This window comes from Pelodiscus sinensis, unplaced genomic scaffold (genome assembly GCF_049634645.1).
Source record: "Pelodiscus sinensis isolate JC-2024 unplaced genomic scaffold, ASM4963464v1 ctg35, whole genome shotgun sequence".
In the NCBI taxonomy this organism is placed as follows: domain Eukaryota; kingdom Metazoa; phylum Chordata; order Testudines; family Trionychidae; genus Pelodiscus; species Pelodiscus sinensis.
In genome coordinates this window covers 5,501,994-5,617,821 of record NW_027465908.1, presented here as the reverse complement: position 1 = coordinate 5,617,821, position 115,828 = coordinate 5,501,994, and the positions used below count along the sequence as shown (strand labels likewise).

Genomic DNA, 115,828 nt, shown 5'->3' with positions numbered 1-115,828 from the left:
CATGCAAATGATTCCCTCATTAGCATATTTTTTGCTGAGAAAATTCATAGTGTAGACGTAGCCTTAGTGTCAATTTCTTGTCGACACAGGCATATTGTTAATCATGGGCAGGAGCAGTCACCTTTTATTTTCTTTTAACTTCCCCTCCTCTGAAGCCAGGCTGTGTGTGTGTCTCCCTCCCCCTAGCCCACATATGCTGGTGATTCCTGTTGCCAGATGGTTTAACCAAAAATACCAAATACCTCCCCTCCCCCCCCAAAAAAAACCCACCGAGGAAAAAAATTCCTGCTGGGGAAAGGTTGAAAAGGGGATCCTTTGTGTCTGGGCTTAAATTTCAGAGCAGAGGGAGACAGAGTGAAAAGGAGATTAGAGCGACTGCAAGAAGTTGTGGGCAGGGCGCAGGAGGGGCAAGGCATGTGGACAGAAGAGGGGAGAGGGACAGGTGTAGTGCGAAGAGCAGGTTGGAACAGCTGCTATCCCTAGAGGTATCAGACTGCTCCTGACCCATTCACTTCTAGCTCACTGAGCCACACAATGCCCCTCCTCCTTTCCCTTCCCAGCCTTACTTCTGTGGCAGCCATCCCCAGCCTGGTTCCCCTACCCGCCACGCATACACTGTTCCCTGAAGTCCGGGTGCCTGGCTCTACTCCCTAAGCTCGGCTCCCCCTCTCTCCAGCCTTGCCCAGCCCCCACCTGTTCACTCTCATGCTGCAAACTTTTGTTTCTGGCAGAGAAGGAAGTGGTCACAGGTCTAGGCTCCCCCAGAGGGAGGTACTGGGTAGAACTGAGCCCTCTGCTGGCCAGAGGGGAGGGGAAAGAGAAAAGCCAGCCTGCCGTCAAAAAAGGGAACCAAAGGGGAGAGGTGGGGTCCGAGCTCTTTGCAGAGCTCCCTGGTCCCAGATCACCCAGCCCAAAGGCCAGCTCTGCCTGCTACCATCAAGTTGGGTCTTGTGGATTTGAGTTTAGAATGGACATTCCATCCAGGGGAAGTGCATGGGAGATGAGGAGGTGTTTATTGCAGAATTACGAGCCATCCGTATACAACAAGTGGAGAGTGATACAAAAAGCTGCAAGGGCAGAAGTATGGAGGGGCAGGATCACGCAGCGTCTTGAATGCAAAAAGTAGAAGTTAGGTCTTGAAAACATCAGACAAGTAACTTATAGGTATTAGCGGAATAATATTTGACAACAGCAGCTGCAATGATTGTGAATGCACAAATCATATTCAGTATTTAAAAAAGAAGAAAAATTTATTACCTTTTTTTACATCTGCTAGGTAGCACAAGACTATTAACACTATAACAGTCACTGAATGTACAATAAACATACACATTTAAATAACAGAACAGGGTCAGAATGATGCAACTAGTGTGTCAGCTTCAGTGTCTCACAAAACATCCAGATTTAGTCCCAGGTGTCTTAATAGTTCTTGGAAAGAAGCAAGTAAGATTATTTTGGAGCATATGGAATCAGGGTCAACTTCTATGCTCAGATGCATGAGCTGGGGGCCCCAATGGAAGCCTAAGGGAGCACCCAGCATGCACTTCTTACGGCAGACTTTAGTTTTCAGTAACCAATCAAGGGTACTCCAGAATTAAGCTCTAATGGGACATTATTTAGGAGACAGAGGTTTGGGCTGGATCCAGCAAAAGAAAAGAAATTCATGTGTTCTGCACTGCAGATCTGCACACAGCCATGGAAATGGATTTTCATTTTTAAAAGGGGCCCTGCACTGTAGGACTATTTTTGGCTACCAAATTTTTGCTCTTTCCCCAAATCTATTTAATCATTATAATTCAATTCATTACCTTGGAATGAATATGCATGATGCTTAATTCCCAGAGAAGATTATGTTCTCTTTGTAAATATTGTATTCTTATCCATCCATTCATTTGGGACACAAAAGTGAACCACCACTTCAGTTTCTGGCTGTTGTTTTGTACATGGTGCCTCTGTCAGACACAGGACAAAATCCTTGATAAACTGGATACAAATTCAAAAAGGCCATTTTCAAGGCATTCCATAACTACTGGCTAATTTTCAACTTGAAATAGCAGGTACCAGAACAAATGCCCCATTTAATGATGTTTTCTAAACAGAGCTCAAGAAAACATTACTTTTTAAAGTCTACATTTGCAGTGCTTTAAAGGCTTATTCTTCAGATCAGAAAAGTGGACCTTAAAAGACTTGAAAAAATGCCTGTAAACAATAACTATTTACCATGTGACATTTTCAATCTCCCCCTACTTCTCATTATCTGTAAAACCACATATCTGACTTTAAATGTGTAAGACAGTGTATAGGAAAATATATATCTTCATTTTTAGTTAGCAGATCATCTGGCAATCTGAGAAAAGCCCCTTTTGTTGAACAAGAAGCAAAGAGGCAAAGTCAGGACAGAGAGCTTTCTTCTTTTCTCCTACTCAAACAACACACCAAGGGCCTGATTTTCAAAAGTGTTTAGCATTCACAACTCCAGTAGAAATCAATAGGAATGACCATTGCTCAGCACCTCTGCAAAGAGTCTGATCAATGAAATCAACTGAAAGATGCTCATTCACGTTAATGGGCTTTGGAGTAGGATCCAAGCCTTTAAACAAGTTAATGCCCAAAGCATTTTGGAACAGTCAAAGCAAGGTTCTAGGTACAAATGCAGTCTATATTTTGGCCAATCATTTCAAGACTACCCTAAAGCAGTGCTGAGAAGGCTAGTATTTTGAAAGGGTTTATCTCATCATGCACAGTCATTGTTTCTACTCCATAAGAACAGATACATTATTTACCATAGTAACATATGTCATGAGACTTGGTCAGCAAAGAGTTTTCCAATTATGGTTTTAAACTGTAACTTCAGTTTAAGGCTTGGCATCATCGTACTTGGCACTGCAACTCCTACACAGGCTATGTCTAGACTGCAGAGAAAAGTCAGAAAACGGTACACAAATTGCAAACCACAATTTGCGTATCTTTTTCCGAAAGAGGCTTTTCCAAAATTTGGCTTGTCCACATGGGGCCAAATTTCGAAAAAGCCCTCCTCTTTTGGAACATCCCTTCTTTCTCTCACCGAGAGGAATACAGGGATGCCAAAAGAACATACCTGCTTTTTCAGAAACTATTCCAAAAAAGTGGATGTGTTCCTTGGATGCAGCAGAGCTTTTCCGGGTTACCTCTGATATCCCAGAAAGCTCTGCGGTCTAGACATAATCACACACCTGTAGTTCTCACTCATAAGCAGTGATCAGTGAGGACTCTTGTGTAAGCAAGGGCTCTTCAGTGCAGTAGTACTCTAAAAGTGGTTCAAATATAGATTTCATCTGTTAATTATTGTGTCAGAAAAGGCCATTAAGCCCCAAATTTAACAACTGATCCTATTAGACTCTGACACTCTGGGGTAGCTTTTCAAGTAGTCAGTAGAAATGTAGGCATATTTAGTACAGTATCTCCCATTAACAGTCAGTGGAATGGTAGTCATATTCTCCTAAATACCAGATTAAAATTGATGCCCTTCACCTTGCTTTAAAATAAACATACAAACAAACAGATCCCTTACCAGGGAGCCATGTAAGAAAAATAAACTGCTTTGAAGACACAACTTCCCTTTCTCCTGGTCCCAAACCATAACACAAGCTCTATAAAAGACCAAGTCTGTCAGATCAGGAGATCCTTTGAGATGGCTTTCATTGTCCTAGAAGAGCGATCCACTAGTGTTCTTTTTTATGTTTCCTGAGTCCAAGACTGGTCATTTTATGAAACAGTCCACAGGAGTTACAGCATGTTATTAACAAGGTAAATGGAAAAATCAGAGCAACCAATTTTCCATTCAACCTTCATGGGGAAAAGAAATTAAAGAAATTTTGAGGCAGCCCTAGAGGTAAGAATAGCACATCTGTAAAAAGAATGTACATGAGGAGCAGGTTAGAAAGGTTCTCTTCTGACACTGTAGGTTAAAGTGAGTCTCAAATAGCAATTGTAAGGCACAGAGTTCTGAGTGCCTTCTTGCTTAAAAAAACTACCAAAGAAACGTTTAAAAATTCAGTTTGTTTATCCTATCCTCTGTTCTCTTCTTATAACCATCATGGGGGGTGGGGAGGTCACAGCACAAAGCTGGTAGGCAGGTTTAAATATTACTGAGTCTTTTATTGGTTTACAAAGGAAGAGTTCCCCGTGAGTGCTGGGGAAACAAATTCAGTATAGGCTCAATGTTACCATCATGGGCTATTATTATTTCAATTCCAAACACTGAGGTTTCAATACTACACCTTTCTTTCTCCCCAGAACTTCTTGGGAGGGCACCACAGACAGCATGTAAACAGTTCTGAAAGGTTGCTAAAATAATAATTTAATTGACTGCTTCTGCACAGCTTCACAGCTTCATTGTTAAATCTCTCTCTCTCTCTCTCTCTCTCTCTCACACACACACACACACACACGCCTTCCCCCTTCCCCGAGTCACCAGTTTACTGCTGCTCCTTCTTTCCAGGCGATCTGCTCTTTACCTAGCCAATGTATTCCTTTTCTTTGAGGCCATTTAAAAATAAAGACACACGGGGCAGTGCTGACATACAGCGAATACCACAGACAGTTTATATAATGTCTTTTTGTTTAACTGTAGAGGGTAGAAATGTACCTGGGGCATAATCTCCCCTTAGCTATTTGGCAAGTATTTCCCCCACCTTTACAATAAATGTTGCATACCGTTAAACTTCCACAAAGGAAATATAAAGTCATCAGATATGCTGAAAAGTAAAGTTCTGGCAAGCACAGTTTCCACTTATTTTTTCCTTTTCCTTAAAGATTTGCTTAAGATGGCAGCATCCCCAAAGGATTTTGAGGGTGTTTTTAGGCTCTGCTGTGATCTAAACACCCTTATAATGCATCAGCAAGAGCTCCAAGATTTTAGCTGAAGTTAAGTGAATTGAACACTTTAAAGCATAACGAGCTCCAGGAGACCCAGATGTTTTGGGAGAGAGGTTGTCATTGAAGTCAGACGACACAACGGGATTTCTTCATTCATGCTCATCAGAGAAAGTTCTCGGTTTAGTGATGTGCACTTCACTGCCCCCATTCCCATTGGTGGTTGTAGTGATGATATACTGTGTGGTTTGCTGTTGATTGGTTGTTTGTGATTCCAAGGGTTCAGAGTGTGCTGATGGCTGAGACACACCCACCTGGACTCCACTGGAGAGTGAAGAGTTCTGTTTTACATCCAGATCAGGTTGACCTTCAGATATCACATAATGAGTCTGCATAGATAATAAAAGCACTGGTTACACTGATGTTTCAGAGCAGCTGAATAGTCGTCTTTCACTTACTTTACTATAATTTTTCTGTTTTAGCACTAGGAAATATTTTCTATATGAATTAAACGTTTACAGCAAGAACATTAACATTCAAAATTGTAAGGCACGTTTGACTACACTAAAAACGACTAATTTAACATAGGCTAAACCCAACCATATAATTAATCACTGATGCAAAAAATTAAAATAACTAATTTATTCTTCCATCAGTCTGAAACGCTCCTATTTTGCCATGCATTCCAAACAGAAGCTTCATTTTCTGTATTGTATATCAGTATGTTGGATCTCCTGCGAGGGAGTATGAGAATCACGGCAGCTTCCACTGAGACCATTCACACCATTATGTTACACAAAGAGTTTAACGATGATAGAAGTTTCTAAAACTGTTTTGAAAATTCATTCCTCTGTCTAAATACTTCCTATGTCTGAAATATTATAATTAATAAATACTACGAATCTGGGTCCTGCTCTTGCAGTAATTTATGCAAGAGAATAGTTTTATTGGACTCATTTTGACAAACTAAATGGAGCTACTTGCTCAGATAAAAAAAATCTCAGAGCGGCAGCCATATTAGATTGTAACTGTAAAAACAATGAGCAGGTTGGAAGCACCTTAGGGTATGTCTACACTGCCACCCTACTTTGAACTAGGATGGCTAATGTAGGCATTCGAAGCTGCAAATGAAGCCCGGGATTTAAATATCCCGGGCTTCATTTGCATCTTGCCAGGCGCCGCCATTTTAAAATCCATGTTAGTGCCGACTCTGTGCCCGCAGCTACACGCGGCACGGAGTAGGTAGTTCAAATTAGGCTCTCCTCGTGGGACGAGGTGTACTGGTAGTTCGAATTAGAGAGCCTAATTCGAACTACCTACTCCGTGCCGCGTGTAGCCGCAGGCTTCATTTGCAACTTCGAATGCCTACATTAGCCACCCTAGTTCGAACTAGGGTGAAAGTGTAGACATGCCCTTAGAGACTAACAAGTCATGAGCTTTCATGGGTAAAACCCATTTCATAAAACCATGCGTAAGAGTAAACATCTACCACATGGTGGCATCAGACTGTAAATGCTTTGGTACATGGCTTTGTTTTTACCCATGTGTGAGGGGTGAGCTGCCCCTTTCTCCTTAGGCCAGGGTTTGCCTCTCTCTGGGTTTGTAGCCCACCTCAGGGATTGTGAAACTATATAAACAATTAACTACGTTTTCCCTTGAAGTAGATTACTGACTCCATCCCAACAAACAGATCATTTCTTGTCTCCACGATCAAATAGATCATGTCACATTGCTCCTCAGCGTTGGACCTCTTGAGCCCCCCCAGCATGTTATGTAACAAATTCTGGGTTGCCAGCCTACCTATGGATATTGCCCCATATAGTACTGGATATGAGTGTTGCAGAAGGTTTGTTATCTTTTAGATCACAGAATTCTCTCGCTCGCTCGCTCGCTCTCAGTTTTTACCAGTTTTGAGGCCTGTTAGTGCCTAATTTCGGAAAACACCTTTACAAGTACCCCAGTATGACACCCCCATACTTCCTAATTTGTGTACCCCTTACATTTCTTTTGGTGTTCCTTTAATGTGTTTAAGTTGAAAGTTTATGTCTAATTCATCCTCCCAGTACAAAGACTGCTATCCTTCCGCTTACCTGGGTGACTGCTTTCACTTGCCCCGTGTTCACGGTTGTGACAGGGGTACCTACAGCGGTCTCTGCAATCACATACTGACCCTGTGGGATGGCCATCATCTGAATTTCAGACGCTAGAAGAGAGGACCGAGAAATAGTTAACTACATTCTGAGGTTAGTATAGAAGACTATCATAAGGGTGGCCTTAGGGTCAAAAGAAACTGGTGACTGTTCTTGTTCTAAAGCGGAGGGAAGGATGACTGACAAAGAATAGAAGTTCCAGCATGCAATGCTGTGTGGCTGCTTAAATCAAGATGGAAGTTACATGCAGGCACACAGTTTTTATTGAATGTATGATTAGGGTGGACTCAACTGACACCAGTTCATACAATTTAAGTGCTGGGCTTCTGGTGAATTACAGCCTACATCTGGGCAAAGTTTGATGTCCCTTGGAAAGAAGAATCAGACACTTAGGGCCAGATCCTCAGGTGGTGAAAATCAGCATAGCCCTACTGACTTCAATGGAGCGATACCAACTGATATCTTCTCAGGATCTGGCCATTAGTGTGTAGTCATCGTATCCGGTTGTTGCCATATATGAAAGTATTACTAAAGTATTGTTGCTCCAGGATTCTTGGGGCTCATCTAGACTACAGGGAACGGTCGAAAGAAGATATGCAAATTCCGCGGAATGAACTTTTTCAGAATGTGTATTAGGGCTTTCCTCTGAATGTAAATAATCCATTCTTAAAGACAGAATTCTTCTTGCCAAATGCACTCTCCCTGGGAAAAAGAAGCTAGCTTGCTAGAACAGACCTCTTAAAACACAAGGGTGTGATTCCAATCTGGAAAGGGAAAAGCTCAATAATAATAGTTTGCCTTTATATGGCCCAATTCCTCTTCAAATGAATCTTCACCACTCTCTGTGAAGTAGGGAGGCAATACTGTTTGCATTGTACAGCTGGGGAAATGGAGGAAAAGGGGCTAAATGATTTGAATCCGCTCCCAAGAACGGTTAATTGGCTTTCTGACCATCTCACATTTCTGATACTTACGGTAACTACGAAATGAATTCCATGTGCTGGGCAGATATGTGTGTTGGACTGAGGACCCTTGCTGTTGCTGGAGGGTTTGGCTGGGTGCTGGTGTGGTTGTTTGCATTTGGGAAGGGCTGAGTTCTTGTTGAGACTGCTGTGATGAGGGACTCAACGGCTGGGTGCTCACCTAGAACACCAGGATGAAAACGGACACAATTATTTATCTGCCAGCATGGTAAGTAAGAGCATTTGTACTGCTGGAGGCACATTCCTCTTAGTACTAGGATAACAACACACTATTTTCTAGCCAGTAGTGCAAACCTCAGTCCAGGTGGTCAATAGTTATTGTACACACGCAGCTGTCTGGTAGCTTGTGGTATAGAATCTGAATTCCCAGAGCCATTCCTAGTTGAAAACATGTCTGTATCACAACCACTCCCACAACCAGCAGTCTCAGAAGAAGCCAAGCTCTGAATGAATGACCGTGGAGCCTGAATTCCTTTCTCTTCTCTAGGTCTGTCTCATACCAGATCCAGAGTGGCAGGACAGTGTAAGAGAACTGGAGCTGCCGCCGCCCTTGTTGCGCCTGTTCTATGGGTAACTCTAATTGGCATGTTAATAATGAAGTCCTACTGGATCACTGCTCCAGTGCACTGACCTTCTATAGCACCTTCCAATCGAGGCACTCAAGACTCTTTACCAGATGAAGCTTTACCACCTCTCTGTGTGGCCAGTCAGTATTATTAGACCTAGTTCAGAGACAGGTGAATGGAGGTACAGAGATGTGATTTGCCCAGAGTCACATAGCAGGTTTGAGGCAGGAAGCAGGGATCAAAACCAGAAACAGTACAAGTTCTTAACCAATTAGAAAAGACTGTTAATGCAAACTTAACATGCTCTTGGACAAGAAGAGTTGAATTTTGAACTTTCTGATGCTTAAGAAAAGGTCTTTAATTCTTCTTTAGATCATTTCAGTGTGTAACAGAATCAAAGAATCATAGAATACGAGGACTGGAAGGGACCTCGAGAGGTCATCGAGTCCAGTCCCCTGCCTTCATGGCAGGACCAAATACTGCCTAGACCATCCCTGATAGACATTTATCGAACCTACTCTTAAATATCTCCAGAGATAGAGATTCCACAACTTCCCTGGGCAATTTATTCCAGTGTTCGCCTACCCTGACAGTGAAGAACTTTTTCCTAATGTCCAACCTAAAACTCCCTTGCTGCAGTTTAAGCCCATTGCTTCTTGTTCTATCCTCAGAGGCCAAGATGAACAAGTTTTCTCCCTCCTCCTTATGACACCCTTTTAGATACCTGAAAACGGCTCTCATGTCCCCCCTCAATCTTCTCTTTTTTAAACTAAACAAACCCAATTCCTTCAGCCTTCCCTCACAGGTCATGTTCTCTAGACCTTTAATCATTCTTGTTGCTCTTCTCTGGACCCTCTCCAATTTCTCCACATCTTTCTTGAAATGTGGCGTCCAGAACTGGACACAATACTCCAACTGTGTCCAGAGCGGAAGAATGACTTCTCGTGTCTTGCTCACAACACACCTGTTAATCCTGTTAAAGCAGCCCAGAATCACGTTTGCTTTTTCTGCAACAGCATCACACTGCTGACTCATATTCAACTTGTGGTCCACTATAACCCCTAGATCCCTTTCTGCCATACTCCTTCCTAGACAGTCGCTTCCCATTCTGTATGTGTGAAACTGATTGTTCCTTCCTAAATGGAGCACTTTGCATTTGCCTTTATTCAACTTCATCCTGTTTACCTCAGACCATTTCTCCAATTTGTCCAGATCATTTTGAATTATGACCCTATCCTCCAGAGCAGTCGCAACCCCTCCCAGCTTCATATCATCTGCAAACTTAATAAGCGTACTTTCTATGCCAATATCTAAATCGTTGATGAAGGTATTGAACAGAGCCGGTCCTAAAATAGACCCCTGTGGAACCCCACTTGTTATACCTTCCCAGCAGGATTGTGAACCATTAATAAATACTCTCTGAGTACGGTTATCCAGCCAGTTATGCATCCACCTTATAGTAGCCCCATCTAAGTTGTATTTGCCTAGTTTATTGATAAGAATATCATGCGAGACTATATCAAACACCTTACTAAAGTCTAGGTATACCATGTCCGCCGCTTCTCCCTTATCCACAAGACTCGTTATCCTATCAAAGAAAGCTGTCAGATTGGTTTGACACGATTTGTTCTTTACAAATCCATGCTGGCTGTTCCCTATCACCTTGCCACCTTCGAAGTGTTTACCGATGATTTCCTTAATTACTTGCTCCATTATCTTTCCTGGCACAGAAGTTAAACTAACTGGTCTGTAATTTCCTGGGTCGTTCTTATTTCCCTTTTTATAGATGGGCACTATATTTGCCCTTTTCCAACTTCTGGAATCTCTCCTGTCTCCCATGATTTTCCAAACATGATAGCTAGAGGCTCAGATACCTCCTCTATCAGCTCCTTGAGTATTCTAGGATGCATTTCATCAGGCCCTGGTGACTTGCAGACATCTAACTTTTCTAGGTGATTTTTAACTTGTTCTTTTTTTATTTTATCTTCTAAACCTACCCCTTCCTACTAGCATTCACTGTGTTAGACATTCCTTCAGACTTCTCGGTGAAGACCAAAACAAAGAAGTCATTAAGCATCTCTGCCATTTCCAAGTTTCCTGTTACTGTTTCTCCCTCCTCACTGACCAGTGGGCCTACCCTGTCCTTGGTCTTCTTCTTGCTTCTCAGGCTCAGCCTTCCCCTGTGTGACTCAGAAGGGGGCAGGCCTGACCTAGGCAAGCAGGCTTTAAAAAGCCAGAGCAGTGCGACCAGGGGAGCGAAGCGGACAGGGGACTGCAGACAGGGGAGTTGAAGAGGGAGTTGAGCAGAGGGAATGACTGATGGTGATGAAGACCCGAAGCGCTTGTGCCAGTACTTCTCCTGTCTCCTCCACCTGTACCTGTATCCAGACAGAGAACCTGAGCATGGATGCCTCTACCCAGGTCCTGGTGTGGTCTTGCTGTATTTGTGGCTTGCAATTCCCACTGAGTGATCTCCAGGCTGGGGGAGACAACCATTGTGAAAGGTGCCTGCTGGTGGAATCTCTCAGGCAGCAGGTGGGAGAGCTACAGGAGGAGGTGGCCAGGCTGAGGTGCATTCGAGGCCATGAGGAATTCCTGGACAGTATTCCTGTGGAGTCCACGGAGGTCACTGTCCTAGGATGTGGGACTGTTGACCAGCCACTTATGGAGGAGACAGTGGTGCAGGGTGAGCACTGGCAGCTGGTTACTTCCGGCAGCAGGCAGTGTTCCACCCCTGCTCCTAACCCTCCCACTGTGTTGTTACATAACCGTTACACTTTACTTTCAGCAGGAAACAAGGAGTCACCTCCCACAGTGGAGGAGACCAGGCCTTGCACCACCAAGGTTGAGCAGTCTCCTGCCACCACTGCGAGGAGGAAATGTAGGGTAGTGGTGGTTGGAGACTCTCTTCTGAGGGGAACGGAGGCACCCATCTGTCGCCCTGACAGTTCATCTCGAGAGGTATGCTGTCTGCCAGGGGCCCGTATCCGAGATGTTACGGAGGCATTGTCGAGGATTATCTGGCCCTCTGACTACTACCCCATGCTACTCATCCACGTGGGCACAAATGATACTGCCAGGTGTGACACTAAGCGGATCAAGTGTGACTACAGGGCTTTGGGAGTACGGGTGAAGGAGTTTGGAGCGCAGGTGGTATTCTCTTCTATCCTTCCTGTCAAAGGTAGGGGCCCGGGCAGAGAGAGGTGCATCCTGGAGGTGAATGCCTGGCTGCGACGATGGTGTCACCAGGAGGGATTCGGCTTCCTTGATCACGGGGTGCTCTTCCAGGAAGGACTGCTTGGCGGAGATGGAGTTCACCTTTCCAGGAACGGGAAGGCCTTGTTTGGACACAGACTGGCTAACCTTGTGAGGAGGGCTTTAAACTAGGTTTGTCGGGGGCAGGTGAGCAAAGCCCACAGGTAAGTGCTGAATGTGCGGGACTGGGAGATGGGTTGGAAATGGGGGGGACTACAGCCTATAATGGCAAGGAGAAAGGAGGGTCAGGGCACAACAGGGAGGCAAGATCAAATCAGTATCTTAGATGCCTATATACAAATGCAAGAAGTATGGGTAATAAGCAGGAAGAACTGGAATTGCTAACCAATAAATACAACTATGATATCATTGGTATTACAGAAACCTGGTGGGATGGGACGCATGATTGGAATGTTGGTACGGAAGGGTACGGCTTGCTCAGGAAGGACAGGGAAAAAAGGGAGGAGGGGTTGCCTTGTATATTAAAAATGTACACACTTGGACTGAAGTGGAGATGAACGTAGGAGATAGCTGTGTAGAGAGTCTCTCGGTTAAGCTAAAAGGGGTAAAAAACGAGGGTGATATCATGCTAGGAGTCTACTACAGGCCACCTAGCCAGGTGGAAGAGGTGGATGAGGCCTTTTTTAAACAATTAACAAAACTATCCAAAGCCCAAGATTTGGTGGTGATGGGGGACTTCAACTATCCAGACATATATTGGGAAACTAACACAGCGAGGCACAGGCTATCCAATAAGTTTCTGGACTGCATTGGAGACAACTTTCTGTTTCAGAAGGTTGAAAAAGCTACCAGAGGAGAAGCTGTTCTGGATTTGGTTTTAACAAATAGGGAGGAACTAGTTGAGAACTTGAAAGTGGAAGACAGTATAGGGGACAGTGACCACGAAATAATAGAGTTCATGATCTTAAGGAAAGGTAGAAGGGAGACCAGCACAATTGAGGTAATGGATTTCAGGAAGGCAGATTTTGATAAGCTCAGAGAACTTGTAGGTAAGGTCCCATGGGAAGCAAGACTGAAGGGAAAAACAACTGAGGAGAGTTGGAAGTATTTCAAAGGGACGTTGTTAAGGACCCAAAAGCAAACAATTCCGCTGTGTAGGAAAGATAGAAAATATGGCAAAAGACCAGCTTGGCTTAACAAGGAGATCTTGCATGATCTCAAAATAAAAAAAGGAGTCATATAAAAATGGAAACTAGGACAAATAACAAAGGATGTATATAGGCAAGCAACACGGGAATGCAGGGGCAAGATTAGAAAGGCAATGGCACAAAATGAGATCAAACTAGCTACAGGCATAAAGGGAAACAAGACCTTTTATAAATACATTAAAAGCAAGAGGAAGACCAAGGACAGGGTAGGCCCACTGCTTAGTGAGGAGGGAGAAGCAGTAACAGGGAACTTGGAAATGGCGGAGATGCTCAATGACTTCTTTGTTTCAGTCTTCACCGAGAAGTCTGGAGGTGTGCCTAACGTAGTGAATACAAGCAGAGAGAGGGTAAGTTTAGAAGATAGGATACACAAAGAACAAGTTAAAAATCACTTAGGAAAGTTAGATGTCAGCAAGTCACCAGGTCCTGATGAAATGCATCCCAGGATACTCAAGGAGCTGATAGAGGAGGTATCTGAGCCTTTAGCTATGATTTTTGAAACATCATGGCAGACAGGGGAGATTCCAGAAGACTGGAAAAGGGCAAATATTGTGCCCATCTATAAAAAGGGGAATAAGAACAACCCAGGAAACTACAGACCGGTCAGTTTAACGTCTGTCCCAGGGAAGATAATGGAGCAGGTAATTAAGGAAATCATATGCAAACACTTGGAAGGTAATAAAGTGATAGGGAATAGCCAGCATGGGTTTGTGAAGCACAAGTCATGCCAAACTAATCTGATAGCTTTCTTTGATAAGATAACTAGCCTTGTGGATAAGGGAGAAGCGGTGGATGTCATATACCTAGACTTTAGTAAGGCATTTGATATGGTCTCGCATGATATTCTTATTGATAAACTAGGCAAATATAACTTAGATAGGGCCACGATAAGGTGGGTGCATAATTGGCTGGATAACCGTAGTCAGAGAGTTGTTGTTAACGGTTCTAAATCCTGCTGGAAAGGGATAACAAGTGGAGTTCCTCAAGGGTCTGTTTTGGGACCCGTACTGTTCAATATCTTCATCAATGATGTAGATATTGGGATAGAGAGTACGCTTATTAAGTTTGCAGATGATACCAAACTGGGTGGGGTTGCAACTTCTTTGGAGGATAGGGACATAATTCAAAATGACCTTAGCAAGTTAGAGAAATGGTCAGAGGTAAACAGGATGAGGTTTAATAAAGAGAAATGCAAAGTGCTCCACTTAGGAAGGAACAATCAGTTCCATACATACAAGATGGGAAGCGACTGTCTAGGAAGGAGCATGGCGGAAAGGGATCTAGGGGTCATAGTGGACCACAAGTTGAATATGAGTCAACAGTGTGATGCTGTTGCAAAAAAAGCAAATATGATTCTAGGTTGTATCAACAGGTGTGTTGTAAGCAAAACTCGTGAAGTCATTCTGCCGCTCTACTCTGCACTAGTTAGGCCTCAGCTGGAGTACTGTGTCCAGTTCTGGGCGCCACATTTCAAGAAAGATGTGGAGAAATTGGAAAGGGTACAGAGAAGAGCGACAAGAATGATTAAAGGTTTAGAGAACATGACCTATGAAGCCAGGCTTCATGAACTGGGCTTGTTTAGTTTGGAAAAAAGAAGATTAAGGGGGGACATGATAGCGGTTTTCAAATATCTAAAAGGGTGTCACAAGGAGGAAGGCGAAAATTTGTTCCTCTTGGTTTCTGAGGACAGGACAAGGAGTAATGGGCTTAAAGTGCAGCAGGGGAGGTTTAGATTGGACATTAGGAAAAAATTCCTAACTGTCAGGGTGGTCAAATATTGGAATAAATTGCCAAGGGAGGTGGTGAAATCTCCCTCTCTGGAGATATTTAAGAACAGGTTAAATAGACATCTGTCACGGATGGTGTAGACGGAGCTTGATCCTGCCTTGAGGGTGGGGGGCTGGACTCGATGACCTCTCGAGGTCCCTTCCAGTCCTATTATTCTATGATTCTAATGTATTTACAAAAAGTCTTCTTGTTAATCTTGTGATTAAGCCATCTTGTGTCCTCTGGGGCACCTGGTGCTGGCCTCTGTGGGCAGACAGGCTACTGGACTAGATGGACCTTTGGTCTGACCCAGTACGGCCATTCTTATGTATCCATAACTCTCATACAGTTGTCTTTGCACTTCTAAAACACCTACCACCATTGTACATAAGCACTTTATATTTTCAAGTATGCATTGTATAGACATAGATCCTCTAATTAGTACAATAGATCCTCTAATTATCATTAGCCCTATTATACAGATGGGAAAACTGAGGCACAGATTGCTGGTTACTGGCATACCAGGATTAGAACTCAGGACTTCCTAATTCCATGATGAAGCCACAATACCTCTCTATGATGCTCATCTTCCCATGAGCTCCCTTTGACGATGGCTAGTATTCACAGATCTATTAATGTGTTTTATCCCTTTAACCATATGTTCACCCTTGCCTTTACATCCCTTCCTTGAATCATCTGTGATAAATGGGAATGCCATGGAACTATTAAATAATTTCAGTGTTCCAATGCTGGCACTGTTCCATGTGCATACACTTAAGGATTTCAATGAGAGTCCTACAAACAGAGCATCGGATGCATCCAGCCATGTTAGACTTCAGCTTGAGTATCCTGGCACAGAGAATGATTTTTGCACAGAAAGTGGGAGATACCTGTGATGATGATTGAGTTGTTGGAACTGGCTCTGTGACCTGGATATGCTGCACCTGGATGGCATGCTGGGTGTACGTCTGGGGATCATGAAGCTGTCCGACATCCACCGTGGAATGCTGGGACTGGTGAGGTGAGGTAGCCTGGGAAAATCAGACCAGAGCTGTAAATTGTGTACTCTCTGGGGCAGGCACTGTGTCCACCTTCGAGTTTGCCATAGTGCTTAGAGCAATGGGGCCATGATCCTGATGGGGACCTCTGCGCATTATCACAGCACACATATTAAATAATAAACATCAATTGAAAAATTATAATTTGCCTGCATTACAACAGGGAATATTACTAGCTGGTAAACAGGGCTAAAAAATTACTTTGTAATGGAAGGTAAATGAGAAATGTAGTGGTGTGAAAAGACAATTCTCCAATTATTAAATTAACTGATTTAAAGGTGCCAATTATCACAGCATCTGAATGCCTCACAATCTATTCACACAATGCTCAGGTGAGGCAGGGAAGTACATTTTACAGATGGGGATCCCTGGCACAGAGAGACGAAGAGAACCCTATACTACGAAATTAAATCGACCTACATTAGGTTGATGTATAGCCACCACAGTAATTAAATTGCTTCTGCATGCCTACACTACACTCCTTATGTCTGCGGTGCACGTCATCACTAGCAGCACCCACACCAATTTAACTGTCACAGCAGGTTTTCATGGGATGGCTTCTGAAAGGCGGCACTGGTCAATGTAAGCAATGCATTGTCTACAATGACACTGCATCAATCTAACTATATCAACTTACATGCTGTGTCTCTCGCGGAAGTGAGGTTGTTAAGTCGGTGCACTGGGCAAGTTACGTTTGTGAGAGTGACATAATTGCAGACGCTTACAGAGGTAGGTTGACACTAGCTACTTTACATTGACCCACCCTGAAGTGTCGACTTGGGCTATGTGATCTTCCCAAAATTACAAACCAGAGACTGAAAGTTTCAAGTCCTAGACTAGTGCCCTAACCACTGGACCATCCTTCCTCTCTGTAAAAGTATGTGTTCATATATTCCAGAACTGCATATACATGATCTGACTGGATATAGATCTATAATGGGGGAAAGAAAAGTGAAATTTCCAGTGCCTCACTTATTAAAGACTCATAAGGTCCCTACCTTCTACTTAATTATATTAATTTAATTAGAGACATCACATCTTGTTAAAACCTATGCAAAGCTGCAGGCATCAGACTCTCAGTAGCTGAATCATTAAGACTTCATCAGTTCATGTCAAATAGTGCTATTATTTAAACCATTGTTATCAAGAGGTGTAGCTCAAAATGAACAACAAATGGACACCAAATACAGGCAGTCCCCGGGTTACGTGGATCCGACTTACATCGGATCTACTTACAAACGGGGTGAGGCAACCCCGCACTAGCTGCTTCCCCCCAGCAGACCAGGGAGACGCGGAGCGGCTTTTCTCAGCAGACACCTCAGCTTGAGAATAAAGGACTGAGGGAAGTGAGGTGTGGGAGAATAAAACTGAGCTCTGGAAAAATGTTTGGCTAGAGTTTCCCCTACAGTATGTACCAGTTCTGACTTACATACAAATTCAACTTAAGAACAAACCTACAGTCCCTAACTTGTACGTAACCCGGGGACTGCCTGTAGCTCCCCATTTCAGGCTTAAATATAAGCTGTGTGCACCCAAGCAATCAGAGGCTAAAGGGTTTAAAGGAGCTGTTCTGATGACTACGGAAGCTATTTGAAATCCATTTCCATAGCTCCATTAATCCAGTTATGCTCTTTATTTATATTTAAGGGGGTTACCGAATGTCACAGAGGACGAATACTGCAAGAGTTCATACAAAAGGAAAGCAAACACTTTCCAAATGTTCAGATTTGGGCTCCAATTCTCTGTGCAAAAAGAAGTTTGAATTGCTCCTTCCTACCGCAGAAGTGGGTCAGCTATTGGCCCATTTTGTAAACTCCTGAGGGGGAGCCTCACAAGCAGCAGACTGCAACATTTTTTTTCAAGTATTCAAAACTGTGGTGTCTCTTAAGCTTGGGGAGAGATATAAGATACATCCTCACTAGATCACCTACCTGGGCCACTTGCACAACCTGCAGCTGTATGTGCTGGGGTTGCTGCAGGCCAGCTGTGGGTTGTGACACAGGGATGTACTGGATTCGTTGATAATCTCCCTGTGGGGTTCGATAGTCTGTCGTCAGGGTCTGGGACAGTTCTGTCATTGCTTGTGTCAACAGATCTGTTGTCTGATGGAGAAAGGCAGATCAAGCATCATGCAGCGTTATCTCTTGTGCTGAACACTTTGCATGTTTGTACTTAACCTGTTCTAAACCACTGAAGCCTAGTTAATAATTTACAAGAGCTTACTGAGTGTAGAGCTCCGCTTCATAAGATTCTGTCAGCTATCAGGACCAGTGGGAGTACTCTGTCCTGAATCGTGGGGGACCCATATTTTCACACACACTCTCTTCCCTTACCATTGGCAGGAGGGACAAGGTATTGATATGGGAAGGAACTGTACTGTCTCCCAGGTTGAATTATTATTATTTCGTGCAGTGGTGCTCAGCTTTTAACTGCTGATGGACCACCTTACCAAAGAATGATGTTTCAGACAACCACAAAATAATCACATCTTGTGATGGTGAGTAAATGTGCGAGAACAGTTCATAGATACCTGGGCTGTGTCTACACTGGCCCCTTCTTCGGAAGAGGCATGCTAAATTTCTAACTTTGGAATAGGGAAATCCGCGGGGGATTTAAATATCCCCCGCGGGATTTAAATAAACATGGCCGCCGCTTTTTTTCCGGCTTGGGGAAAAGCCGGAAAAGAGCGTCCAGACTGGCGCGATCCTCTGGAATAAGGCCCCTTTCCGGAGGATCTCTTATTCCTACTTCAGATATACTCCTACTTCAGGTAGGAATAAGAGATCCTCCGGAAAAGGGCTTTATTCCGGAGGATCGTGCCAGTCTGGACGCTCTTTTCCGGCTTTTCCCCAAGCCGGGAAAAAAGCGGCGGCCATGTTTATTTAAATCCCGCGGGGGAAATTTAAATCCCCCGCGGATTTCCCTATTCCAAAGTTAGAAATTAGCATGCCTCTTCCGAAGAAGGGGCCAGTCTAGATGTAGCCATAGAGTCTAAGGCCAGAAGGGACAATTATCATCATCCAGTCTGAAATCCTATCTAATACAGGCCAGAAACCTGCCAGAATTATTCTTAGAGCAGTTCTCATAGAAAAACGTCCGGAGTTGATCTAAAAATTCCCCATGATAAAGACTCCACCATGACCCTTGGTAAGTTGCTCAAATGGTTAATTATTCTCACTGTTAAAAATGTATTCTTTATTTCATGTCTGGATTTGTCTAACTTCAGCCTCTAGCCATTGGACTGTATTATTCCGTTCCCTGTTAGACTGAACAGCCTGTTATTAAAATTTTGTTCCCCACACAGCTACTTACAGACTGTGATCAAGTCACCTAAACCTTCTCTTTATTCAGCTAACTCAGGGATCTCAAACGCCCAGCCTGTGCAAAACATCTATTTACAATAAAGCCTGGGAGTCTTCCCGCAACCCTGCCCGTTCCTGTCACCACCCTCCATGGGATATGGCCTCAAGAAGTACTTGGGGAGGGAACTGGTGCAGGGCAGCAGCAACAGTGGGACCCCTAAGTCCTCCCCACGGTGCTGACAGCTGTGGGGAAATGGAGTGCACTCGGCACATGCATGCACGCATTCTTTGTTTGCACCCAGTTTACCAAGCATTGACCTATTCTCTTCATTATCGACCACTGACTCAATTTTAGTGTGTCCGATGAAGTATGTGTGATGGAAACCCGCCATGCTTTATGAAAAATGGACACATGGACATAAATATTCATAACTCAATTTGCTTTGAGCAAATTATTTCATGTAACCTATCAACCTTCATTTCATAATCCACTGGGTCTGTTTATCTTATTTTGGTTATGTATCAATCTTGTGTATTAAATTAGACATGTGGAGTAGGGAATACTTTATGATTTTTGAATGTGTAAATGGAAAGCCATCAAGGGTAATTCTACTACTGGGAGACCTCATAGAATCACAGAATCGTAGAACTGGAAGAGACCTCAAAAGGTCATCAAGTCCAGCCCCCTGCTCTAGGCAGCACCAATTCCAACTAAATCAACCCGGCCAGGGCTTTGTCAAGCTGAGACTTAAACACCTCTAGGGATGGAGACTCCACTACTTCCCTAAGTAACCCATTCCAGTGCTTCTCCACCCTCCTAGTGAAATAGTTTTCCTGATATCCAACCTGGACCTCTCCCACCACAACTTGAGACCATTGCTCCTTGTTCTACCATCTGTCACTACAGAGAACAGCCTCTCTCCATCCTCTTTGGAACCTCCCTTCAGGAAGTTGAAGGCTGCTATCAAATCCCCCCTCACTCTTCGCTCCTGCAGACTAAACAGACCCAAGTCCCTCAGACTCTCCTCATAACTCATATGCTCCAGCCCCCTAATCATTTTGGTTGCCCTCCGCTGGACCCTCTCCAATGCGTGCACATCCTTGTTGTAGTGGGGGGCCCAGAACTGGACACAAGACTCCAGATGTGGCCTCACCAAAGCCGAATAAAGGGGAATAATGACATCTCTGGATCTGCTGGCAATGCTCCTCTTAATGCAACCTAATATGCCATTAACCTTCTTGGCTACAAGGGCACACTGTTGACTTATATCCAGCTTCTCATCCACTGTAACCCCCAGGTCCTTTTCTGCAGAACTACTACTTAACCGGTTGGTCCCCAGCTTGTAACTATGCTTGGGATTCTTCCGTCCCAAGTGCAGGACTCTACACTTGTCCTTGTTGAACCTCATCAGATTTCTTGTGGCCCAATCCTCCAATTTGTCTAAGTCATTCTGGACCCTATCTCTGCCCTCAAGCGTATCTACCTCTCCCCCTAGGTTAGTGTCATCCGCAAACTTGCTGAGGGTGCAATCCATCCCCTCATCCAGATCATTAATAAAGATATTGAACAAAACCGGTCCTAGAACCGAACCTTGGGGCACTCCACTAGAAACCGACTGCCATCCTGACATCGAGCCATTGATCACTACCCGCTGGGCCCAGCCTTCTAGCCATCTTTCTATCCATCTTACCGTCCATTTATCCAATCCACATTCCCTTAACTTGCTGGCAAGAATATCGTGGGAGACCGTATCAAAAGTCTTGCTAAACTCAAGCTATATAACATCCACTGACTTACCCCTGTCCACCGAGCCAGTTACCTCATAATAGAAGTTAATCAGATTGGTCTGGCACGACTTGCCCTTTGTGAATCCATGCTGACTATTCCTAATCACTTTCCTCTCATCCAAGTGCCTCAAAATGGATTCCTTAAGGATCCCTTCCATGATTTTTCCAGGAACCGAGGTAAGACTGACCGGCCTATAGTTCCCTGGATCGTCCTTCTTCCCTTTTTTGAAGATGGGCACTACATTTGCCTTTTTCCAATCATCCGGGATTTCTCCCGATCTCCACGACTTTTCAAAGATAATAGCCAAAGGCTCCTCAATGACAGTTGCCAACTCTCTCAGTACCCTCGGATGCACTAAGACCGGACCCATGGATTTATGTACGTTTAGCTTTTCTAAATAGTTCCTAACCTGTTCTTTACCCACCATGGGCTGTCCATCTTCATCCCATCTTGCGTCAGTGCATTAGTCTGGGAGCCCACCTTGTCCGTGAATACAGAGGCAAAGAAAGCATTGAGTACTTCAGCTTTCCCCACATCATCTGTCACTAGGTTACCTCCTTCATACATTAGTGGCTGTACACCCTCTCTGATCACCTTTTTCTTGTTAACATGCCTGTAGAAACCTTTCTTGTTATCCTTCACATCCTTAGCCAGTCGTAATTCCATTTGCGCTTTCGCCTTCCTGATAACCCCCGGCATTCTCGAGCTGTACATTTAAACTCCTCCCTGGTCATTTGTCCAAGTTTCCACTTTTTGTAAGCTTCCTTTTTGTGCTTAAGTTCATCAAGGGTTTCCCCTGTAAGCCAATCTGGTCTCCTACCATGTTTGCCTCTCTTGCTATACGTCGGGATGGTTTCTTTCTGTGCCTTCAATAAGGCTTCTTTAAAATACTGCCAGCTGTCCTGGACGCCTTTCCCCTTCATGTTAACATCCCAGGGGATTCTGCCCATCAGATCTCCGAGGGAGTCAAAATCTGCTTTTGTGAAGTCCAAGGTGTGTATTTTACTACTCTCCTTTCTTCCTTTGGTCAGGATCCTGAAATCTACCATCTCATGATCACTGCTTCCCAGGTTGTCACCCACCGCCACTTCCCCTATTAGTTCCTCCCTGTTTGTGAGCAGAAGGTCAAGCTGCGAACGGCCCCTGGTCGGATCCTTCAGCACTTGTGGAAAGAAGTTATCCCCAACATTCTCCAAAAACTTCCTGGATTGCCTGTGTACTGCCGTATTGGTTTCCCAACAGATGTCAGGGTGATTAAAGTCCCCCACGAGAACCAGGGCTTGCGATCTGGAAGCTTCGCTCAGTTGTCTGAAGAAAGCCTCATCTACCTCATCCACCTGATTCGGTGGCCTGTAGCAGACACCAACCACAACATCACTGCTGTTGTTTGCCCCTTTAAACTGAACCCATAGACTTTCAACAGGTTTTTCTCCCTCTTTATACTGGAGTTCTGAGCAATCATAGTGCTCTCTTAGGGTACGTCTAGACTACAGGCTTCTGTCGACAGAAGTTTTGTCGACAGATACTGTCGACAAAACTTCTGTCGACAAAGAGCGTCTAGACTACATTGAGTTCTGTTGACAAAGCAAGCTGCTTTGTCGACATGGTAGTGTGGACGCAAAGGACAGTTTACATGCAATAACACCTTCTGTCGACAGAAACTCTGCCGACAGAAGGCGTTATGCCTCGTAAAATGAGGTTTACCAGCGTCGACAAAACTGCTGAGTTCTGTCGATGTTATGTCGACAGAACTCAGCGGTAGTGTGGATGCAGGTATAGTTTTGTCGACAAAAGTCCACTTTTGTCGACAAAACCCTGTAGTCTAGACACACCCTTACATATAGTGCAACTCCTCCTCCTTTTCCCCCTGCCTGTTGTTCCTGAACAATCTATACCCTTCTATGACAGCGCTCCAGTCATGCGAGTCATCCCACCAAGTCTCTGTTATCCCAATTAAATCATATTTCTTGGTCTGGGCCAGGGCCTCCAGTTCTTCCTGGTTGTTGCCCAGGCTTCTCGCATTAGTGTACACTTCAGACAACCAGTTGATTGTCCTATCTTCTCCATTCGAAACATGGGTCCTCCTTTCTTGCCCCTTCCTCTCTGCATTTCTTCCCGGTATCCGACTTTCCCACTCCCCTCAGAGTTTTGGTCACCGTCACCCGACAAACCTAGTTTAAAGCCCTCCTCACTAGGTTTGCAAGCCTGCCCGCGAAGATGCTCCTTCCTCTCATCGTTAGGTGGATCCCATCTCTTCCTAACAATACTTGTCCCTGAAACAGAGTCCCATGGTCGAAGAAACCAAAGCCCTCTCTGCGACACCACCTACGCAACCACGCATTTACATCCTCAATTCGACGATCCCTGCCCAGTCCTTTCCCTTCAACAGGGAGGATGGACGAGATCACCACTTGCGCTCCAAATTCTTGGATCCTTCTTCTCAGCGCTACATAATCCGCAGTAACATGCTCAAGGTCATTCTTGGCCGTATCATTAGTTCCCACGTGGAGAAGCAGGAAGGGGTAGCGATCCGAAGGTTTGATCAGCTTAGTAAGCCTCTCAGTCACATCCTGAATGCGAGCTCCTGGTAAGCAGCACACCTCTCAAGATTCCAAGTCCGGACGGCAGAGGGATGGCTCAGTCCCTCTTAGGAGGGAGTCTCCGACCACCACCACCCGTCATTTCTTTTGGGGGTAGTGGCCGTGGAACCCCCATCCCTAGGACTACGCATCCCATGCCTTCCAGTAGATGGTGTTCCCTTCTGGTTTCTTCCTTGTGAGGTCCCTTCCAGAGCTTTCAGCACTGCAGAGCCTGTGGAGAGAGCTTGAAAGCGATTGCTTACCTCTATAGCATCGGGGGATTCCCGTGCTCGCCTTTTTCCCCTTCGAGAAGTTACATGCTGCCAGTTCTCTTCCTGGTCACGTACTGCCCTCTCTGGCTCCTCGGCCTGCCGTGCTTGAAGGATTAAATGCTGCCTTCTATCGAGGAAGTCTTCATCCTCTCTGATCGAGTGTAGGGTCGACACTTGGGCCTCCAGTCCTCTAATTTTTTCTTCTAAAATGTCGAGCAGCTTGCTCTTGGTGCAGATGAAATCCGTTCTTTCTTCGGGGAGGAAGACAAACATGGCACACGCTGTGCAGGTAACAGCAGCAGACCCATCACCATCCATCGCTGCTGTCCTGGAGAAGGGATTTAAAAAGAAAGGCAAGAGAACCTCCCGCCCTTCCCAACTCCCTCTCTAAACTCCCTGTTAGCACTCACCTGTTTGCAAGCTCCTTGGTCGCTTGCCCACTGCCTTATAAAGCTCTGGAGTGCCTGAAAGCCCCTCCCCCTACCAAGGGTCAGCCAATCAGCAGAGGCTTCTAGAATTCAAACTTTAATTAGAAGCCAACAGTTTCCACCTGCCAATCATAGCACAAACTCCATCAAGGGGAGGGGGAGGGCAATGGGGAAGTGGTTAAAAAAAAAGCCTCACTCTCAAACACGGGAAAAACAAAGAAAGAAAGAAAGAAAGAAAGAAAGAAAGAAAGAAAGAAAGAAAGAAAGAAAGAAAGAAAGAAAGAAAGAAAGAAAGAAAGAAAGAAAGAAAGAAAGAAAGAAAGAAAGAAAGAAAGAAAGAAAGAACACACACCACTACACACCAACAAACACAAGCTCAGCACACAGCAAGAAAGCCCCAAACACAACACACATTTCCCTCAAGAGTCCTGTATCTGCTTCTCCTTTACCTGGAGAACTCCCTCTCTAAACTCCCTGTTAGCACTCACCTGTTCTCACCTCAATGTCTGGGCAATCATATGCAAATGGCCTTTTGTCCTTAAGTCTTAGCAGTAGTTAACAGGGAGAGGCTAGGGGACTCCCTCTACCATGGCTACTCAACACTGGCCATAGGCCACATGTGGCCCGTGTCCTGTTTGTTTGTGGCTCAAGTGTTGTTTGGGTTTATGCAGGGCTCAACATGTGGCCCACGGGTGGGATCCTTTGAACATGGCCTCCATTGGAACTCACTCCACTATGGTGAGGCATCTCCCAGGTGGGGTGAGCACTGAAAGACGCAAGCAGATGAGCTGGCTGGAACGACTGGGTACAAGGTGTCAGCATTTCTAGCCCCCAGAGAGGAGGTACCAGGAGCACTGTGTGAAAGAAGCTATTTGCATATATATATTTGCATGTCTATGCAACCACACTTAAGTTGTGGCCCTTGCCATGTGCTGTGCGGCCCTTGGCATTGTGGCCCCTGGGGCTTCCAAAGTTGAGTAGCCCTTCCCTATACAATAAGGGAATTCTTTAAAAAGAATAGGAAGGTAGGAGTCTTTTGTCTTTGGCTGGCTGGACACACCCGAGGAGGGTGAACCAGAGACCCCACGGGAAAGGGAGATGACTCTGGTTTGGAAGGCAGATGGAACAGAATCAGTTTTTTTAGGGTGAGTTTATAGTAAGTTTGTGCTGAGGATTTAGTGTTAGAATTAGCGAAGCATTTTTTGGAGCTTCAGGGGGTAACCGAGTTACAGAAAAAAACAACAAATGGTCTGATAGCACTTTACAGACTAACAAAACATGTAGATGGGATCATGAGCTTTAGTGGGCACAGCCCACTTCTTCAGATGACCAGAGTTATGAGTTGGGGATATGAAAACTCGAAATAAATAGGAGAGGGGAAGGGAAAGGGGGAGAAAAAAAGAGGAGGGTGAGAGACAGAGCATCAGTAAGTATCTGGAGAATGGGTACTTAAATCTAAGCAGATAAAAATCGAAATCAATAGATAGATTCCTAAAACAGGAAGGATACCACTGAGGGAGCTGTTAGCACCTTCAATGGTTATTAAGTAGGTAGAGTCCCCACCAGCCCATATCACGATTGAGTCCATTGGCATGTGAATTGAATTTGTGGATGAACTGGGATTCCAGGGCTTCTGATCTGTGTTTCCAGGTTGAATAATCATTTCTCCAAACATGTTCCAGTTACCCTATCTACCTGACAAAAGCAGTGCTGCTCTCTGCCACTAATTTACTAAACATGAAGAAACAATTAACACTTGGATAATCCGATGAATCAAGCCAGATGCATCAGAGTCATGGACTGTGTTTGTACAGTGCCTAATACAATACAGTCTTGGGCTCTGACTATGGCCTCTAACTCTATGATAATATAAATAATAACAGTAATAATGGATGAGTTTGCTCTCTCTCTCAAGCACATTATAGTCATTGTTACTTATTGTTTCCCTGAACAGTCTTAAAAAAAATGTGAAGTGTGGATGCCCATTTTTTTAAATGTTGCAGGAGAGTGGTCCTTTTCCAGTCAGCACCAAAAAGGAAACATAAGAACAATTTTCTGGTCTCTGCCATTTGCACCTTTGACAGCTGGAAGTGTTGTGGTGAAGGGGAGCTTATCTCTCTCAAAAACAGCCTAGCCAAATGATTAAGGCATGACACTGACTAGCTCAAACAAGATGGACGATGAGATTTTTTTCCCAAAGTGCTAAAATGATTTAGGAGCCCAAGGCCCATTCACTTTTCATTGGAACTTATGTTCCTAAGCCACTTAGGTGCTTTAGAAAATACCAGCTGGACAGAGACAGGAGAGGGTGGTATAAGGCTAGTTGGCATATCTTCAGATCTTCAAAACAGAGAAAAACAGAACCTCTAGGGGAATGAAAGTAAAGTGCACAGATTCATCTATAGAAGTGACCTATGAGAATGTCTCGACATAAGCCTTGTAATACCAAAGTGATGGGAGCCAAGCAAATGCTAATAATCATTATAATACAGGATACCTGACTATTTCACTTAGGCGGACTGATTACCATTCTTTGCATTCTTACCACAACAGTCTCTCCAGTAGCACTGTCCGTGGTTAAAACTGCAGGGGTGGAACTGATGACGGTTGCTGCCAAGGGTGTGTGTATCGTGTTGGGCAGCTGAGCAAACTCAGGGTGCTTCTTGCGAATGTGTTGTACCATCTTGGTCTGTGGAGGGGTGCAGAGAATAGGGTTACAGATATGACCATCATGAAAAGATCAGTTCCTTTCAGCTCTTTGCTCAGCCTGAATGATAAGCAACAAGCCTCAGACCATGCGACACTCAGGTCACCAGTGAGATAACACAAAGACCAGGGTGTTCATATTAATTAGACCTGCCTCATGCTGAGCTTTTGCCTTTTAAACTTCATGGCCCCATAGACGAACCTTCCTGTCACTGTCAAATGTTGTGAGTACCCATTCAGAAGAAAGCAGAAAGTCTCTACTATGTCTGACTTCTTCCCTCCTCTCTGGTAGTAACCCAGGTCATAAAAACACCCAGCAAAATGAACTTCAGGGCACAGGTTTGAAAAACCTATGGGCAAAATTCTCAGTAGTAGTCCTGATTTTGGATGCCTCAGAGTCTGGTTGTCCAACTTGGGACCCCCTGTCTCTGATTTTAACAGATGCTGAGCACCTGCAACAACCACTGTCTTCCAGTGGAGCTGTGAATGCTGTGAATGGAAGTGTGACCTCTGAAAGTCACACCCAACATGTCCCACGTGAGCATCTGAAATCTGCATCATGCAAAATGAGAGGCTACTCTGGATAATCTGGCTGCCAGTGTTTCAAAAGCAAGAAATACTGTGAGAGCTTGTACCATGTGAGGCCTGCTCTCAGAAAACCAGGAATTCATAAGGACTCAACCGTGGAAAAGGAAAAAATCCATTTGTTTCCACTCAGGCACCCAGGAGGAGCGCAAGTATGATTTCCTTTGGCTAAGGGCTTGTCCAGATGGGGATGTTTTCTGGAATATGGTATGGTATGAATGTAATGTGCTAAGCTATTCTGGAATAACACCCCATGTCAATACTTTTCTTTTGTATTAGGGATGGAAAAGAGTAGTCAATATAGAAGAATAGTTGAACAGCCTAGGCTTATCGGGTAGTCAAGTCAACTACTTGCATTCCCCTCCACACTGCTGCCTTTATATCAGAGGCAGTAAGGGAGTGGAGCAGGAGCCGGTGCTGGGGGGAGCTGGATTAAAAGCTGGGTCCCCCAGCATTGTCTCCACAGTGTGGGGGAGAGCCACTTACTACATTTAAAAGGCAGAGGTGCAGCAGTCGGGACCCGGCACAAATGGGGACAGAAGCAGTCCCTGTTCACGCCAGGTTCCCCGCTGCACCTCCCCGGCTTATCAACTAATCGAGTAGTCAACGGAAATTCCATCGAATAACTGATTAATCACATTGTTAATGCTCAGTTAGCTTCAAATCAGGAGTCTGATTCATGATGACAAGGCTGACCCCCTATGGATAGACTGCAAGTTCTGTCATGGAACACCACCACTGGGGAGGGACTCTGCTCTTAGGCAAGGAGGCATGCACAGTACCTTGCTACTATACTGCTTGGAGCAGTGAGGACAACAGACTGGTGGAGTAGCTATTGTGCCTGTGAGCTGGGTGTGAGTACTCAGCATGGGGTCTGGCTCTCCAGGTCCTGCTGGGCGCAGCTTCCGGATACTCGGAGGTAGCTCTGCACCGGGATGGTTCTTCAGGATATGGGCTTTGCGCTTGCTGGCACTCTTGTATACCTGTGAGGTAAAAAATGTGAATGACAGCAGAGTAACACCAATGGCAGTGCCCAAAACAGACAGTATTTGCGTGTCTCCATCCACAAAGTTCATGAGCCTCTTTTAACAGGTATTTGGACAACAGTTTTATAGGATATTTGTTTCGCTCTCTCGCTTGCTCTCTCTCTCTCCCTGCCCCATGCGTATCACTTTACCAGCCAGTGAGTTAACTATTTCCAGGAATGTACTAATTTTTTGACACTGCACAGAAACCCAGCTACTTAGGTCAGGAATTGAGGAGGAAAGCCTTATTAAATTGACACTCTGAGGGGAAATGCCATCAGAGACAGAATGTAATCTCCCAAGCTGGAATTTGCCTAGGCTAGAAGCATTAACATCCCTACTGCTCAAGCATCACTGGATAACTACGAGGGATCAACACGTCTGTTTTAAGTCTACTTTCTTTAGACACATCATAGGAGCTACACTTAGAGAAATAAAACAAAGTAATCTTGTATAATAAAACAAAAAGGAAGCAAGCTAAGCAAAATTCAAGAAGCATTCAGCAAGGAGTGGGATGTTCTGCTAAACCACAGGTAGGAGGCATCAGTGAAACACATCATGCAGGCATGAAAAGGTGGTGCAGCCTTTCCAAAGTAAATAAATGTCCATATCAGCAGGGGCGGATATAGGGCAGGGCGAACGGGGCGGCCGCCCCGGGCCCCGCGCTTCCGAAAGCCCCGCACATGCGCCGTAGCAAAGGGGGGGCCCCGCGGAATTATGCTGCCCGGGGCCCCGCAAAACGGTCATCTGCCCCTGCATATCAGAAACAGAGGTCAATCAGTATATGATTCTCAGAAAAAGCAGCATCTACCAAAGGCAAAGGAAAAGAGGTTGTAGGCTATACAGAACAATGGAAATCACTGGGATGTGGCTAAGAAATGGACAGGTCATTATGGTCTTGTCTGCACTAACCTCCTTCCCCCGCTCTCCCCAACCATCTAACCTACACAACTTCAGCTATGCAACTAGAGTAGCTGAAGCTGACATACTTACCTATTGACTGACTACTCTTCTCATCTTGGTGGAGTACTGCAGTCGATGGAAGAGCACTCAGAGATGGATTTATTGCGTCTAAGTAGACATGATAAATCAACTTCCAGTGGAGCAAACTGCTGCTGCATCGATCCACTGCACACGAAAACAAGCCCAATAAAATGGCTTCGGTCCAGATCCTTCAAGGCGAATGGGTGCATAATTCCCTTTGAGGATCTAGGCCTCAGAGCCTGCCTTTTACAAGTGCTGAGCACCCACATCTCCAGCAGAAGTCAAAAGGAGGAGTGGATGCTCAGTACATCTGAAAACCAGACCTTTAGTCACGTGGGCTCCAACAGTGCAAGAGCTTGTGATGTGTGAAACAAGGTGAGCCTAGGGAAGCTACAAAATGTGCAATCCTCTAATTAGACTGGCAATCTTCGATGCAGAGATAAGACACTGAGTCCTCAGAACAGGATCCAAACCAAAGAGGAGAAAAGCAGAATTAAAATGTTCAGTTTGCATCTAGTTGCCTTAGCTTCTTAATTTCTGCATGGACAGAGCTAGTACGAATGCAGTTAGCCATCTCAGATAGGTATTGTCTCAAGAAAATTACAAATCCTGCCACATGTTTATAAACAGAAATTGGTTACAGGAAGGTACAGGGCTGTGCTTTGATTGATGACTTTCTTACATACCTTATCACAGTACTGACAGAAGTAATCTCTGTTGGGTTTGATGATGGGCAGTGTTAGTTCTGGCACTTCCTCGATTTTCATGTCCGGATGTCTCTTTGATAAATGATTCACCTAAGAGAAAGAAGCAAATCAGAATAAGAGACTGTTACAGCTTGAAGCTAAATGATGGAACCTTCTCTTGATTATGAGGGTATGGATTCCCCAGTACAGTGCCCCTGAGCAAAAATGCAATGTTGCTACCTCGCAACACCAGGTCCATCTGATGGCACTGGAGGTTAACGTACATTTGTGGTCAGTTGCTGAAGGTTAACTTGGTCACTCTGCATCCCATTTCCAATTTCCTTGGCTGAAAGACCTGCTGGGAGCAAGGTGTTATCACCAGAAATCCTGCCTCCTGCCCCCAGCTATGTAACTCTTTATGAATAGACTTCACAACCAACTTGAGCCCCTGTGGTGTGCAATACAGATGTGTTTGCACAAGCTTTCCCTCCGTGGCAAAGGCTGGTGAGGTCTCTCATAGAAAGGAAAAAAAGGAGAAAAGAGAGAGAAATAAGAGCACGGACAGAAGAACAAAACCAAGTTTCTGGTAAATAATTAAGGAACATCTGGAAACTGAGTGGTGGATCCTTCCTGTCCCGTCTAGACTATGCAATTGTGTTACTCATCTCAGACTTGGTGCCCAGACAGCACTGTGTATTGTAAATCACAATGCTTATATTCCATGGGCACAGGCAAAAAAGAGGACCTATTGTAAGAATTGCAGTTCCTTCTCAGAATATCTCTGGTCTAATTACCTGAAATACGCAGGCATTTCTTTATATTCACTAAAGCTCAATACAAGAATTATATTAAGTCATAACAATCAACAAAAGTTCATCAGCAGAAATCTCAAGAAAATCTAGGGCATCAGGACACTAACCAGCATGCCTCTCCTCCGGAAGCCCATCATGCACAGTCGGCACTTGAACATGAAACTCTCGTAGTCAGTGGAAGCTATCCGAGGCTTGAAGGTTTTGGAGCGGCTGATTCGATCAGCTTTCTTAGCCTCTCTTTCTGGATTATGCATCCTTTGCATGTGCTCCCGGAGCTTGTCTTTCCTCTGTTTAAGGCAAGAGTCAGAGAGGAAGAAAAATAAACATTACAGCATTTGTTTGTTAAAAGAATGGCCAAAACGCACACCTGAGAGAGGTCTGTCTTAGACCTGTAATCTCTAGTGTGGAGCAGACTGCCAAGACTGGATGGAGCACGGCATGTTCTTCTGCTTCTGCAGGCTGCACTTCATTATTACAGAAGCTGACTGGAGAACTGGATCAGTAAGAAGCTACAGAATCTTTCATTTCTAGGATTATGACTGGCAGGCACTGAAAGCTGTTACTGGTTAATTCAGTGGTCTTTGTGAGATGAGCTGGTGGGTCTCAGTCTAACTCCAGTGGCATTGGGTTCCCATGACTACAAGTTGGCTCAAAATGTAACCCTTGATGGCAGAGCCCAATTGCTGACTCAGCTGTAAAGACCCAGCCTTCCCCACTCTAGTAATAGTCCCTCTAAGGCAGAGACTTTGCATCTCCACTGGCTTTATGTGGGTAGAGATCTCAGGGTGCTTCTTATAAACACATGCAAAATAAGGGGAAAAAACAGATGGCAGCTTTGTGCAATGCAAAGATGCACATATATCCATTTTTAGTTATCTCCCTGACTTCAGTGTTGCTGTACGTTTGTTCCACCCAACACTTTCCATTTAAGTACCTTTGACCTGCACTTTGCATTATGGTAACAATAGCTACTAGGGCTGATGTTATCCATACTGTAAAAATCTTTATAATAATAGCAATGTACTAATACATTGCATGTTTACACCCCCTGTCATCTAAAAATGCTTCACACACATTAAGTTATCTTGAAGTATCATAGATTCTATATTATTACACCTATTTTACAGATGGGGAAATTGAGGCCCCAAAATATTAAAATAACCTGCCAAAAGCCACACAGTAAGCCAAGATTACAGCTTGCAATGGAAACCTGGAGTCCCTCCCAATTCCTGGGCACAGCCCATTATACAATACAGCCACCCATAAACAGAGTGTTTCTGTCATTTTTCCTCTAAAATAACCTTTTTCCTAGGCAGCACGAATGCCATTGTTTTATTTGTCCTTCTAATTTGATGCTATGAACACGTTTTGCTACTCTTCTTATCTTTTCAGAAGCTGAGTCATCTTAATATTTTCATGCAGTGGGAACCAAACTCACAACATTATTGTAGTTTGGATATTACCTGAAATCTGACAAGTGTTTATTAGACTTTTGCTCTCACTTTCAAACTGTCCCTTTAAAAAGCTTTACAGCAGTTTAATTACATCTATTCTGTACTTAGAGTTGTAATTTTAGGATGAGATATCCATAGCCTCTCACTTATTTCTCCTGGTTTGCTGGAGATATTTGTTCATTGCTATCAGTAAAAAAGATTTCCTAAACCAAGTCATTGGGGGCACTTTGCATGGATCAGTGCATGCAATTAGCATGCAAGCCTACTAAGTCTACAGGTGCTGGCTACTTCTGTTTCTGGGAGGACAATCTTGCTGACAAAGAAGGGAGAAAACGCTGATCTGGTATTGCTCTCGGAACACCACAGCTCATTAGATACGTTACCTTGAACTGCTTGCCACAGGTGGAGCACAGGAAGTCCTTGCGGTCTGAGTGTCTCAGCATGTGGAGCCGCAGCTTATCAGGACGGCAGAAAGCCTTGTCACATTCCGTACACTGGTAAATCTTTTCAGAATGGAAGCTACGCACATGCTTCTTCACCTGGCAGTGAAGACCACAGAGAAAACTCAGAGCACTCAAGATATGATCACAGAACCATCACAGCTGCTCTAGGCAACTCTAGGGGGAGACTTGGTTACTACTGAAGCTCTTTTCTTTGGAGAGAATCCATCAGCACAAGAAACTGAACAACCTTGAATAACAGTTTCCAAGAGAACATTAGCAAAGCAGTTCCCTTGTGGTGATTTGGAATCCTATTCTCTTGCACATCTGGGCGATAAGCCAAAAGAGTTTTTTAGAGTTCTCTAGTCTGTTCTAGAGAAACCTCAATTCTTGCATGAAAGCAGTTAACCAGAATACTCGGGGTGCTGATAATAGCTTAACAGATGACAACAGTGTAATGAATGAATCTTCATATCTTTGTTACACATCTGTGTGGACATTTTGATCTCCCTAGGAATTGTTCTTGACATCACCTGCAATTGCATGATGGGGTATTTTAAAGACAATTAAAAAGGATGGCTGATGTAGTGGCAATGGTTTTATTAAACCAGCATCTTCAAGTTACATAGCTGATACTCATTCCCTCTGTTTCTTTGAAGGAAAGCTGAGAACACATTGTTTTGACCAGAAAGAATTGGGTGGCAGCTGCAGTATGGATGGGACGTAGGGAGCAATTCATTTTGAACATCTTCCTGTGTGGCTTCCTTTGCATGTTTTAGGAATGTCCTTTGCCTCATCAGGCGCACAGCAAGTTGTTTAATAAAACAGCTAAGGCTTGAAATTCCACATCCCAGCACTGAAGAGATCAGGACCTCTGATGCAATCCTTGTTTACCTCCTGCACCACTGGAGCTACTTGGTATCTATATTTGCTCCACAATAATTACTCCAGGAAGTAGACCATGATTTCTGATGCTTAATTCCCAGAGTGCCTGGACTTAATTGTTCATATAGCAGCATATGAAACAAAGTGGGGAAAATCTGGGAATCTTTCCCTTTCTAGATCAGCTTTGCTGGAAAATGGATGAGGGAGGTGCTAGCTTGTAGTTTGTTAACTAGCTTGTTGTTTTCTTTCTGCTCCATGTTAAGGGAGGCTGAATTATTTTCAGTGGAGGGGGCTGCATTAATAATCATCTCCATCTTTTCTTCTTTGGACTTTTAGATAATGCCTATCAGTTTCTGGATTTAGCACTTGACTGGAAACTGTATTTCCATGTGTATACTCTGGGTCAGAATAGCTTATTGAGATATATGGCATCTTCTTTATTTGTGTGAAGTGTAATGAATATATATAAAGCAAGTTTACATTCTTCTCACCAAACAAATTTCTATAATGACTTTCAACTAGAACAGAGGCGGGCAATAATTTCTGAAGGGGGGCCACTTTGGGAACTTCTGCAGTGGTTGCAGGCTACCCTGGAAGGGGCAGGGCCAGGAGACCCCCCCCACCCCCCCTAGGGATGGGGGAGCACATGAAGTCTTAGAGGGAACTGCTAGCTGTTTTGAACACTTGGTGTTTCCTATTGGTGCCTTATGCCCCTGGCAGGGGCAGGAGACTTTGCGTGCTTCCCCGTCCCCAGGTCTTAATTGGCCAGGGAGCAGGGGAGCGGCAGGGCAGCTGTGGGCCAGGAGCCCTTTCAATTTCTGCTGTTTAAAGGGCTCCAGGAACTTTGGGTATGTCTACACTACCCCGCTAGTTCGAACTAGGAGGGTAATGTAGGCATACCGCCCTTGCAAATGAAGCCCGGGATTTTAATTTCCCGGGCTTCATTTGCATAAGCGGGGAGCCGCCATTTTTAAAACCCCGCTGGTTCGAACCCCGTGCAGCGCGGCTACACAGGGCACGAACTAGGCTTCCTAGTTCGAACTACCTAGTTCGTGCCCCGTGTAGCCGCGCTGCACGGGGTTCGAACCAGCGGGGTTTTAAAAATGGCGGCTCCCCGCTTATGCAAATGAAGCCCGGGAAATTCAAATCCCGGGTTTCATTTGCAAGTGCGGTATGCCTACATTACCCCGCTAGTTCAAACTAGCGGGGTAGTGTAGACATACCCTGTCAGTCCTTTAAATAGCAGAAATTGAAAGGGCTTGCGCCTCCCTTGTGGTTCTCAGGCAATGCAGAGCGGCGGAGCGGGGAGCTGCCATGGGCCAGATGGAAGTGCTTGGCAGGCCAGATCCAGCCCACTGACAGCCTTTTGCCCAGCACTGATCTAGAAGGGCCCCACAAATTGCACAAAGAGGTTACATCACCCACCACTCAAATGCAGCTGCTTCTTGTTTGGAATGTGGGAATAAAGAGGAATATTGTACTTGACTGAATCTACAAGAGGAATTTAGGGAAGTGGAACATAGTGAAATGCTTTGGAATTACCATCCTGGAGTCAACAGCATTACTCCTGAAAAAAAGACTATGGGATTTAAATACATAAAACAGTTGAATAGGTAAGTTTAGCAGTTAGAGACAAGTAGGTATACATTCTGATGTGTACTGCATCCAGCAAGAGGGAAAAACCTGTTGTGCCATGCATCTTGAACAATCATATGCAATCAAGAATTCTGTTTCATGTTGTCCAAAAGACTGTACCAACAACACTGTGCCATGCTGGGGTATTGGCTCACTACTGACTCTGAGGGACAAGTGCCATCTACAAAAGAATGTTACCACTTCCTGCCATGCTGTCAGTTTTCCCCTCCAAGAACTGATCCCACTCATCTTGTAATCTGGCATGCATTACCCTGAATGGAAACAGTACTGAGAAGCATTACATGTGCCAGAGGCCTGGAAGCCACTGCTTGTGATCACCATGGCACTCACCTGGATAAAATCGGGAAAGCGCTTTTTACAGGTAGGGCAGGTGAAATAACCATCACTGACGTGGATTGCCACGTGATCTTTGAGCAGGTCCAACCGGTCAAAAGATTCAGGACAGAAAATGCAGGAATATGTTTTCTGGTCCAAGTGGAACTTCATATGACTTTCAAGAGCACCACTGTTGATAAAGCCCTTATTGCAGATGTCACAGGTCAGAGGGCAGTTCCCTTCCCGCCCATGGAACCGCAAGTGTTGATCTAGCTTGTCCTTCTCCCGGAACGCCTTCCCACACTGCAGGCATTTGAAGGGACGGAAGGATTTTCGGATAAACAGATGCTGAAGAGCTGCATTCTGAAAGACATACCCAAGGAAAACATCAGTGTTTATCATCACACGCAGATTTTACATACAAGTAATGTCAAAGGCCAGTGAGCCAGGATATTGAGTAGTTAGATCTCAAAAGACCCCTTTGGGGTGGAAATATATTATCTCCATTAGGGTGTGTCTAGACTACAGGGTCCACTTTTGTCGACAAAACTATACCTGCGTCCACACAATCACTGAGTTCTGTCGACATAACGTCGACAGAACTCAGCAGTTTTGTCGACGCTGGTAAACCTCATTTTACGAGGCATAACACCTTCTGTCGACAGAGTTTCTGTCGACAGAAGGTGTTATTGCATGTAAACTGTCCTTTGCGTCTACACTACCATGTCGACAAAGCAGCTTGCTTTGTCGACAGAACCCAATGTAGTCTAGACGCTCTTTGTCGACAGAAGTTTTGTCAACAGTATCTGTCGACAAAACTTCTGTCGACAGAAGCCTGTAGACTACACGTACCCTTATATAGAAGAAGAGACTGAGGCATAGAGCAGTTACAAGATTTGCCTCATGTCACAGAGTGAGACAGTAGCAGCGCCAGGAACAAAACTCAGGAGTCCTGAGTCCCCGTCCCATGCTCCAAACACATTTGGACATTTAATTTTTCTCTAACACAAACTCACTCTCTCCTCTCAAGGGTGGACTTGAGCATGAGATGTGCTAGACATCTACAACTAATCTCTCAGGACAAGGCTCTGTGTATTTATATTTCTAGATTAGCCAACACATCGAGGCATCTCACAATTACTCATGTGCATTGTCTGTTAGCAGAGCCTCTGGAAATCTGCAGCCTTTCAGTTTTTGCAACAAGAAGCATCAGAGAGCTCTTCAGCAGTGGTTTAGCCTGACCTCAAAATAACAACACTGGATGTAGATACTCAAATGGATCTCTGTGCTAACTTAAACCATCACAGTATTAGTAAAAAAGAGGAATGGGGTCTCAAAGACATGAGAGCAGGGTGAGGGAGGTAGTTTCAACAGCAACATGTAGTATCTTGTAAGGTTCACACACAATTCTCCCATTAAATGCATATGTGTACAGATTTGAGAATGATGTAGACAAGTGAACACACACAGAGTGTTGGAAAGCTAAGAGCGTTGGTAGAATTTTGTGGGCCAATCATAGGTATTTGATTATACCGAATCAAACATTAATTGCCTTTTTATTTATTACAACATTTAGACATTAAACTCAAGTATGCATTTTTAAATTAACTTACGTTAGTTTGCTTGTTTGTTTGCTTGCTTGCTTGCTTTCTACATGCAACAACTGCTGTTCCCTTCCTTTTCCTACCTTATTCATTAGACCAGTGGTCTCCAACCTTTTTAAGCACAAGATCACTTTTTGAATGTGAGTGCAATCCAGGATCTACCTCAAACCCAAATGCTTTTGCCCCACCTCCTTTTCCAAAGCCCCACCCCCGCTCACTCCATCTTTCCTCCCTCCCCCATTCTTCCTCCCTTTCATCAGGCAGGGGCAAAGGGTTGGGGTGCAGTCTCTGGTCTTGGGCTAAGGGATATGGAGTGTGAAAAGGGCTCTGAGCTGAGCCTGGGGCAGAACTTGGGCTGTAGGAGTGGGGTCAGGGTAAGGCTCTGTAAGGGAGTTTGGGTCTAGGAGCACTCAGGGCTAGGGCAGGGGCTTGGGATGCAAGAGGGTGTTCAGGATGCATGCTCCAGCTGGACATGCTTACCACAGGTGGCTCTTGTGTGGCGGTGCAGTGGGGTTAAGCTGCCCTGCACCACTCTCAAAAGCAGCCAGCAAACATCCCAAACCCTGTTGTGCCCCTCACCCCTGTTCTGTGGAGACAGAATACAGGGTGGGAGAGGGGAACAGCTCCAAGGCAAAGCGCAGGAGTTGCACAGCAGTGGGGGCGGGGGAAGGCAGCTGAAGTGCCGGCACTTGACAGCCTCTTGGCCAAACCAGTCAAGATCGCCTGTCAGAGGCTTCAAGATCTATCAGTAGATCCCGATCGACTGGTTGGTGACCACTGTATCAGACACATCCAATGAAGCCTTTCTCAGCTCCTGACCTCTTCTGTGCAGCTGTAAGAGCAATCACAGCTAGATTTGCAACCTGAGGAAATAGTTTGTTGCTCTGTGGCCCTGCATTTCAGTAGTGGTCAAAGATTTTTTATGCTGGCTAACAGTGCATATGAGAGTGGACTACACTGACAAATATGAAATCCAATATTATAGAGCAGAAGATTGAAATGGCTTGGGAACTCTGCAATTTCTCTTGTGGTGATATAGAAATTTTTACACTCCTTCAGGACAGGGATCTTCCTTTCAATGTTAACTGTTGTCTCCTTTCCACTCAGCTTCTCTGATATTTGTTTTTTATATCCACATCCATGCTAGTCATGGAAGCAGTGCTACAACGCTGCTAGTCACTGTGCTTGAACATGCTTGTTACTGGAATGCTTTACAATTAACAGTCTTAGGGTATGTCTACACTACCCCCCTAGTTCGAACTAGGGGGGTAATGTATGCATACCGAACTTGCTAATGAAGCCCGGGATTTGAATTTCCCAGGCTTCATTAGCATAAAGCCGGCGCCGCCATTTTTAAAAGCCGGCTAGTGCGAACCCCGTGCCATGCGGCTACACGCGGCACGGACTAGATCGTTCGGATTAGGCTTCCTAATCCGAACTATCTGTACACCTCATTCCACGAGGCGTACAGATAGTTCGGATTAGGCTTCTAATCCGAACGATCTAGTCCGTGCCGCGTGTAGCCGCGCGGCACGGGGTTCGCACTAGCCGGCTTTTAAAAATGGCGGCGCCGGCTTTATGCTAATGAAGCCTGGGAAATTCAAATCCCGGGCTTCATTAGCAAGTTCGGTATGCATACATTACCTCCCTAAGTTCAAACTAGGGGGGTAGTGTAGACATACCCTTAGAGAACACAATTTCCTGGTTAAAACCATCTCCACTCTTCTTAACGAGGTGTCTTGGCTGGCAAGTGCTTCTACTCTTGAGTAAGTGTCAAACAGCAGATACTGATGAAGCAAGTTTCAAAGCTGCTCTGTCAGAATTCAAAGCACCTCAGAAGTTATTCTGGAGTACTGGGCTACAAACACATGAAGAGAATCTGAATGATTCTCTCCACTGTCTAATCAGTAAAGAGGAAACCCATCCATTCTTTCCAGTAAAAGAGAAACATAACAGCAATTGTATATAGAAAACCACAAAATGCTAATATATATATTATATATACAGATATGTGAACATAAGAACGGCCATACTGGGTCAGACCAACGGTCCACCTAGCCCAGTATCTTGTCTGCCAACAGCGGCCAATACCAGATGCCACTGGGAGGGAACACAACAGGTAATCCTCACATGATCCCTCCCCTGTCATCCATTTCCAGACAGAAAAGGGACACCATTCCTACCCATCCTGACTAATAGCCATTGATGGACCTAACCTCTACGAATCTATCTGTGCGCAAACACACATACACATTTCCCTTTCCCATGTAATTTCAGACACCATCCCATGGTATATGGAAGATTTCTAGTCTCAGTCAGAGGACTTGTAATGTTTAGACACACCAGTCATTAATTTAGCTGAAGTCCAGAGTGCCACTGGAATTGGGAGTTATGCTTATAATAGGGGCATGTTGTTCTGTTATAGAATCAAATTTTGAGGTGTTTGGTCTCTATTTTAAGACACAATAATATCTCAAAATTCTACAGCACTTTTAATAGGTTAATAGAAATGTAGGGCTTGAAGGCTGGCACTGGGTCAGGACAAAGTACACCTAGACCATCCCTGATAGGTGTTTGTTCAACATGTTCTTTAAAACCTCTAGAGATGGGGATTCTGCAACCTCCCTTGGAAGCCTATTTCAGAGCTTAAATACTTGCAGTGTGTGTGTGCTGGTGGAGAGGATTAGAGGTTGGATATTAGGGAAAACTATTTCACAAGGAGGATGGTAAAGCACTGGAATGCATTACCTAGGGAGACAGTGGAATCGTTAGAAGGTTTTAAGGCCTAGCCTGACAAAGCCCTGGCTGGGATGATTTAGTTGGGTTTGGTCCTGCTTCGAGCAGGGGGTTGGACTCGATGTCCTCCTGAGATCTCTTCCAATCCCAATTTTCTTTGATTGTATGATTCTATCCTCTTGTGATTAGAAAGATTTCCCCCAAGGTTTAACCTTAATCACCCTTGCTGCAATTTAAGCCCATTACTTCTTGTTCTACCTTCAGTGGACATAAAGAACTAATCACAGTCTTCTTTCTAACAACTCTTAACATATTTGAAGTTTGTTAATCAGATCCTCCCCTCAGTTTTCTTTTCTCAAGACTGAGCATGTCCAATTCTTTTAACCTTCCCCATAGGTCAGGTTTTCTAAACCTCATAATTTTTGTTGCTCTTCTCTGTATTCTCTAGAATTTTTTCCTTCTCTTTCCTAATATGGCATGCAGAGCTAGACACATACTCCAGGGTTGATCTCACCAACGTCAAATACAGCAGGACAATTACCTCCCATGTCTTACATATATCGCACCCCAAAGTGATATTAGTCTTTTTCGCAACTGAATCACATTGTTGATTCATATGCAATTTGTGATGCGCTATAGATTCAGCAATGGTACCACCTAGCCAGTCATTCCCCCTTTCATCATTATACATTTTGCTTTTCTTTTCTAAGTGAACTACTTTGCACTTGTTTTTACTGAATTTCATCATCTTGTTGATTTCAGATCAATTCTCCAATTTATCAAAGTCATTTTTAATTCTAACCCTGTCCTCCAAAGTGCTTGCAACAACTCCAAGCTTGATATCATCTGAAAATTTTATAAAATCCTCTCCACTCCATTATCCACATCATTAAATGAAAATACTGAACAGTACTAGACCCACAACTGACCCCTGAGGAACCCCATTGGATACACCCTCTCAGTCTGATAGCGAATGATTGATAACTACAGTCTTTCAATAAGTTGTGCACCCACCTTTTAGTAATTTCATCTAGATCACATTTCCCTAGTTTGCTTATGAGCAGGTAACGTGGGTCTGTGTCAAAAGCCACAATAAAATCAAGATATATCACCTCTACAGTTTCTCCCTACCCAGTAGGACTATAGCCCTCTCAAAGAAGAAAATGAGGTTAGTTTGGAATTTGTTCTTGACAACTCCATGCATATAACCTTCTTAATCTTCAGATGCTTAGAAACTGAATATTTACTAATTTGTTCCAGTCTCTTTCCAGGTATCAAAGTTATACTGTCTGGTCTGTAATCCCCTAGCCCTCTTTTCAGACAAGGATCTCCAGGCACTTTGCACTGAGAAATTTCAGCTCCTGGTGTTGCCAGGAGGTGCTATTATCTCTACTTTGCAGACAGAGGAAGGTGAAGTGATGTGCCCAAAGCCACAAAGTGAGTCAGGGGCAGAAACAGAACCCAGAATTGCTGACTCACAGTGCTGATATCTGATTTGTGTCCATTAATCTTTTGTTGCAGAGACTGTCAGACAACAGAAATGGTAACACACATACGATGTAGGTGAACATTTTAATCTACCCAGTCATTCACTCATGGATTTAAAAATAGCCATTCTTCTACAAAGGAATTCCCCCCCCCCCCCCCAATTACAGAGAGAGACTGAAGAACTGGAATTAAAAGAACTAGACAGGCAGCTTTAAAATAAATTGTTGTGGTGCCTGCACTACCAAACTACTAATGTCACTGAAGACTAAGGGTATGCCTAGACTACATGCCTCTGTCGCCAGAGGCATGGAGATTAGGCTACCAGACATAGGAAAATGAAGCGGCGATTTAAATAATCACCGCTTCATTTAAATTTACATGGCTGCCGTGCTGAGCCGACAAACAGCTGATCAGCTGTTTGTCGGCTCAGCGCGATAGTCTGGACGTGCGGGTGTCGACATCAAAGGTATTTGTCGACCACCCAGGTAAACCTGATCCCAGGAGGCATACCTGGGTGGTCGACAAATATCTTTGATGTCGACACCCGCGCGTCCAGACTATCACCCTGAGCCGACAAACAGCTGATTAGCTGTTTGTCGGCTCAGTGCGGCAGCCATGTAAATTTAAATGAAGCAGCGATTATTTAAATCGCCGCTTCATTTTACTGTGTCGGGTAGCCTAATCTACATGCCTCTGGCGACAGAGGCATGTAGTCTAGACATACCCTAACATATACCACTAGAAGCGCACCAGACAGACTTGAATCAGGCAGCCGAGGGATAGTACTTTATCCACAAGATCTGCCCATTGATCTGCCCAGCTTAAAGTTTGGGATGATTCACTTAAATATCTTTTAAAGAGTTAATTGTTAATAGTTCTTGCACTGGATCAGTCCCTCTGAAGGGGACGAAGAGAAACTATGCCAACACATAGTTATTGGGTGACACTCAGGTTTGTACACATTCTGTATACAAAAGAACAAGCACAAGACCATCAACAAGGCAGATTCCATCTAGTGATAGTAAGCAAAAGTTGCACAAAATGGCATGGCAGGCAATTTCATTTTGTTCTGTTAGACACAGGGAAAAAAAAAAAAACCTACCTGCAGCTCCAACTGAGCAGGCAGCATTGGGGGAGAGAAAAATATTTATGTTATGAAATGGACCGTAAAACAGAAGACTTGACTTTGGCAGTAATCAGTCTTCTGTGGGTCACTGTCAGTCAGGGCCAGATCTGGAAGTCCTAGCTCAGTCTGTACTCAAGCAAAACTCCCCCAAATGACAGCTTTGCCTCAGTAAGGACCAAGCAGGGATTTCAGGATTTGTCCTTCAGCTAATAAGTTAGGCAGGGAGTTAAAAGGCAAAGATGGAAATCACAGATAATCTTTGAGATGTATTGCCATTCATCTTTCCTCAGAAGGTGTGTTTATTAAAAATTATATAACGAATCCCGTAGAGTCTCAGTGAGAATGAAATATGCATAGCAAGAGATGGCAGCTATGGGAAAATAAAGAAGTTATGGATGCAAGGGTCAGATTGCTGGGAAGTAAGGGACAGTGATTTATTTAAGTGCTGTCCTACTGGTCGGTACACCTGAGAATTTAATAATCTCTTACATTTCTGTTGTGCCTTTCAGCCTGCAGGATTCTACCACACTTTACAAACTGCACCTCTGTCCTACATGCTGCTCTGCATTGAGTGCATGGCTCCACATGAAGCAACTTTCAGGATCAGGCCTATCTAAATACAGCATTTTTCAAATGCGGCCAGACAGTGGAAACTGACAAACACAATGCTTTGCAACACAGGGTAGAAAGCATTTATTTTGGCCAAGCGTGATGATTTTTGTAATCCCCTATGTCACAGTTGAGTGAATGCAAATGAAGCAGATTGAAAATTCAAATGAAGGGCAGATTTACAAATCTCGCGCTTCATTTGCATAATCAAAATGAACATTTTTTTCAAAAAGGGGTTTAAAAAAAAAAACAAAAAAACCAAAAAGCTGCAGTCTAGATGGGGTTCTTTCGAAAAAAATCCCCTTTTTCAAAAGAATCTGTACACCTCATTTTTTCAGGAGTATGGGTTCTGTCAAAAAAGGGGTTTTTTCCCCCCGAAAGAACCCTGTCTACACTGCGAGGTTTTTTTTTTCCCCAAAAACCCTTTTTCGAAAAAGCGCTTGGAAGCAATTATGCAAATGAAGCATGAGATTTGTAAATCTGCCCTTCATTTGAATTTTCGATCTGCTTCATTTATATTCCTCTTTCGAGAGAGGAATGCAGTCTAGATGAGTCCTAAATATAGTAGGAGCCAGGCTGCCTGAGTGTCCGGCTCCTACTACATTTAAACTGCAAAGCCGGAACTGGGGTAGCGAGTGCCCCCCACCATTGACTAGTCGAGTAGTCAATGGAAAATTACATCAACTACTCAATTAGTTAATTAACCGCTACTTAATATCCCTAGTTTGAACTAGTATATCCAAACCTTTCCACGGGGTGGCTTCAAAGGGCTGATAACTGGAGGAATTATGTTTGCATCCACCTTCTCCTCCAGCAGTTATATAACTCCATAATAACCCATAAACAAATGCATTTTTCATACAATGGACCCCAAAGATATTATATAACAAGGTTTAAATTCACTCACAAATGTTTATCTTAATTCCATAAGGTTTATCCAGGATACTGTCAGTCTGTCAAACCCTACTCTTACAAAAAGGGTCCCATGGACTCTTATGTCCACACAAAACATGCAGGATCTCAGTGTTTTAAGTTTTGGTGACAAGTCTTTCATAGAGTAAAAACTCCATGAACTCTATAGAAGACGACTGAAGGGATGTGTTGACCTTATCAGGATCGGACCCAGTGAGTCTGAGTGTTTCCAACTAGAAATTTAAACTATTAAGCCATTCCCTATAACTTGTAGTCAAAGCATTGTAGCCTTCTTGGTAAGCAGATTTGTACCTTCTGAAAATATGCAGGATGGTCCTGATTTTGACAAGTGCTTTCCAGATGGAAGCCCTACATTTATACTGGCTGTTATAACACTGTTCTGACAGTTTTCAATCTTCAGCATGTGATACTGCATAAGTTAAAACAATAACAAATGTCTCAAGAAAATTATTTACTTCATGAAACACGTTCAAAAAGGAGATGTCTCTCCACATGTATACTTCTGGCAACAGGTTCTAGAACTACAAAGGCAAACCAATGCCAAAAGCTGTAAACAAGAAACCCAACAGAAGAGTGACAGATATATCTAAGTACTTCCTTCAGTGTGGACCTGATCCAGCACTCATTGAAGCCAATGTAAATCTTTCCAGTCATAACCAATTGGATAGCTTTCTTTGATAGGCTAACGAGTCTTGTGGATAAGGGAGAAGCGGTGGACATGGTATACCTAGACTTTAGTAAGGCATTTGATATGGTCTCTCATGATATTCTTATCAATAAACTAGGCAAACACAACTTAGATGGGGCTCCTATAAGGTGGGTGCATAACTGGCTGGATAATAACTAATCTCTGAGAGTGGTTAACGGTTCACAATCCTGCTGGAAAGGCATAACAAGTGGGGTTCCGCAGGGTACTGGTTCTGTTCAATATCTTCATCAATGATTTAGATATTGGCATAGAGAGCACGCTTATTAAATTTGCAGATGAACGAAGCTGGGAGGAGTTGCAACTGCTTTGGAGGACAGGGTCATAATTCAAAATGATCTGGACAAACTAGAGAAATGGTCTGAGGTAAATAGGATTAATTTTAATAAGGACAAATGCAAAGTGCTCCACTTAGGAAGGAACAATCAGTCTCACACGTACAGAATGGGAAACGACTGTCTAGGGAGGAGTACTGCTGAAACGGATATGGGGGTCATAGTGGACCCCAAGCTAAATATGAGTCAACAGTCTGACGCTGTTCAAAAAAACCTAAACATGATTCTGGGATGCATTAACAGGTGTGTTGTGAGCAAGACACAAGAAGTCATTCTTCTGCTTTACAGTGCACTGATTAGGCTTCAGTTGGAGTATTGTGTCCAGTTCTGGGCACCACATTTCAAGAAAGACATAGAGAAATTGAAGAAGGTCCAGAGAAAAGCAACAAAAATGATTAAAATTCTAAAGAAGTGGTGCGCGCCCGGGGGGTGGGGAATATCACAATTTTTTTCCCAGCTCGGCATATACACAGCGAAGGCAGGGGGAGTAGCAGGTGAGCAGAGTGGCATTTAAAGGGTCCACACGTTTTTTGTTCAATCAAAATTTTCCCAGGGGTTGCACCGGGAAAAAGGTTGCGCACCACTGGTCTAGAGAACATGACCTGTGAAGGAAGACTGAAAGAATTGGGCTTGTTTAGTTTGGAAAGGGAAAGATTGAGAGGGGTTTTCAGGTATCTAGAAGACTGTCACAAGGATGAGAAAGATAAATTGTTCTCCTTGGCCTCTGAGGATAGCTCAAGAAGCAATGGGCTTAAACTGCAGCAAGGGAGGTTTAGGTTGGACATTAGGAAAAATGTCCTAACTGTCAGGGTGGTGAAACACTGGAATAAGTTGCCTAGGGAGGTTGTGGAATCTCCATCTCTGGAGAGATTTAAGAGCAGGTTAGATAGATATCTATCAGGGGTGATCTAGTCAGTACTGGGTCCTGCTATGAGGGCAGGGGATTGGACCTGATGACCCTTTGAGGTCTCCTTCCAGTTCTAGTGTTCTGTGATTATAACAGGGGCTGAATCAAGCCCTACATGTGCATTGCCTTGTCCTGGACACAGCCGTGCACATCTATGGGTTTATTACTATATTCTTTTCAAGAGTCTGCATCCTACGGGATGATATACACCCTAATGCAATGGTGCAAGTATCCATTATAAGCTAGTTTATCATTTGCTGGGTATTGTAATGCATAAGTCATATTCTGTTAGCTAAATTTAAAATGCAAAGACCATTGGTCCCCTTGATTGTAGTTATAAAAGACCTGCCTATCATTTCAAAAGAATGTCTATTCACTGAAAAAGGTGCCCTCAATTAAAGTTAATACACTGAGGATGCAAATGACTGATTATTGTAGACGTTTTATTTTTTAATATTGCTCATACACCCATGGTACCTGATTATATGTTTAATTTCAGAGTCTAACAGAAGGAGACATAGTAAAACTGAGGTTTGTGCCTAATAAAGGTTTGTAATAATCATGTAAAGCCTCTTCATGACAATTATTTATTTTACATCTTTGACTGCAATTGTTTGCTTGAAGATGAGCAGTTCTACCATAACCTCATGCTTTATTCCTTTCTTAGAAAGGCAGAAGAGGTTCTATAAATTTACTTTCATGTTTCTTACATAGCTTCTCAATAGTCAGGTCAGGGTATGTGCTAAGTTTGAATAAGAAATCCTAACTAAGAAATGGTGGTGACTTAGAGCGCCCTAGGTCCAAGGTTCCAATTGGTAGCTACAAATTTTGTACCTGTTATTTAAAAGTAAATGACAGTTTACACATCTGAAACCATAACTTTAGCTTCCCCTTGCTGGCTTATGACGTTTCCTATTGTGTGCTGTGATGAAAAAAAGTGTAGTGAATTGCACATACCCATTGGAAGACTACAGACAAATTGTCATGGTTACATTTTCATGGTTAAAATCTAGTGTTGACTGATAGCATTGGTCACAGTCTAACTGCCTAGGCATGTTTTATGCAACCATCCCTCATGCAATTCTTCCAAAGCCCCTTAAGTTGAGGAACCTATGTTTTCAACGGCTCTGCTAATCAAGGGTTGCCAAATGTGCCAATCTGCAAGTGAGCTGATGGAGGAGATATGTGATACAAACATGTGGCTGAGGAATAAATAACCACCACACTCATCTCACTTGTGACCCAAACTCAAGTTTCCAGGAAACAACCAATTCAATCTCCTCCCTGCTACCTCCAAACCAAGCCTGAGATCTTCAGACCTTTTAAAATCCAGTAATTATAATGAAACTACCTCTCCCCATACATCCAAGGCTGCAACTTGTAGGACAGAAGTTATACCATCATATGCAAATGAATCAATACACACTTGAGAACAGGTGCAATGCTATTTACTGGAAGAGCTTCAGCATCTGAATTTGACCACCACTGTCTGCTCCTACCAGCAATGTTCCCAGTGTTCTTTGGTTACAGCTGTCTGATGGCCTTACATAAACCCTTACTTACATGTCTAGTGTTTTCAACAGAGAGAAAGATCAAAAAAAAGACCACTTCACAAAATACTGACCCCCAGATGCCAACCATTTTATAAGCTTCACACTCATTCATTTTTAATGTGACTGGGCCAAATTCTACACTTAGTTAAGTCACTGTATCTGTTAAATTACACCATCAATGCTGGCACATATGTGGTTCAGGATTGTCCTATAATAATCATTCATTGTCTCTTCCTTTAATCCTCTCTTTCTTTCTCTCGTCCCCTAAAAATGAAGTCTCAACTTGTTTGCAGCTGTTTCCTGTTATAATCACAATTTTACACATAGAGGAGGGGAAAAAAGATTTTAGGCTGAATAAACCAATCATACAATTACATGGCTTCGAGGATTATTTGCCTAAATCATTTTCCTCCCACACATGGTGGAAAAAAACTGTTTTCTCAGCTGCCACAGAGCACAGGTTCAAAGTGTTTGCTGTTGGCATGCAAAGTTCTCAGCACAGGCCTCCTGAAGGAAGGCTTCCTTCTCCAAGAAAGAATTTTATCATTAAAAAATCTTTATCATCATAATCGGGATGAATGGACATAATGCCTCTTTGGCAATAACTTCTAAAGCCAACCGATCTGCAAGACAGACAGATGGTGTTCTGAACAGGCCATTAGTTCATGCCCCAGCACCATGATTTGGATGGCTGTTCAGAGCACTGCTGCCTGCCAACTTGGATGGATTATGTTTCTATGAAAGAATTACTGTGTTGGAATTGAATCAGGTCCAATTAGTGACCAAATCTCAGTAGTATTTCACGTGACACTGACTCGTGCATTAGGTTTGTCTTACTTTCTGAGCGAGGGAATTCTCTGAGCTAGAGATGCTGTGTTTGGGGTTTGAAGACAGACATCATACTGGAGCAAAAGACCAGCCATACCTGACTAGCCAACCAAGCCTTCCGTTGGCTAAAGCAAAGTGAGAGGATGAAAGAGGGCATGATCCACTATCATCTTCACTTACTCGGATGCGCTTTGCTCGCCTCATGTCGTCTGCGGTCATGGTACTCTGCGTAGGCATCGGGCTCTCATCATGATGCTGCTGAAGTTGCAGTGGCTGTTGATCCAGTGCTGACTGGGTCTCTGGTGGCACTGACGTCTGCTCCTGCTGTTCCAACCCATTCAGTGTGGCTTGTCCAGCCTCATCAAACTGCCCCTTGCTGGAAAAATGCAGCAAGTCCTGAAATGGCAAATCACACAGGCAGTGAGAAAGGCTCTAATAATACTCAATTGGCAGGTGACTGGATTTGTTCATGTTTTAAAATGATTGAACTCATGACACTGGGCCACACCAGCCTTTTTCCTCTAAAACTTCCCATTACTGACAGCAGTTCACCTCCACCACTGGTAGCATCATTGGGAGCAGAAGGGCTGGGGGTGCTGCAAGTGGAAGCCCATGTTCTAACCACCATGTACATTAATGTCCTACCACTGCTGTCACCAAGGGAGGTGAACCTGTTAGCGATGGTGGGAAGAAAAATTTTAAGAACAAATCCCTAGTGTAGTTGAAGCCACAGGGGAACACAGAGGGTCTCTCCCTCCTTCGTGCAAATTAACTGTCAAGTTAATTGGAATATTCTGTTTTCACATTCAAAGTTTGCCCTAACCAGCACACTAATGGGAGTGGTGAAGCTGCGAGTAAGACACTGGGACATACAATTATGCCCTGTTTATTTTCCTATCTGACTCCCACTTTCCACCTCTCCAGGCAGCAGTAGAAACAACCAGTGTGTGTAGTTTACATGTGTTTCACAGCAGAGCTGCTTTTCTGTTTATCTGAATTAGTGCAGAAGAGGGGGCCTCCTAGGGAGTCAGAAGCAGAATTCTCCAAACTGCACACTCTCCTCCGACAGATTCCAATAAATATTCTAGGATAGACGATTCCAATAAACTATAGAAAAATAATTGATTGTTACATTAACTGCTTACAAAATAAATACGATAAGATGAAAGACATGAAGTGGAGAGCCAAGGGCATCTAAACTCAAGCAGTGTCCTGGCAAATCACAGCTGGAGGAGGAGGAGGAGAAAAAGAAAGCTGCAAGGAGGAACGATGCATCCAGTTATGAGCCCCGAATGCTCAGTTGAGTACACACTGTTAATCTGAGGATCCAGGATTCAAATCCTGGTTTGGTTGGTAAATTCCCACAAATTGCTGAACTTGATGAGGAATTCCTGATTGAAGTTCTGTGCAGAAGGTCAGATTAGATGAGGATGATAGCCCCTTCTGACTTTCAAATCTATGAAAAGCTGGGCAAGATAATTTGTTTAAGCAATGGATAACTCACAGCACTGAGCAGAAGTCATGTGAGACAGGAGAGCATCAGGTCTCTCTTCCTGTGCTCCACAGTGTAATGGGAACTCTCCAACTCTACCACAGAGATAGTGGCTGCAGAGTTTGAAAGCCTCCTAAATGAGATGCTCTGCTATACCCTTCTCCCTAGCAATGGTGTCCTCAGAGTTGACATGGAGCAGCTAGGATAACTAGCACTATTCCTAATCAGTACTTAGGGTATGTCTAGGCTCCATGGCTCCAACAACGGAGCCATGTAGATGAGATTTCTAAACATAGGGAAATGAAGCGGCGATTTAACCTCGTGGAATGAGGTTTATTGGGGCAGTCGACAAGAGCTTCCCTTGTCGACCGCGGAGCATCCAGACTACCGCGCTGTGCAGCCAAACAGCTGATCGGCACAGCGCGGCAGCCATTTTGATGTAAATGAAGCGGCGATTATTTAAATTGCCGCTTCATTTCCCTTTTTCGAGTACACTAATCTACATGGTACCCTTAGACTCACAGACTTTTAGTCGAAAAGGGACCATTATGATTATCTAAAGCTGCCCTCCTGAAATCGCAGGTGATAGAACTACTGAAGTCCTCAAACCTTGATTTAAAGACTTCAAGTTACACAGCATCCACCATTTACTCTAGTGCAGGAGTGAGCAATAATTTTTGGCCAGGGCGGGGCCTAAAATGGAGGGGGCGGAACCAGGATGCTTCCAGGCTTCCCCACCCACAAACCATGATTAGTCTGGGAGTGGGGGCGCCCCTTTGCCCCCTCCTTCCCACTAAGCACCCATGTCCCTGGCATGGCAGGAAGAGGTTTCACACACTCCCCCACCCCCAGGCCAATTAGGACCAATTAGGGCTTGGGGGCGGGGAAAGTGCACTAAGTTTCCTCCGCCCTGCCAGGAGCACATAGTACTTTGAAGTGCCACATACTTCTGGCAGGGCAGGAGGAGACTTCACACGCTTCCCCACCCCCAAGCTCTGACTGGCCTGGGGGTGGGAGCAGCACGCAAAGTTTCCTTCAAAGTGCCATGTGCTCCTCACAGGGCGGGGGCAGGGCAGACTAAACTTCATGTGCTCCTCTCGCCCCCAGGCCAATCAGGGCTTGAGGGCAGGGGACAGCATGAAGTCTCCTCCCGCCGTGCCAGGAGCATGTACTTCCAAGTGCTATGTGCTCCTGGCAGGGAAGAGGAAACTTGGTGTGCTTCCCCTGCCCCCAGGCCCTAATTGGCCTGGCATTAGGGCCTCTGCAGGCTGGATCAACCCGCTTGGTGGGCTAGATCCAGCCCACAGAGGCCCTTTTGCCCACCCCTGCTCTAGTGCAAAGCAGAAAGTGTCCCATGCCCCGTGCTGCAGAGGAAAGAAAAAACCCTCCAGTCTGACGTAGGTGGAAATTCCTTCCTGACTGCAAATCCTATGATCAGTTAGACCAGGGGTCTCCTTTTTAAGCACAAGCTCACTTTTTGAATTTAAATGCGATCCAGGATCTACCTCAGACCCAAACACCCTTGCCCCATTTCTTTCATGTCTCTTTTCTGAGGCCACCTGCCTCTGTTCACTCCATCCTCCCTCATCCTCTGTCTTTTTCACCAGGTAGGGGCAGAGGGTTGGGGTACAGGATCTGGCCTTGGGCCAAAGGATTTGGAGTGATAGCGGGGCTCTGAGCTAAGCCTGGGGCAGGGAATTGGAGTGCAGGAGGGGGTTCAAAATGCAGGCTCTGGGCAGGAGTTTGGGTCCAGGGGCCTGGGGGGGTACCTGACTGGGGCAGGGATTCGGAGCAGGCTCCAGGTGGGCATTGCTTACCTCAGGTGGCTCCTGGGTGGTGGTGCAGTGGGGCTAAAGTAGGCTCGCCCATACTCTGGCCCTGCCCCACTCTCCAAAGCAGCCAGCAAACTCCCTCTATCCCAAGCCCTGTTGTCCCCCCATCCATTCTGTGGAGACACAATATAGAGTGGGAGGGGGGCACCTGACATCAGTGCCCCCTCCTCTCCCTTCTCTGCTTTGCACAGAAAGCAGGAGGCTCTGGGGGGAGAGGCAGCTCCAAGGCAAAGGGCGGGAGATGCGCAGCAGTGGGGATAGGGGCAGCTGCCATGCTGCACTTGACAGCCTCTTGGCCAAATCAGTCAAGATTACCTGTCAGAGGCTCCAAGATCTACCAGTTGTCAGAGGCTCCTGATCTACTGGTTGGTGACCACTGAGTTAGACCCTGTGCATATGGGCAAGACTCACCAGCCAGACACCTGGGAAAGAATTCTCTGTAGTGACTCAGAGCCCTCCTTATCTAGTGTCCCATGTCCAGCTGTTGGAGATACAGCAGAACCCTGTTGATCTGATCTAACTGGGATCAGGGCCAGATTGCATAATCAAAAATTCAGATAAGGGGATAAGGGGAAAGTGTGAAGCTGCAGTGCCATCTAGTGGCCACAGGAAAGAGCTCACTTTTGGACCCGTGTCCACTGCTTGTTCGGTTCATAGGGAAAGCTGGATAATAAAGGTTAGAGTTCTATGGTATGTGCTAATAGTGATTGTGGATAGGCCATATGCCTTTATAGGCAACCTTGCTGTACCATTCCCTCCACACATTTATCACACTCAGTCACTCTACTTCCTCCACTTTGTTACCTAGGCTTCTTGCACTGCTGTACAGACACCCTTATTTTTTCTGCTTGACCTCGCACAGATTTCTTGCCAAATTAGGTATACTCATTTTTCTGCCAGAATCACCTGACTGTTACTGTCAGTGGGAATGTTGTCCATTCTCAAACCCTCTCTTGTTCTTTTCTCCACTGCCGTATCCTCCTTTGCTTGATTTTCTTCCCACACAATATTACAATCTGGCATGGAGCTGTCTCCCTTGAATTCCTTTTTTAAAGCTCTTTTGATCAGTTGAAGTATCCACCCTTGAAGTCTGTTATTATCCGTGAGCAGGTGAAATTCTTCCCATGAGAATGGTTTTCCCATGGACAAACCCTCCTTGTAGCACCATTGCCTGAACCATATGTTAGTCATCTTAATCTTGTCTCACTTCTGCTCTCCTTTTCTAAGGATGGGCAGAATCCCACTAAAGATCACCTGAGCCTCCATTTCTTTATGCATCTTTCCCAGCCTAGCACAGTCTTCCTTAATACATTCCAGTGAGAACCAAGCTCCTCCGTTCATTAGAACCTTCAGGTCCGCATCCCATACTGCAACTCCCTTCTGTTCTTTGGATTAGTTCTGATGATATGCCTCTGTTCTTCTGAGTCAGGGAGTCCCCAATTATGTAGACTTGGCTCTTCCAAAGCATTGCATTAAAATTTGTATGCAGCATATGCAATCTTCCCTCTGAGTCAGTACTGAACCAATGCTTTGGCATGACACCAAAGGGCTCCAGATGTCGCTTTTCAACTGAGACATAAAACTGAATCACTAATCACTTCTGACACCTTTCATAAAAGTAAGGGCATTAACTCTAGTTCTGGTTTGCACTAGAAAGATTTTATTGGCACAGATATACTAGTAACACTCCCCCACCTCCAAAACGAGGTGCACCTCATTCTGGCAAAAAAGAGGGTTTTTTGCAGGGATAGCTTATATAAGTTCCCCAAATGAATAAACGGTATCAGAAAAAGGACTTCTATACTGGTATAAATACATCCAAGGCATTTTGCTGTATAAAAATACTGTAAAGAATCATGCCCATAACCAACATTATTATATAGCAAGTTTCTAGTGTAGACCTGACTCTAGTATCCCAGCCAAATTCCACTGCAGTTTCAACTGGAATGGACTTTTCCACTGTCCCCCCCCCCCCCCCAAACAGCTGTTTATGCTGCCATGGAACTGTTAAATGGGTCCTATCCCATAACTGTTGCTCAATAAGCAGTGAATTGCTTTGAGATAACAAGTACTGTAGCAGTGCAAGTTAGCAATAAATTACTGTGCTTTCCCCAGGCTCAGGTGCGACTGCCAGAAAATAAAAACTAGCAGCCTCATTCTGTCCTCAAATAACACAGGTTTAAATCACGAGATTACATCATAGATGAGCTTTTTTCCCACCACTCCCCCAAGTATACCTGTGTTCCTTCTTCACATTTTTCCCCGTTTTCATTGGTTACTTCCAAGCGCATGAATTTTGGGGGACGCCCTGGCCGTCTGCCTGGCCCAAACCTCCTCTTTCCTCTCCCGCGACCTCTGCCTCTTGCTCTGCAGAACAGACAGTGCTCCGAGTTAGAGAAAGAGGACATGGATTTGGAATCTACTCTTTTCCTGAACCTTTTCTAAGCAATCCCCACTAAACTAACCAGTCAGTTGAGTAATAATGGCCTCAAGTAAATGAGAAAATGTGAAGAAATCTTGGGAGCAAAAACTGGGTCTCTGGTTGCTGCATACTTCTATCCCACCCCAATGGGAATAAAATGCCATGCCAAACAAATATATGTGAGGTTAAGCAGTGAAGCTACTGGTTCCTATCAAATCTTCTACAGTGACAGCCAGTAGCTGCCCTTCAGGCATCCTAGAAAACATTAAAACCTGAAAGCATAACATCTGTCCCAAGAAAGATGTTTCTCTACTGATGTCAGACAGCAAGCTGAGGGGTTCAATTTCTTATGTGGATGTTTTAGCAGCCATTTAAATGCTAATAAGCAACTGGCTATCAGGTTTGGAAAAAATAAGGGATATTTTCCCTTGCCCCTGCTGAACTGCTACCCATTTATAGATTCAAACCTTTTGTGCTTTAAAATGTTTGTGGCTACTTTTCTCACTTGTAATCTTTGGATGTTTGTGTACTTTCTATTTCTGACCCAACTGGAAACTGATGCATCAAAAATATCATTAGAAAGTTGATTCTCTTGAGATTTCAAGCCGAATTCTGTAGACTCAAGAGGCCAGGGTAATTTTTATAAGTATCCAAATGGCTAAAATCCTGACTTTGTTGAGGTTAATGGCAAAACATTAACTGACTTCAATGAGACAGGATTGTACCCCTTCTTCCCATATAAGTGCCCTTCTGTTCCTCCTTTAAACCATTTCTTATACAAAGTCACCTATGTCAATCACGTCCCCACTGATATTTCCCTACATTCCTGTCCCAGGTTTGTCTGAGTAGGTCTGTCAACTCCTCAGGGCAGCGCCCCTTTCTTTTTCTAATTCTGTAAAACACCACGCATATCTACAGTGCTATATAAATAATAATAGTAACGCTAGACTTTTTCAGATTCACCTTTCACTGCTGAGAGTTGGGATACCCAGTTTCTGTGTAATGATAAATACCTGCTAAAGAAATCCAGCTTCTCATCATGGGTGTTGAGGTGTTGTTGGAGCTGCTCTGAGCTCATGAAGCGACGATTGCATTCATAACATGGCCAGTTCTTCTCTTGGTCTCGGAGAACTATATCAAGTTGGAAGTATCAATGACAGCATGTCAGTCAGCAACAATTAAACATCTCAAGTTTTCTCCAAGCCCTTTTGTCCCCAGTCGTCTCTGTAGGCCACACTTACATACTGAAGATTGTGTCTTGCCATCAATCTACTCTATTGCTCTACGTGGCTTGCAGGCTTCACTCTTAGCACCCCTGGTCTACAAGCTGACATCAGCCGATAGCAGAAAAATGAGGAAGGTAGTGAATAGGATTGAGGAATATTTATGTTGAAGATCCGGAGAAATTAAATATTTACATTGCCCCCAATTCCATCTCCTAACAAATTGCCTATATGAAGTTGCATTTCTAAACAACACATAAGACTTTCAAATACATAATTACTAAAATACAGTCCAAAAATACCTAGAAATTTAAGCTTGGCTTAAAAGACAGCAAAAATCATTTTGTTTATATAAGTGGTTAAACCTCTTTGAGACTTTGAAGAAATTATTTGAGACAGGAGGTTGCCTACTGGGGATGTTTTCCTTACCATAGGTTATGTTTTGTTGTATTTTACATTGTCCAACAAAACTTCCCAGAAAAACAACTGGAACACAGATAGATCATATTGGATTCTTCCACTGTACTCCAAGTACAGAACTCTACCATCATCAGTCACCTGATGCTTCAGAGAAAAGCAACCCCCACTTCTGCAGCCCCTAGTAATATAGTTCAATATGTGGGAGAAATCTCTTGCCCACCCTTCTGGTAATTATCTGAAGCCCTTAAACATGAGGCTAAATTACCATGATTTTAGCATCTATAACAGCAAATGGAGGGTCCGAAACTGTTGCTCTTACATAGGTAAAATTCCTATTTGAATTTTTGCCTGAAGGATCAGGACCACTATTATAAAGTCAGACACCTCTTTTTAATACAGCAGCCACAGAGAAGAAGGAAAGAGATAAAAACAAATTACCCTTCCTTTCCTCCTCAGATATGTCATGGATCTTCTGGTTCACGAACTCTGCATAGGAGGCAGCATACCATACCTGGAGAAGAAAACAGGCAAAAAGACATCTTCTTAGATTAACCCCAAATTGAGGGGAGAAGGTTTTCTAAAGCATCATGTTTAGTCCTCTCCTCTGATCCAATAACTCATATTGCTCCTCAAGCCCTCAATAAAGCCTATTGAAGAATGTGCCCCCCATTAAGGAATAAAACAGCATTGTTCACAAACTGTATCCATTTAGTTTTCAAGTACTGTTTTCTAATCTGAATTTTCATCTCACCCATTGTAACTACAACTTGGAAAGGAAATGAGGTTCACAGACATGACTATATGTTCCTAAAAGATGGAATACGTGTTTAGGGGGGATTCTTCCAGAAAGAACAGTTACTTACCCATTACAAAGATAGCTTCCTCAATTATCACCTCTAATATCATTAGCTCACAGACATTTACCTTCCCCCTCCCATCCCCCTTCTGTTCTGAAATTTAATTTGTCCTTTTCATATGTGTTCACTTTTTTTTTTAATTGTATCCTTTGGTATATATGGTTGTGACAATTTTCTTCCACTATTTGATCTGAGGAAGTGGGTCTGGTCCACGAAAGCTCATCACCTAATAAACCATCTTGTTAGTCTTTAAATTGCTACACAGTCCTGTTTTTTTGTTTTACCTCGTAACTGGGATTCTTCAAGATGTATTGCTCATATCCATTCCAACTAGGTGTGTCATTGGAAGTTTTTCCCTTAGCAGTACCTTTAGGGCCAGTGGGGAGCCCCCAACATCAGCCCATATATACCCCTGCTGGCCCCCTCACCAACTCAGTTCCTTCTTACATACTCTTATATACTCCGGAGAAAGGGTGGCAGGCAGGGATTTGGAATGGACATGAGCAACACATCTCGAAGAATCACAGTTACGAGGTAAGTAACCATTCTTTCTTCTTTGAGTGATTGCTCATGTGCATTCCAATTAGGTGACTCCAAAGCAGAACCTATGGAGGAGTGCCAGATGTTGAAGCTACATAGGAGTGGAGGACCGCCCTGCCCAGGGCAGTGCCTTCCCTCGCTTGATGTGTTCCCGCATAGTGATTGGCGAAGGTATGGAGAGAGGACCATGTCACGGCTCTTCAGATGTCCAGGTTGGGAACCTGCACCATGAAAGCGGTGGAGGCTGCCACAGCTCTCGTGGCGTGCGCTCTAAGGGGTGGCGCCGGTACCCCTGCTAGGGCATAATCGTAATTGTAGGCATCTTTCGATCCCGAAGGATCATGGGTTTGCGCCCCTGTTGGACTGATTCGAGCAGCATCTTCTGTGTCTGTGTCTGTGCAATCTGGCAGTCCTTTCCGCACAGTGAGCAGCAGTAGGCAGATGTCGCTCTGGTATCACGGGCACAGATCTTCCTGAGGGCTCTCTTGTCTTCCGCTTCCTTCACCAAGGTAGTTTCATACATAGCAAGAGCTTCCTTCACTCCCTGTTTCCAGGCATATTTGTCTAAGGCGAGCAAATGCCAGGTGTTTGCACTGATAGAGCATTGAGGTCACGCTTGCACGTGTCCTTATAGCGCAATTTAGGTCACCCTTTCGGCCTCTTTCCAGACGCCAGTTCGCCAAAGAAAAGGTCCTTTGGTATTCGGCCATCCAACATGCATGAGACATGGCCAAGCCAGCACATACGCCTCTGTTTGAGAAGGGTGAACATGGAGACAGTGCCCGCCCTCTCAAGCACTGCGCTATTGGGGATCTTGTCCTGCCATGAGATACCGAGTATACACCTAAGGCAGCGCATGTGGAGTGTGTTGAGCCGCTGCTCTTGTTTTGAGCACAAAATCCATGTTTCACTGGCGTACAACAGTGTGCTCAAAACACAGGCTGTGTAGGCCTGCACCTTGGTGTGTACAGTGAGCTTATTATTGGCCCATACTCTCGTCGTCAGCCTGGAGAACGTTGTGGCGGCTTTTCCAGTGCGCTTGTTAATCTCGCTATCAAATGACAAGTTGTCCGAGATCGTAGAGCCTAGGTACACGAACTCATGGACGACTTCCAGTTCATAATCTAACACACTGATCAATGGCTCGTTACCCATGCTTTGGCCCATCACCTGGGTCTTCTTTAAGCTGATTGTGAGGCCGAATTCCATACATGCGTCTGCAAAGCGAGTTATGAGTGACTGCAGTTCCTGCTGAGTGTGAGCAGCAATAGCTGCATCAACAGCAAAAAGGAACTCCCTTAGACGCTTCGTAAGCACCCTGGTCTTCAACAGTTTGAAGAGGTTGCCTTCTGTTCTCGTGCGGAGAAAGATGCCCTCTGTAGCAGTTCTAAAGGCATATTTGAGCAAAACTGCAAAGAAGATGCCAAACAGTGTTGGAGCCAGCACGCACCCCTGCTTCACTCCGCTGAGAATCTCGAAGGGTTCGGATGTGGATCCATCGTATATGATGGTCCCCCTCATGCCATCATGGAAGGCCCTAACAATGCTGAGCAGAGTTGGAGGACAGCCGATCTTAGCCAGAATCGCAAACTGACCTTTTCTACTGACAAGGTCGAATGCCTTGGTCAGATCGATGAAAGCAACATACAAAGGTTTGTTCTGTTCCCTGCACTTTTCTTGTAGTTGCCTAACAGAGAAAACCATGTCTATGGTGGACCGTTCAGCTCTGAACCCACACTGAGACTCAGGGTAGACTCTCTCTGCAAGAACATGGAGCCTCTTCAGGACAACACGTGCAAATAGCTTCCCCACGGTGCTGAGAAGGGAGATGCCGCGATAGTTGTTGCAATCGCTTTTGTCACCCTTGTTCTTGTAGACAGTAATGATGTTAGCATCCCTCATATCTTGCGGTACGCTGCCTTCTCTCCAACACTGGCAGAGTATTCCATACAGCTCTAAGACTAGGGTACCGTTAGCGCATTTAAGGATTTCCGAGGGAATACCATCGGGTATGTCTACACTACAATGTTAGTTCGAACTAACGGACGTTAGTTCAAACTAACACTCATAGGCGCTACACTAGCCTTAAAGGGGCACGGGCTGGCTACGGTGCCCGTGCCAGGTGCAAGCCTGCCAGCACCCAGCCAGCAGACCCTGCACCTGGCACGGCACAGAGCCACCCACCCGATGTCCCCCAGCCCACCCCCTCTTCCCGGGACCAGGCTGGCGGCTCCCGGGAGCTTGCCCGGGACCGCAAGAGGCGGGCACCTTCCTGGGCTAGTGCGGACATCGTGGACCTCGTCCATGATCTCCGCACTAGGCACAGGAAAGTGGCTGGCTAGGGCAGGAGAGCTGCCAGCCTGGACACCCAGGAGCAGGTGTGCATGAAAATCAAGGGGGTCCACTGAGACCCCCGACCCTGAGCCCTGAGCTTACAATGGCCGTACTGGGTCAGACCAAAGGTCCATCTAGCCCAGTAGCCTGTCTGCCCACAGCGGCCAACCCTAGGGACCCTGGAGGGGATGGACCGAAGACAGTGACCAAGCCATTTGTCTCGTGCCATCCCTCTCCAGTCTTCCACAAACTTTGGGCAGGGACACCACTCCTACCCCCTGGCTAAGACTACTCCATGGACCCAACCTCCATGACTTGATCTCACTTCCCTTTAAACTCTGTTCTAGTTGTAGCCTTCACAGCCTCCTGCAGCAAGGAGTTCCACAGGTTAACTATTTGCTTTGTCAAGAATAACAACTTTCTCTTACTAGTTTCAAGCCTGCTACCCATTCCTTTCCTTTGGTGTCCTCTAGTCCTTCTTTATGGGAACTCATGAAGAACTTTTATGAATGCACCCTCTCTACCCAACCCCTGCTTTTAGAGACCTCTATCCTGTCCCCGCTCCATCTCCTCTTTTCTAAGCTGAACAGTCCCAGTCTCTGTAGCCTCTCTTCATCTGGGACCTGTTCCCAACCCCTGATCATGTTAGTTGCCCTCCCCTCTCCCAGCCTTTCTCTTCCCCTCTCCCACCTCCTTTTCCCAGTCTCCCCCAGTTTTGTTCAATAAAGACAGAGTCAATGTTGGAAGAAACTTTATCTTTATTTTGTACATCAGGAAGGGGGGCTAGGGAGGGGTAAGTGGAAGGAGGTGAGGGAGGAATGGGGTACGAGCCCCTGATGGGGAGGACTGGGCTGGCTCTGCGGGCTTCTGGGGGTGGAAGCTCTCCTGCAGCCCCCCAATTGCCCCCTCTCCCCAGATGGCAGCCTGCGGCAAGTGCAGCCGGGCTGATGGCCGAGTGGTGTGATGTGCCCAGTGTGGGCACTCCGGGCACTCCAAGCCAGGACTGGTTTTCAAGCAGGGCACCCCTGAGAACTGTCTGTCCGAGGTGGGGGTCGGGTCCCTTTAAGCGCAGCCCTCTGCTAGCCTGAGACAGCATCTCCACGCTCTAAGTCCTCCTTTGATGCCCTGCCGGCACTGCTTCCGGCCATCCTTAAGCCCTGTTCAGGGTCCACTTAATGTGGACATGCTAGTTCGAATTAGCAAAACGCTAATTCGAACTAGTTTTTAGTTCTAGACGCGTTAGTTTGAATTAGCTTAGTTAATAAGTGTAGACATACCCATCTTTCCCTGGGGCTTTTCCAGAAGAAAGTGCTTTTAGCGCGTCGCTAAGTTCTTCCATGGTGGGTTCAGCATCAAGTTCAGTCGTGGTGGGCAGAGGTTAGATGGCATTCAGGGCTCTCTCTGTAACTACGGTCTCTCTCGTGTACAGCTGCGAATAGTATTCCACCCAATGTTCCATCTGCTTGGTTCTGTCCTTCAAAATCTCGCCTGTGGCCGACTTAAGTGGGGCAGTCTTCCTTTGTGATGGACCAATGACCTGCTTGATCCCATCGTACATTCCTCGCATGTTACCAGTGTCCATGGCCTGCTAAATCTTGGAGCAGAGCTGGAGCCAGTAATCGTTGGCACACCGCCGAGCAACCCGCTGCACTTGACTGCGAGCAAACCGGAGCGCCTGCACGTTCTCCTCACTGGGAGAGGACCTGTATGCAGCCAGTGCCTGTCTCCTCTTCTCAATCAGGGGCGTCAGCCCTTCAGTGTGGGCTTCAAACCAATCAGCAGACTTGACTGTCTTCTTCCCAAAGATAGATATCGCAGTATCATAAATAGCGTCCCATAGTTGTTCCCATCTCTTGCTGACGGGGCAAGGCCTCTTCAAGTGCTTGGACAAACTCGCATACTTTTGAACGGTCACGAGTCTTACCAGTGTCAATGCGTGGCCTCCCTTCCTTTCTGGAGCGAAAAAATCTTCGCGGCTGGATGTACACCTTACTATACACGAGCAAGTGGTCAGTATCACAGTCTGCGCTGCGGTAGCTGCGTGTCACCCTGACACTACCTAAACGGCTGCGTTTGGTGAGGACAAGGTCAAGCTGGTGCCAATGTTTCGACCTTGGGTGTCGCCACGAAACTTTGTGCTGGGGTTTGACGTTGAAAAAGGTATTGGTTACGCAGAGATCATGTTGGGAGCAGAGTTCAAGGAGGCGCTGTCCGTTTTCATTCATCTTCCCTGTACCAAACTGTCCTAGACAGGATGGCCAACTGTGATGGTCTCTGCCAACTCTGGCGTTGAAGTCGCCAAGGATGAATAGCGGCTCATGGGAAGATACTTCACTGATGGCAATACTAAGTTCATCATAGAACTTGTCCTTATCTTCCTGGGCAGAAGTTAAAGTAGGCACATAAATGCTGAAGATGTTGGCCATGCCCACTGATTATTTGAAGCTGGATTTTCAGCATTCTCTCAGTTCCCACATTTGGTGGTATGACTGAGCCAACTAGGTTGTTTCTAATTGCAAAGCCAACACCGTGTTCCCTGGTCTCTTCTGGAGGCTTCCCGTGCCAGAAAAAGGAAAAATCCTTCTCCCAGAGACATCCAGAGGACGATAGCCTTGTTTCCTGGAGGGCTACAATGTCCATCCGCAGTCTTCTCAGCTCATTATTAATGACGGCTGTCTTCCAGGGATTACTAATGATCTGTAGGTCTTCAGTAAGGCCCGGAATAAGGGAGTTACTCACCTCGTGCAGTAACGAGTGTTCTTCGAGATGTGTGTCCCCGTGGGTGCTCCACTGTAGGTGAAGGGTTGCCCTGAGCCGCAGATCAGAGCTTTGTATAGCAGTTTCCCCTGTTGAGTCACGCATGCCCAGGAGGCGTCTCGAGCCCTTCCCGCCTCCTGAGGAGCGTGACTCAACCCCCTCCCTTTCAGTTCCTCGTCTCCGCCCGAGAATTTTGACTCCGAGCAGAGGGGAAGTAGGGAGGGTCGTGGAGCACCCACGGGGACACACATCTCGAAGAACACTCGTTACTGCACGAGGTGAGTAACTCCCTTTTCTTCTTCGAGTAGTGTCCCCGTGGGTGCTCCACTGTAGGTGACAACAAAGCAGTATTCAATGTAAGGCTGGAGGGAGCCGGAGTCATTGTTTAGCAGTGGTAGAGAGTACTGCTGTGGCAACTGCTGAATCGCTCTTGAGTTGTGGAAGGATAGCGTAGTGTTTAGCAAAAGTATGGTCTGAAGACCATGTTGCTGCTCGGTAAATGTCTCTTAAGGGGACATTGCCCAGAAAGGCTGTAGAAGCGGCCGTGGCTCGAGTAGAATGCGCTCGTGGTGGGCATTGTAACGGTCTATTGCCCAGAGAGTGACATTTGATTATACATGTCGATATCCACTTTGAGATTCGTTGCGATGATATTGGTGTCCCCTTGGATCGTTCAGCAATGGAAATAAAAAGTCTTTCGGATTTACAAAATGGTTTTGTTCTTTCTAGGAAGAAGGCCAGAGCCCTCCGGATGTCCAGAGTGTGCAGGCTGGCGTCTGTCTGCGAAGAATGCGGTTTTGGGAAAAAGGTAGGTAATACGATCGGTTCGTTGAGGTGGAATTCTGTACATATCTTTGGCAAAAAAGTTGGGGTGGGGTCTCAGTATTACCCTATCCTTAGTGAAAACTGTGTAAGGAGGTTCTGACATTAGTGCTCCGAGTTCGCTCACCCTCCTGACGGAGGTAATGGCTAATAGGAAGCAGACTTTCATAAAAAGGAAGGGAAGTGGTACTGTTGCCAGTGGCTCAAAGGGAGGTCTGGTGAGGCAATTCAAAACAAGATTTAGGTCCCATAAAGGGGGTGGGGCCTTATGTGGTGAGTACACATTCTGGAGCCCCTTGAGGAATCTCTTCGTAATAGGATGGTTAAAAATGGAGAAGCCGTCTACTGAGGTATGAAATGCTGCTATTGCAGCGAGGTGTACTCTTAGAGAGGAGATTGACAGTCCTGATGCCTTAAGCTTCAGAGTGTAGTCCAGGATGGTATTTAGTGGTGAGGCACGGGGTTCCACCTTGGCTCGCTGTCACCAATGACAGAAACGTGTCCATTTCTGTTGATAAGTTTTCCGAGTAGACTGCCTCCTGCTATGGAGGAGGATGTCTTTTACTCGCTGGGAGCAGCGCTCTTCTACCTCCGAGAACCAGAGAGAAGCCATGCGTGAAGGTGCAGGGTATTGAGTTGTGGATGCAGTATCTTGCCGTTGTCCTGAGACAGTAGGTCCATCCGGTATGGTAGTGGGTGGGGTGGCTGGACCGCTAGCCTGTGAAGGTATGGGTACCAGGTTTGGCGAGACCATGATGGTGCAATCAGGATGACTAGGGCTTTGTCTCTCAGGATCTTGCACAGAACTCTTGGGATGAGCGGTATGGGAGGAAAGGCGTAGTGTAGGGGGGCTGTCCATTTGATTAGGAAGGCATCCCCCAGAGAGTGTTTGCCAAGTCCCACACGCGAGCAGAATTGGGGACATTTGGTGTTCTGGGTAGAAGCGAAGAGGTCTATCAATGGCCATCCCCATTGATGGAAAATTGGGTTCGCCACCTCCGTATGTAACTCCCATTCGTGGTCCGTGGTGAAGTTTCGGCTGAGGGAGTCCGCTTTGGTATTGTTCACTCCGGGCAGGTATGATGCTATGAGGGTTACTTGGTTGCGGATACACGCATTCCACAGGCAAATAGCCTCCGTGCATAGCGAGCGGGAGCGGGCTCCACCCTGTCTATGTAGAACATCGTACAGATATTGTCTGTTAGGATGCGGACTGTGTGATTGGCGATGTCGGAGGCAAAGTGTGCACAGGCATTTCTTACTGCTCTCAATTCGAGGAGATTGATATGTAAGAGTGTCTCGTTTGGGGACCACCTGCCTTGAACTTCGTGGCCATCCATATGTGCACCCCAGCCGAGCAGGGAAGCGTCTGTGGTGATTTGAATAGTGGGTTCGATTTGTTGGAACGGAACCCCCGCCAGAAGATTGTTTGACACTGTCCACCATTGTAAGGATGCGAGCACGTCTGGTGGGATAGTAACCGTTTTGTTTCGAGGGTGTCGTGATGGGATATAAACGGCTGCAATCCAGAGCTGGAAACATCGGAAGTGCAGACGAGCATGGTGGACTACGTAGGTGGTGGAAGCCATGTGTCCCATTAGTTGGAGGCATGTAAGTATTCTGGTGGTAGGAACTGCGAGCATCCCGTTTATAATTTTTTGCATGGTTGCAAACCATTGTTGAGGTAGGTATGCCCGGGCTGTAAGTGAGTCCAGGCGTGCGCCAATGAACTCTATATCTTGAACCGGGTACAGAATTGATTTGTCTTGGTTGATTAGAAGGCCTAGACGACTGAGGAGGGCTGTGGTCGTATGTATCATAGCGGCGGTTTCGGCGTATGAGGATCCTTTTAGGAGGCAATCATCTAGGTAGGGAAATATGATGACGTTCTGCCCTCTGAGATACACGGTTACAACCGCCAGTACCTTGGAAAATACCCTCGGGGCTGATGAGAGGCCGAAGGGAAGAACCTTGTACTGGAAATGGTCCAGTCCCAACGTGAAGCATAGGTAGCGTCTGTGGGCGGGGTGGATGGTTACATGGAAATAGGCATCTTGGAGGTCGAGGGCTGCGAACCAGTCCCCTCGATCTAGCGCAGGAATGATTGTGGAAAGAGTGACCATCTTGAAACGCTGTCTCTTGAGAAATTTGTTCAATTTGCAGAGATCCAATATAGGTCTCCAGCCCCCCGTTCTTTTTTCGGTCAGGAAATAATTTGAGTAAAACCCCCTCCCGTGGAACTCTCGAGGTACCCTTTCTATAGCCCCAATGGCAAGGAGCCAATTGACTTCTTGTTTTAGAAGGTCCTCGTGAGAGTGGTCCCTGAAAAGGGACGGGGTAGGGGGAAGGGTAGGGGGGATAGAAATAAAAGGGATGGTATAGCCCACTCGAATTATCTCTAGGACCTAGCAGTCCGATGTTATGGATTCCCACTGTGGGAGGAAGGCAAGCAAACGGTGGTTGAATAGATGGCCATGTTGAGGTGCGAGATCGAGTGGGAGGTCTTGCAGACCCTCGACCAAATGTTCAAATTTGCTGCTTAGATGGTTGGTTGGCTGGTGGGCGGGCTTGGTTGGGTCGCCTTCTGGGACCTCTCTGTCTTGGTCTGTTGTCCTCATAAGGCCTCTGTGGTCGATTGTATTGTCCATATCGGTATCGATTATATGAATTATATGGAGTGTATCGTCTGCGTTTATATGGTGGCGTGCCCATGCCTAGCGTGCGAAGTGTGGACTTAGAATTTTTGCTGTTATGGAGCATTTCGTCCGTAGTAGCTGCAAATAGCTTTTGTTTGTCAAATGGCAAGTCCTCCACTTTGGGCTGGAGTTCGCGTGGAACTCCAGATGACTGGAGCCAAGAGGCTCTACGCATCACCACCGCTGTAGCTGTAACTCGGTCTGCAGTGTCAGCTACATCCATTGCCATTTGGAGAGCGGCGCGGGCGATCATATGGCCCTCATGAACTATTGATTTTAAGATGGGTCTTTTGGAGTCGGGGAGATGTGCCATTAGTTCTCCCAGTTTTGAGTAGTTGTCAAAGTTGTGATTTGCTAAAAGAGCAGAGTAATTTGATATTCTGAGTTGTAGGGTTGAAGAGGAGTATACTTTCTTGCCAAAGGAGTCCAACTTTTTGTGGTCCTTGTCTGCATTGCCCGTCCTATACTGTGGAAACTTCGCTCGTTGTTGTACTGAGTCCACGACTAGTGAATTAGGTTGTGGGTGAGTGAAGAGAAAGTCATTGTCTTTTGAGGGGACAAAGTACTTTCTGTCAATTTTCCTGTTAGTTGGTTGGATAGATGCAGGCGTCTTCCAGAGATCTTCTGAAGTTTCCATGATTGCCTCGTCTATCGGTAGGGCAATCTTGCCCTGTAGTGTCGGATGTAGATTCTTTAACAATTGATATTGTTTCTTCTGCACCTCTTGCAGGGAGACATTCTGGCTTGTCGCTACTCTCTTGAATAGTTCTTGGAACTGTTTCAGATCGTCAATCGTTCCAGTGTCTGGTGGTACTACGGCGTCCTCTGGTTGTGCATCCAGGGCATCAGAGTGTGTGATGTTTACTGACTGAGTATCTGAGTCGTTGTTTGAGATTCGTTCCACCTCATCCTCCGAAAAACTTGCTGGAGTTAGGGGTTGTGGCCGAGGCAAACTTCTCCAGGATGCAATGGAACAAGGTGGGGAGCGGTGTCCATATGGCTCCCAGTGTTCCCACGGTCCCCATTGCGGTGGATAAGGTGGAGGTGGGTAAGGCCAGTATGGGTGCCATGGGCCATGTTGTGGCGGAGCCCTATAATGGTGAGAGCGAGCCTTCTCAGGTGATGGATGTCGTGAGGAATAGACCGTGTGGTGGTCATCATCAGGAAGGGGAGCGTTGTGGAGAGACGACGGTGACATCGATCTGGGAGGGGATCGCCTTGACGGAGACCCCTCAGGAGAGTAAGAAGTAGAGGGCAGGCACAGATCATGATGTCCACTGTATGGATCAGTCTCTTGTTGGGGCTGATCCCTAGGAGTCTTATCTGGCTGCTTGTCTGGCTGTGGGAGGACCAGTGGAGCATCTGCTGTTGCCAGAGGCTTCGTAGACTGCCCATTGTTTTGCTGCGGTGCCGTGGCTTTAAGAGGCACTGCAGCTTTAAGCCGCGATGTAGGTTTCGGCGCTGCGGAGACTTGGAGCAGCGCCGGGGCTGGAAGCGGTGCCGGGCTGTGAAGCGGCACCGCGGTTTGAAGCGGCGCCGGCTTTTCATGCCGTGCCGGCTGCTGAGAATGGTCCCGGGGTGCCGCAGAGGCTTGAAGCAGTGCCGGGACTGAAAGCGGTGTCCTGCATTGCCCGTCCTATACTGTGGAAACTTCGCTCGTTGTTGTACTGAGTCCACGACTGAAAGCCGGGACTGTCGCTTCCCATGCTTGCAAGCGACACCGCAGTTTGAAGCGGCAGCGGCTTTTCATGCCGTGCCGGCTGCTTAGAGCGCTCCCGGGGCCGCTCAGCTGTTGAGCGCCCCGATACCGGTGCGGAGTGGGAGGATCGCCCCGAAGCCTTAGTGGCAGGGGACTTCCCATGCTGGTGTGCCTCTCCTCTATGTTTGCGAGAGGAAGAGGCTGGAAGAGAGCGGGATGCCCTGGGTCTCGGGGTATTTTTGGAAGGTGGCAGAGGCTCTTGCTGCGGTGCAGATTGTTCTCCCGCAGGCTGTAGAGCTTTTTCAAATAAAATCATCCTGAGGCAGAGCTCACGGTCTTTTCTGGCTCTTGCCGTCAGGGAATTGCAGTGGGTACAGTTGTGTGGAGAGTGAGTCTCCCCCAAACACCGTATGCAGTCAGAGTGGCCGTCTGAAGCCGGCATTGGGTCCCGGCATTGAGCGCACTTTTTAAACCCTGAGGAGCCGGACATTGCAGGCTCTCTCGCTCTTGAAATTACTATATTGTTATAGTTTATGTGGTTTGCTTCTTCTTCTTCTTCTTTTTTTTTTTTTTTTTTTTTTTTTTAAGTCTTTATGTGTTTCCTGTTTGACAGGCGGGAGAAAGCCGGTTCACCAGAGTCTCGGTCTGAGGTAAGTTCAAGTCCCCCCTGAGGGGGGGGATTTAACTAATCTATTTTTCCTATTTCTAGGTTTTTTTTTTTTTTTTTAATAAAGAAACAGGGAAAGAGTAACTAGGATAACAGGGGAAGCTAAACTATGCCTAAATTAGTAAGAGGAAAGCAGTCAGATAATCTGACAGGGAGCTCCTAAGTGCTCCGTCCGCTGACGAGGGCGGTTAAAGAGGAACTGAAAGGGAGGGGGTTGAGTCACGCTCCTCAGGAGGCGGGAAGGGCTCGAGACGCCTCCTGGGCATGCGTGACTCAACAGGGGAAACTGCTATACAAAGCTCCGATCTGCGGCTCAGGGCAACCCTTCACCTACAGTGGAGCACCCACGGGGACACTACTTGAAGAAGAACATGGTCCTTACTTTCCATGTGCCCAGCCTGAAGGCTGGATTACTTTGTCGCTTGTTTGTTTTGCCTGGTGTAAGGTTAACGATCCACCTGTTGGTGATTCCCTAAGCCCCACACATCCAGTGGAGCAAGTGGACCATGGCGAGGCAGCACCTATTTGGCTGGGGGCTGCCCAGCTTGAGGCAGGCAGTAGCTGCCCAATGAGATCCGAAGACCTCTTCCACCGTCGGAAGCCACCTCTGGTGCCTCACTCTACGACAATCAAGTGCAGTGGCTTAATACCAGTAACTGCTGCTTCCCGTGTTGTGTCACCGCTCAGAAAGCGATGCCGGAGTGTCCTCTCCAGGGCGTAGGCCTGGGCAAGTAAGTTGAGAACCGGCTGATGCCCAGCAGCAGGATCCCCCTCTCCACGCCACTGATTTAACCCAAGGGAAAGGCGAAAGCCAGTACAGCTTGGCACCAATGTCGTCGCAGGAGCTGCCAGAGTGAGGTTGAGTACAACCTCAAACTGCCTTAGGGGCTCCATCTCCGGATTTTTCCTCAGGGTTTACTCCCAAAGCCTTTCCCATAACTAGGTATCGCAAGGCAGCGGAGGTTTTAAATCAGGGTTTCCCTTCTCCTAGGTGGGTGGCCTTCCCAGACTCATGAGCCCCACCTGCCCGAAGCAACTGGTTTTAAGGCGCCAGTCACCCGCCTTCGCCCCTTCTCCTGTCAGTACAAACAGTTTTGCCGGACTTAAAAAACTAAGCCATACGTGAAGGCCAGGAGCTGGACTTTGGTTGTCAGAGGGTATTGGAGACGCATGCCATGGGAGCATTTTATAGATAGTGGGAGCTTACCCCACTATCACCCCCGACTATGACAAACCTTTGAAACCACTAGGGCATAGCACTTCTTGATACAAGCGGTTATCCAAGAGGAGATCCACTGGGAGGACACAGGTTGACCCCTCACCTATTCAGCAATGGCCACAAAGAGACGAGGTGACTTCCTGAATGGTTTTGTCCTGTCTAAGTAAAAAGCTAACACCATGCGCACATCTAAAGTGTGTAAAGCCTGTTCTTTCCCAGATGCATGCGGCTTGGGGTAAAAGACTGGCAGGAAAATAACCTGAAAGGTGTGGAAAGAAGACACTACCTTGGACAGAAAAGCTGGGTGGAGGCAGAGCCTAACCTTGTCTTTGAAAAACACTGTGTACAGGCGATCCGAGGTGAGCGCCCTGAGTTCGGATACCTGGCAGATGTGAGTGCCACCAGGAGAGACACCTTATAGGACAGGTATAGAAGGGAACATGTCGCTAAAGGTTCGAACAGGGATCCCATAAGTTTGGAAAGGACCCCGATTTAGGTCCCACTGGGGGACAGGCCTGTCCAACCCTTTCAGAAACCTGTTGACCACTGGGTTAGCAAACAGAGTTTTCCCCTCTTCCCCTGGGTGGAAGGCCGAAATGGCTGCCAAGTGAACCTTGATAGAGGAGGAAGAAAGGTCCTGGAGCCTGAGGTCTAACAGGTAATCCAGGATCAAGGGGATCACAGCTCGCTGTGGGTGTACCCTCTCTTGGGCAACCCAGATACAGAACCGTTTCCACTTAGCCAGGTATGTGGTCCTAGTGGAGGGCTTTCTGCTACCCAGTAATACTTCCTGGACCCATTCTGAGCACTGAAGTTCCTCAGCCGTTAGCCATGGAGCTTACATGCTGTCAAATGCAGCGAGTGCAGGTCTGGGTAGTGGAGCCTGCCCGAGTCCTGAGTAATCAGGTCCAGGAGCAGCAGGAGGGTCATGGGTGGCGTGTGTCTAGCAGGGGACCATCCCCTGTTAGGCCTCCTCTTCTTCTGCGATGCTGGAGACTGAGACTGGTATCGAGGTCTCTGTAGGCACGGTGCGGGGGGGAGGGCTGCACTGACACCGGTGCGCTGTGAGGACCCGGTGCCGACTCCAATGTCAGTACCAGCTGGACAGCCGCCTTCATAAGGATGATCTTAAGACGCGACTCTCTCGCGTTTCGTGCACGGCTTAAACGCCTTGCAGATTTTGCAGGCTTCTGTGAGGAGCCCCATGCACTTTAAGCATGAGGAATGAGGGTCATCACGGGGCATAGGCTTGTGGCACTTTTTGCAGGACTTAAAGCCTTGCGGGCCGGGTATGCCTTGCCACAGGCACACGGCGCGCCGCGGCGGGGAGCAGCAATGAAAACAACAAACAACAAAAGAGTCTTTAACTTAATTGCAGGTACTTAAGCTAAGTGAAGAAACAAACAATACTGAAGACAACTATTGTTAGATGAGCTGAGGGTTGTTCCAACGACCGTCACGGCAGTAAGACGGAACTGAGTGGGTGAGGGGGCCAGTAGGGGTATATATGGGCCACTATACCAGCGCCACTCCAGGGGGCTCCCCGCTGGCCCTAAGGATACTGCTGAGGGAAAAACTTCCGACGACACGTGCACGCTGCATGCACACACATAACTGGAATGCACATGAGCAATCACTCGAAGAAGACAAAATGGTTGTTCTTCTCTTTACAGACAATACGCAGCAGGGCATGCTGAGATTAATTTTAAAATGCATCTGAGATAATAGTAGATTAGAACATCATGCCCCTGTTTCGTAAAGAAAAACCTGGACTCCCTGTAATTTAGAGAATAGGGATTTAGGAAACCTAATCAAGAGAGAAGAGAAGAAAGCAAAAAACAGAAACTAAATCTTGGAGAAGGATTTCAGCAAAGACAATCACAGTCAGGGTTCTAGTGATGTTTCAGAGGTTACCAACCCATCTCATTAAAAAGACTGACCTTACAAATGTTTTTTTAAGATGAGCCTTAAACGGGATTTTAGGCTATGACTACACTAGACAGCTTATAGCGACATAGCTGCACAGATGCTGTGACTCTGTAAGATCTTTTGTGTAGCTCCACTATGGCAATGGAAAGAGTTGACTTAATTAATCCACCCCCAATGTTGGGGAGGGCAGCTAGAGAGCTGTTCACACTGGTGCTTATGTCTCTCTGGGGTAGGAGGCAGTTATTCACAACTCTTAGCGACATAAGTTCTTGCAACATAAGCTGTAGTGTAGACCAGTGTTTCTCAACATGTTTTTATAAAGTACACCTTTAAAAAAAATTGTAAGTACCCCCAGTACCTATAGTTTTCAGACATGCACAATTTTTTTCTACTGTTGCAACACATTTGTTTAAACAACTTAATCATAGCCGGGCGGGTGATTAAATTTTTGGGTGTAAAAAGTACAAAAATAATAAAATGCTATAAAAAACTCAAAACAAAAATTCAGTTTTCTCCAAATTTCGATTGTGTTGACGTACCCTCCCCCCCCCCAGACTTCTGTCGAGTACCTCTGGGGTACTTGTACCACTGGTTGAGAAACACTGGTGTAGACAAAGACTTTCCAGTGACAGACTTATGATACATTTAGAATAATGATAGAAATGTAGCCGTGTTAGTCTGGTGTAGCTGAAACAAAATACAGGACTATGTAGCACTTTAAAGACTAACAAGATGGTTTATTAGATGATGAGCTTTCGTGGGCCAGACCCACTTCCTCAGATCAGATAGTGGAAGAAAATAGTCACAACCATATATACCAAAGGATACAATTAAAAAAAATGAACACATATGAAAAGGACAAATCACATTTCAGAACAGAAGGGGGATGTGGGGGGAGGGGGGAAGGAAGGTGAATGCCTGTGAGTTAATGATATTAGAGGTGGGGAAGGGTAGATGTCTGTGAGTTAATAGTATTAGAGGAGATAATTGGGGAAGCTATCTTTGTAATGGGAAAGGTAGTTGGGGTCTCTGTTCAGCCCCCTGCGGAGAGTGTCGAATTTTAGCATGAATGCCAGTTCAGAGGATTCCCTTTCAAGTGCAGATTTGATTCATTTGTGTTGGGCATTGATTCTTTGTGCTGGATGGGAGCTGGAAGCATGTAGCTAACTGTACGAGTCAGTGGGTTTTCTGTAGAGGGTGGTGTCCAATTTTCCATTGTTGATTTGTACTGTGGTGTCCAGGAAATGGATCTCTCGTGTGGAATGGTCCAGACTGAGGTTAATGGTGGGGTGTAGGTTGTTGAAATCTCTGTGGAATGTCTCCAGTGTTTCTTAGCCATGCGTCCAGATCATAAAGATGTCATCGATGTAGCGTAAGTAGAGAAGGGGTAAAAGGGGATGGAAATTGAGGAAACGTTGTTCTAGGTCAGCCATAAAGATATTAGCTGACAGACCCAAGAAAACCAACAATAGAACACCACTTGTCATCACCTACAGCTCCCAACTTAAACCTGTCCAACACATTATCAATAAATTACAGCCTATACTGGAACAGGATACTAAACTCCAAGAAGCTCTGGGAGACAGACCCATATTCTCCTATAGACAACCACCTAACCTCAAGATGATTCTTACCAACAGCCTATACTGGAACAGGATACTAAACTCCAAGAAGCTCTGGGAGACAGACCCATATTCTCCTATAGACAACCACCTAACCTCAAGATGATTCTTACCAACAGCCTATACTGGAACAGGATACTAAACTCCAAGAAGCTCTGGGAGACAGACCCATATTCTCCTATACATAACCACCTAACCTCAAGATGATTCTTACCAACAACCACAGGACATACCACACTAATACCAACCCTGGTACTTTCCCTTGCAACAAACCCCGTTGCCAGCTTTGTCCACATATTCACTCTGCTGACACCATTATTGGGCCTAACCAAGTGAGTTATAAGATCAAGAATACATATTCCTGCGCATCCAGAAATATAATCTATGCTATCATGTGCCGAAAGTGTCCGTCTGCTATGTACATTGGACAAACGTCTCAGACACTTCGCCAAAGAATCAATGCCCACAAAACAGACATTAGACAGGATCACAAAGAAAAAACAGTTTCTTGCCATTTCAACCAGAAAGGACACTGTCTTAATGACCTACTCACCTGCATCCTACTTCAGAAGACTTTCAAATCTGCACTTGAAAGGGAATCCTCTGAACTGGCATTCATGCTAAAATTCGACACTCTCCGCAGGGGGCTGAACGAAGACCCCAACTACCTTACCCATTACAAAGATAGCTTCCCCAATTATCACCTCTAATACTATTAACTCACAGACATCTACCCTTCCCCACCTCTAATATCATTAACTCACAGGCATTCACCTTCCTTCCCTCCCCCCCCGCACCCCCCGCATCCCCCTTCTGTTCTGAAATGTGATTTGTCCTTTTCATATGTGTTCATTTTTTTTAGTTGTATCCTTTGGTATATATGGTTGTGACTATTTTCTTCCACTATCTGATCTGAGGAAGTGGGTCTGGCCCATGAAAGCTCATCATCTAATAAACCATCTTGTTAGTCTTTAAAGTGCTACATAGTCCTGTATTTTGTTTATGATACATTTGTGTGTTTCACTTTTGGGAGGGCCGAATCTTATTTCTATGCAGAAGCCTAAAATGATATTCATGCTGGAGTCATTAGCAGGTATTTGTTCTTTCCCAGGCACCGCACTGAGAGGACAAACATTTCTGGAAAACGGAAACTAACAGCTCATTAATAACAAAGGTCTATGAGTCTGACAAGCAATGTGAGCTTCTGCTTTAATGACCCTCCTGGCTCCATTCCCACACACAACTTACTGTTTCATGAATATCTAATTAGAGAAAAGAAAATATACAATGAAGCTGTTTTAACTCTTATTTATCAGCCTGTTTTTTACTCCCAAATGACACTTCTAAAGCACAAAACAAGATTAAAGGCTTATCTACATGCAAATATATGCTGATTATACCCAAAGTGTGATTTCACATTGGTTTAGTGAAACAGGAACAAAAGGCCATATGGACACTCTTAAACTGCTTCAAACCAGGCTTATATTAATTCAGCATTTTTGGAACAGAAAAAGTGTCACTCCTTCATCAAAATAAAAGTGTATATACCAGATTTTGCTCTAGTTTAACTACATGGGTTTAAAAGAAATTTTTGTTAAACTCTTGAAACAAGTGTGTAGAGAAGGCCTGAGAGAGAGAGAGAGAGAGAGAGAGAGAGAGAGAGAGAGAGAGAGAGAGAGAAGAAACAGAACAGCAAGAAAATTCCTGACAACAGCAATCAGCTTTCTACCTGCCCCCTAGTTCTCAAGATGGATATTTGAAATTAAAGCAGCTTCTCCCAATCATCCCATGCTAATCTACATTAGGGATGTAATAGTGTAGTTAATTAACCAATTAACTAATAAGCAAAAGCTTATCAGTTACTGCTATATAGTACATGCCTTTGCCCCCCCCCCCCCCCAATAAATTTTTTAGCAGGCTGGTCAGCAGTGACTCTGCATTTAAAGTGTATTTGGAGCCAGGCAGGCTGGCAGGCTGGCTCGTTTCTGGCTCGTGCCGGGTCCAGGAGCTCAGACCCCGCACTGGACAGGGGCTGCCGTCACCCCGCACAGGGCGACAGACAGCAGGTCTGCAAGGAGAGCTGGTTTTTAAACTGACTCCCCTTGCGGACCAGCTCCTGCCTGGCATCCCGTGCCACTGCCTCTGATATAGCCTATAGGTTACTCAACTATTCTATAAGAATTAATGAGGTTAATCAACTATTCAATTAACCGATATTTAACATCCCTAACTTACATGAAAATAAAATGTTTTCAATCTAGGAAAAATGTAACTTCATATTGTTTTCAAGTAGAAATATAAAAATTAAATTGCATGTGTGGAGTATAAGCTGCAAAAGTCACAGGAAAGTTGGGTGAAGCAAGAGACCTCATTACTTTAAAGAATACTAGAACACCAACAACCAGTGACATACATGTGGCAGATGGGACAAAGAGGAAGAGAAAGAGAGCGATAAGAAGCTCCCCCCCAACACTGGTTCCTGCTCCCCCCACTTGCTGCCTCCCCCCACTTGCTGACAGAGGCAGCAAGAGCGGGAAGAAGTGACTAGTCAAGGGCCTAGTTAACTAGTCGCTTACATTCCTAGCTAGGAGTACACTATTAAAGAGGGAGAGCGAGAGAGAGGGAGAAAGTTCATTTGTACACATTTATTTTAAGTTTCCTCATTCAGGATCTGATCCAAAGCCTATTGAAATCAATGACAGTTTTTCTCCTGACTGCAGTGGGCTGTGGATCAGGTCCCCATATGTTTTGGCTAGCTAAGTAAGTTAAGAAATTGCTCAGACTATTTTAGAGCAATAAGCCCTAATGTTTAAGGCCTTGTATACACTTGAGTTAACCAGGTCCAGGGACCTGGCAATAACAGGATTTCAATTTGTAGCTTAGGTGGAACATAAATGAGTTGAGTATTTGGGATATTTTTATACAATTCGATTCACTTTCTTTCCCAATATAAAGGAGAGTTATGAAGGGTGAACGTCTCATACCTTCAGTTCCTGTTTGGGCTCCACATTCTTAATTGTTGTATAATAAATATGGTGGCCATATTGGTATGCCACCAGGTTCTGCTCCAGGTGGTTCTGGGCTGGACGTACAAACATCATCCAATTACAAAGTGCCTCACTAGACAGCTCAAACCACAGGTCCTCTTGTAGATCCCTGTCTTTTCTGTCGCCCTTCTCAAGAGACACCTGAGTCAAAAATCAAAATACACAGAGTGGTCAATGTTCCACAGTGGTCACATAATACAAAGGAATTGGAGCCCTTTAAAATCTGTTCTGGCAATCACAGCTTCTCCGTGAGGAAGGTAATGCAGTCAGAGCTGAGATTTTCACTTTGCCCACAGGACTCTGGCAATAGATGTAACTTAAAAAGGTGCCTAAAAGTAGACACCGGTGGAATCTAGGATCATCAGGGACATGCAAAGCCAATGAAGCCACTCACAGATGGTGAGTGGAAGCATTATGTTCATTGCACTGACCATATTTCTATACCTGGCGTACCACTGTAAATAGGCCACCGAAGCCAGAGATGGGGAAGACCTAATGTATTAGTTTAGATGGACCAGTAATCTTCAGGCTGTGCCTCTACAGAGTCTCAAGGCTCTTTGTGGCCTCTCCTCCACTGAATAAAGGAGTACTCCTTACTCGCAAATCAGTAAGCAAAAAGATCAGAGACATTCAACCATTCCTCTTCCATCCAAACAGACTTAAAAAAGGAAGACGATCCCCCTTCCCTCTAGAAGTCAGGGGAGGAGGGGGCGGAAAGAAGAAATGTAGCCAACTAAAGTCACAGCATGCCACAAAGCAATGCCTGCAAAATGTCCTGAGATGGATTTGCAAAGTTTGTGCTGGTACTTGAAATTAGCCTGTACTAAAAGTGAAACATCATACCCACGGTCATGAGACACGTATGTCAGAGCACAATAGTCTAACTGGATGACAAGTAGCTCTCTGCTGTATGAGGTTGGGAAGAGTTGCACTGCACTGATATGAAGGTGTCAGGAGAATATCTGTGATAAAGTCAGAACAACAGACTCTAGGGCATGAAAAACAAGGAGTGTAAGGTCTCTCTCTCGTTCTCTTTCTCTCTCATTCTTTCTTTGTCTGTCACACACACACACACACGCATGCACACGCACGCACAGTGTTACCTTTAAATGGATGTAGCAGTCTTTCAGTTCAGTTTGTCTGACCAACGGTCCCTCCACGGGGCCAAACTGTGTGCGCTTGGGAATGCGTCTTTTGGAGAACACTCCCCCTAAAAATCTGTCTATATAAAGTACTAAGGGGAGGCTGGCTCTTGCTCTGGTCAGCACTGGCCGGTTTGGGATTGGATGCAAAGGTCCATGTTTCGGACACACCGAGGGATGTGCGTTGTTACACTCTTCACACCCTACAAAACACACAGAGAGGACATAAATAATGGACATGAGTTCCCATGCACGGGCATAAAGAAAGGCCCTTACACACAAGATATAATCTTCCTTTAAGCACCTCTGACTTGACTATTTGTCAGAAACTTCTTTAGGTGCAACACCAGTCAGGCCAGTGGTCTGTTTATGCTTTAAGTAGGGTGTCATCTTAAAATGAAACAGAAGAGAAGTCTCCAGATTTACTTATAGCAAACAGTGCCCTCACTCCTTGAGAGCTTCTCATAGGCTCCAGCTAGAGGAGAATGCAGCTGTCCATGGACTCCAGCTGGAGGAGAGTGTGGCTGTCCAGGGAGAGGAGGAGAGTGGAGTGGGACTTGACCTCATCCCCCTGCCCTCTCCAGGCAAGTGCCCTATCCCCAGGCCACCCCACCTCCTTAGCTTCAGGGTGTCCCTTATTCTGCCTTCCACCGGGGCCAGCCTGGGTGTTGGCTGTCCTGTCCCATCCCTCCGGGGGGGGGAGGGGAAGGAAGGGGCAGGACTTGAACCCACCACCCTGCCCTCCCCAGGCGAAAGTCAGATAGGCTGGTGTGAGAATATTTACTGCAGGTGCAATCCAAACATGGTTACAATTTCTAAATCACTGCATGGTCTTTGACTTCGCTTACCAAATGGCAGAGAAAAAAACCTACCAACCAGGGAAGCATAAAGGGGCAATAAATTAAATACTTCCTCTTATACTTACATAAATCATGGGGGTCAAAAGGTCGAGGTGGATCTGGGTCCCATTCATCCAAATCAGTATCTTCCGCGTCTTCATCTTCATCTTCATCTTCATCGTCATCATCATCATCTTCCTCTTTTGTTTCCATTGTACCCATTGGGTTCTGCAGAGATGCTAATGGATCAGAACCATCCACTGCATCCATAGGAGGTAATACCTGGTTATGCACTGGTAATGATGCCTGAGGAAGGAATTCACAGCACTGAGTTAGATGGCTCTTCTATCCAGAAGGGATCAAAGCTCTTTGTTTCCTTTGGTAACTAGAGAATGAGGGATCGTGAAATCATGTGTATATGACTGCTGAAGCTGTGTCCTGTAATTCTTCACTATATTGAGACCCTTGCTGGGTAGGAGCTTTGTGAAAATATCTACCCGCCTCCATTAAATAGTGACAAGCAGGAGGATGCACCAAATGAGAGGAGAATTTTGGATCTTAGCAACTGAACAAAACCCATTCCCCATCCATGCTTGAAGAAAGTACCTTGGGTCTCTAACAATCGCCCTCCTACCACAAAAGCAAATGAAAACAACCCCTACACAGAGGCAGAATTCACAGTCTCACTCTCTCACACATACACACGCGCACATACACACAGGCAGAGTTCAATGAGGCAGCAGATAATTAAGAACTAAATGCCTAACAACATAAGACAAGGAGGCTGATTCTTTATAGCTAAATGGTATTTGGTTTTAGTTCTGATTTTAATGAAGATTTTCTTTCTCTTCTCTCACACAGAAAGCAAAGGTAAATTCTACACACTGTACAAAATATCCCAACTTCAAAATAGGCATCTCATAACAAAAAGATTATATAAAGTGTCTTAATAGACTACTAAAAAGAAATCAGCAGACACTGGTCAAACAGAATAATAGAGATTACTAAATTTGATATTCAAAGCCTTGGGAAAATATTTTAAAGTGATTGCTTCAGAGAGAACAGTCCATAGGCCATGTTTCAATGATACATTGAACAAATACCCCCGCTCCCTCAAAAAACCCTCCACATTGCATGATGAGACTGTGGAGTGCTCTAGAAGCCTTCACCAAAAAAAAAAGTTTTTTGCATCACTTTCCACGTCACTCAGACGTATTTAATCATCACTTTCCATGGGGCAGTAAAATCAGAGTACCTTTACATTTAAAAGAAACAGGGTCCTGGCAACTTACTCTGTCTGTTTGTGGCCCCTGCTCCAGAGCCATTTGCCGAGGGGATTCAGCAACGTTGCCGAGCACGGAGAGGTTTGTAGGGTTCATGCTCTGAGCAGCAGCAGGCAAGAGCACAGTTACCTAAAATCATAGGCACTCATTTTAGCACTGCATCATTTCATCAGTCATTTAAATATGGGCAGTGCCCTGCATGCACAGCTTCTTTGCAACATGAAAAAATGCAGACTTTGAAAGATGTTTTTGGTGATGGGCCTGAACCAAGCACCTGGACTTATATATTCCTGAATTTGAGGAAAACGGGTTCTGAATTTTGCAGCTTTGGAATATTCTATCTCCAGCTTTCAACTTTAATTTAAGGTCCTTTCCAGTCTTAGATTAAAACCATGCTAGCTGCAAGTGTGTTCAAATGCCCTTTAGCTAGCTGGGTTCTGTTAAAAGTAGTGTACTGGGGACCTTGTTTTTCCTTTGGTTCTCCCCATATACACATATTTCTCACCCTTTTCTATTCCCTTGTGACAAAGGAAATAGCTCCTTAATTTCTTCTCTGTTTCTTTTCCTTAAACAAACCAACGGGCATTAAAGAAACTAATAATAATGAGATTAAACTGAGAGTTGGAGCACTCAAAACTTAGAAGATTCCAAATGTTAGCATTGTTTTCTGCTTTCCACTTATCTATGCAGTTATTTTACATAATGCTCATCACAGTGCTGTCTGAACTTTCACTTTTCCTAACCATTCACACTGCACTAGTGCTAGAATTGCCTATAATTTTATAAGCAGTCTTTCAATTGAGACACAAACCTTCACCCATCTATAGAGAGACCTTGAGAGAACTAAAACCAGAACAAAAGATATGCAGTCAAGAATAGAAAGGGAGAAAGTCCCTCTTATAGATATATACATATAGAAAGGTAGTATATATTTTCTAATTCTAATTCTGCTCTAAAAGAAATAATATTAGAACCTAGACTTTACTGTGAGCTAGAATGGGCACAACAGAATGGATTTATTGGCCAGTATAACAGAGAGCTGTAAATTAGTGCAATTCCCTAAAAGCCTGCAAATTATTCTCTCAAGGCACTTCTACACAGCAGGGCTAAAGCTGAAATAAGCTACGCAACTTGAGTTATGTCAATTGCGTAGCTTAAGTCGAAATAGCTTATTTCGGCTTTTGGCGCTGTCTACACAGCAGGAAGTCTGACAAAAGAGCACTCTTCCTCCAACTTCCCTTACGCCTCATAAAATAGGGGTTACAGGAGGTGGAGTAAGAAGTACTCCAGCTCAACATGATTTCAATATTATGTTGAAATAATGGCTTGTAGCGTTGACGTAGATTATAACACTGCTGTGTAGACGAACCCTCAGGGAACAGATAATACCCCCTCAAAATATACATGGATACTCAAGTTCCTAGTTCCTTGGAGTTTGTTGTTGTTTTAACTGGTCTAATTTATAAAACGGCTTCAAAATTATGGCTGCAAAGAACAGTGTGAAAATTATCAGGCTGCTGCCAAGAAGACAGCTGAAATTAACTGTCTGGCATTGACATTTCCTGGTGCCAAATGGCAATGCGATAGGCAGCATTATTCAGTGGCATGACTCCAGACCTGCCGGCAATGAGGATTTAAACAAAGCTTGTGTCTGTGCAGATATCATATTAGAGCCTCCATATATATCACACTTCAAACACATTGTTACATTCATCTCCATGAAATGCACTGCAAGGGACCAACATTACTTTTAACAAAAGTCTTGGAATGGCTCTTTCAAATCAAGTTCCTTTGAAAGACAAAGGAGCCTTCATTATTATTTTAACTGTGATGATTAGTTCAGATTTCACACAGGAAATGTGTATGTAGAATACTCACTGAAGCAGCAGCCGCCCTAATGATATGATAACAGTTCACAAACAAATGGAAGTCCTAGCCTGGGAAAGTTATGACATAAAAGATGTTGGTGTATGGGTGGGACCTTGGTGGGAGGTTAGGGGATATAAAAATAAAATGCTTAGGTCCCATGTAGTATATCCTATCATTATCACGAGTTGGGATGTGAGCCAGTATATTTGCTGTGTTTTAAGTACATAACTTGCTTTGTGTATATAAGGTTTCTGGATTTAAGTTTGATCATATATTTACAGCTAAAAGCCTGCTGAAAAAACAGATTATACGGACAATAATATGGTGGGGTTTGTTTGTTATTTTTCAATGTGAATCCAGACTGGTAAAAAATGCCAGAATGGCAACTATGCCTCTATCCACAGAACAGACAGAGCACAGACAACAGTGCAGTAAGCTTCCTTCACACTGTTGTCTACCAATGTGCCTCAATCCAGATTTGGAGGGTCACTTCATAGCAGTGAGAAAGGAGCTTGCTCTCCATGTCTGTTCATTCCTTCAAATCTGTTCCCCAACTACCCATAAGATTGCAGGCTCGAATAAATTGTAATGGTAGCTTTTGTAATGTGGAACTGATTAAAACCCATCATCTTACTTCATATAGGCCACTAAATATCTATCAAATGATTTTTAAATCAGAAATTACTTTGAACCAATAAACTAGAAGTGAAATTACTTTATCTTATTATCATTTCCTTGAACTTTCCAATTGCTAGGTACATATTAGATAAAATGAAAAATAATTCTTCCTCACTGTCTCAGAAAAAATACCTTACATCATCCAGCTTTTACAACCACAGCACTAAATTTCATGCTACTTCTAGTCAATTTCAAACTGGTGAGCACACCAAGCAGAAAGCCTGGAATAGACATGGACCAAACAATTTGAGTATTTAGCCTTTACAATCACTTTCCTAGGAAATACCTGAGAAATGTTTGGCAAATTAAGAATTTGATCCATAGTCCACTGAGATCAGCAGAAAAACTCCATTGACTTCAATGGTCCTTGGCTCAAACCCTGAAGGAGGAAACCTAGATGTCTTAGCTACCTAAAAACCAAGGCTATGTCTAGACTGGCATGATTTTCCGCAAATGCTTTTAATGGAAAAGTTTTGCTTTTGCGGAAAAGAGCATCTAGATTGGCACGGACGCTTTTCCACAAAAGCATTTTTTGCGGAAAAGCGTCTGTGCCAATCTAGACGTGGTTTTGTGCAAGAAAGCCCCTATCGCCATTTTCGCGATCTGGGGCTTTTTTGCGCAAAACAATACCGCATTGCCTACACTGGCCCTCTTGCGCAAAAGCATTTTCAGACAGTAGGAAGTCAATGTTCTTGCGGAAATTCAAACGGCCAGTGTAGACAGCTGGCAAGTTTTTCCGCAAAAGCAGCTGCTTTTGCGGAAAAACTTGCCAGTCTAGACGCAGCCATTAGCCAAAACAAAAATCATCACAGCTCTATTCTCCCATTTGAAAGGACGCTGTCAAACAATTTTCATAATATTAAGGAGGAAAAAGCCAGTGTAGTAGCAAAACCACCCCTTTAAAGTTTAAAGCTGAATTCTCTAATAATCTTTCTACTCATTTATACATACATTGGTCAAGACAGCCCTGGCTTGTTATTGTAAGGCTTCCTTCTCATGATCACCAAAAGGCTTGTATTGAATCATTAAAAGAGAACATGATTTGTTCTGGACATAACTCCAAGATCCACAATAGCATATGCAATCCACAACAGAGCCCCTTTACGCTCCGACAGCTGTTTCACTGCGTTATACAGGATCCTTCAGGAAAAAAAATGCTTCTCACCTGCTGCGTTGTGGCATCCTGCTGGACATAAGCCACTTGGGACGGATCTGTAAACAAAGTCTAAACAAAGCAAAAAAGGCTTATCAAGCTGGTCTCCATATACTGCCAAATCACAGAAGAAGAGTTACCCTCTTGCTAAAAAGCAATCTATGTAGAATTATTTATTTTATTGAAGTTCAGAAGTGCATATTACTGTGGGTAGCACCTGTATTCAACTTATCCCAAGTAACGGTATATATGTAGGAAGTAAACTTAAATTAGCAGCAGTTCCATAAAAGGATAATAATTTTACATTTATATATCACCTTTCATTCAGATACCCAAAAAGGTCTTTACAGACCTTACTGACGGAATATATGAAATAATCATTTTCCCCATTGCTAAAGGGTAACAACCTCTAGGATGAAATACAGCAGCTGTTTAACAGTTGATAGCAACACTACAATACAATTTACAGCAAAAATTTAGACATAATGGATTCTATTGAAATTACAGGACGCGTTAGATAGGGAAAACGTTTACCCAAAATGGAATTGAGTGAGGAGCAAAGAAGCTGGAGATGGAAGACAAACTACTAATTCCATCCTTCTGTAAGTGTGAGGGAACTCCCCTTAAAAGAAAATGTAGCCAACAACTCTTATATTTGAACTTGGCATGGAATCTTTAATGGGTACAAGTGGTCAGGAAGTTAGTTTTTAAATTCTTGTAGACATGACACCTCCAGTATTGTTTCAGGACTAAGGAGTGCCACCTAGTAAACCAGCATGATCACTTCTCACACCACTTCTCTGGGAAGAGAAAACCTCAGGAAAACAAAGTGATGACAAAGGTCAACTCTGCTTGGCTTCTGAGATTTGAGAATATTACAGTCTGAAGGGTTCTAGATGCATGCTGAATAAACATGATACTGTAAAATGCAATCAGTACTTTACAATGCACTGTGCTCAAATGTAAGTTAATGTTCTAGTTATACACTCTACAGCATATTTAGTTTTTTAAATATTTGATTAGTAACTTTCTAGGCAATTACCACTCATGAGCCATCTCCTTTCACAATACCTCAGTCTCTCACCACTTTGTTCTCAAATTGCATGGGATCTGCAGACTGCTGGCAGTCCATGCATGATAGTATGAGAAAGTCTGCATATACTAGCTCAGAGTTGTATTATGTAGGTAGAAATTTAGGCAAAAGGCAACTCCCATATGCCAAACACAGTTCTTTTACAATGTTAATATTAATGCTGCCATATCAACAAAAGGTATGTCTACACTACCACCCTAATTCGAACTAGGGGGGTAATGTAGGCAACCGGAGTTGCAAATGAAGCCCGGGATTTGAATTTCCCGGGCTTCATTTGCATAAAGTCGGGCACCGCCATTTTTAAATGTCCGCTAGTGCGGACTCCATGCCGCGTGTAGCCGCGCGGCACAGAGTCCGCACTAGCGGACATTTAAAAATGGCGGTGCCCGGCTTTATGCAAATGAAGCCCGGGAAATTCAAATCCCGGGCTTCATTTGCAACTCCGGTTGCCTACATTACCACGCTAGTTTGAACTAGGGTGGTAGTGTAGACATACCGAAAGGGATTAATTGTTCTTAACAAGATCTCTTTCCCTTTAAATATATATACAAAAGAAAATATACATACATATATAGCATATATTTTATGTGATATCAGAAGCAGCAGTTATTAGATACTTATTTAATCTAATAAAAATGCAGGACAGATATCAGGTCTCTGAAATCAATAGTTTTGCCAAAATAAGGACTACTGGGTTAGATCCTCAGACAAAAAGTGCTATACAAGTACAGACTCTCTTGTTATTATTAATTACCAGAACAGCACTGTGTAAAATAAGGAGACTGTATCCAAGAAAAACATGGATTAAGCAGCACTTCTTCCTCTTCTGTGTATTCACGTCCTTCTACAGCTTTTAGCATTTTATGGAATATTGTGTGGGCACAATTTCTGCAGGGATTACATGTGTTTTAAAAAATACCTCTGTTTTAATTACAATCCAATCTTACTGAAGAGAAATAGCCAGTACTTTGTGATTAATAGCTTTGGCGTGATTACAACATATGTAGTTGATTGGAATGAACAGTACATATTCCCTCTTCACCAGTGGTTCAAGAGAGGTAGTTGTGCATAGCTGATGGCCATTATACAAACCACATAACTTTGTAGGTAGCTGGTTTTAACCCTGAATTAAATTATTATTCTGTATAGCCCTTAGGGGGCAAAAAGGGGATGGATGTGGAATGACACATGCCTGCGTAGCCTCCACAGGATGGATGTAAACCAATGTGTGCTCTGAGGTGTCCACTGAAGTGTAAGAGGTTCCATCTGCTGTGTAGACGACTTGCTGAGGGGGCCGGTCCTGATCATCACTGTACACAATTTGTGCCACTGCTCCACCTTCAGGGACAAAGTGCACCTAGAGGAGAAATGAAGATGATATACAATAAATATCCTATGTGAAAGTATCCACAAACACACTCATAATAGCCATCTTCAACATGTAAAGATCTCCTAAGTCCAATCTACATAGCTAATTATTTATGGACGTAACACAAAAAACATTGTATAATTTAGATGAAGCAGTCTAATCTAATGCCAGCCAGGCCAAAACCTGGACATAAAAAGCACCATACGCTTTCTTTTTTCCTCTGCATTTTAATTAGAGACATAAATGTTCATACACAGTCCTTCCTAACATTCTTCACCCTTCTGCTTTTAGCAAAAAGAAGTTGATGTGACACAGAACAAGGCTTGTTCATTTATATATACTTTTTCAATTCATTTTAATATGGTTTGTGGATTTATATTATTTCATTCATTCAGTTCTGTATTTGGATAGTAAATACTGAGTTCTTATTTGAATAACTAAAATAATTCATTAATGTACTGATGGCATAAAGCAACAAAAACGATTAAAGGTGTAGAAAACATGACATGAGGGAAGACTGAAAGAACTGAGCTTCTTTAGATTAGAAAAGAGAAGACTGAGAGGGGACATGATAGCGGTTTTCAAATATCTAAATTGCCTAGGGAGGTTGTAGAATCTCAATCACTGGAGATATTTAAGAGCAGGATAGATAGACACCTCTCAGTGCTTGGTCCTGCCATTTGGGTAGCAGACTTGACTCGATGACTTCTCGAGGTCCCTTTCAGTTCTCATGTTCTATGATGCTTCTGCAAATGATACTACTATATACTATAAAGTTGGAATGTGATATGTGGAACTATTTCCCTGTAAGATGTACATGCAGAAAGTTATTTGATTGGAAAAAAATATAATTGCAAAAATTATTTGATAGCTCCTAACACTGCTAATGGGATACAGAGATTCCACCTTCAGGCCAGCAGTTCATATATCGCAGATTGTGACTGAAATTGTTATCCACACTTGTCCAATTGTTTGGTCGCCTTTCTGAAATGAGTTGGTGTACTCCATCGGTGTACTCCATCTTGTTGCCAGCAGGCAACTGGTCTCTTCTTTGCAACTTTGAGCTGAGTTCTCAGCATTTTTGAAAACTGGGCCACTTATTTAAGTACCTAAATATGGAATTAGGAATCTTATTTTAGGTATCCATTTCCAAAGTATCTTAGCTAGACTGTAGGTACTAAACTTTCAGAGTCTGAAATAAAATTCACATAATTTTATTAAAGCTTGTTATAAATTAATGTATTTTGTTTGCCCTTTTCAGAATTTTTTCCAAGAAAATACCTGTCCATCTTAATTTAGGCACTAATTTTACAAACAATAAACAAACAAACAAAAATAAATAATTATGAGAATAATATTTAGCACTCATTCAGTGCCTTTCATTTCCAGGACGCTGTGAAAATAGTAATGAATCTGCACTACCCTCCTTTGCAAAAGCCAGAGAAAGTATTGTTATTCCCATTTTACAGCTGGAGATGTTGAGCTACAGAGAAATGCAATTTCTTGCAAAGTCTAGGGAGCAAGTTATTCAGACAACCAGGATTCCAAGGCCTTACTCACAATCCTGTGCAAATTCAGCCAAAATTTGTTTTTAGTATATATTTTAATCATTCTTTACACTGCTGAGACCCTGAGCAACAGTTTCGTACTAATATTTAAGAACTAAAGAAGAAACTGCTTTGAAATTAATGTGAAACTGATCAATCTTAGTTTTGCTGTCCAAACTGAGTGGAATGCAAAGAATAAAAAATGCGCAATGTTGAATAAATGAGATTTTTATAAATCTAAGAGTCAGTAATAACCACGGTTTAAAAACATTTTTGCATATGTATTACTCTTGACAGTGATGCTTTGAACTGATCCACATCAGTGCTAAAAAAATTAAAGAAAAGAAGATGTGTGATGATATGAATATGTTACACTTTCAGTGAAAAAAATGGTGGTAGGAATTTACTACGCAAAGTATTATGGGCTTCATGTGATTAATCATACTGACATCAGTTAAACTAATTCAATGAATTCTTACTCATAAAAGAAGGAATGGGCTGTAGCGGTCACTGGAAATTACATATTTCCTTTTCGCATTACTCCTTCTGCATTTTAAACTTTAACCAAAGGTCTGATGATAAAATCAGTGGAAGGTTCCAAAGATCATGCCCCTCAAAATGAAAAGTAATAGTTAATATCTCTCAGAGCTATTGTTTCAGACTGTCTGCAAACTCAGTCTTCACAGCATTGGTTCACACTCAGTTCAACTGCTAAAACTTTACTTTGAAAACACAGTGAGTGGCTAGGATATGATTTCTTCTCAAGCTTATCTTTTGAAGCACAAGATGGCAGGCTTCAGGTAATTAAGTACAAAAGTGTTGGGCAAGCAAGCCCAGCCCAGTCCCTGGCTCTACAAAATAATTAAAGAAATTTCTAGGAGCAGCTAGTCACCTGAGCAGTATTCTGTTCCTGTTCAGCAGATTCAGACCACACTTGTGGACTTTCCTCTTTCGAGTTCATCTCATCCCTGCTGTGATGCTCCATTGTGCTAGCTAATTACTGGAACGGTGCTTGGCTGAACAGATTCATCTGCTCACCACGTCTCTACTCACACAAAACAAGGTGATCTTCAGTAACATGACTATAACAAGAGAAAAGAGACCAAAGATATTAAATAACAGAGTACATTGCAATCAATTTCAACTGAAACAGAAAGCCAGCGGAAAGGTGCTGCTATCTGTCACATGCAGGGATGTGCTGTTATGGCAGAAGTCTTAATTTTATGAATAACTGTACTCTGTTCTTTTTCCCAATTCCTTCTGTATTTTCTATCACAACAGATGAGGAAATAAGCCAACAACTGCAACTGGCAGAGCTCCTGAGGAGACCTGGCAGAAACAGAGACCCAGGGAGGAACATCCTGCAGCACTGAATGTGACAAGTATTGCATAGTGGAAAGAGAAGTTTTTAAAAAATCATTTTGTGACACTGTACCCCCCATATTCTTATACAAATGTATTTTAATAGGAATATTCATAATTCAAATATGCTTTATGCAAAATGAGGCATGAAATCTATCATTGGAGTTCTTATAATCTCCTCAATGTGTATATTATATTTGTGTGCACGTATCATTCCTGTATTTGAAGTTAGAAATACGCAGTATAAACATGTTTATTAATCTAGATGTGCTAGTAAAAATCATTAGTGGTACTTTAGAAACCTAATGGCCTGGTACTCAAGACTATTACCTGTGAATAGTCTTGTTTTTCCAGTGAACCTGGGCTATGGTTGGTCCTACAAAGACATGTGACCATGACACCTGACGTTGGAATCCATCTTGAATTTTGCACTTTTCCATGGGGGTAGGAGGAATTAAGCAAAGATTTCCCATCCTGGGGAAATTCTATTTAAGAAATGGGAAGCAAACAATGACTGTCTTTAGCAGGCTTCACAGACTACTCCCCACCCTAAGGCTGTGTCTAGACTGGCCAGTTTTTCCAGAAAATCAGCTGCTTTTCTGGAAAAACTTGCCAGCTGTCTACACTGGCCGCTTGAATTTCCACAAAAGCACTGACGATCTCATGTAAGATTGTCAGTGTTTTTGCAGAAATACTACGCTGCTCCCATTCGGGCAAAAGTCCTTTTGCGCAAAACTTTTGCGCAAAACGGCCAGTGTAGGCAGCCCAGATTTGTTTTCCGCAAAAAAAGCCCCGATCGCGAAAATGGCGATCGGGGCTTTTTTGCAGAAAAGCGCATCTAGATTGGCACGGACGCTTTTCCACAAAAAGTGCTTTTGCAGAAAAGCGTCCGTGCCAATCTAGATGCTCTTTTCCTAAAATGCTTTTAACGGAAATAGAAGAATTGTAAGTACAGGGGATGGAGAGAAGCTGCTGGACCCAGAACAGAAAAAGATAAGCCCAAGAAGGTCTTTACCTGAAATAAGTAGAAAAAGGGTGAAAAATTAAGATATACAACTATTTCTCTTTATGTATTAGGCTTAGCTGGAGTGTTTTGTTTTGTTTTGCTTAGTAGCTTACTTTGATCTATTATCATTTGTAACCACTTAAATCCTATTTTCTACTTAATAAAATCATTCTGCTTTATTATTAATCCCAATGTAAATAAATGTTACCTGGGTGGTGGCGGGAACAACAGCTTGCATATCTCTCTTTCACTTTATGAACTTGTTCTGTGTAAAACTTTTATACAGAGTAAGAGAGATTTATCTGGGCTTTTGATCCCACTGGGGCTGTACACCAGGGAGTTGTGAAAAGTCTCCGTGACTGAGCCTTTACAGAGCTGAGCTGTTCTCAATGTCTGTGTTATGCTGCTGTGAGCAGTAACCTGAACTCTGTGCCTTGCTGGGGGAGTCCAGAGCTACTGGCTCAGCAAGATCGCATGATGGGGTGCCTCAGAGAACAGGGAGTATGAACAGCCTATCAGGTGACCGCCTCAAGGGGAACTCTGGGACCCAACCTGTCACACCTTTCATTTCCCCTCCCTGAAGGTAATCACAATATAGTGGCCACCTGTCAATTTAGGGTTCGACTGGATTTACTTTGAAGCTCATGACCGCTGCTCCTGAACTGATCAGAAGGGGTTTGCTTCTTTCTGGAAACAAGGTGATTTTTCTACAGCTTTCTCAGCTTCTAATGGCTTAGGGATCAAGAGACAGGGCTAGGAATTGAACCTTAGTCTTTTCACAAAAATAATTGTCATGTTTAGAGGCAAGAACTGGTTTCTCAATAGATTTGTTTAATTTTGAGTACAACACTAAAGTGATTCTGAGTTTAGAGGCAACTCTGCATGTGCACAGATCTGCAATCCCTGATGGTATTTCAGATACTATTAAACTAGACATTTTTTAAACAGAGAGAGAAAGAACACTGAAGCTTAAATTCTAATCGATGGAAGCCTGGAAATCTTGACAAATTGCTTCCATGCTATTCACCCCTTGCGATTTTATTGGAGCCTATCAAGCTGCCATTGGGAATCTCTGAAGTGTAATTTACTGCTTTGTTGATTGGTTTAGTCAGTCATTCTGCACCTACCCAGCTTCGTCTCCAATGTCATATTAAATCATAGTCTCAGGAATTAACATGAGGCTGAGCCCAATTGATTTTTCAGCAAGTCCAATTAACTTTATTTTACGCTGGCAGTCTAGTGAGGCTGATCTGATGCCAGCACTTGCTTGTGCACCAATAAGAAAGCAGAAGGTCTCTCACTGATGCTATCATGTATATATATTTTAAATGCAAATTATTATAATTATAATTTATTCCCAAATACTGGCATTTGGTTTGTCACTCACAAGGTAAAAAAATCAAAGAAGAAAAAAGTAGGCACTTTCTGCCTTCTGTTAATCTCACAAACAATGAATAAGCCTGACAGGACTAGAGTGCATGCATCTTACACAGGCCATCCCTAGAATGCATTAAATAATAATTCTGGAAAGCTTTACTCTAATATCACCCTGGGCAGTGATGGAAAAATTAATACTATTGCTTACTGAAAAACAACAAATGGAGGAAAGAGGCTTTTGTGTATTACTATGATTCTAGACCAGGGGTGGCAATCATTCTTGAAGGGGGGCCACTTCACAAATTTCGGAAGTGGCCGCGAGCCTCGGGCGGAAGGGGCAGGGCCTTGGGTGGAAGGGGCAGGGTTGAGAACTACCCTGCCCAGAGCTTTGCTTGGCCTAAAGTCCCTGCCCTGACTTCTAGCCAATGGAAGAGACCTAGAGCAGATGGGAGGGTGCTGTGGGCTAGTCTCCTTCCAGAGTTGTCTGGGGCGGAGGCTTAGAATTCACATAACACAGCTGGCAGCTCCTGGCCCCACTGCTAACCTGTTGCCTGGGAGCTGCTGGGCAGGCACAAGCCCTTTGAATAGAAGCAGCTGAAAGGCCTCACACCTCACACAGCTCCCAGGCAACGGGCCAGTAGAACCAAGAGCTGTGAGCCCTTTCAATTGCTTTTCTTTAAAAGGCTTGTGCCTGCCGGGTGGCTGCCAAGCAACGCAACCGCCCAGCAAGCGCGAGCCCTTTAAATAAAAGCAATTGAAAGGGCTCATGTATCTCTGGCTCCCAGGCAACACAAAGGGGTCAGCAACCTTTCATAGGTGGAGTGCCAAGATCTGACTTATTCACCTCTATGTAGGGGTCCGAGTGCCGGGGATACCTTTTAAAGTCAACAATAGTCCTATTTATAGCCACTTCATTAATAAATTAAGGTGCAGATCTTACCTTTTTGCAGGAGTTGGCAATCTTTCAGAAGTGTCATTCTGATATTTAACTTATTCACGGATCTGTGTGCCGGGGGAAGGAGGGAGGAAAGGAGGTAAGGGGGGCTGGGTACGGTGACCTTATTTTCTGAACCAGCTGCAGCTAGGGAGAATGGTTTAATTTAAATTATGAAACAGATTAAGCATTTTATCTTTCTTATGTGTGTTTAAAAAGAAGTTTGATAAACTAAGTAAAATATTATGTCCAACACAAAAGATTTCAATGTTTTCTTTATTTATGGCAGGGGTGGGGAACCTTTTTTGGGTCATGGGTCATTGACTCACAGAAAAATCAGTTGGGGACCACACAAGTGAGAAGCAAAAAACTCCTCCAAAAACCCTGATGTGGCCCCAACTGAGACCTCTCACTCCTCTGGTGCCCCAGCCTGACAGAGTGAGGGAAAAGAAAGGTGGGGACTGAGGTTCAAGGCTTCCCATAGGCCAAATTTACTTTTCTCAGGTTCTGGAGTTAGTGGATTTTATGGACCACCTTATGGTCTGGGATAGGGACAAAAATGAGGGATTTAGTGCATAAGACAGGGCTGCCAGCAAGTAGGATAGAGATGAGGTGCAGGATCTGGGAGGGAGTTGGAGTGCAGAAACAGGCTGGGAATAGGGTGTCTGGCCAGGTGGAGGGAGCAGAAGCAAGGGAGGGTGAAGTGTGTGTCCAGGAGAGAGGGTGCAGGAGCAATGTGGACGAAGGAGGAGGACTGGGTGTCTGGCCAAGAGAGAGTGTGCAGTAACAAGGGAGTGTGTTGGAGGAAGTTGGGGGTGCCGGGTCTTGGGGAGGGAGGGAAGTGAGGGCGTTGCTGGGGGGGGGGGCTGAGCATGAGGCGGAACCTTACCTGGCTTCGTGCACCCTTGCAGCAACGGCCGCAGCCATGCTGTCCTGGCCACCCTGGAGGAAGGCCCCGCTGCCAGAGCCCACATGGTCTGGCCTCGGCCCTGGAGCTCCACTGATGCTGTTGTCACAGTCTGGGGCTGCCTCAGAGGCCCCACTGCTGCTGTGGTCTGGGGCCAGCTCCAAGGCTGTGATTCACGTGGTCCAAGACTGGTCCCAGAGGGCAGATATACCACTGCCATAGCCACGCAGCCCCAGACTGCATGGCAACAGCAGCAGCACATCCAGCCTCTGGGGCCAGCCCCAGACTATGTGGCCGCAGCAGCAGAGCCTCCAGTCCTGGCTGAAGTGCCACAGAAGAGCCTGCCATAGTACTCTGCCTCCTCCCACCGCAGCCTAACCCACTGAAGGGAGGAGGGAGCACTCACCAGCGGCTATGCGTGGGAGGAAGGACGGGGCTGAGCTCATTCCTACATGCTGCTGAAAATTGTCTTGCGTGCCATAAGAGGCATGTGCGCCGTAGGTTGCCAACTCCTGCGCTAGGAGGTGGGGCCTAGAACTGCCTCATGGGCCAAATTCAGCCCACTGAGAGGATTTTGCCCACCTCTGTACTAGACAGTATGTCGTGCTATCATCCACTGGCTCCCTTATGCTAAGAAATACAGTGCACACGTGTTGCTCAACCCAAGAAGTGATGGAAGAAAGTAGGGTATGAGATGTGACTTCATATACATTCATGCTATTAAACTCTGGGGAAAAGAAAACAGAAATGTTACACTGATGAGTGATGGTACATATACATTGAGTACTATGTGTAGTACTCAATCCTAAAAACTGGGCAAAGAGCAGAAGAGGTAAGAAAAAAAATGCAGCCTTAGAAAGAGATCCAACTAGTAAGGAAAAAAACCACTATATCTGCATTGAACAATGGTCAGGGCTGAGAATCATCAGATTTTGTGACCCCTTAGTTCGAACTAATGCGTCCCAGCACGCACTTCCTGGTTCGAATCAGCTGTTGAGTGGAGTAACGCGCCGGCGAGATCATGCTAATGAAGCGCGGGATATTTAAATCCCCGCTTCATTAGCAATTTCGGTTGCCTATGTTTGCATCCCTAGCTCGAACTAGGGAGCAAGTGTAGACGTACTCTATGGGACTTTTAAAGAGCAGTGACAGATGAATCAATGAAATCCCTTGACATGACTCCAGTCTCCTTCTGACTCTTTACACCCAACAGAAATGTTCCATGCAGATTAGCTGTTGAGGAAGGGTGGTAATTGGGTGAGCTGACAGTGATTCAGTGGCTCAATTTAAGGATTATATGAACCGTTTATCCAGGCTGTAGCCTATGTAACCATAAAAACAAGATACAAGTCTCATTAATATTGAGCTTAATTACAACTTATTTTCTTCAAATATAGTCTATTCATAAGATTGCAATTAATTTTAATTATGTGGAAAGTTTGTTGAGTTTTTGTTAATCCTGTAACAATATGGTTTTTCTGTAGCCATATTGGAAGGCCTAAACTAAAGCCTTCTTCTGCAGCCAGACTGAAGAGCAGCAGCCATTAGCTGTAAAGCCTGGAGTCACATTCTCACATTCTATCTAAATTGCATTAAAATAGTGTCACACTATGCTGTAAGAAGGAGACCTTGTCCTAATAGCACCCTTTGTCACCAGATAAGAAATAGGTATCGACATGGGTAGAGAAAACTTAGTTAACAGCATTTCATCTGGCAAGAAACTGTTTATCAATAGAAGAGGTTGTGGAATCCACATTCTATGATTATGTCCTTACTTTCCTATTGTTTGTCTGTGTGAGCTCTGTCTGGTTTGTAACTGTTTCTGTCTGCTGTATAATTAATTTTGCTAGGTGTAAATCAACTAAGGTGGTGGGGTATGATTGGTTAGGTAATTCTGTTACAGTATGGTATGATTGGTTAGTAAAATTATACAAAAATAACTGGTTATGGTATAGCTTACACTATATAAACTGGGGTCCAAGAAGAAGGAAGACGGAAAAGGGAAAGGAAAGGAAGATCAAGAAGGAGGGAAGACCTGGAAGAACTCACCTCCAAGATACAGCCTAAGACCAAAGCTGCCAGAACTCCTTCACACGACCATGACGTGCAGCAGCTAAGATCCAAAGAGACTGACCTTGCCTGGCCAACAGGGAAAGTCTGCCCACCTTTATCAGAATTGGTGAGCATGACACTGTGGCTGTGTCTACACTGGCATGAATTTCCGGAACTGCTTAAAACGGAATACTATTCCGTTTTCAGTTTTTCCGGAAAAGGAGCGTCTACATTGGCAGGCTGCTTTTCCGGAAAAGCCCTTTTTCCGGAAAAGCGTCTGTGGCCAATGTAGACGTGCTTTTCCGGAAAAAAGCCCCGGTCGCCATTTTCGCGATCGGAGCTTTTTTCCGGAAAAGACTACTGGGCTGTCTACACTGGCCCTTTTCCGAAACAGTGTTCCGGAATAAGGACTTATGCCCGAGCGGGAGCAGAATAGTTTTTCCGGAATAGCGGCTGATTTTGTACAGTAGAGCATTGTTGCTTTTCCGGAAATTCAAGGGCCAGTGTAGACAGCTCGCAGCTTATTCCGGAAAAGCGGCTGATTTTCCGGAATAAGTGGCCCAGTGTAGACACAGCCCGTATGTGTAGCATGTGCATTCTGCTTGCTTGGGAATTGTCAATAAATAGAGAATAAGAATATTACTGTGTAAGGCTCTTTCAATGGCAAAAGATCCTGCAAACCTGCAGGAAGTTATGCCCTGAGACCTAGGAATTGGGTAAGGGTGTGTGTCCCTAAACTGTGGAAGGGATAGAGAAATTTGATAGAGAAACTGGTGCCTCCATTACATTATACATAAAAGATCTTTTCTTGGGCGTCTACATTTTTAGATGTCAGGGCCTTCCATTTGTCTGGGATACTTCAAAATCTGGCATAATGAGGGGATACTCTCTGCATTGTATCCATGGATCATTTTCTACAGGTATACATTTCTCCTTCCAAATATTGTGTTTTTCCTCTCCATGTGTAGAAGTTGAGCACCTTAGGACGGGATGAAGAATCTTTTTTGGGTCAGGGGCCGTTGATCCACAGAAAAATCAAGACGGGGGCTACACACAAGTGAGAAAAATAATCCTCTGATGCGGCCCCCAACTGAGGAGAAAGACATTCTTCACATTCCCTTCACTCACCAGAGCCTGGGGGGGGGAGGGGGGCGGCACAGGCTAGTAGATTTTATGTGTTCCAGACCTATGGAGGGACAGCAGGGGGAGGGGTCTGGAGCACCAACACAGGCTCCCCAATGCTGGGATGGGGAGAGCGCCAAGCCTCGAGGGCTTGATTCAGGCAGGCTAGGGACCACATCTGGTTCCCAGTCCTTAGGTTCACCACTCCTGCTTTAGGAATAAAGGAATATCAGTGCAAATATGCCAATGGGAGATTCTTCTGTCAGAAGCGGTGCATGCAGATGCAATATGAACCCAATGTAAATCGATTTCTGTAGCATCCCTGAGACATATATACAGCATAAGCAGCATGTGAAGCAGTGCTGAAAGCAATGTGCAGTGTGCTAAACCATTTACAGCATCCATGAAGAAAGCATTTTCCTTCTCAAAACAATAGGTGTGCCTCACTCAGCATGGAATCAGGTGAAGAAATGAGAGCTGCAATGACAATGGATATAAGTAAATCATATCATCTTGGAATGTGAAAGAAACAGGATACCATAGAATGCAACATAAATAACGTATGATGTGAGGAGAAACGCACACATCTCCATTTATTTGTAGTTCCTAGTTAAATTCAACACAATATTGCCTTCTGAGCGTGCATCCAGATTCCTGTGAGCATTCTCTAACAAGAGCTATTTAGATCATTTTATCTCATCCATTCTTCAGACTCCTGTCATTATGACACCTAGCTCTTTAATTCCATCCTCTCTGGCATCCCTGGGACCAGTCGTCCAGATGTTAGCACACGTAGAATGCAGCTGCCTGCCTTCTCAAATCTATAAAAAGTGCAATCACAACAGCAAACTCCTCTACTGGCTTCTCATTCATTTCAGGATAGTTTAAATTGCCCTACTTTTGTTAAAATCCTCTGGGGACTGATCCTACCTGCCTCACAGACCCTGTCCCTCTACTCTTCGAGCACTTGCCTCCTGTTTGACATTTCCAAAATCTCATCAGTATTGGTTCAAATACTAGCGTACAAAATCTATGAGAAGGACAGAACAGGTCATGCTGTGGGTGAGTGGCATTACATGTGAAAGAAAGTGTAGAATCAAATGAGGTAAAAATCTTAAATGAACCAAACCGTACCATAGAATCTTTACGGATTCTGTGTTCTAATAAGAATATAGCAGTAGAGATATATTACCGACCACCTGACCAGGATGGTAAAAGTGACTTTAAAATGCTCAGGGAAATTAGAGAGTAGGGAGGATGAAGTAGACTAGCTTTTCTTTGGACAACTAACAGAAGTTTCCAGAGGCTACAGTGCAGGGTGGCAGCAGCCCAAGCCCTCTGTGGACAGCGGCTGTATCAGAGGCAGCAGCTCATGGTGGTAGGCAGCTCCCCTGCAATCTCTTCATTGAAAACTTGGACTGGCGGGCTGGGACTAAGCCAGCCTGCCAGTTCAAGCTTTAAATGCAGAGCACGCAGGAGAGAGGATATTGAGATTAACTGGGACCATTAACCGATAAGCATACACAAAATACTGTACAAGAGTGTTTTCTCTTTATAGTCTAGCTAGTCATAGAATCATAGAGCTGGAAGAGACCTTAGAAGGCCATCAAGTCCAGCCCCCTGCCCAAGGCAGGACCAATCCCAATTAAATCAACCCAGCCAGGGCTTTGTCAAGCCAAGACTTAAACACCTCGAGGGATGGAGACTCCACTACTTCTCTAGGTAACCCATTCCAGTGCTTCACCACCCTCCTAGGGTGTGTCTAGACTACATGCCTCCTTCGACGGAGGCATGTAGATTAGCCAGATCGGAAGAGGGAAATGAAGCCGCGATTAAAATAATCGCGGCTTCATTTAAATTTAAATGGCTGCCCCGATCTGCCGATCAGCTGTTTGTCGGCAGATCGGGGCAGTCTGGATGCGACGCGCTGACAAAGAAGCCTTTCTTCATCGGCACAGGTAAGCCTCGTGAAACCAGGTTTACCTGTGCCGATGAAGAAAGGCTTCTTTGTCGGCGCATCGCGTCCAGACTGCCCCGATCTGCCGACAAACAGCTGATCGGCAGATCGGGGCAGCCATTTAAATTTAAATGAAGCCGCGATTATTTTAATCGCGGCTTCATTTCCCTCTTCCGATCTGGCTAATCTACATGCCTCTGTCGAAGGAGGCATGTAGTCTAGACACACCCCTAGTGAAATAGTTTTTCCTAATATCCAACCTGGACCTCTCCCACCACAACTTGAGACCATTGTTCCTGGTTCTGCCATCCGTCACTACTGAGAACAGCCATTCTTCAGCCTCTTTGGAACCTTCCCTCAGGAAGTTGAAGGCTGCTATCAAATCCCCCCTCACTCTTCTCTTCTCTTCTGCAGACTAAATAGACCCAACTCCCTCAGCCTCTCCTCGTAGGTCATATGCTCCAGCCCCCTAATCATTTTCATTGCCCTCTGCTGGACCCTCTCCAATGCATCCACATCCTTCCTGTAATTGGGGGCCCAGAACTGAACACAATACTCCAGATGTGGCCTCACCAGAGCCGAGTAAAGAGGAATAATGACATCTCTGGATCGACTGGCAATGCTCCTCTTAATGCAACCTAATATGTCATTAGACTTCTTGGCTACAAGGTCACAGTGTTGACTCATGTCCAGCTTCTCATCCACTGTAATCCCAGGTCCTTTTCTACAGAACTGCTATTTAGCCAGTTTGTCCCCAGCCTGTAACAATGCTTGGGATTCTTCCGTCCCAAGTGCAGGACTCTACACTTGTCCTTGTTGAACCTCATCAGATTTCTTGGGGCCCAATCCTCCATTTGTCTGGACTCTATCCCTGCCCTCCAGCGTATCTACCTCTTCCCCTAGCTTAGTGTCATCTGCAGACTTGCTGAGGGTGCAATCCATCCCCTCAGCCAGGTCATTAATAAAGATGTTGAACAAAACCGGTCCTAGAACCGAACCTTGGGGCACTCCGCTAGAAACCGATCGCCATCCTGACATCGAGCTGTTGATCACTACTGGGTCCGACCTTCCAGGGAGCTTTCTATCCATCTTACAGTCCATTTATCCAATCCACACTCCCTTAACTTGCTGGCAAGAATATTGTGGGAGACCGTATCAAAAGCCTTGCTAAAGTCAAGGTATATCACATCCACTGACTTCCCCATATCCACAGAGCCAGTTACTTCATCATAAAAGCTAATCATTTTGGTTAGGCACGACTTGCCCTTCATGAATCCATGCTGACTATTCTTGATCACCTGCCCCTCTTCCAAGTGCTTTAAAATGGATTCCTTCGGGATCCCCTCCATGATTTTTTCAGGGACTGAGGTAAGACTGACCGGCCTGTAGTTCCCTGTATCATCCTTCTTCCCTTTCTTAAAGATGGGCACTACATTTGCCTTTTTCCAGTCACCTGGGATCTCTCCCGATCTCCATGACTTTTCAAAGATAATGGCCAAAAGCTCCTCAATGACATTTGCCAACTCCCTCAGTACCCTCGGATGTATTAAGTGGATTTATGTTGGAGAAAGGGCACCTTTCTTCAAATGTAAGAAATGCAAAGGACAGATTCTGCAGAAAGACCCTTGCACTTATGTTGGTACCTGCTATGAGCCCAGCTAAGGAGATCCCACAGAGAAACCTACATCCAGGGGCTTGTGAACATTCGCTGTTGCCCGTGCTCTCATAGGATAAACACGGGAGAAGACTGGGGTTATGCAAATGGAATTGTCCACCTCTCCGCTCAGAAAGTCATAAAGCCATGGCAATATCTCAAATAAGAATCCCTTTACAATACTGGTGCATAAAAGGGCTGGTTTGATCAACTTCAGGTTACAGAAGAGGTCTGCATGCCGACTGAAGTTCCTTGCTGCAAAAACCGCAATGGCTATTAGCTGAATACAAGATCATCATGCAAAGTGGGTTTAATACTAAATTATGCTGTGAATTGTCATTCAGCTTTTAATATCAAAATGGCTTATTATACTTAAAAGTAGCATCACATGTCTGCAAAAAGCTGTATCCTACACTTAACTTAAATATCCCAGCACACATGGGAGGTAAGTCAGTGATTTTTCTGAGAGCCTTTGAAAGAATATGTTCTCATGGCAGCAAGAAAGCTGGAAAGTGCAATATTGTTTAGCCTCATTGACTACTGAGTCGTGACCATTGTCTTTTTTCTGAATTCTCATTTCGTCAAACACACACATTATTTCAAGGAACTCTGGCTTCAGTGCATTCTGGTTGGATGTTCGTAATCAGGTAGAGTATGGCCACAAGATTTATATTCACTGGAAGAAGATAGATGGAAATCACACACACCGCTAAGACATTACTCACGAGCAGAGTAATGGTTGCAATTTATTTCTCTCTCTCTATATATAAAAAACTTTTCCTGCGGGACCACAGAATGATGTCATGTGTCACTGTGTCCCACCACCACTCCCCACCCCTGGCAGCTGCGTGGCCTCTCCCCTCCCTGGGGGGGCAGAGCTACATGGTTTCCAGGGCATGAGGCCTCCCCCTCCCAGGGCTCCAGAAGGGGGGGGGGGGGGAGGAGCTGCACAGCCTCCCGCCTTGCTGGTGCTCCGGCGGGGGGACAGGAGCTGTGTGGCCTCCCTCCTCCCTGGTGCTCAAGGCATGCATCTCTCCTGGCAGCCCACTGCAGAGCAGTTGGGCTTGGCACTAGTGGTGACTACTGGCTGCCCCGGCAGGACCCTGTACTGCAACATTCAGGATGGGGATAAGGAGCGAGGGGGCCCAGTTCCCAGCAGCAGCTGCAGCACGGCATCACCAGCATGTCTTGCAGCAGTGCCGCAGCCTGATTCTCTCCCACCCAAGATGAGGGAGAGCCTTCCCAAGCATAAGCAGATTGCAGGAGTTGGGGGGCCTGTGGTGAGGGTCTGGAGGTCTGCAGATAGCAATACCCATGCACTGACAGCTCTCCCTCCCCTCCCTGAGACACCCAAGCTTGGGTGAACGCTGTGGAGGCGCGGCCCTTTGAAGGTTTGCCCCCACGAAGCCTCAGGGCCCTTTGGGCTCGCCCTGTCCACAAAGCACTGTCCTCTTCTGTGAGGCCCTATCTCCCCGCTTCCCCCCTCTGGCTCCCAGCCGGGGCCTGCTCACAGTGCTACACCCTGGCCTTGCAGGGAAGAGGTACACCAACTGGAGCATCAAGGCCAAGCCCTTGGCTCAAGCGGGCTCTCCTGGGCAGGCAGGGCAGGTTTTGGTCACACCACATCCCCTTTGGGGATGGCCTAGTTATGCTGCACTCTGGCCACTTCCCCAACTCTCCAGGGCAGCCACTCTGGGCTCACCAGAGAGCAAAGCTGCCCCAAAGGCCATTCACACAGTGTCACACAAACCCAAACAGGCCCTTTAGGAAAGGCTGGGATGAGCCAAAGTGCGCAGCTCGATGAATTCATGGGAGGAAGCAGGGTGTGTGCAGGGAGGGAGGAAAGTGGATAGAGTGTATGTGGGGGTGGGCGATAAGGGGTGATGGAGATGAGGGGGGTATAGGAATGGAGGCGGGGTATGGGCAGTGTGGAGGTGCAGAGGAGAGGGGTTAGGGAAGGACGGGGGTATAGGAACGGAGGAAGAAGGTGGGGAGGGATAGTCAGTTGGGGGGTAGGGATAGGTAGTGTGGGTTAGGGAAGGATGGGTGGGTGGGTGTAGGAATGGAGGTGGGGATAGGGATGAAAGAAGGGGGGTAGGCTGTGGGCCATGCAGCTCCAGTTTAAGGACTAGCAGCCCAGATTACCCCACAGGGCTCTCTTCCCACATGACCCAAATCTGGTTCTCAGTAGGATGCAGGTGCTTAAAGCTGGGGTTCCATGGTTCCATGTCTCTTTGTTACACCATCCGCATGGAACATATCCCAGCCTCATGGCAAGAGCTCGCTTGCCAGCTGGAGTTGGGCCGTTTTACTGATAGTGTTTGGTTTTCAGTTACACATCAGGCCCACAAGCCCACAGAGCATATCCCTTCCCCGTACAAGCTGCCCAGGAGACGTTCCGAACTCTGCTCGTGAACAAACTATGTTATTGGTAGATGAGACAGGAATGGGAAGGATGTGGGAGGAGGGACTGGCTGGCAATTGAAGGTCCTGAGCGGGTAGGATGGGCCAAGACAGTTTGGATACAGAGGCCTGTCCATGGGTGTGGTAGGGTAGGAACAGATACAAATCTTTACTCAAATTGTATGGAATGGACCCATCTAGGTTCTTATATTATCTGATCACCTAAAATCATATCATTATGTTCCTAAATAGTTTCTCACGGTTTATTAGAATTACCTGTTAAAAATCGATTTAATTTCACTGAATATAACAAAGAACCATACACTCTGAATTACTCCGAAAACAGTGGAAGATCTTGCTGATGATAATGCATATTTTTCAAAAAGCAGATCAATACCCAACTGACCATGGGCTACAGATTGTAACAGGAATCTTCCATGTTGAGAAATGTGATTGCCTTTAAAAACCTCTCTAAGAAATAGTCCTAGTCTTTTTTATTGGATTTCATCAAACTCCTACTTAAATTTTGTGTCCTCATTTCATCCTCTGCATCCTTTAGTCAGTCTTTCTACCATTCTTGACTTGCTAAGCTTTATGCTACCTCTAAATTTGGTACATTTTCCTTCAAATTTTTTTTTTCACAAAGATTTCTTGCTCTGATTTCACTAAGATACCATTTTGCTTTCTGGTATTAAAACTGATGTCCTACACATCAAACTACTCAGACTTAGGGCATGTCTTCATGTATAGTGCTGCAGCAGTGTCTGATGTAGATGCTCTATTCCCACAGGAAAGAGCTGTTCCATCAGCATAATGACACCACCTCCACAAGTGGCAGAAGCTATGGTGGCACTGGAAGCTCTCCCACTGACATAGTGCTATCCGCACTACCGCTTATGTAGGTGTAACTTATGTCGCTCACGGGAGTGGTTTACTCTAGGGATGTAACATTTCGATTAATTGGCTAATCGAATAGTCGATGCAATTTGGGCACAATAAAGGCGTCTCCACCTCTGAAGTTTAGCAACAGCCCCAGCAAAAGGCAAAAGCGCTGCAGGAAACACAGGGCCAGTGGGGGACTCAAGCAGTCCTCCACTGGCCCCGTGCTCCCCGCAATGTTTCAAAGCGGCAGCGCTGCATGGAGCCTGGAGTTAGCAGGGAAGTCTGCTAAACAGCATTGCATTTGCTTATCGGACAGTCAACTAGTCGTTCACATTCCTAGTTTACTCACACCCCTGAGCAACTTAAATTCTACCTACATAAGTGTAGACATAGTCTTAGGACATTGATAGGCAACCCACGGGTAACTGCATGAGTGGCCCTCCTTCACCTCAGTGGTCTGTAAGATTGTCATAACAAGACAGTTTCCTATGGTAGATTTACCTACTGTGTTTGCATACCTAAAATTTGTGGGATGTGCCAACTGAACCCTGGAAGTGTTTTGACTGGATGCAGATACAGTGCATGGCTCTCACAGTCAAGAATGTGTGCAATCCCCATGCCTCTCACCTCACATGCCTTGATTTACATGTTTATCACTTTAGTAATACCAGCAGGAAAAACACTAGCGACTCTGAGCATGGGCAATGGTAAACAAAACGTCTAGCAAGTCACCCATAAAATCACAATGGGCATGGGCCACAGATTGACCACCACTCCTTTAGATACTAAGAAATTTGAGTCAGGGCTCTTGTCTATAAAATTGCTTGGGAAACAGTAATGTAGCTTTGCAGTGTTGTATAAGCGATATGTATAGTAGGGATGTTGAACTGCAGATCATCAGTTAATCAAGTAGTCAATGGAATTTACATCGGCTACTCAATTAGTTGATGGAGGGGTGCTCACTACCTACATTTAAAGTGCTGAGCCACAGTGGGGTTCACTCCCAGGCCGTGGGAAATGAGTCAGGACTAAGCAGTCCAAGCTTGCGCCACCCCTGGGAGCTAACCCTGCTGCAGCTCTGCCTTTTAAATGTAGTAAGAGATACTTGGCTCTTACTACATTTAAAGGGCAGAGGAGCAGTGCGGAACCCAGCGCAAGCTCGTACTGAAGCAGTTCAAGCTCCTGCCAGGTTCCCTGCTGCGGCTCTCCTTTTAAATGTATTATGAGCCACCTGGCTCTTACTACATTCAAAAAGAAAGCCACAGCTCTGCTGCACCTCTGCCTTTCCACCATTGCAGAGATTGTGCAGGGGGGAGCCAGCTCCCCCAGCATTGGCTCCTGCCTCTCCCCCCCTCTTGCTGCCTCTGATACAGAGGCAGCGAGGGGGAAAACACAAGGGCTGCGTCTAGACTGGCATGATTTTCCGCAAATGCTTTTAACGGAAAAGTTTTTGCGTTAAAAGCATTTGCAGAAAAGAGCATCTAGATTGACACGGATGTTTTTGCGCAAAACCACTTTTTGTGGAAAAGTGTCCGTGCCAATCTAGACGCAGTTTTCCACAAGAAAGCCCCGATCGCCATTTTCGCCATTGGGGCTTTTTTGCGCAAAACAGTTTTTACCTGTCTACAATGGCTTTTTCCCGAGCGGGAGCATCATAGTATTTGTGCAAGAACACTGACAATCTTACATTAGATCGTCAGTGTTTTTGCGCAAATTCCACCGGCCAGTGTAGACAACTGGCAAGTTTTTCCTTTGCGGAAAAACTTGCCTGTCTAGACGCAGCCAAGTAGTCAACTCAACTACTCTTTTACATCCCAAATGTGTAGAAGCAAAACGAAGTTACCTAATGAAAAAAATGCAGATACCTCAGAAACTGAAAAAGAAAAAAAGAAAAATAAGGACTTTTGACAAAATTACATGTGCCACAAGTTGACATGCATAGAGTATCCAGGCATAGAGCATTCTTAAATTTCCATAAAAGGAGGTGACAGAAAAATATCAACACTGCTCAGTTTTGTCCCACTCTACATTTATCATTTCGTTATATTCCTCCTCTTACTCATGATACTCATCCCAATATTATCTCCCAGTTGCACCAATTTTTTCTTCTTTCTTCTAGTAGGCTACGTCTACATTGGCCCCTTTTCCGAAAGGGGCATGTTAATTTCACAGGTCTTAATATTCAAAGTAGGAATAAGATCCTCCGGAAAAGGGCTTTTTTTCCGGAGGATCGGGGCCAGTGTAGACGCTCTTTTCCGGCTTTTCTAAAAGCCGGAAAAAAGCGGCGGACATTTTTATTTAAATGCTGCGGGGGATATTTAAATCCCCCGCGGATTTCCCTATTACGACCTGTGAAATTAACATGCCCCTTCCGGAAAAGGGGCCAATGTAGACATAGCCTACTAGAAAAAAGAAGAAAAAATTGGTGCAACTGGGAGATAATATTGGGATGAGCCCGTAGTGTTTCTATTTTTATTCTAAACCTCTAGATTGAAGCATCATGCCATTTTAAATTTCTCATAAGATTTGGAAGAGAAATGCTGGCTTTATACATAACAAAGATGACAAACTGTCAGCATATCTAAACATACTGGCATTTCACAACCTTCCCCTCGCCCCCACAAAAAAACACGTGATTAAAGGCCATATTAATGGCCCATGAGCTAGGGAGGATCATCCCCAACAAAAAGAAAGCACAGTACCCAACATGCTGGGACTGGAGAAATCCTGCAGCTTCCCTGAACCCCAAAGTTAACCTGTTAGGATAGCAATTGCTCCTATGGAGAAATCCTGCAGCCTCCCTGAACCCCAAAGTGAACATGTTAGGATAAGTGACGAGGAGTCCTGTGGCACCTTATAGACTAACTGAAGTGTAGGAGCATAAGCTTTCGTGGGCAAAGACCCACTTCGTCAGATGCATGTCTTTGCCCACGAAAGCTTATGCTCCTACACTTCAGTTAGTCTACAAAGTGCCACAGGACTCCTGGTCGCTTTTGCAGATTCAGACTAACACGGCTCCCTCTCTGATACTTGACATGTTAGGATAGCGATTGCTCCTATGAGAAATCCTGCAGCCTCCCTGAACCCCAAAGTGAACACTGCTGCCCTGCAATTGGGCTCATTCGGATATGGGGGAGCACCGTGACCTTGAGGTGCCCTGGTACCTCCAAGGTACCTGCCACGCCTCAGGTTCTTCCCGCCCCAAGCTGGAGCAGGGAGAACCCCCCTGGCAGGCCTCGGCTCTTAGCCCCCAGCCAATCACTGGCCAGCCCCGCCAATAGAAGCCCATGGTCTCCAGGTTGCAGGCAGAGACGGGGACCAGCGGCACCTCCGCCACGGCCAGAGGCAGGGCGCGATCCCCCTGCTCCCGGGCCAGAAGGGGGAGACGCCGCCGGCCAATCAAAGCGAGGGAGCCCTCCCGCCGCGCGCACAACGACTGTCCCCCCAGAAAGCCTGAGGCGGGACAGCCCCCGCCACGGCTGGCACCCAACGGTCACTCAGCCCCAACCATTCTGGGCCGTGGAGGGAGGCGGCGGCGAGATTGCGCCGTAAGGGCTCGGAGAGGAACAAGGCTGAAGCTGGGGGAGGGAGAACGATCCAACCATGGGGGCAGGGGAAGAAGGGGCACACGGGGGGCGAAATACCCAACGTGATGGGGGGAGTAAGATGGCTCCGACACCCCCCCCCCCGTCAATGTAGTGACGGGGTCCGGACTGTACCATCCGGGAGGGGGGAAAACGGGTGGGGGCAGCCCCTTACCCCCCTGTCCGAAGCGGGTGGGGGAACCCGATCGAGGAGGGGGGAAGAAGCGGACTGTACCTTTCCTGCGGGGAGGGGGAAGGGAATGACAGCGCCCTACTCCCCCCCCCACCCGCAGGAGCGAACGGTTTGTCCCGGCCCCAGCGCTAAGGAGTCTCCGGCTCCGGCGCCATCTTGGGTGCGACTAAAACAACAAGCCCCAAACCCTTGGCAGGTTTCTGCGGCGCCCCTGGGACAGACTCCCCTCCCGGACCGTCCCATCGCGTTACCTGAGGGGGTCTCATGCGGGTGCCGCGTCCCGGCCGCCGCCGCAGGGCCCGCCGTCGCCCCAAACCCCCCCACCTGTCCTCACCTCACAATGGTAGCTGCAGAGCAGGAGGGGGGGCGGCCGCCCTTACCTCATTACCATAGTCTACCTGGCAACAGCCACCAGTGCTGTACGTTGATTGGCCAGGAGTCACTTGCCTGTGGGGACCGGGCAAACGCACCCTCCCCCGAAAAAAAAAAGGACAAAGCGACTGGGTCCGGGGGGGGGGGGGGAGTAAAGCAAAGCCCCCCCCATATGCAAAAAGGGGGGAAACCCTGCCAAGGCCTCCACACACAAACAGCCCCGCAAGCCTCACGCACCAATCACAATGGCGCTCTCATTCAAGCGAAGCTCCGCTGGGGCCTGCTCGCCAATCACAGCGTATTTCTCAGTACCGGGCTCCGCCCTCCTGCAGCGGGGCGGAGGTATGGGGAATCCAGCAGTGCCCCCTGTTGGAAGGCCGGGGAGAAGGGAAGCGCAGCAGCCCCCCCTGCTGGAAGGGGGAATGACCCAAGGCTGGGGGAAGCAAATAGATGAGCCCTGGCACCCAACTGCTCACCTTATGCTCTAGGACTCAGCCAGCCCCAGGTATATAGAACAGGTGTCCGGCCTCTGTGAGAGGCAGGGGGCTCTAGACATGTAAGAACTGGTATTTTATTATAGACATAAGAAAGCACTGTTGTAAATGCTACAGTGGGGATTCTTTATGGCGGGCGGAGCTATATGACATAATTGATCCTTCTTCACTGTAGGATTCTGATTTTTATTTAAAATGTAACCTAAACTCACTTTTTGAATAAGAATGTGGATTGTCTTTTTGTTGTCACTTTTGTGGCAGTCACTTTGTTTCTGTTGTATAATAAGGAAACTGATCCTGGTCCATTTACACTTTATCTATTTGTATAGCATCTTCAGCACACACCTGAACCTACAGTGTTTCTAAAAACATGTAAATAAATACAAAATTATTAATCTGAAGTACATTTTACTCTGAATTTTGCCTAACCTGCCTGAAAAAGGTGGGTTTTTAAAAATATGAACACTATCTACAGTCTCCCAAGGTTCTTTGGGAAAGGATATTTGCAAATTATAAAAGAAACAGAATTTGGTTATTAGCTATAACTTCAGTACACAAGGAAATGCAAATTCAGCTGAGGCGCTACTACCTGACTAGTCTACGATGCCTGTTATATTTTGGATACTCCTGCATCATTTTCTCATGTACTGTTTCTTTCAGCTCACGTGTTACATAATAAATTCAAGTTTTAAATGTCATGTAAAATAAATCAAGGGTAGTAATTGACATAGTTCAGAAACTTGACCTATCTACCCAGGCCTTTGGGGGTTACCGCTATTCTTTTTAAGGAAGGGAAGAGGATTTGTATTGGTATGGCACAGAAAAATACTTTTTTTCTAATTATCTTAGTGTTTGTTTACTACACACCCAGAAAATTATTTTATTTGGCAAGTTCTTTTTACAGAAAAATTGCTTTACAAAACACACCTACCTACGCACCACTGAAAGGCGGCCATCTTGTTAAATTTAATCAGCTAATCAAATAGTCAATGTAATTTGCATTGACTATTCGATTAGTCGATAAGGGCGTCTCCAGATTTGAAATGTAGCAAGAGCTCTGCCTGCTCTTGCTACATTTCAAAGGTGGAAGCACCGCAGGGAGCACAGCCAGCAGGGGACTCAAGAAATCGCCCGCTGGCCCCACACTCCCTGTTTTTGAAATGTACAAGAGCCCCAGGAGGGCTGTTTGAGCCCCTCACCGGCCTTGCACTCCCTGCAGTGCTTTGCTTTTGAAATGTAGCAAGAGCCCTGCCCCTTCTCCCCACACAGATGGTGCTGGGGAGAACCTGATAGAGGCAGCAAGGGGAAGGGAAGCGACTAACCAAATCACTAGTTGACTAGCCGATAAGCATTTGCTTATTGCATAGTTAACTAGTCGATTACATCCCTAATCTCCTGTGAGCAGTTGTCTGCCAGTGGAATGTAGCAGGGCAGTGAGAGTGGGGAAATTTTGATCCAAGACACAAAGGCAAAGCACTATTTACAAAAAGTGGCACAGAAATGCAAGAGCATAGAGAGGACTAGATCACTATGGGTATGTCTACACTACCCTCCTAGTTCAAACTAGGAGGGTAATGTAGGCATACCGCACTTGCAAATGAAGCCCGGGATTTGAATTTCCCGGGCTTCATTTGCATAAGCGGGGCTCCGCCATTTTTAAATCCCCGCTCGTTCGAACCCTGTGCCGCGCGGCTACACGGGGCACGAACAAGGTAGTTCGAACTAGGTTTCCTAGTTCGAACTACCGTTACTCCTCGTGGAATGAGGAGTAACGGTAGTTTGAACTAGGAAGCCTAGTTCGAACTACCTAGTTCGTGCCCCGTGTAGCCGCGCGGCACAGGGTTCGAACGAGCGGGGATTTAAAAATGGCGGAGCCCCGCTTATGCAAATGAAGCCCGGGAAATTCAAATCCCGGGCTTCATTTGCAAGTGCGGTATGCCTACATTACCCCGCTAGTTCGAACTAACGGGATAGTGTAGACATACCCTATCGGACATAAATTGATGTAGCACTGTTGATTCAATAGAACTGATTTTCAGGTAAAGATTTAGTCCAGAACCTCTATTTTAAGATGCATGATACTCAGTTTTTCTATACTGGAAGGGCCAATAGGTGTATACTGAAATAGTCTCCTCAATTGTTGACTGTTTACTAGATTATTTAAATAGTTTAAAAATCATATATACACATTGTCTTACCTGTTCCACTAATTTCACCTTAGATTATTTCAGCTAAATTAGTTTTTAAAATTGAAGACAATACTATTACTTGCATGAGTAAAGGGAATGAGATTTGACTCTGTTTTGCTTTTCTTCACTGAAATTGTATGCTTGGTTAGACAAAACAGTCAATTTTTTTTATTTTAGTAGTAGTAGTAGTAGTAGTAGTAGTAGTCAGTGCTTTTTTTGTACAAAAAAAAAAAGATGCTGGTACTAAGGCAAAATTGTTGAGCAAAAAAAAAAAACACACCAGGAAAAACTGTCGAGCAAAAAAACCTCGGGGGCCACAATGTGGTCACGGCCCCTTTAGTTGCCACATGTCCCGAGCAGGCTTCCGTCCAGCACAGAGCAAGTGCTCCTTGCGTCGGCTGGGGGCTGTGCCAGGGGAAAGCAGCGAGTGCTCCCAAAAGAAGTGACAGTATACCATCACAAAAAAGGCACTGGTAGTATTTATTATTCTAGTCAGTTTCATACTTTCACATTGACATGCTGAAATGTTTGAGTGGGAAACACAGCAAGGGAATGTTTGCAAAAAGGTCCATTTTCCATTTTATTTTATCTTTATGAAAACTTAAATCATATTAGATTGTAAAGAAAACAAATATTTTAAGCAAATCTTCATTTTAGGCCTTTGGTACCTGATAGTGCCTTTTTAATTTTATGGAGAATAGGAAAGCTGTTACATTTACTTAAATACAAATACACTGCTGCATTATAGTTTCATGTAGACATGTCTTGAGTTATAACTTGGCACATAAGAATATGTGGCATTGGCTCCATTCTTTCCCTTCCTCCTGTACTGCCCACAATCCAAGATTTATTTATGAGTATATGCTTCCCTCTTTAGCAGATGAGAATTATTGGACCTAAGCGTGCAGTACATCATATGATATAAAGGACTGCCAATACAGAAAATCATGAGTCATCAACTCTTGTGTTTGAAATCAGATGTAAAGCCTACATTTCCCTTCTTTTAATCCTTTTTGTTTCTGATGTTTTGATGGGAAGCTCATTTATCTATTGTCCTCTTGTTACCACACAGATTCCTAAAAGAAAGGCTTCCATTGTCAAACCAATGTATTTTTCTAGGCACCCAGAATAAACTATTCCCCATTTGCCTTCATTGTATGGAACACTGCTGTAGTTCTTGATTTTGAATTTTTCCCCACATCTTTTAGGTCTGCAAATCTCCATAGTCACTTATGCATTATCACCTTGATATACTGCTGCATTAATAGTACTTCAGTTGATTTTCTGATCCATTCTTTCATCTTCTCCTGTCTTACCTATTGCAATTCCCTTTGCTGTGGCCTCTGCAAGTCTCTCAGATGCCTGGAGCATGGCACCATCTGCCTTCTCAGATGTACACTCATATCTTTCCAGCAATTCTGCTCCTTTCTTATTCATTTCAAAATCCAGTTAGAAATTGACTTCTTTGTAGCCTATTGATTTGTATCAGCCTACTTCACAAAACTTGTGTGGCTGAACCCTGCTTGCTTATTGGCATACTGCTTAAGCAACAAAGCCCTTGTCAGTATAGTTTCTTCTGCAACTCCAGCCATCTGGAACAGCCTTTTAAAAAAATGCCTTCACCTCATCAACTCTCCACCTCATTTCAAATCTAAACTAAAGTTACCTCTGTCCTCCTCTGAATTCCCTTCTTTGCTATTATGTATTTGATTCCTTTTTGTGGTACTGTTTAATTCTGTAAGGTATCATGCGATACAGATTATATAATCTGTATGGAGAACATTGATCTAATCTTGTAAATCCGTATGAATTGTTACGTAAGTAGTCTCTACATTAGTAGCCTCATTGACGTCACTGGCACTACTCATATGCATGATAAGGGTTGCAAACTGAATCATAAATTAGATTGTCCATTCCATCATTAGATTGTCACTCCCCTGCTGCTCCTCGGTGTCTGTCTATAATCTAAATAATTGGAAGACTGGAAAATTTTCATTCTGTCTTGACCATGTTTTTGTCAGAATTATTAACATACTAGAAGAAACGACGAGGAGTCCTGTGGCACCTTATGAACTAACTGAAGTGTAGGAACATAAGCTTTCGTGGGCAAAGACCCACTTCGTCAGATGCATGTAGTCTAGAAGAAAGTAGCCCAATGTCTGTGACTCTGTAACGCTGAAACACTGGCTGTTCCCTCTGGGCGGCGCTGTTGCCTCCCGCCATGACGCTCAACTGACTTCTGCGCCACTCAGCCGGACTGCCATGCGGGAGCTGCATGGGGAGCGCAGGGCCCAAACGGCTGCTTACATCGCTTGCTCCCACGTGGCGGCACTGGCTGAGCGGCGCAGAAGTCAGCCAAGTGCCATGGCGGGAGGCAACAGCACCGCCCAGAGTGAACAGCCAGGGTGCGGGGCCTGGACAAGCGTGCGTCTCTGACGCCAGGAAAGGGTGCCAGATTCAAAAGGAGGAAAGCGGAGCAGACACAGAGGATGCGGAGGAGACAAAGAGGAGAACGGAGGAGGCGAAGGACAATGAGAAAGAGTGAGAGAGATGCAGCAGGAGAAGGAGAAGAGAAACACAGAGTGAGAGGCAGGAGGGGGAGAAGAGAAAGAGAGAGAGTTGGAGAGAGAGGCAGGAGGCACAGGAGAGCTAAGAGAGAGAGAGGGCAAGGCAGTAGGAGGAGAAGAGAGAGAGGCCATTTGCACTGCTTGCTCCCACGCGGTGGCCCAGCTGAGCAGCGCAGAAGTCAGCCAAGCACCACAGCGGGAGGTGAAGGGGAGCGGGGCGGTGACATGCACGGCCGGGGGCGGGGCCTGGACAAGCGTGCATCCCCACCGGAGACAGAGGAGAGCGCAGAGAGAAAGAGAGAGAGAGAGGCACAAGGGGGAGAAGAGAAAGAGAGAGAGTGAGAGGCAGGAGGGGGAGAAAAGAAAGAGAGAGACAGAGAGAGGCAGAAAGTGGAGGAGAGCTGAGAGAGAGGGCGGGAGGCAGTAGGAGGAGGAGAGAGAGACAGAGCAAGAGACCGGAGGCTCAGGAGGGAAGACCAATGTGGAGGAGAGACCTGAAAATCCCATCTTATGATGGGCTAATTGGCTAGAACTAGAAGACTTACCTGACGTTGCGACGAGGAGTCCTGTGGCACCTTATAGACTAACTGAAGTGTAGGAGCATAAGCTTTCGTGGGCAAGGACCCACTTCGTCAGATGCATGTAGTGGAAATTTCCAGAGGCAGGAATAAATATGCAGGCCAGGATCAGGCTGGGGATGACGAGGTGGATCCAATCAAGGAGGATGAGGCCCACTTCTAGCAGCTGATCTGGAGGTGTGAATTCCAAGAGAGCAGAAGCCTGTTGTTCAGATCCTTCAGGGCTGGGGATGTGGGGGATGCAGGGCAGGAGGCTAGAGGTGTTGGAGGTGCAGTAGTCAGGGTTAGGGATGAGGAGGAGCTCAGCACAGGGGGTAGGGGGTGCAGGAGTCAGGTTAGAGGGATGGGAGGTGTGTGAAGGAGCTCAGGGCAGGGGATGAAGACGGCCACCAACTTCTTCCTGGAACTGAGCCAGAGCAGCGGGGGCCATGCTGCCCACCTGCTGGCTTCTCCCCAAGGGCAGGGGCTGTGTGGGTCACCTGGTGGTAGCTGATTCCTGGGGGTGGCCGAGGCTGTGCTGCTGGCCAGTAGCTGCTCCCCAGTGCTGGGACACTTGTTGCCCCTTGGTGGTCATTCATAATTATAACTGTCTCTGCTATCACATCCCTCTCTTTCCTTTTGTGAAACAATCACATTCCATGCACATCCCATTGTCCTAGCACAACCAAACCCTGATTTTGCTTTAAGCTATGATAAGAGGAAGTTGCCTGCCAAATTTGGTGGTCCTAACTCTTCACACTTAGGAGCAGTATTCCCTCTAAACTGTGTGGCAGCACAGCTCCATTCAGGGAGCCCTGAACCTCTGACTGGGAGGGGCTGATTAATCACCTGTGAAACTGCCCAGTTTAGAGTGAACACTGCTTAGGAATTCTTGAACAAATGGACTAATAGACGGATGGATGGATGGATGGACACAAATAGATGCACAACATTTCTCTGATATACAGGCAGTCCCCGGGTTACGTACAAGATAGGGACTGTAGGTTTGTTCTTAAGTTGAATTTGTATGTAAGTCGGAACTGGTACATATTGTAGAGGAAACTCTAGCCAAACATTTCTCCAGAGCTCAGTTTTATTCTCCCACACCTCACTTCCCTCAGTCCTTTATTCTCAAGCTGAGGTGTCTGCTGAGAAAAGCCGCTCCACGTCTCCCTGGTCTGCTGGAGGGGGGGGCGCTAGCTTCGCGTCTCCCTGGTCTGCTGGGGGGAAGCAGCTAGTGCGGGGTTGCCTCACCCCGTTTGTAAGTAGGGATCTGATGTAAGTCGGATCCATGTAACCCGGGGACTGCCTGTATAGAAGATGACTGATCATCTTGGAGCTGTTTGAATACACTGCACTGTTTTATAACGTAAGGGTGGAATACTAGAGATAATGGAAATATTGGTATAAGATTAATAATTTAGGAGGAAGCCATCATAAATTCAGATGAAGGGGATCATTGCATCAAAAGGCCATACAAATCAACAAAGCTTTTCTCCCTTCTTGGTTCCATTTTTTTCCAAATCAGTTCAGTCTTTCATTGTCACAAACCAAGTTAATCATATTTCTCATTCTCTAATAGAAAACTTAGTTATGCATATGTGCGGTATAAGGGTATCCACTTAACACCCACAAAAGTCTACATTTTCTTTCATGGAAGTTCTGTACCTTTTTTAAAAATCTAAACATGTAGGCTATGTCTGCACATTTTGCTGAAAGAAGCAATGCAAATGCAGCGTGGATTAGCATTTTCTCGCACTTCATTTGCATAATCTCAGTCCATTTTTGCGCAACGTCCACACTGCTTGTTTTTGCACAAAAACCCTTTGCACAAAACCGGACTGAAAGAGATTATGCAAATGAAGCGCGAGAAAATGCTAATCCACGCTTCATTTGTATTGCCTCTTTCAGCAAAACAGTGTAAACATAGTCCTAGACAGCTTTTAAATGAGCAAACCAGTTCCACACTCCCATCTTTATCACTGATGATGGGACACTTCACATGGGACGCCACACACAGCCCTCTACCATTTGCAAAAATGTTCGCAAAGGTCAAAATAAGAAATAAGCAAGAGAGTCCAGTTCCCATTCAAGAGATCCATTTCAATACAAAAAGTTCAACATTACTTTCACAAAAAATGCATGTTAATTTCTAGACAGTATCAAGCTAATAAAAGCTTGAAGACTCCATACTTATAGACACTATTATATAATCAGCAAATTTCACAACACCTGCTAGATCATTCATAAAAATATTCCACTCTACCACATCACCTTATGAGAATGTATAGAACTCTGATATAAATTAATATACCATAAGGCAACAGGTCAGATTGTCAGCTCATTATGCTGATTTACACCATCTGAGGATCTGGCTTCATAATCCTTTCAAAAACTCTATTGCATTTTTAATAAGCAGTATATCAAAGGCCTAGGAGAAGAGGTAAATTTTACTGTTTGCCCTGAAGGTCTGCATTAAAAGTCAAGCTCTGGTGTAACAACTGGAGGATGCATTCTAGAGTCAAGGCTCCCTCATTGGAAAATTCCTGCCACTAGCCTGCTAATATTCCCATGGCTCCAGTGCAAAATCATAAAGTCTTCTGTCTGATGTGATGTTTTCAACATTTTCCTGGAGCACAAGGACAGACAAAACTGCTGAGGATTCTATGTGTTATCTTGCTTTGCTAGACCCCGTCTTAAGTTCTTGAGTGGCAGGGACCATGTTTTTGTTTGGAGTCTGCACAGCACCTAACACAGAGGGTCCTGATCGATGTTATAGAGTTGGGTACTACTCCAGTTCAAATAATAATATATTACATGCAGGGCACACAGAGTAGGGTGAATAAAAGAATAGTGAAGCAGTGGAGTTTATATTTCAAGATTTTTTAATAACTGGAGCTTTTCCCAGAAAACTGCAGTGGAAAAATTTATTTCAGATTTATGTACAACTTAACTAAACTCTTTTGCCTGGGATTATTTATCAGTTTAGAGCATAGATGACCCTTGCCTAGCAAATTCCTCTACTTAAAATGTTTGGATCCCCGTTGGCCAATTTTTATATCGGGAGGTCTGATTTCATTCCTTCTACATTAATAGTTGCTGTCTTTGTAATAGTCAGAA

The 115,828-nt window shown here is 45.0% G+C and overlaps 1 protein-coding gene and 1 long non-coding RNA gene across 6 annotated transcripts; one reads left to right on the top strand and one right to left on the bottom strand.

Annotated features, from left to right (window-relative positions):
- Positions 1–1,224: 1,224 nt before the first annotated feature.
- LOC142824491 (PR domain zinc finger protein 10-like) lies at positions 1,225–107,043 on the bottom strand. Of its 5 annotated transcripts, none has more exons than XM_075916507.1 (23): positions 106,910–107,043; positions 87,989–88,178; positions 85,373–85,537; positions 83,100–83,159; positions 79,397–79,516; positions 78,191–78,410; positions 77,227–77,468; positions 76,061–76,264; positions 56,373–56,445; positions 55,305–55,422; positions 54,107–54,236; positions 48,726–48,941; positions 35,736–36,083; positions 32,808–32,963; positions 31,078–31,257; positions 30,159–30,269; positions 28,246–28,446; positions 26,718–26,861; positions 17,734–17,904; positions 15,635–15,775; positions 7,979–8,147; positions 6,945–7,057; positions 1,225–5,243 (listed from the first exon to the last, which is right to left on the bottom strand). In XM_075916507.1, the coding sequence occupies exons 2-23, from the start codon at positions 88,079–88,081 to the stop codon at positions 5,007–5,009; spliced, it is 3,612 nt and encodes a 1,203-aa protein (XP_075772622.1). In that variant the 5' UTR covers positions 88,082–88,178; positions 106,910–107,043; the 3' UTR covers positions 1,225–5,006. The 5 variants fall into 5 exon arrangements, with proteins under 5 accessions (XP_075772622.1, XP_075772621.1, XP_075772620.1 ...); XM_075916506.1 differs by having other exon boundaries at positions 106,864–107,007; XM_075916505.1 differs by lacking the exon at positions 106,910–107,043 and adding an exon at positions 106,781–106,901.
- On the top strand, positions 62,577–89,166 carry LOC142824492 (uncharacterized). Its single transcript, XR_012899352.1, has 4 exons — positions 62,577–62,700; positions 63,152–63,230; positions 68,253–68,289; positions 88,378–89,166. It is a non-coding gene; the product is annotated as an uncharacterized LOC142824492 (long non-coding RNA).
- Positions 107,044–115,828: the final 8,785 nt, after the last annotated feature.

Coding starts and splice junctions, on each gene's coding strand:
- LOC142824491 (XM_075916507.1), bottom strand. CDS start 88,081: ATGGAGCATCACAGCAGGGATGAGATGAACTCGAAAGAGGAAAGTCCA. Junction 85,538..87,988: donor AGGAACAGAATACTGCTCAG/GTGACTAGCTGC, acceptor TTTCTCCTCTAG/GTGCACTTTGTCCCTGAAGG. Junction 54,237..55,304: donor AAGCTGGATTTCTTTAGCAG/GTATTTATCATT, acceptor TCTGTTCTGCAG/AGCAAGAGGCAGAGGTCGCG.